The sequence below is a fragment of the Thamnophis sirtalis genome, unplaced genomic scaffold (genome assembly GCF_051295495.1).
Source record: "Thamnophis sirtalis isolate CommonGarterSnake01/CBP01778 unplaced genomic scaffold, rThaSir2_p1.2 scaffold_3, whole genome shotgun sequence".
Classification (NCBI taxonomy): domain Eukaryota; kingdom Metazoa; phylum Chordata; class Lepidosauria; order Squamata; family Natricidae; genus Thamnophis; species Thamnophis sirtalis.
The window spans coordinates 154,812,013-154,917,716 of record NW_028261383.1 but is presented as its reverse complement, the minus strand read 5'-3'; the positions used below and the strand labels follow the sequence as shown (position 1 = coordinate 154,917,716).

Here is a 105,704-nt window from a genome sequence, read left to right as displayed (position 1 = left end):
CTTATTCGCATTAATATCTCATAGTGAGGGAAGATTTGGATGAGAAGAAAAATGACTCAAGCCAAATGCGTGTGAGTGTATTTGTGTGTGTGTGTGTGTGTGTGTGTGTGTATTGCATGAACGCGGGCACACACATGTAGATGCATAGAAAGGAGACTTCTATTAACATGGCGACAGAGAAGAGCATTTGCACTCGTCACAAAAAAAAATGCAACGCATTCTTGGTTGTTTGCAGAAAATTTACAGCTGAGCAATAAAAGTTTACGACTGAATCACAAGTTGGATTGGCCACAGGAAGTCATGTGGACTCCATCCATGAACGTGAACTTTTTATTGTGGTTTCTCTTATGACTCTTTCGCAGTAGTCCTTCCTTTAACAGTCCAAGCAGTGCCAGTGAAACGGGGGTACGATGGTATCTGTATTTTTTTCCCTTTATTATTAAGCTCTCTTTTTTTTCTCGTTGGGGTGGATGGAAAGATTGGGAGGAAATCTCATATTGTCTCTGTTCTCTTCTAGTGTTTTGCTGTGGCTTTTTTCCCTTTATTTCTTTTTCTTTTCCTTAGGGCTGAAATTGTTGATTATTCTGGGCATTTTAGGAATAATAAGTTTACTGCAGCGGCTGGCTGCCTCCTCCTCCTCCTCCTCTTCCTCCTCCTCCTCCCATTCCCCACCCCTAGGGGCAAAACGCAACACATTTCCTCCGGAGGATGCAATAACGAGGGGGAACAAGGAGTTGTAAATACCTTTAAAAAAAAAGAGGGGAGGAGGGGGAGGAGAAAGATGCTAGTCCCCCCTGCCTTGTTCAAAAAGAAAAGGATTATTTTTACGCGTGGGTTTGCTTTCTTGATTTTTTTTTCTTTTTTCTTCGTTTTGGGTGTTGCCTTTTTTCTCCCTTCTTCTTTTTTAAATACCTAATATATACATATTTTCTGCGGAGTTGAATTCAGCCTCAGCGAGACAGGAAAAAAAGAGACAGAAAAGAAAAGAGAGAGAGGGGGAAAGAGAGAGAGAATGAGAGAGAGAGAGAAAGAAAGAAAGAAAGGGAGAATCGGGTAAGTGTTCCCTTATTGGCTAAAATGTGTAACTAATGATCCATGGAGATGGGTGGCAAAGATAACGATGCCTCGTTTTCGCGAAATAGAGGAAAAGAAGGGGTGTTGCCTGGTTATGACAGAATATGATCAGGCAGGGTCGGCGGCGCAAATGTGGTTAATTCGGGGGCGGGGGGAGTGAGGGGTTGCGGGCGATGATGTCACTGCGGTCTGGTTTGCTGGAGACGGAGGAAGCCGGTTGCAGTCGGCCTCCCTTGCGCGCTGGGTTCAGTGTTTACTTGGGGAGGGAGGGGTGGAGGAAAGGGGGGTGGAGGATGGAAGGAAGGAAGGAAGGAAGCGCCTGGGCGGGAGGCGGAGGCGAGGAAAGGTCTGTTGACAGTGCAGCCCATTGGTTAAAGTCAAGGAGAAGCCCTGATAGAGCTTAAGCTCGGGACGGGCACAGAAGCCAATGAATGGTAAAAGAGAGAGAGAGAGAGAGAGAGTGCTGGGATTTTTTTATTTTTTTTTTGGCGTTGTTATTTTTTCCCCAAAAAATGCCAGGGCGAGGGAGGGAGGGCTACCCAGGAGCAACTTTCAGTAAGGGCGACTGAAGGCGGTGGGTGCTTTAAGGCACATGCGCAGTGCGCCTCCTTAGTCCTGGCCACCGTCAACCCCCCCTGGCGTACAACGACGAAGCAAACAGGAATGCCATTTTTAATTAGCAATTACGGGTGGCTTCTATTTGTTTGGCATCGGGAGGTTCTCCTTCGGCTTGCTGTTGATTTCTCCTCCCACCCCCTCAGGTTCACCTTGCCGACATCTGGCTTATGGTGGCTTTGCTCGAAGCGTTGTTTTTTGTTTTTGTTTTTTGGGGGAAAGGAAAACGCGGATTTATTTCTAGAAGTTGGTCCTCCCACATTTTTAGAGTGTGCCTCTCTTACTGGGTCCGCCTCACTTCACCTGCCTACCTTCGGCTCGCACCCCCCCCCTTTCTCTCCCCCGCCCATCGCTCTCTTTGTGTGAAAAATGCTGTTCGGTGTAACAATGTACCTTGTGCTTCCACGGGCTTTGATAATCGCCTGCTGTGATGATTTGCTTACGAAATGTTTATGAAATGTCCCTGTGATATAAGCCTGCTCTGTTTTGATTGTTCCCAATAACGTTCCAGTAGTCATGGCTGGATGGTTTGCAACCGTTTGAAAGCAGCTCACTTCAGGAATCTTGACTTGGTTTCTTGGCTTTCTAATTCTGATTAAGAGGTGGCCCTTTAGCAAAGAATTGTGACAGGCTCTATCAAAAACCGTGCACTGTCTGAATTAAAGCTGTTGAAAATACTATCACCCCTATTTTTCTTTTGCTTGACTGGCTATGTTACCTCAAACCCTTTTAATGTTGCTACTCCTCCTTTGATTATTTTTACAGACAGACAGACAGACAGACACTATTTTAATACATATATTTTTATATGTTATGAGGTTTTTAAATATTTGTAAGACTCCGAAGTATCTTCTGTGCTTTTTAATTGACTGTACCCCATGCTTATGCTGATCTATGACAGTAACAAACATTTGATTTAATTTGACCATGATGTGATATGGTCCAAAATATATATTTCCATATATAACAAAGAGATCCGAATCATAGGATAAGAAAACGGCGAGGACCTAAGATAAAAAAGGTGGGGGAGGGGAAACAATGACTAAGGTCCCCATTCTAGAGTTTTATTACCAAACAGCTCCCCCTTCTCCTTATGAATACAATAGGTGGAAATGCAAGCCTTGGGGAATGGCACCCTCCTGTTCGTCGGGGGGGGGGGGGATCTTTAGAGCCTTCAGTCTAACTCCTTCATGAAATATTTAGCGTGTTCTGCAACCCCAGTTTATAAAGGCCTGCCTGTGCCCCCCATCCCCTCCCCCGGGTGGAAGTTGACTCCGAGCAGCCTGCGCGAGTCTTTGCGCGGGGGGGGGGGGTTCCCCCAGGAGACAAGGGGCTCCGACTGGATCGTGCCGCGCCCGCCACATAAACCGACCAAGGTGGCAAACGCCAAGTGCCTCTTTCTCTCCACCCCCACCCCATGGGTTGGCATTAAGAACTAATCGAATCCCAAGACGTCCGGTGTTTGCCAGCCATCTTATCCGTAGAGACAACAACAATCGAAGCCAGCGGATCGCCACCACGGCCACGACCATCGTCACCACATCCGCTTCTAGATCCAAGGAAGAAAAGCCAGCAACGGTGAGTCGAGGGGCCTCTGGGAGGAGGAGGAGGAGGAGGAGGAGGAGGAGGAGGAGGAGGAGGAGGAGGAGGAGGAGGAGGAGGAGGAGGAGGAGGAGGAGGAGGAGGAGGGATGTCCGTCTGTGAAGGAGAAGTGGTGGCCCTGAGCCCCGGCTCCCCAGAGTCTCGGTTTTCCTGGCTGGGGCGTGGCGTGGCGAGAGGCTGCCAGGGAATCCCCCCTTGGCTCGGCAGTGCGGGCAGCGCGTCTCCTCTAGAGTAAGGGAGCTTGGAGCGGAAGAGGCCCCGCTCTTTCTTGCCAAAGCTTGGGGCCGGGGGTGTGTGCCTTGGTCGTTTGGTGAGCGCGCTTCGTAGGGGGATGTTGGAAAAAAATGAATAAAATAAAACAAAACCAATCCGGAGGTTTTCTTTGCCAGGGCGAACGTCTGCGAGCCGCCCTTCCTCTCCAGGCGTGTGAGAAAATCCGGGGTTGGTGCTCGGGGGATTGTAAGAAAGGGATTGGAATCAAAGCTCTTTTTAAAGGATCGGAGTACAGGGCGTAAAGAACCGTCGAGTTGTCTACCCCCGGCGCTTCCCTTCTCTTCCTGTTTCCCAGGAACACTGTTTTCTCACGTGGAGGTCCACTGGTTGGGATCAATGCCCCCCTTTCATATTTCTTCGTTACGCCCCTGTCGTTTGTTGTGTCTTTTTCTGGGACCAACAGACCTTCCTCTCTGTTACGGGATTGTGCAAGTCCAAAACACATTTTATAATGGATCGATTCGTTCTTTAGATTGACCTATGGCCGTGGTTCATAAATTTAGGAGATTTTTGTAGATATAAAAGGGATGGTTCTATTTTTTTAAATAGCTGATTTATTTCCCCAGCATTTTACAGACGTGAAGGGAAGGAAATAAATGGCTTCTTTTATCCATATCATTGAGATAGACAAGGAATAGAGTTAAAGGAATCTCAACCCTTATTGACATGTAGTGAAGAGGATGAATAGATTTCTGGGAATGCCAGAAATTGGATATTGCCAAACCCAATAGTAGGGAAGTGCCACAAACAGTATCAGGGAAGTGAACATTGAAAACCATGGATTTGTCAGGGTAATTAAGGTTAATCTCCCAATCCACACTGAACTAGAGTGAGGATTATCAAAATCCTCAGTGTGAAGCCTCTGTTCTAAGTGGATTTATTCAGGCTAATAACAATAACAATAACAACAGTCATTAAAATAATGCAAAGGACTTCACGGTCAGACCACCACAACTAAAAACCTCACATGTTTCGTTAACAATTGCAAAAACAAACCCACGGGAGAAAATACTGCTACAGCTATAGCCAATAACCATAACCATAATTTTCAAATGATGCTTGGTAGCTCTTTTGTAGCTCAGAAACAGAGAAAGAGAAGAAAGGGTCTGACTGGGAGTTGGAATGCTGGCTGAGAGAGGGTGGGGGGGGAGATGATAAACTGCAAAGCTTTGTAAAATGACAATTGCAATAATAAGAGTCATAATCCACTGTACGTGTAGGTTTTGTGTGTGTGTATTTTACATGTTTGTTAATAATAAATAATAAATAATAAATAAATGCGGAAAAAAAGAGTCACAATCCACTTTGAAGGGTGTCATATACCGATTTACATTCCATTCCATAGATAGAAAGAGAGAGAGGGAGAAAGCGTGAGAGCCTAGAGCTCTGCACATGAGCAGTCAGGATTTTGGGACTTAGATAATGTCACTAAATCCAGGGCCTCTAAAATAACAACAATCAGAAGGAAGACGTGCAGACTGAAAAGCAGGCTGGGTCATATCCAAAATCATAAGGCCTCATTTTTTTTTCTTTCTAAAGCATATCAAGGGAAGAGCCAGGAGAAAAAGCAGAGAAGACAGCTTTCGCTTTTCTTTGTGTGTGCCACACAACATCGGGGTGTTAGCGTGGGTTCCTTTGGCAATGTGTATCCTTGTCTATGGCTATCGGGGACTTGCATTCTTTTTTTTAAAATGTATGTTGGAATTGGTTCTGTGTATTTGGGGCTTTGGGAATATAAATATTTGGCCTGTTTTTCTTCTGCGATTTACAGCATTATTAACCTCCATTATTTTCAATGCAAGTTCATTTCGGAAAACTATTTTCTATTTTTTAAAACTCAATGAGGGCTGAAATGTTTGCTTAATGTCTCAAGATGAGCTCAGAGGTTTTAGAGAGGAATCAAATTAAGAAAACCAAGGGAAACGTCACCCCAAAGGCGCTTTAAGCAAAATGGTAACAACAGAGGCCAAAACGAAAGCTGGGTAAAAGAAAAGATTAATCAGAGACGGAAATATGGAACTCTACGTACAGCTGTGTGTGTGTATGTATATGCAGAAGGCATCTATGCTTCTAATAATTGTTCAATGGATATGCATGTATGTTCATGCGTCTGTGTGATATATGCTACACATTATATGTCTGGCCATTTTAGAAACACCTCCATCTTTCAGTGTCTTACTTGGAACAGTCTTGCCGAGTTAAATTAAGAGTTTCAATCTGATACGGATTTTACGGTTCTTTCTCCTTCATTATTTGGCTGACTGGGAATGGAGGACTGTTCGTTGCTGATGCTGGGAAACATCTTCTCAACATCTTCTCTGGCGTGCTCAGATGGGATTATTCCTTTCCCTTCTCTGATGTTCTGATTTTGGTTCTGTCCCAGAGAGAGGAAATCTGGTGGTTCAATGGACACAAAGAGATTTAAAATATACCAAATAGAGAAGCCATGGGACAGGTTGCTGACTTCCCCTCTAGTTTGGCTGTATCTTCCTTCCTTCCTTCCTTCCTTCCTTCCTTCCTTCCTTCCTTCCTTCCTTCCTTCCTTCCTTCCTTCCTTCCTTCCTTCCTTCCTTCCTTCCTGCAAATTCACCATCTTTTAAGCTATAGGGGATGTGATTACATTACCTAAGCATATAAGGGAGGAACCCACTGCTCCATAACAATGGGGTGCAATTTACTTCTTAGTAGATCTAGTGGAATACTTCTGTTGATCTCCATGGGATTTCTGCAGTCTCCCTTGTCTCTTGGCTCCATTGCTCAACTTTCCAGGAGCATAATTTTCCGGGTAGGTTATATAGCAATCCATTCCTTTGGTCAATGTTTCTTCTTTTAATATATGCAAATCTAATATGAAAAACCCGAGGCTGCTTCTGCTGCCTTCCTCAACATAGGGAAGCAGGGTTCCCTGGTTTTCAACTGTGTGAATTCAGTTCAAAGGTTGTTTCTCGACTTTCCATTTAAAAATAATTCTGTTTTGGCCACTGGATTCCCTACTGGGTCAGTCTAATCTAGAGCGTACCAGGGTTGCTTGGGCATTATTTAGATATTGTCCTTGATTTAAATAATCACGGAGGTTGTGGGTAAGAGAGAGACAACGTGAGTGTGCAAACGTGAGTGTGCAGTAACCTGCACTCCGATAAATGCATACATTTTTATGCTGTGTTATTTAATCCTGGTAGTAATTTCTGTTCCCCCTTCTTCATTCTTTTATTTAAACCACAATTTTTGTTTACTTGTTTTGTATACTGCCACCAAGTGACTGAAAGCTGACAATCCAACATTGTTCCAACATTGTTCCAATCCAGACTCTCTTCTCTCGCTTTTGATCCGTCTCCCCCACGCTCATTCCCCGCCCCCACAACCCCCGTTCTTCCCGAAGAGAAGATGAGATGGGGGAGGACGAAACCCAAAATAATCTTATTTCATAAATGAAGGGAGTTGAACGGCTTTGAGGGGAGGAAGAAGGATCGGCCGGCCGGCTGTAAAGGTCAGTCAAGCCAGGGCCCAAGACAGCCCCTATTGCTGAATTTTCAGCAGTCTCCTAGTAAGATCTTGGCTGCATAATTGCAACTAAGGAAAAGTTTGAACTGCCAAAGCTATTGGAAGTCGGCTGTTTGAAATGGAGTGTCTTTTGACTGCAAGTTCCTCGGTTGGCTGCTGTCGAAATTTTCGACCGGCCGGCCGCAGCACACACTCCCCTCTCGCTCTGGAACACGGCATTTTAAATCACTACACGATCAGGGTGTTCATAAAAATAGATACGGCGCATCAGCTGCGAGACACCCCTCTTTTCTTTGTCCCAGCCCCCCATCACTTTCCTAGCGGAAAGAAAGAAAGAAAGAAAGAAAGAAAGAAATAAGAAAGAAAGAAAGAAAGAAAGAAAGAAAGAAAGAAAGAAAATGAATGCACGTAAGCAATCCTAAAATACCAGGCTGCGTTCCCTTGAAAGCCAATGTAAACCGACTACTGTAGTTTCTTAAAAATGCAGAAAAAGAATTTTATAAATAGTTTAATTCTATTTAAGTGTTTATCTTTTTAAAACCACACATTGCAGTAACTAATACTGTGGTTTGGATGCTTTCGCCCTTCCTTCCTTCCTTCCTTCCTTCCTTCCTTCCTTCCTTCCTTCCTTCCTTCCTTCCTTCCTTCCTTCCTCTTTCATCTATCTATCTATCTATCTATCTATCTTCTTTCTTCTCTTTCTCTATCTGTTTTCCTACCTCCTTTATTTCTCCCTTCTTCCTCCCTCCCTCCCTTTCTCTTTCTGCCTTCCTTCCTTCATCTTTCCTTCTTTCTTTCTTCTCTCTTTCCCTTCCTTCTTTTCTTCCTTGCCTTTCCCTGCCCCCTTCCTTTTTCGAAGCATCTGGAGATGAATTTTCCCTCACCCCTTCCACCATGTGCAAACAATAAAATAAAATAAGAGCTCATAGATAATGGCAACCATTTCTCATTGCTGAATTATTATTCCTGAACATATTAAACTCCTATTCTTCTTTGTTTAATTTGTTCACAGGCACAAGTAGTTGCTTACAACCATATTTTATGTGACTGTATAATATTATGCTTTATAATTTTAAGACAGTAACTATTGTCCTTGACAGCACAGTGTGACGTCATGGCCCCTGCTCCTTTAAATGTCAAAATGAAAGAGGGGAAGCATTAGAGGGAACATTTCCATGCCATAAAATGTAATCAAAGTTAGCCATAAAGTTTTCTAACCTGAACATCCCTTGGTGAAATGTGAAATGTTATTGGACTGCCGTGGATGTTATGTGGAAGAACCCAACTACATAATTCATTTTTAAAAAAAAGTTCATTTCCCTTTCCTCCCCACTATCAGCAGACATGTTTCATATTATTTCAAAATGATATTAAATTATTATCACAAACATATTGACAGTAACATGCTTTAATTAAACCAAGAGAAATCTTTAGTTTGAGTTGCTTGTAGAGGACATGCCTTTAATTAATTAAGATTTAATTCAAGAGAGCTAAAGGTGGTGGGATGGGGGGAGGAAAATGTTGGAGATAGTGAAGTTGTATTGTTTACTTGATATGGTTCAAGGCGAACTTCCTTTGTGGACGTGAGAGATTTCAAATTTTGCGAAGCAAGAAGATCTGGGGGAAAAAAGAAAAGAAAAACAGATCAGTGGAGAAAACCATGCCGTCAATGGCTTTAAACATTGGTTGAGGATAGGAAATCTGCAGAAATGCTTAAGAAAATCAGAAAAGAACTTGAAATCTGGTAAAGAAAGGGTAATACATTTATTTCCAACTTGTTTAAAAACTATGTATTCTGTCTCTCTCACCCTGCTTCAGGTCCAATTAGTGTTGCTTTTGATCATTGCAGAGTTTTGCTTATCCCCAGATCTCCCATCCTCCATAATGCAAGCAATATTTAGATTTTGCCTCTCCCACACATTGCCTGGCTTCCTCCCTCCCTCCCCTCCCCACCACCTCTGGGAATAGCTTCCTTTTTAAACCTCTTGGTTATCTTCCCAGTATATGACTATGTCTGTTTGTATGTGCATGTATAAATATATACAAACCTCCTGGTTATCTTCCCAGTATATGACTATGTCTGTTTGTATGTGCATGTATAAATATATACGCATACTAGTATTCACCTAATACTGGGTAATTGTGCATGTGTGAACTTGTCCTGTACCATAGTGTGAAGAACTGCAGATCCGATTGTCTAAGAACAGAAGTTACAGTATGTCTTTTCATTAGTTTGGTAGGACCACACAATCATAACCAAGCAGGACGGTTTAAATATAAGGCATTTATATTCTGCTTTTCTAAAAAAAACCTGCATGTTTTGTTGTTTTTCTTCACATGGAAACAATTGAATTGTGAAATGTAGAAATGGGATTTCGGTGATAAACGAAGTGAAAAGGCGGAGAATCTGGGGAGAATGAGCAAGAAAATAAAATAAGGCAGAAAGAGAAAAGAAAGCCCAGATTTGCAATTCTCGCTGGTCTAGATATATTTACCAACAAGAATCCTTTTGATGGCATTTAACTCCATTGTTCTAGATTGGTTTTTCCGGTGACATTGGAATAAATATTTCAGTTTTGTAATGGCAGACAACAGAAGGGGGTCAAACTAAAGGAAAGTAATAAGTATATGTATTTTAAATAATCAAGATGTAAATACTGTTATGCAGTGGACACTTTGAAACAAGGCGAATATCTTCCTCGGACATAATTGGTTGGTGGTATTTATGTGCCATGTATTTTGGGTTAGCTTTCAAACATGATTATGGTTCATGACACAGTCCGCCAGATGTTTAGGCTGGATTTGGCATTTTTATCCACCTAACCCTAGTCCTTCCCAGGGACCTGCAACAGAGAGATGTTGGTTGCTTGCTGGTTTATTTGTCGTATTTTTATTATGGTTAGTTACCCAGTCCACTGGTTTAGTCTGAATTTGGCATTTTTATCCACCGATCATTGTTGTTGTTGTTGTTGTGTTATTTATGGGAAGAGTCAAGATTTGATTAAGAAGTTTATTTGGTAGGGGCAGTGTAATCTCTCTAAATAAATAATTGGGAAGCAAGAAGCCTTGCCTGTAATAAATGTCAAGTCCAAAATGGCCGAGATAACGTATCTAAGGTGAGATCAGCTCGAATGGAAAAAAAAGACGGGTTATGCTGCCCTGAGCATTTCACATAGAGCACCTTAAAACCCATGTTACTTCCATATAAAGGATGATCTCATGCTATATGCTTATGTGGTATTCTGATTATCTATCGATTTCCTGTTTCCAAGAGATGCATACATAATATCTTCCTGTAGGATTTCGGGTTTTTTTCCCCCTACGTGGCTACGTGTGACTTATGAAATGACGTGTAAAACATGCGTGGATGTGGACAGGGTTTTACAGCACTGGTGAAATCACATGGATATGTAGTCCTGGATCTGGTTACTGCACTAATTCGTCTCATCCACCTATAAAAGGAACCCAAAGGGGACATAACTAGCCACACTGATCTCTCTATATAGACAAGAGTGAAGACTCATGGGCTGTATGTATCTGTGCTTCATCAGTGTGCGCGTGGTTTGTGTTTAGGAGAGGAGTGAAGGATTCTAATCTATTTATCAAGGGATAATAATACACTATTTTCCACACAAAAGTTCAACCTAATCCTACATATGAACTGTAAACCAACGCATTTGACTTAAGGCAACTATTAATATATACATATTTAAATCGAACCAGGCAGAAAAAAAACACCTGCATTTAGGAATAATCCATTTTCAACACCCAGGTATCACAGCCTAGGAGAGAATTTGTGGATCCCCCCCTCGCCCTTGCGTGAACAGCTGATCTTCCAGTCATTAACATCCCACAGAATTCATCCCTCCCTCTCCCCTCCATGCTCCACAAACAGTCAAGTAAACAAATGCGTCTGGATTTCCATTCAAGATCACATCACAAAATCAGAGTCTGGCAAGAGGAAAAAGAAGGAAGGAAAAGCTCAAAGGTGTAACACTTGTTTCCTTTCAGAGATTATTCTGGGCTAGGAAACATGTGTGGAGTGTGCATTGTTGAAGCTTTCCTCTAAATCAGTCCATCAATTTGCCAATTATTGCTGGGAGAGAATCATAATGAGACATATTTTTCTCCTTTAGCATCAAGATAGAGGTAAACTCTAGGGGAGGAGGGGCGAAGGGAGAAAAAGGGAAAAATAGCTTATGAGTCAGAGATGTTATTACAGCTTTCTTTGGGCACTTTAGCTCCAGGGGGTGGGGAGGGGAGAGACCCAACTGCTATTCAAGAACTATTCCAGGACTTGTGCATATTTTCACTGCTGTGTAGCAGTTTTAATAAAACATCTGTTCTTGCTTCTGCTGATGAGATGACACAATTGCTTGCAGACTAATTTGTATAGAAAGAGACCAGAGAGGCATTTTGCTACATAGGTTTGCAGGGAAGGTGGGAAGGAAGAGATACCACCTTTGATTTAAATGCATTGTAGCCATCCGCAGACCGAGAGACCAAGACACCCGTGTAAAATTTCAGGCCAGTAAGTTCTCACTTGCACTAAAATACATGGCTGACAAAATGTGAGTTTTTGAAATCTTGAACTTTGTGTGTGCGTGTGCGTGCGCTTGCTTCTGTACTGTGTACATGTGTGCATTTTAGCATTTCCTAAATCCATCCAACCAAATGTTGAGGAAGGGTTTTGTGACACATTTCTTTGTGCCAGCTGTTTTTTCATCATCCTCATAACACAACCAAACTTTGAGGTTTTCTCTTCTGTTTAGAAAAGTAATAAACCCAAATTCCTTTATCCTTTCCCAGGTCTTTCTAAAACAGCTCTTTAGGACCTATATAGCCCACTATACCCTCCCTCCCTTCCTCCAACCATAAACCTGTTTACATCACATAATCTCAGCTCTTTCAACCAAGATTAGGAGTATTACAACACTTTTAAAAAGAAGTCCTTTTTTTAAAAAAAAATAGCGTTTGCTTACCAGGGGGAGAGAAAAAAAATATTAAGGGAGGACGGAGAGTTATGGAGGCTTTGTGACTTTTAATGGATTCCTGATTTATACTAGAGCATTTTCTTTTAAAGGACCACCGTTCTAAATATAAATATAAATTCACTCACTGAAGAGTCTTCACAGGCGAATTCTTATTAAAGAGGAAGTGGAAAGGGAGTTACTTCTGTCAATTCAGGGGATTGGGTGCCTAGAACACTGATTTAGTTTACAGGCCACCTCGGAACTTTTCAAATAATCCTGGATTGAAATTAATTTCACTAAATCCTTTCAGATTATGGGTTTACCCATCCTCCTCCATGTATGCCCCGTATAAAATGCTTTGCAAAGCAAACCTCCTAGGAGGTGGGTGGGTGGATCTAGGTAGGAAACGGATCATCTTGGCCCTTCTTCCTTCCTTCCCTCCCCCTCACCCCACGTTTTAAAAGAATACATCCTAGTCTATAATGTAAAGTTTGGGGGGCACTATTGCAAGCTGGGAAAAGTGGGGGAAAATGTAGTGGGCATCTGTAAGTCTCCTGCCCATTAAACCAATCTCTTCCTATTTTTTTTAAAGCTTTCCACGGCTTTATGCAAGAAGTGTACTATTATTTTTTTAAAAAAATTGCTAGCTCTTCAGAAACGCCTAATGCTGGACACAATGAATACTTCTACTTCTGCCTTCTTTTTTGTCTGTTGCGGTTGGGTTTATGGCTTTACTACTGCCTCTGATTACTTTGCTTTGTTGAACAGAGGAAAAAGACCATAAACGCTTTTGGCATCCTTTGGCATCCGGGTTCCTGTTGGAGCCGAGGGGTAATCACAGAAGGAGGGATTTGCTTCTTTCTCAGCCCACCAAGGAGAGTTACTTCATCCCAACAAGGGATGTTCAAAGTGTTGGCTTGGGGGGGGGGGGGAGGAAGCAAATGTAAAGATATTCAATCGGAGGTGGGTCTGGTTTCTTTTTATGGACCCTTCCATATAGTATTATGATTCTCCCTTTAATGCAGCTAAACAAAAGCCGCGGAAATCAGGCCCAGGTTTCCTAGCCCTAATTGAATTTTTTAAACCAATAGCAGGACGAGGGAGCCTTGCTTCGTTTACACATCAGCAGGTATATTTTACATTTAAGGGGCAATTTATGGCCCTGGATTGAAATTAAAATGAGATTAGCTGTCTTCATTTCAATTAGTGTGTCGGGGCAAATCCACCAAAGGAGTAGAATACAGTCCACTCTCTAATCTAAGCAAATATTTCAAGGGGAAGTTTTCTAATCAGCCACAGATATCTGAAGCCATAAATTCTGCTCCCCACCTTTTATTTTTGCAAATGTAAACACGAGGTGCTCCTTCTAACCCACATCGTTCCCTATAGAAAGGGAAGGTAATGTAAGACGGGGGGGGGGGTGCTACAAACATAAACAGGATCATACAATGACAAATTCTTCCTCTTCCCCCTTTTTTTCCCCCTTGAAGCAAAGTAATACTGGATTAAATTATGTTAAATGTAAAGATTAATAAAGCCAGCTCTGAATTTTGGGGCCAGAAGGAATGAAAGAAGGAGCTTGCAGAAAAAGTTCTTCACATTCCAAAGTCCAGGAATACTCTCCAAGAAGATACGGTCTCTATCCAACTGTCACTTCTTTCCCTGCCTGTCTTTTCAAGATTGTTTTTTTTGGGGGGGGGGGACACTAGCATTTAATTCCACGTTTATTGACTGATAGTAAATTAATGAAGGGAAAGAGAATTTATGGTTTAATATTGTATGCATACTTCAGATTTATGGCTATAATTTCTGCGCTGTTTAGTTGTTAGAGGTATTAAGCAAGAAAAGAATAAATATCCTGATTTCTGTTCTCTATGGTTCTTTTCCTTTCCTTTCTTCTTTCCTTTCCTTTTTCTTTTCTTTTTTCCTTTCCGTTCCTTAATATTTTTAAGGCAACGCTTGTTCTGCACTATAATTTTCTTTCCTTTCCCCCCCTTATTCTTTTTTGCCCCTCCTTCTTCAGTCCTCTCCCACCTTCCCTCCCCCCAATCATACTTACTCTCCCTCCCCTTCTTCTTCTAAACCATCTTTATATTTAGAATTTCGAGACTTACTTTCAATGCATACTTAGTTTCAACTGGGGAATCAACACAAGCAAAAGCCATTTTTCCGTGTCTTGACATCCAGTTTTCTATTGGCTCCCCGCGGGTCAGCTGACTTTGTCATTTTGTCTGTCCTGGAGTGGAGCCGTCCCTATAACAATCTAGTTCAGACTACAAACTGGAGACAGAAATAAATATTAAAGAAATCATACAAGCCAGGTACAGGGGGGAAGATATGAATTCCTATTTCACAAACCCGTCGCTCTCTTGCCACCTCACCAGTGGTCAAGAGGTCCTGCCCAGCGTGCCGCTCAATTCCACTGCCTATGACCCTGTAAGGCATTTTTCAACTTATGGAGCAGCGGTCGCTCAAAACAGGATCTATTCATCTCCTTTTTATTCACCGCAAGATAATGTTGTGTTTAGCTCCAGTCGGGGACCATATGATTACGGATCGAATGCATTTTATCAAGAAAAGGACATGCTCTCTAGCTGCAGGCAAAATTCTATGGGACACAATACACAAACTTCTATTGCACAGGATTTTACAAGTGACCAAAACAGGAGCACGTCCCAGGAACAGAAAGCTAGCATTCAAATATACCCGTGGATGCAGCGCATGAACTCCCACAGTGGTAAGTTTTACAGCTTGCAGAGATAAATTAAATAAACTGAACCATCTTTATGGCCGTCTCCCCAGCAGAACAGGCTCAGCTACTTTTTATGGCCCCATAAAAACAATCATATAGCTTCCTCACAGTTGCCGCTACAGGCCTTTTATTTGTTAAGTTGTTGCAAGCAAATATGGCTTGTTATGCTCTTTCTAATTAAAAGACTTTGGGAGTGTAAAATATCCATAATAAAGTGCAATCAGCTCTGATTCCATCCCCATGCCCTCACCCCCATCCTCCCAAATAGTTGAGATTTGGGGGGATTAGGTGTAGAAAATAAAACCGGGGCATTTTTTTTAAAAAAAATTGAAGTTTCCCTGGTAGGTGAGAAAGGGCATTGGGGGGGGGGGGGATGCAAAAATGTCTTGTCCAATAATGGGTTGAGAGATGGGGTTTTATGAAGTAGCTCGACTTCAGAACGTATGGAAGGAGCGTCTATTCCTAGTAATTAAAGCAGCATTGGAGTAAGATCTAATTAGATTTTATTTTTTTAAAGATTGCCGAAATAATTAAAACAAAACGTTCGGAATCTTTGCAAATAAGGACTGTTTCCTGTTTCCAATTAGAGGCTTTTTCTCTCTTCTTGTTCGCCTCCCCTCCATGTGCGCTGAAAGATTTTAATGAATAGCCAGCCTAAGGAGCAGAATTAAATTGGAATGGGTGGGGATACGAGGAAGACGGGGGGCTTGGAGGGTGGGGTTGTTAGATGACTTCCTTTCAGTTTTGTTTTCTTTAAAAAAAAATACGTTGCTTGTGTTTTATTTATTTTCTATGGACTACATAGACCTGTTGTTGGCCGAAGCCGTAGCTAATCGTTCTTAGTTTGTTTGGTTTCCGAATCCCTAGGAGTCGGCTACGGAGCAGATCGGCGGAGGGGGCGTCAGATCTACTCGCGCTATCAGACGCTGGAACTGGAGAAGGAGTTCCATTTTAACCGCTACTTGACGCGGCGGCGGCGGATTGAGATTGCCAACGCGCTGTGCCTCACCGAACGCCAGATCAAGATCTGGTTCCAAAACCGGAGGATGAAATGGAAAAAAGAGAGTAATCTGACTTCCACTCTACCCGGGGGAGGTGGGGCCGGAGAAGCCGCCGCCGAGAGCCTGGGTGCAAAGGAAGAGAAACGAGAAGAAGAGACACAGGAGGAAAAAGCGAAGGAATGAACGAGACCGGCTCGGCCAAGCCATTTTCTTCCCCTCCCCTCCGGTCTCACCCCACGAGCACATTACAGAGAAAGGTCCCCTTCCTTTCCTCCCACTACCACGGCTCCCTCCTGCCTCCCTTTCCCTTCTCATTACTAGCAGGCACAAACACTACATTGGGTTAAATTAAAAAGGGTGGGTGGGTGGGTGAGGGAGATAGAAATCCCCTTCCTCCATCTTCCGTTTCCAGCGCTCAGGTTCCAGACCCCAGGCTCCCAAATCTCCTTTACTTTCCCATTTAGAGGCTCCTGTCCCCCTTGCTCCTGGCCTCCTTGCCCAGTGACCCGGGTTTTTCCCCCTAAAACACACACACACACACACACACACACACACACACACACACACACACGAGTGAGAGAAACTCCCCCTGCCATTCCTTCTTCACCCTCCCTAGACAGAATCTTGCTTGCCAAAGGAGAGAAGTTCTGTGTTAGGGGGCTGCCTTGGGGTAGTGCTGTGTTCGACCATGCAGGTCCAATAGAACTATGGGCAGTTTCAGGTTCCTAATAAAATAAAATTTAAAAAGAAAGAAAGAAAGAAAGGAACGGCTGCTGGTGGCGATGTGGATTCGTGGAAAAGAAGCTGGGTTGGAAAAAGAAAAGAAAAGAAAAACATAACACAGTTCACCGACTCACCTAGCCCTAGGAAAATAACTTCCCTCCATATATCCATCTCGAAAAAGTCTACGTTCGCCTAAATATAGCGCTTTCTTTCCAGAGTAAACTCATTGTATTGAAAACACTACCTGAAGTCATGATGCATACAACAAACTGTGACAGTTCCTGTGTGAATATTTTTAGCTGTATTTGTGGTCTCTGTATTTATATTTATGTTTAGCACTGTAATGGTCAAAACGGTAAAGTGAATGGCATTCTATAGCGAGTAGGAAAAAAGCAAACCTTTGTGTTAAGCTTCCTAGCATCATGTATAAAAAAAAAGTCATGTCCAAAGGACTATGGTTGAGTATTTAATAAAAACTGGATATTATTTTTAAAAATTACTGGAATATTTTTTTCGACGTTCCATGGGGGACACTTCCGCGCCGAAGAAGCATTTTGCAAATCGACTCGCCGTGTTCCGTAGGGCGATCGAATCCCGTTTAATTTCCGCAGCAAGGCAGCTGATAGGCGGATATAATTTATTTTCTATTAAGTAGGCTGAGGATGACTTTTAACACCTCTTTCTCTCTCTCTCTCTTTTTCCTCTTGCATAACCATAGATATGTTCGGGCACAGACATAGGTAGGCAGAAGAAACTTGATTCCAGATCGGCAAATTCCTAGGCCCACAAGTTCAACTTTTTTTTTTAAATAGGGTGTTTTCTCAAGGCCAGTTTAAGCACAAAAGCACTGATTTCCTTATCAAAGAGAAAGGCCAACAAAAAAGGGGAATCTCTCTGCATCCTTTTCTAAATTTATTTCGAGGTTAAGAACAGGTGGGCAGGAATTATTGAGGAGGGGGGAGGGGAAGAAAAGTTCAGAAAGCGCAATGGACAAAGTCCCTGATACACCACCCAGCCACCGAGCTTACTTTGTGGCGGAGGGGTTCCACAGTGGCTCGGCTTTAGGTCAGAGGCATCCTAGTCCCAAATACAAATGCCTGGATGTGAAGTTCTGGCCTCCGAACGTCTGGATAGCCTTAGCTACGCTTCCAGGTGTTCCATTCAATCAGCCAGTCCCAGTTTAAAAAAAGAACAGAAAAGAAAAGACCACAACTACTCCTGACACCCCACCATTAAGTTGATTTCGCCCACCTCCGTTTGTCCGAACCCAAGGGAGACTGGAGTCATCCCTTTCTCTCGAAATCATAACAAGGAACCTCAAAAACTCCCAGAGCTGAGAATTGCTCGGTTTTTTTTTTGTTTTTTGTTTTAAAAAAGCCAGTCTCGCACATGTCCTGGGGAGGCGAGGAATAGACTCAACAACATTTCCGAAACCTGAGCCAAAACTTTCCAGGGTTTCTTTAACCGATTGTTCCTTAATGGGAACAACAAACAAATAAACAACTAAATAAGCTAACTTGTTCAGGGGTGAAAGATGACCCCATAAGGACGATTAAAAAGAAAAGATAAAATGGGCGCTTTCCCCGTTATGGTGGGAAGAACACAGAAGCCACTTCAGGAGGAGGACAAATTAATTCTTTGTAACTCCACCCTAAACAAACCAAATAAATTTTAAGTAAAGGAGAAAGGATACCCCAACATCTTCCCTGAGTATGGGGGGGGAGGGGACTATTTTTCAAGAAAACTCATCAGAACCATCCGGTCCAGTTAGCAAGCATGTCAGTTCAGTGAGGAGGGAAAGGATGGCACATTCTTTTACCTATCTCTCTCTCTCTCTCTCTCTCTCTCTCTCTCTCTCTCTCTCTCTCTCTCTCTCTCTCTCTCTCTCTCTCTCTCTCTCTCTCTCTCTCTCTCTCTCTCTCTCTCTCTCTCTCTCTCTCTCTCTCTCTCTCTCTCTCTCTCTCTCTCTCTCTCTCTCTCTCTCTCACACACACACACACACACACACACACACACACACACACACACAATTCTCCCACGCTGGTTTCCCTGCAAAGATAGGAAGAAGGGAAAAACAAAGCGAACCATCCATCCGTTCATCCCAAACAGGAGGATTTATCGCAAGGCCACTTTTCTTATCACCTCAAAGGAAGCTTGATGCACAAACTCCTCTCCACTCAGAAAGATACTCTGAGTGAAATCTTCAGATTTACCCCCCCCCCCCAAAAAAGAGAGAGACGAGAATTTAGCGCAATAGATTTACAGTTCCAAGGTTTGCTGCTTGACGCCCCCCTGGGCAGAAGAACAGGTTCTTAAGACTTTGGAGAGAGGCATCCCTGCCCACCAGGACACGGGTAGTTGGATGCCCGGATCTGTATGTGGGATTGGGGGGAAATGCATGAGGAAGATGCTGAGTTTTCTTGCCTGCCACATATCTGGTGTTAGGGATTCTTGGATACACCCAGAATCCTGGAGAACGCGGATACCTTGCTCTGTGTGCTCAGGTGCCAGGCACTGAGGCAAAGAGTCTAGCAGGCAAGCAACCCCAATCCTTCACACCGGGGTATTCTGTTGGCGGGCACACAGAACCGGGCAACACAGCCAGACACCCACCAGAGAGCCTGGTGGCACACCCAAGGAAACAGGCTTACGAATCATCGCAGGGTCGTGTTGTTATAAAGTCCATCCCACTCATCGGTTTGAATCAAAGGCAAACTTTCCCCAGGCTTCGCCGGGGTGGAAAACTCAAACTCGCGCTTGCCTTCGATCCCCTGGAAGACTTTTTAGAGGATTTGTGTTGTTTCACACCCCCAAAGCCTGTCGAATTCGAAGGGGTAGAATTCGAATCAGTCGTCATACCCCGAACTTAGCACCAGGTGACGCTCTAGACTCATTGTCTCGGTGTTTTGAGTGTGGGGCCTGTTTTTTTTTCCTCCCCTTCCCAGGGCTTCGTTATACCAACATATCACATACGTTGCACGGGCTTCCATCAATAACCTCCTGGGGTCATCAAGCCAAATTTATGACTGGCCAACACTGTCACGTGATTCTCTTTAAACATCCCATATTTGGGCAGCGCACATAGAATAAAGAAAAGAAGAATCCCCACCTATAAATTCTGCACTTTGGAGAACAAAAAACCCTGAACTTCAAAAGGGCCACAAATCAAGTCTAATCAAAGGGGTGTAAGAGAGAGAGAGAGAGCAAGGGAGAGAGAGAGAGAGGGAGAGAGAGAGAGAGAGAAGCTGGGTGGGGGGGAAATATAATTTCTGACATGAGTTCCTACGTAGCCAATTCCTTCTATAAGCAAAATCAAAATGTTCCTGCGTATTCCATGCAAAGTTATGGGAATTATGGATCACTGCCTGAGGTTCAGCCCTCCAGGTGCTGCTATACTGGGCTGGATCTGAGCATTACATTCCCTTCATCTGGGGCTTCCAACTCTCTGAACGGTGTGGACGTGTCTTCAACCCCCAGATCTAACCCTGACCGGCCTTCCTGTACTGTCATGGGATCTTCAGGGCACACTTTAGGCAGAGACGACCAGGCTCCTCTAAACCCAGGAATTTACAGTCAGAAGGCTGGTGGCACCAACAACCCCACGCCGTTGGAAGATAGATCTAAAACCAGTGGGGAAATCAAGAGTGAACCGGTGCAAGCAGCCCAGCCCAGCGGCCAGCCTGTTCAGCAGTCGCCGCAGCAGCCACCACAAATCTATCCGTGGATGACCAAACTACACATGAGCCACGGTAAACTTTCGCTTCTCGATTTTGTTTCACAGGGTTTGCCTTGGTTTTATAGGCCATACGGGGCAAATAACAAGGGGGGGGGGAGAACCGGGGTCGTAAATTTTACGACTAAGGCATCAATTGCTCGTAAAACTGTCCACTAAAAGGCTTAGAGGCTATATACGCCCAAATTTATGACGGCATAATTGGATCATAGAAACAAAACGGGTATAAAGGCAATATTCCATGGGGGGGGGGCGAAAAGGAAGTAGGGAGGAAGGAAGATTTTTAAGTGGAAGAAATAACTTGAATTCGAGCGCACACTTTCTGGGGAAGAAAATGAGCTTGTGGTTATTTAGAGTTGTGTCCCCCTCAACCCCCCCTCCCAAGAACCTTTTGCACGTCCCATAAGCCACGACTTTCTCTTCTTTCGAAGGAAAGACCTCACTGAATTTAATTCCGACACTTCAGCTCCACTTTCTCGGGTTTTAAACGGTGAGCCTGGCTTGCTTGAGACGGAATCCAAAGTTTTGGTTAAAGTATGGGCAATCGGGACCCCCGATTTACCAGTAAATATAATCAATGTTATGGGGGAGAGCCAACCAAACCTCCTATCCCACCCACCCACCCACCCCCGTCCCCTTCCTCTTGCTTCCTTTAAGCACATTTGGTTTCTCCCTTCCTTGGCATTGCCTGCCCTGCTTAACGTGACTCTTTCCCACCCCTCGTCCTCATCCGGTATCTTGTTCTTTTCCAGAAGCCGATGGCAAACGTTCTAGGACCAGCTACACTCGCTATCAGACTCTGGAGCTAGAAAAAGAATTCCACTTTAACCGCTATCTCACCCGTCGGAGGCGCATAGAGATCGCCAACAACCTGTGTTTGAATGAGAGGCAGATCAAAATCTGGTTTCAAAATCGGAGGATGAAATGGAAGAAAGATTCCAAACTGAAAAGCAAGGAGTCTGTCTAGGTAGAAGGTCGGGGTGGGGTGGGGCGGGGAAGTCAGCAGCACGTCTGGATGAGAGCCGTTGTTGTACCTTGAGGAAAACTTTTTTTCTTTGGGAGGTGGGAAAAAAGGAAGGGCGGAGGGGAGGGTAGCAGCCTGGGACAGACTACACACCCTTGCAAATCTGGCAGACAAAGGCGTCCTCTGATTAGTATGCAAACAGACCGGGTCTTTAGCTTCCAACAAGAATTCAGGGTGAAGCCTTCTGGAGTTGCCACCGGCCCCTTGCTCTCTAACCTGGGTCCCGCTGATCTGGGAAGGAAAAGCCTTGCTCCCTCTCAAAGTTCGCTCTCCAGTCTACTAGGGGCGATTTTTCCCTAAGTGCTAACCTAAGCAAGGACACCCTTTAGAAAAAAATAAAATAAAATAAAAGGGAAGCTCAAGTTATGCATAAGAGGGGTGAGTGCGACCGTCGCTATTTTCTCTCTCTCTCTTTCCCCCCCAATTTCCCGGCCTCGGCTTCTATCCATTGCAAGTCTTGGAAAGTTCAGGTCTGTTGAAATGCCTACTAATACTTTGCGTCCAAGTCGGATTTTGCGCCCGAAGCGACCACACGCGATATGAGAGCACTTCTTCGCGGTTCCAATCCTACCGCCGCCGGCCGAGGGGCGCCGCCTCCCGAGCAAACTTGCCTCCCTAGGATCGGGCAAGCGCGAGCTAGTGATCTCGAGACAATATTGACGTCTCGCGCGCGCGTGGAATAAAAAATTTGCCCCGTGAAGTCGTTTCCTAAGATGCTCTTAACCGGGAGGGGGGGGGGGACCCTGGGAAATCTGTTTGCTCTAGGATGTGTTTGTTCAGTGCTGGGGATGTTTTTCTGTAATCATCTTATTCCCTCCCCATTTACTTATTTTTGTATTATTGGCCTATGAAAGAAAGTGAAACGGACTAAGAGCAACACTGTTTCCGCATCTCTCCTGGGAGATCCTTGTGCAAAATAGTAAAGAACTGTGGAGGAATGGAATGAGGGGATTGGTGGGAAAGTGTGTGAATTCACTTGGCTTAAATATTCCCGTGTATTTATTTGTTGTGTAATTAATGTAGTATGTACATATATACAATCCTTATCCAAATTACACTTTGTTTACATATAGTCCATTTAAATTTTAGTCTCTTCCCCCTTCCTTCTCTCCCTGTGTTGTAATACCTATAGTATATTTATTGATTGTAATATCATATGTGAAAGCTCGTGGAATGACTGAATGGAATGACTGAATAGATGAATATTCATAGATTCATCAAAATAAACTGTAAATAATACTTCAACAATGAAAGGCCAAGTTTGGGGTGGGTGGAGATAAAGGAAATCATTAAACATTTTTTTCTTGAGCGCTGCCCAACACCAGATCTAATATTTTCTTAGTTTCCTTCATTTTATTTTTTAGAAAATATTTTTTGTTATGGTATTCAGTGCACTCCGTTTTCAGTTAATTGGGTCCCTGAGTTTTAGATTTAAAGGCTTGCTCAGATTCGTGGAACTTGAGACTTCTGTCCTAAGAGCAAAAATGGAAATGTAATAGAAATCAGTTTAAGATCCAATTCAGATCCTAAAATAGGCTCTTATCTACTTCTAGCCATTATTATTATTATTATTATTATTATTATTATTATTATTATTATTATTATTATTGCAGCAGAATAATTTGGGGTATGATAAATTCAATTGCAGATGATCTATTCACTCCCTTTCCTCATTGAAGGGAAAGTGCTTGTTCTTTTCTTGGATAGCTTGAGAATTTTTAACTTTTCCTATTTACGCAGCCTAGTTTGGTGTCTTCAAAACTTGTCTGGATCGTTTCTCAGAGTTTTCTTTCCATTGCATCTTATAGCAACAGTCCAAACAAGATCACATTTCTAAAGAATTTCACCATAATACTCCCCCCTCTCCAACTCAGTTGGAAGGAAGCTGGCTCTTTCCCCCTGCCCCACAGTTAACTTCCCATGGAGTTAGAGTGAAAGCTGTGCAGAAAGAAACTGGGCTATTGGTGACAATATCTGAGCTTCTTGAATGTGTGTGATTATTAAAAGGAGTCAAAATTAGAATGACAGGTTTTTACTTTATTCTCAAGGAACATGGGCTCAAAGGTAAAGAACAAAGGGGACACTTCTGTGTGCTGGGTTTCAGACAAACGGTATCCGGAATATGCAGTATAAAACTTGCATACATATATGTTCACATGCTTCTATATTTTTGGTTTGTTTATTTGGTTTGCCTATTGGGGATATTACTGGACCCAGTTAGGTGGAAATTTGATTTCGACTGGGATAGATGCAGGCCTCTGGAAGTGTGGGAGGCCGAACTCGGTGCATAGATGTTTCATGTGTATCTACATAGATCCATATATGTGTTTTATTGAATTGCATGTATCAATGTGAGTCTGGGGAATGCAATTGTCAAATTCTCTCTCAAACACACACAAGCCCACCCAAACTAACGCTCATGTCTGGCATGTCTTTGGGGCTATTTACAGTAGAAATGCATGCTTGGGAATTCGTGGGAATGATCTCAGTAGCACAGTAAACCTTTGTACTGTTTTCCTCCACACCATCTCAAAGAAGGGAGCAATTTCCTGAACCTTGAAGCAAAAGTTACTCTTCAGGATGGTGGGAGCTTTTGAAGATGCTCCTAAAACCCATCGCTTTCTGTCTCTCACCTAAAAATGTCTGTTCTGTTCCTCTTAAGTTCATTGGTATTTTTAGCATAGTCTTTTCATTATTGACAAGATAAAATAATAATAATAATAAGTTGACTAAGGCAATGGCAATTGTTTTATTTGCAATTTTCTGTCTACCTGAAAGCCCTTTCCCCCCCTTTCTCCTTTCTGGCTTTTACACTATTGGTAGCTTGATTTCATTTGGGTTTTCTGCCACTAATAGTTCAAATTTTGCAAGCATAGATAAAAAAAATTGGTTCCCCCTCCCCATTTCTTTCCTTTGCGATGCTAGATGGCCTTGTAAACGATCTAAAATTTTCAAACAGGAGCAGTTTTTTATATATTAAAAAAATACATGCCTACAAGGGGGGAGGGGAAGGAGAGAGAGAATGTAGATGTTTGGAAAGCATAAACTCTGCTATGTAAATCTAAGGGGTGTTTATTAAGGCATTGGAGACATGTAGACATGTTTGGATAACTGTTCTCTAACCTTAAGCCAAGGTTTGCTGTTTTACATCTGTCTCATTTATTCTGGTTTGTCTTGACTTCCCTCCCCTCAGCTCCACAAACCAAGGCACCTCCTTTTCATTTGGTCGGAAATGTGCCAAGGAATAACTGAACTTGACAAGTTAGGGTTAACAAAATCAGATGTACTTTTGTTTTATCGTAAGGAGAGTGGGGTGGGGGCGGGGGGGGGAGGAGAGGGAGAATTTGCAAGCCCACAGCACTAGCTCCAACTTTTCCATTACGGTAAGGCGAACCAGCCGGGAGATACACTGCCTTATGATTAATTATTCGTTTATTCAGCGAACAACGTGGGTCTATTTTGACCACTTTCCTGTCTTTTTAAAAAGTAATTTTTCAGGCCTGATTAATATTTGGTGGTTTGGGCTTGTCGTTGACTTTTGCTGTGCAAGACCTCCTACCCCCCCACCTCTCTCCCCTCAATTTCTGCCCACTTTTCACAGCGCCTTTTTCCTAAAGAATTCTTGAAAAGCAGAGAAGGAAATGAAACATCGCTTACCTTTCATAGTCATCCATGTCAACACAGTGGGAACTTTTAAAAAGCCTCCAAACAAGAAAGGGAGAGTTGGGGGGGGGGGGAGAAATGACAGACACCAAGTTCCAAATCTGTGCCTGTGTGCGGGTGAGCTTTTGGGAGGGGGTGGGGGGAGTGGGAAGCGGTGAGAATAACAATAATAATCCAGGCTTCTTTTTTTCAGCCAAAGCTTTTACTTTCCCTGAGAACATTAGCAGAAATACCAATGGCTTCTGACTGAATTTAGCAGTTTAAAACTTTTGAAGGTTATTTATGTGGATTGCCCAAAGCGAAAGCCCTGAGTGGCTCACGCGGAGCACGTGATGTCATTAAACTAAGTTTTATGGTTTGGGGGAGCTGACATACCCACAATATATTTACATCATATATAATCTTAACTGTCTCCCATCGCAGCTGCTAGAGCTGTTTAACGCTGGGACAGAGGGACCAAGGCAGTTAGTGCGATTACGACGTCTCGGGCTGCGGTTTGGGAAGGTACATCTTCTCAAATGGATCCCTGGCGAGATCCGTAAGTGCGCTCTTTTCTCTCTCTCTCTCTCTCTCTCCCTTCCTTGCGCCTCTGCTTCCCCTCCAAAGTCTCCCTGCTTCTCTCACATGGGGCGTCGAGCTATGGTGACGGCGGTAGGGTAGGAGCTGTTTTTCCGGGAATGGAAAGATTTCCACCCGCACCCTTTTCTCCCGAGGGCTGGGAAGCTGGAAGCGCTGGTTTTTCTCTAGCTCTCCCCCCTACCCCCTCCCAGGAGAAGGCTTTGACAGGGTTGTCCGACTGAGGGGAACTAGATTTTTGGTCTCTGTCCTACCTCACACACCCCTCCTCCAGCCTCCCGCTCCATTTGCCTCCTTGGGTCTAAGTGGAAATTAAGTTAAGGTCCTAAAGCTTGTTCCAGGGGTTCAGCAGAGGTTATTCCCCTCTCCTTCTTTCTCAGTTGCTTCCTCTGCTACCTGGTTGTTGAGGATGGAGGGAAATGGGAGTCAGAAAGGTTTCTTCCAAAGAGAAACTCAGTTAAGAAGTTTTGAGTCCTGGTTTGGATGATGGAGGAGGGGGATGAAGAGGAAGAAGAGGAAGAAGGAAAAGAAGAAGGAAAAGAAGGAGAAAGGAAGGAAGGAAAGTAAGGAAAGAGAGAGAAAGAAAGAAAGAAGGTATAGTGCATGAGCCTTGCAATTGGGTTCATACAGGGCAGTCCTGCTCTTCCCAGAGAGGTTGTCAGGCAAAAACACCTCAGAAAGGCTGGAGGTAGGCCGAAAATACCACATCTTTGTGGTCAGGAAAGGAGGAGATTAAAAAAAAACCCCACCATACCCCTAGAAGTTGTGTGCCAGTCGCTTTGTTTGTGTTGCTTAAGTCAGTTTTCTTCTGCTTGCTTCTCTCTTGCCTCCAACACACATCATTGCCTCTTGCTTTGCCAGAACCAGTTAAGCTGGGCAGAGCTTTCCCATGGATGTCATGGCTGAAGGCCGCTCCCTGGCCACCCTGGTTCCCAGGAACTTTAATTGATGGTAAATGAGCTAGGAAAGAAGATCTGGCCTTTGCACACTACAAACAAGAGACCTCCTTTGCACCCACTCTGGCAAACAATTTGCAACAAGACTTTCTCCAGGAACCAAGTGTGCTATGCAACATGCTCACTCCCTTTTCCTTTTCCCATTATCTTATGCCCTAATCCAAGTTACCTAGAAAGGAGGCTAATGAACCAGAAATGCTTGTCATAAATCAGGTTTAGGGCAACCCTAGAAAAGCCTAATTTGCTCCTAGGTAAATGTTAAGACAACACCTTTCTTCTCCCTTTAGGATTTCCCTCCATGCTGTCCCAATCCTCCTCCTCCTATTATGGATCAGTGCCTTTCCCAGAATTTCCCATACATTTAGCAAATCAAGCCTGGGGATGCATCTATACATATAATGGCTGTATATGGACCCTATATATATACAGGTCTTAACAGTTGTTGGGATGACAATCATGGATAATTCACCTAAACCAGACAAAGAGAATGGGACTAGACCCAGGGACTCCTATTATCTTAGCTAGAAATTAGATGACAATCAGCTCATGTTGATTTCAACTTGTTTTTCTTATATCTGTGTTTTAAATTCAGAAAAAAAGGAGCCTAGGACCTTCTCATCCAAAAGCCTTCTTTCCTAAGCCCTACCCAGTTAGCTAGCACAGAATTAGCATTTTAAAGGCATGCATGATGGAAGGCCTACATCTAGTGCTTTACCTTTTTTTTTCATACATTGTATTGGCTGAATGTCAATGAATGGAAACAACTATCTCAATAATAGTGCAGAAGGTATCCTTTATTTCCCAAGAGCAAGCAACGGTGAAATTGTCCAGAGAAAGTTGAGACAATGGGTTGCAAAATAGGGCATCTACAAGAGGTAAGAAAAATGCTATCTTAACATGAAGGGAAGTGAATATATTTGATTGGAGCTTGCCAAAAAAAGGAGAAAACCAAATAGCTTCCCACTCTCTGCAAGAGATGGGATGCTCACAATAGTCTGCAGTGGAAAAAATTGAAAGCCATCACCTCCCACTCCTCCTCCGCTGCCTTCCCACAAGCCCTTCAATAGTCAACAGCTCTTCTACACACAGGAACATATGGGAGTTAATCAACAAAGGATATTATTCCTCTTCCCTCTTCCTCTTTTTCTACTTTTGTGTGAAAACAACACAAGCTGCTGTTGTGTCTCTGATGGAGGGGAACATCCCCTAGTGGATATTATCTCCTTCCTCATGACTCTCTCTTGCCATAGGACAATATACAAATCAAATGACACTTAAATAAGTTTCCAACAGGCTGAGACAGAAACTTGTGCTCAGAAGAACATTTAGATCTGCTACAGGCCTATGTGTAGCCTTCTGCAGGAAGATTATGACATGGAATTTTAAGGGAATAGATCCTGTTTCCTAGAGGTGGGCCAAACTGTCCTTTTCTGACTTAAGCCTCTCAGAGTCCTTTCTTAAAGGACCAGGTTCTATGACAGGCGTGTTTCCATTCTTGATGGTTCTTCTAACCAGACTTTATCCTTACCTAGTTCTCCACTGATGCATGGGTGCATATCACCCTTTCGCTGGAGAAATGGGAGTCTGTAGCCTAATACATCTCGAGGCACCAAAAATAGCCCTGTACAATTATTTATCCATTCTGCTCCTCACTTTCAGGGTTGGCTGTTTGCTTCCTGCCTAAATAGCTTCCTTGGAAAGAGTCACAAGAGGGAAATTAATGTAATTGTCCGTAGAAAGACATACATTGCTTAATTCCAATACCCTCCTGCCATTGGCAGTCCTCTTAAACCTGAATGCCATTATATAGTTTGAGGTATACTTAATCCCAGGTCTTCTATTACAAGTATTCTCTTAGAAAGAATGTGGAAAAAGCCCCCTCCATATTAGGGGTCTCTGGCTCACTGTCTGTATTCCAGCAGAAGATTGCAAATTTCAGCAGGCTTCTATAATAAAAGCATGAAGACTTGTGGAAATTAGTAAAATGGAGTTCTGAGAAAATGTATTGGATTGGGTTGCCCAAATGTTCAAAAGCCACTCTTTACATTCAAAAGGTTATGGTCTGGGCTAATAGTAAATTAATAGTAATGTGTTCAAGCGGCGCCATACTCCAGACGAAGTACTGGCAGTGGTAGCAGCAGCATCTCCCTTCTTCCCCACCCACACCAGCTTCTTTCTCTGCCTAGCCTCCTCCTCGTCTTCTTCCTCCTCCTCTCTCTCCCTCCCCTCTCTCACATACACTCACACATATACAAACAATTTGGCCCTGACACCAACCTAATTCTACCTGAAGGCTTTCTCCCTTCTTTACATGCACACAGCTCTCCCCAAAGTTTACTTTGCATTCCTGCTTCTACTGGCTTTGAGTTGCAGTGGTTAGAGCCAGACAAGGAGAGACAGACGCCTTCCCAGAGGACACTTAAGTTTCAGCCCTGAAGAGGCTTACACCTATTTGGGGATAGACACCCGGGTACCAGAATGCACCAGAATGCAAATACGTAGTTGGTTGCACATAAAGATTTTCTAAAGTGGCCAAAGACTTTATGATTATACCATATCTTTGACAAAGCTGAAGACTAAAGACATTCAATGTCTACAGAAGAAAAAAGAGGAAGAAACACTCACCCATAAAGAAAAATATTATGAAAGAATCTCTCAAGAACACAACAAAGGCAAAATAGTCACCCCCCCATTTTATATCCTATGTGTGTCTGCATCTTTATCACGATAGACATGCATATGAATAAACATGCACAACATTTATATTTGGCAAACTGCATTCAGTTGCATTCAGACAGCATTCAATCAGGCTTATAGTGGGGGCACTGGCTTCCACCCCTTTGGTTTATTAAGGGCTGCAACTACTAAAATTTCATAAGCCATTTCCCCAGCACACAAAAAGCTCCCCTACAGAGAACTGTTTTCAGCACCATTGCAGTACCAGTTCAACTAAAGTAATCCGGATTTCTGAACACAACCTGAATTTTCTTTTAAAGGAGCCTCCATAGCTTCAAAGAGGAAAAAAGAAAGACAGGCTAGTCCTCTCTTTCAAGAATCTAGGATGGTACCTCTCGTCCTCTCCAGTACTTTGTGCTTATTGGTCACTCAACATAAGCTACACTCCCCACAATCCCTGTGGGAGCTGCCTAGTGGAGCTGTGCAAGTTTAATCCTTTAGGTAAGGAAAGACGAGGAAGTACTAGTGATGCTTTCTCAAAAGACCACTGGACTTCGTTTTTCCTTGAAGATGTTTCACTCTTCATTCAAAATGAATGGAATGTGCTTCTTGGATGAAGCGTGAAACATCTTCAAGGAAAAACAAAGTCCACTGGTCTTTTGAGAAAGCACCTTTGGGACAACCATGAGCTGGATGACTGAGAATCTCCATAGAGGAGGAAGATCTTCAGATATCCATTGCCTTCCAAGCATGTGTAAAGGAACATTCCCCCTAGCAGCAGAATCACATTAAAAAAAAATCAACATTTTAGTCTGTACATAATTATAACATCTGTCTCATAGGAACTCCTTGAAAATAACAAGAACCAATAAAGAACTGACCCAATCTTTGAAACACATGGAGTGAAAGGCCCACAGTGCTTCTCCTGTCTATTTTGCACTGGAGCAGAAAAGGTCTGGCATTGCCTTGGAGCACTGAAAGAGGTGGCAATTGAACTAACCTCTGAGGGGTTGAATAATTGGGATCTCTTCTCTAAATACAAAATAACCCCAGGATCCTGAACACTAAGATCCATCTCTGTGGAACAATCAACCTACTCTTGGGTGTCATCTCAGTCTCAATATGGATTTTTCTAAAGCAGCACATATTTGGTCAAGTTCACACAGGAGAGAAAAGACATGGACCATTTCCACTTGATAGAAAGATTGGGATGGGTAAAGAGGAGATAGAGTGGATGAGAGAAGGAATCATGGCTCTGACCTAGCATGACTCAGAGGTTTTACCTTTGTTTATCTGCTGGTGGCTTTGGAAATGCATCGGCCTGGGGCACTTCCTTGAGAAGAAACTCTGAATCCAAGAAACCAAAGAGGGTACAAGCAAGATTGGATTCTCATTTGATTCTTGGGTAAGACTGGTGGGTTCCCGAAAGTTTATTTTTAGACTTTTCGTAGCATGAACCTGTGTGACTTGTACCTCAGGTCCTTCTACAGCCCTATATCAATAGACCTTTCAGTACCAGAGGAAGTTCAGCAGGGCCCTGACTTTTAGTCTGCTGATCCTTGCTTGGAAACATGGTGATGGAGCAGAAGGATGGGATTTGATTAAGGCAATATTCAAAGCAGGCATTTTCTGGTTTGTTGACATCCAGCTGTTATTTTCCCCAGTCTTCCTGAAAATTTGGGAATTTCATTCCAAAGCATATCCTAAGCCAGAGTGTGCTGGAAAACTCCAGTTTAGGATATGATAGACAGTAGAGAGGGAGGTAGATAATTCCCTTTGATATGTATAATCAGAAGTTTCCCCTTGGGATTCCAATTCATATCACTTTCTGCTTCAGTACATGCAGGTCTTTGCCAAAGCAGAGGGATAAAAAGAGGGCAAATATTTTATCCTCTAAGCAGTATTTCTCAATCTTAGGAACTTGAAGGCATGTGGACTTCAACTCCCATAATTCCCTAATCAGTATGCTAGTTGAAGAATTCTGGGAGTTGAAATCCACATATTTTAAAGTTGCCAAGGTTGAGAAACACTCTTCTAAAGTGTTATGAGTCTAAGAAGTGCTGAGTCATCTGCTCCCACCCTTTCTTTTCTAGATGCTTTTTTCTTTCTTGAGGGTTCTCCTTTATTTAGCTAGTTGTGTCCTGCCTTTATTTTTATAAATAGCTCAAGGCACTGGGTGTATTGAACCTAATACATCTTCCTCCTCCTATTTTCCCTACAACGACCCTCTGAGGTGAGTTGGACTGAGAGAGAGTTGTTGGCCCAAAGTCACCCAGTCAGCTTTCATGCGTGAAGCACAACTAGAACTCACTGTCCCAGTTTCTAGCTTGGTGCTTTAACCACTAGACAAAACTGGCTCTCTTTCTAATCTTTCTACTTACTGAAAGACACAAAGGGGAGTAGAAGATTTGTGCCTCTTGGTGAATTGCAGAACAACAGAGTTGGAAGGGACCTTGGAGGTCTTCTAGTCCAACCCCCTGCTCAAGAAGGAGATCCTATATCATTCCTGACAATTGGCTGTCCAGTCTCTTCTTAAAACCTCCAGTGATTCCAAGATGATGAGGAGGTTGGCTGCAATAGGATCACAGGATCCATTCTCCTTCCTTCAGGAGAGAAATCTGGAAGGCATCAGGCAAGGATGTTTGTCAAAGCCAGCCAGAGGGAAGCAAATTGAGATCAAAACAAGAGATGTGGAGTTGTCAGAAGCCTACCATTTTACCCTCCCCTCTTTCTCCTTCTTTTTCGTTCAATACCATCACTCCCTCTAATAATTCAGCCAGACTTCATTAATCCCTTACTTAGCTCAATGTGTTATTTTGCTCAAACGTGGTATATCTGGGGGAGCTTTCTCTTAAAAAACAAACAAACCGTAAATATAATTTCTACCACAGGTAGAGAGAATAGATCACAAGGCTTAATCGTCTGAGCTTTTATTTGGAAATATTCATCATTCATGGATATTCACCTTAAGCTGATTATTATTTTTAGTGATTTGAATAAAGATTGGACTCCATAAAAAATGATCTATTTTTAAAACAATCACTTCGCCTTGGTATCACACGCATTATAGAAAGAGCCGTTTCCCATATTGCCAAGCCCCAAATGCATTCTTTAAAAAAAAAAGAGTGAGGGATCAATTTATCTGTCTGCCTATTATAAGCATCAACTGATATCTCTGTCGTTTTTTTTTTCTAAGGAAGAAATCTGGGAGTTGGAATGTGAAACCAAACTTTTGTTTATATTACTATAAGCACACACACTGTATCCTGTTAGCTTCAGCCTTGTAATGTCTTAAGCAGTGGGGTATATTGCAGGCATTTTGCAAACTTACTTGTAGAACTGCACCCTCCCTCAGCAAGTTGCTTGCTAAACTGTAAGGTGATCTCATTGAATAGAATTACTCTGCAGAAAAAAAGCAGGGAAAAGAGCAAACAGAAAGCCAACCGCATGCCCCTTTCAGCCTGCTCTATTTGATGTGCTTTGCCAGGAAGTAAGATGAGAAGGAAATTAGCCAAGCAAGGAAGGTGCTTGGAAATAAATTGTTGGGTGTCCCTTTGGAGAGAGAAGCAAAATTCTCTTACATCCACATAGTCTGCTTTTACTCTGTAGACCCTGAAGGACAGGAAGGCAGAAAGGAGAAGTTATTTCTCAGGGCAGCTGGATTTCCGATAGGCCCTTGTTTCCCAAGCAGGTGGGAGCCAAGGTTCTGATGCTGTATGGGTTTTGGTGTATTGGGTGTTAATTTTAAGACTTGATTCTCTCGTTGCCAGCAGATCTTGTGCAAATATTTTGGGCAGAACAACGTTGTTTGATTATTTTCAATTTGATTGGGCCTGAATTAAATAAATCAAAAAAATCCTCACGTCACCTCAGGTCCCCTTCTTTAGTTCCTTGGGAAATGTATTTTTAGCCATTAAAATTTTTTTCGTGGTCCCTTTTAAATGTTTAGGTTTTTCCAAAGGTATGCTAGGGTTTGTAAGTACCTCTCCCCCAAACTCCTGCCATGCTTTAAAAATTAATCTTAATGCATAGAAATGTTAAGCCCGTGCAGAATTTATTTGCTCCAGTTCTGATTTTCTCAAAATTTGTACATTTCAATCTCTCTCTCTCCCTCCCTCCCTCCCTGTCTGTCTCTCTGTGTCTGTCTGTCTCTCTCTGTGTGTATATGTTTGTTTAATAGAGGAAGGAGATGTTGAAGATATTATATTTTGCCTCTCCTTATTTTAAAAAGAGAGAAAGCAAAAAAAAAAAAAAAACCCATCTACACCAATGTCAGGGATTGACTGATTTGTTGCTTATATTGATTTATAATTTGGTCCAGAAAGAGCTCCGCTATCAAATGGCGTTTCTATTTGGTTAAGAATTGAATTCCTAGTTATCGATTGCCGGGGGGGGGGGGGGGAGATTTGCTGGGCTTGCCATTTTTGCCTTTCCTGCCTGTGATACCCATAAATCCCGCTTCAAGCCGTTCCCTGTCATGGTGGCAAATGTCGTGTTCTGTGGCTGTTATTGTTGGGTTACTTCGATTTCAGGGTGTGAATTCATTTCTTTGCAAATATAATCCATAACCCAATAGCCCCATTCAATAAGTAGAGGACAATAGTCATATTTTAGAAAAAAAAAGGAAAGAAAAGAAGGCAGGCTGACAGAGGGAAGCTCTTAAAACTTATTTGTCCACCCAACCATACGCCTATCTAATATCCGGGCCTGATTTTTTCCGAAGCCTAGAAAATGGAAAAGAGTAATTTCAGGAGGCAAAAACTAACAACCAATATCCAGCTCATTACACTCTTCTTCTGCAGAGTCTGTCATGCTTAGCCATCCCTTTATATCTGCAATCCGTTGCACGACACCATGTGCTGCCTCTCTATCTACTTGTGCATTATTACCAAACATGAAAATATACAAGGCAGTACGTTCCTATCTGCCATGTTTGGAAGAGTTCAGGTTTCTTCTTCCCAGAAAATGGCATGTGGTGGAGAAAGGAAGGGAGGGAGAAAATACATACATACAACACTGTTTCCCTTCCTGTTCCCATTCTGGCGCAAGGCAGGATTATAGCTGGTTTGAATGTATAATATAAACAAGTCGAGGTAACATGAATGGCTGTTTATGCACAATTGTAGGGAGATTCCTGAAGTCTGTTAAGCAGCATGCCTGTGGGGAAAGAGGAAAGGAAAGAAGGGAAGGGAAGGAGAGGAAAGGAAAGGAGGGAAGGAAAATAATCCGTAATGCCTTTTTTTAAAGGCAGAAGACTTTCTCTCAGCATTGTGTGCCCCCCACCACATACATCCTTGCCCCCCCTCCACCAGGTGGCTTATAACAATATATCCACTCTCTGCTCCTTTGGAAACGAATGGGAGGCTACTGTAGGCTTTTATTACGGAGCCTCTCACAGTCAGTGGAAAAGGGGGGAAATGGGGGGGCGAGTGTCGTAAACGCAGGCAGGTGTCCAGTTTGATCTGTCTAATCACAGGAAGCGGTTTGGGGGGTTTGCCTGGCTGACTTCGGGCTGTAAATACCACCGGTCTGTCGGCCCTTTGCTTTCTCTTCCTTCTCAGAGGTGCCTGTGAAAAGATAAAACAAGCACACACAAAAAAAGGGGGAGGCGGAGCGGGGAGGTAGGCTCAAGGTGACTGTGTGTGTGTGCGTGTGTGCGTGTGTGTGTTTGTGTTGTAGGAAGGGAGCAGTAACCCCATGTGGAGGATTGGATCTAGTTGACCCCGGTCCCAAGGAAGGGCCCCATCTCCCCTGTTTGAGAGGAGTTGCTTGCCGCCGTTTCAGGAGCCCCGATCAGCGCTGGCCGTTCCCTCCTAAAAGAAGGATCCTTCAAGGATCCGCTGGAGAGCAAGGAGGCTACGGGCGGGAACTGAGGCTCCTTCCAAGAGAGGAGGCGCCGTTTGCAGGCCTGCCAAGGATGCTCCGGGCGCCTTACCAGACAAGCAGGGCCTCCTCCTTCTCCACCTCCAGTTTCTCTGCCGGGAGTTTGAAGGCCAGCATTCCTGCAAGGACTGCGGGGAACTGAAAGCCAGAGGGATCCTCGGAAGCGGAGCCCACCTTCCTCCTGGAGCCAAACTCTTTTGAAACGTGCAATGAAATAATCTCATTCGGATCGCTGTCCTCCCCAAGAGAGGAATCGCCCCTTTGTGTCAGAAACACAAACACCCGTGCAAACCAGCTTTGGCCTTAAAGAGCTTCGGCGGCGCCTGTAAGCTCCGAGCTATTAACAACTGAAATTACAATGGTCGAAAGGGGGACAGGGAATCTCTATCTATCTATCAAAAGTCAAACAATGGAGGGGTTGAGTGGGGAGCGAACTGCAGCTCGTGTTCAGCGTGGGAGACAAGGCCCATTCTCGATTTATAGATAAAATATATTTATCTATAAATAGATAAATCCCATCTATTCATCTTTCTCTTTCTCTCTCTCTCTCCCCACATCTATCTATCTACCTACCTACCTATCATACCTACGTCTGTCTGTCTGTCCATCCATCCATCCATCCATCACAGTTTCACAGAGGCAAGTTATTCTTCTATATCTTTCTGGAACTGACCATATTTGTACTGCAAGTGAAACTTCTGGTGACAGAAGGAAACTCAATAGGTGTTTCCAGAAAGGAGGGGGAGAAGGGGGGGCAAGGTGCTGTATTGCTGGTTCTTCCTGTCCCCGAGGAGACCTACCATGATCAAGAGGTGGAAATGTATTTTCCGCAGTACCTTGTAGTTGCATTGGTGTGGCTTTGTGACGCGCTGACTGTTGAAATGAATCTGTAATATTGCTGTGGACAAATTGGGACTAGGGAGGGGTCTGTGACTATGCATGGAGTTACATATATAAGCAGAGACATTGGGACTGAATAATCCCGTCTCTGGAACTGGATTTCACACGCCACAGAATTTTTAGAATTATAAGGATTATTAGAATTATAGGGATTCGGATGAAAGCGACAGAGAAAAGGATTGGCCTCATGGAGTAGCCCTTCTAACCCTAACAGTTCCCCATTATTAACTCTAAAGAGGAGTGTTTCGATAGGTTCATTTCCCCAAAGTTTTCCAGCTCAGCCTTTAGGGGATATGATCCCACCAGGCAAATTTCCCTTCTATCCCTCAATAAAGGGTTTATCTTTCTTTCTTCCCTCCTTTCTCTTTAAAATTCTGTCTCCAACTGATGCATCAGAGAACCATTCCTGAAATGTTTCTACTCCAGCATCACAGCTCCTTTGGCTTCTGCAGGCTTGACTAATGGCAGTTGCAATTGGCAAAACCTGCAGAATTATATGTGCTAAACTCAGATGGGAGATACTATAGACCCTCCTACATTTATTTAACAATAAACCCACCCACCCCAACCACCACATCAGCTCAACTTTCTGTTAAGTTCCGCCTGCTGCACTGTACTTACTGTTTACAGCTTTCCCTGAATCACAGGAACTAATAAACGTTTTATTAAAAGGTTTTGATGGATTCACCATTGGGATTAACTAAGATAATAGTTTATTACACTGTGAAAAATTAAACTGAGTACCCTAGTGGGGGAAAAAAAATAAATGTTACAAATAACAAAGCTCTTCCTTAAGCATAGTGCACTGTTGTTCTCAGACTCTAGATATAAGTCACTGGATTTTTTTTAATGGATTCCCATTCCCATGTTAGATTAAGAGGCAATTAGAATAATTTTCCTAGGCAGGTCTGTCTGTCCATCCATCCATCCATCCATCATTATCTATTTGTCATTGTCTGTCTGTCTGTCTGTCTTCCATCCATCCCTATGTATTTATTTCTCTTCCTTTGTGATTTTTTTTAATGGGGGAAGAGAGAGGAAAGCACCCAGCTGACCACAAATTCAAATTAAGTAGGAAGAATGCAAGATGAGCATTCTCTATAGAACAGCGCAAAGGTTAATGGTGCTAAAAGGATCCTAGTGATCTTTTTATAAATGGAAGGACTCTCTTTCTTGCAAAATATCCTTCAAATATTGGTCTGCTAGGTAAGGGATGATTCCCCTACCCAGAAGAGCAGCCTGATTCTTCCCAAGTCTTCACATTTACACATTCCCCCCTCATCCAAATCTGAGGTGGGTTAGGGAAAAGTTTACATATGCCTGCATCACAACCTCTCAGCTTTTTGTTAATGCTATTATTTGCTATTGGTGCAAATAAGGTTTATTCACAAAATCCACTCAAGTATGATTACAGCGGATATATCACCTGTATATTACCTCCTTTAAATCTCTGATTCTTTGCAATGTGTGTATATTTGCAGAGGGAAAAGTAGAAACACAAGTGTGAGTGTGTAATGGTATCCTATATGTATTTTTCATTGGCATATAATATGCTTACGCATGCCATCATAGAAAGCAATACATGTCACATTGCTATGTATTGCTTTGAAAGCAGAAATAGACTTTTCAGATAAAAGGAGTTTTCATTTAAAGAATCCAAATGATCTGTTTGTTTATTTCATTTACGGTATAGTATTCCAAACCCTCAGTAGCAGAAGAGAAGATGGAAGACTGATTATGCATCTATTTAAAAATGTGTTCTTTCCTTGAGGGAAAGGTATAGCATAGCTTATTTCTTGTCTCATCCCTGTGTGGCATAGCTCATCATTGCTAGCTCTCTTACACTACACTGAATATTTTTGGTGGCTGTTTAGTTCCTATCATTTCAGCATATCTTTGATCTGAAGGCATTTAGCCTACAAGTCGCTTTCCTGGAAGTATTCCCTTTTAACTCTGAAGGTCTTATTTCTAAACAGAAATGGAAACAATGGCCTGCAAGCTTACTCTATGTTCCATAGATGTATCTGATGGGATGTGTAGTATAAACCTATATATTAGCCCTATTGAATGTTATACTATATTTTAAATCCAGATATTCAATCTGGTGCCCACTGCTGTTTGGACTAAAACTCCCAGATTCTGCAGCCAACGTAACCAACATTCAAGGTTTATGGGAGCAACTAATCAGGTCATCTAAAAAGCACTAGTTAGTCAATTCTCAATCGAAATAATCAAGGAAGCAAACTATCACCCCTTTGCTTATTCTAGACATTTCTGTTCTTAGAAGATAATGTTTGTATTATGAATCCAATTCTTCTGGGAGAGTCAGAAGTAGAGCAAAGTAATTAAAAGGAGAACAGAGACCATTGCAAAAGTGACTGCATATTCCAGACAGAAAAATCCAATGGTGCCAGAATCTGGGAGCAATAAATGCTCTGAAATTACCATCGATAATCCAGAATCTGGAGATTATCCTTTGGGAGTGTCAGTTCTTGGCTAGAGGATTGCAAGAGTCAGTGACATTGTGAGCAAACTGTTTTGCATTAAATGCCTTGGAAAGGTCTTTCATATTAGTTGCCAATGCTATCACCTAAAGTGGAACAAGTGTATTCCTACAAACAAACATAATTGTGGTTACAAGATGAATCAGAATAGGATGTACATGTAAATGTGCCTCCATATATATGAACCAGGCCCTATGCTGAAGGATCTTTGGTGCTCTCTGAGCTTGGTTGTTTTCTTGCAGATGTTTCATTTCCCAAACTAGGTAACACCACGAGTGCTAGCTAGCTCTCGTGGTGTTACCTAGTTTGAAAGATCGGCAAGAAATCAACCAAGTTCAGAGAGCACCAAGGACTCCTCATTTCAACCCTGAGCTACAAATATTCTCCTTTATTGGGACCTTATATTTTATTTCCCTGCAGTCCCAGCCTCTGGTGGGAACAAGCTATTTCTCTGCTTTGCTCTTATTGTGATCACACCCAACCATTTGCACCATTATTAGTTCATTGACTGCTAGCGCCTGGGTGGTTTCCTTTAAGGAGGCAAACTTTTGGATTTACCAGCAAGAAGAGACAGGGCTAACCTCTGGACTATTAAACCAGGTTCTTCCATCTTCCCCCTTGCCAAATGACAAAAGATGTTCTGAGTCATGATGAACTAATTTATTCAGCAAGCTTTCCACTGTGGTCAAGGCAGAAAAAAAGCAATCTAAAATAGATCTTTGTTTTTAAAGGAAAGCTAGTTTATTTCAGATACTTATTAGACAACCCCAAAGTTCTTCCTCCCTGTGTGTGTGTGTGTGTGTGTGTGTGTGTGTGTGTGTGTGTGTGTATCTTTCCCAAGAGCCTTTTGTTGTTATAGGCCTCTCTGAAAAATCTGCCACAGGGTGATAAGATAGGCATCAGAGGTATTTATGGGGAGAGACCCCTGTGCTTTTCCCCAGCAAGATTTTGGAGTCTTTATCTCAGCACTTAAAAAAAAAGAAGGAAAGGAAAGACAGAATATCACCAAGTTTTCATTCTCCAATTATCACTAGTCCAAACATTAGCAACTACCTATGATGGATCGGCAGAGTTGGAAAAGAAAGCAAATATATTTTCACCTTTCCAAGGGCCAATTATTTCCAAGCCAAGTCACAGAGAATTTTCAGCAAAAGGGGTGTTGGTTTAGTAGTAGCTTAACCTATCTCAACAATGTGTGTGTGTGTGTGTACAAACACACACACATGAAATTAAATCTATTAGGGATCCAGGGATCCATCCTTACCAGGGAACAAATGCCATTGACTCAAATAGGACTTCCTTCCTAGTACTGCTTTGCAAAGTAAGACAAGCTTCCTTTATGTACCTCTTGCCCTTTACTCCCAAAATATTTCCATTAATACAACATTTGGGATGGTTCAACCCCTTTACCTTTAAAATATGAGAGAAAAATTAAAGAAGGAAGGAAGAATAGTAACAGTGCTATCAATTTTGTACAGGTCTACTCAGAAGTAAATCCTGGCATGTTGGCGGAGAGTTTAGCCTTATCCTTAATTACATTAAGTCTATGTTCAGCTATTATGCTTTAAAAAAATTAAGGACAAATTGAAGCAAACCTCATCTCTGCGGCCATAAATGTGCTTTGAAGAGTTCACGAACTGGAGCATCTGAATTAGTTCCCTTTCAAAGCAGAAATAAATATATAAACGAAAGCCTGAAATATAGATTTGAATATGGCTGATCAGCAAAAGAGAAAGCGAGAAGGGGAGGAAGACTGTTGTTGTTGTGATAGTTGTTTTGAAGGAGGGGGTGGGGGGTAGGGGGGTTGGGGATGAGTTGGTTGGAGGGTTAGAAAAGGGAAAAGAAAAACCAACAATTTCTCCAGCATAAAAATGAAACATCATATTAGTTTGCCTTTGGGCTTCATTTTTTCCCTTCTACATTATAACTAGTTATTGAACTCGCTAGAAGATCTAAAGGCCATTTGCGAGGAGACAAATTTCAATGGAGGTTCCCCATCAATAACTCCTTGGCAGTGACCTATTGGATCAAGTCAAACAGGGGAGGTGAAATTCAGGTCACGCTGTCTAAGCAATATTAAAATGCGCCCACTTTTTAAAAAGCCACTTTCAACGAGATTTGAAGAAAATTGAATTCCTGGGAGAGGAAGGGAGAGAGGGAGGGGTGAACGCAGTGGGGATGGGGTACTGGTGGAAGGGAGGATGAGAAAATGAGAAAATGGTTTGCATAAATATGCTTTCCCTCTTTCCTTTTTTCTTTTTTCCTTTCTTTTTTTCTCTTTCTTTTCTTTAAAATTTTAATGTTTTAATAGTAGAGATGATAAATACTTACACAAATGAGACTGAAAGAGGGATTAAAAGATGGGGGCTATGTGAGTTTTATGTCTAGTGACATACTCTGCTTATTCAAATCGTTTCACTCCAACTCATTTTTTTTAGTGACAAGAGATTTAAGGGGGGAAAAATCAATTAAACATTTGCATATTTCTTTGCATAAATTAGATCTACCTCTTGACATTGTGGGGAGCAAGAGAAGGGGGAGGAAGAAGGGCCAATAAGGAAAGATTTTGTGGTTTTTTTCATACCTACTAATTTGTGGGGTTTTTAAAAATGAAAACAGAATTACTTGATATTCAAATAATGTGCCCTAAAGAACTCTGCTCTGTAAAACTGACCTTTCTCCTCCCATTTCCCAAAAACATTTTTCTCACCATATCCATGCATACGTAGTACATGCACACATATCTTCCCATCTAGTCAGTGAACAATCTTTTGATCTCCAAAAATGAGTCCAACTCACTGATCAGAGATATAAAATGTTTTGCTCATGTAGGAAAAAAAGTAATTTCTGGTGCATGGAAAAGTGTGTAAGTTGAATTATATTCTTGGCTCTTTTGGAGGTGTCTGCAAATAACAGCTTTGAGATGCATTTTTAAAAAAAACCTGTGTCTGTGTGACTGTGTATCTGTGTGTGCATGTGTATGACCACTTTGTTTGGCTAGGGAATGGCCTTGGTTATACTTAACATTAAAGAGTATATGGCTCGCAAGATAAAGCTTTGTGTGATGAGGATTATTCATTTAATATTTATTGGGATCGCTAAACAGGGAAATAACAAACCCTCTGTGGCTCGATACTGCATTTGGGGTGGAGGGTATGCTTATATTTATTTATTTATTTATTTGCCCGGGGAGGGTGGATCCAAGATGCACAGATTGTAAATAGCTAGAGGTGTGGGTTACCAAGCGGTCAGTATGGTAATAGCTTGCACAATGAATCCGCAGGGACAATGGGCACTTATTTTTCTTCCGTACTGTCAAAGGGACGCTTTGTATTCAGAAATAGTCCTGGAAATGGGAAGCAAAAAGATACACGTTTTTCCAACCCGATTCCCTGCTTTGGGTAGATATTAAGAATCAGGAATTATTTCCCCGAGAAGTTCTATTTCTTTTCGCAATTGCTGATCAAGAGTAATTATTACAGAAATAATGTTTGTCACCCACATTTTTTTTGCCGGTTAGGAGAAAGTGAGGCTAAGGAGAGAAGGATGCTAAATAGAAACAAAAGAGGTTTGTGCTCCACTATGGTTTTGTTTTGTTTTTCCCTACAGGGTTTAGGAGCCTTGTTTGATGGGGACAATAAGAGGAAAAGTTCTCAAACCCTGAAGGAATCAAGCTAAGCAAACACACTGAAGTTCTTTTGGGGTGGGGAGAAGGGATAATAACTCAGGAGAGACAAATCATTTCTGAAAAAGAATGTACCTAAGCTAAAATATGAAGAGGAAAGGGAATAAATTGACACAAAGAAAGAATCCAAGCCATCATAATTGGATTGCAAAATAAATATACATCTGAAAATAATAATAATAATCAAATGGTTGGCTCAGCTAGGGAGTAAATTCACTCACTCACTAGGGAGTAAATTCAGATTGGCTTTGGACTTCCAAACATTCCTACAAGCATTGGGTGATATCCTGCTACTGAATTTTCTACATAGTTAAAAAGTTCATCTAAGTTCCAAAATTGCTTGCATGATCTTGCAGTGCCTGCCAAACAGGTTCATTCAGGAGTTCTTCCTTATCCCAGAACAGCCCTGAGGTTCTTGAGCTTTAGTACTGAGAGGTGCTTAAAACTCAAACTTCTTCTACCCCTTTCCCTGTCATCAGGTTGGATTCTGCTAACATTTATAAAAAGGAGACAAGGCAAGAAATTTCCTGAATGCAGTGGGGTAAAATGCACTAGGAAGGTAAATGCGATAAGAGCCCTGAGATATGTAAAGTTCAGAAGAAAGAGCTGTAAATGCTGCTTCCTGCAGCTGGTGGTAGTACCAGAGCTAGAAGTAACAATACCATTACTACCAGCAGCAAGAGTACTAAGGTATTCTTTCTCAGAAAAAAAGAGATAGCAAAGACATTAAAAAACCCCTCTGGCATTAATAATAATTGCAAAATCAGATTTTTTTTGTCATTTCCCCTCCAGTTGACATGTATTTAGTTTGTCTTCTATGCCATGATTTTAAGGCAAAACAGCCCACCCCACTTCCCAGTTTCTTCCTTTTTTTTCCTGTCACACATAGCAACAGATACACTAGACCGAATTGTTCCTATCCGAGCATGTATCAGAATTCCTTTCCTATGGACAGTTATCTGAATCAATGGGATTTGGTGCACTGCTGAGTTAATTTCACAATATTTCTCTTTTGCCTTTTACATCATGTTGGACTACATCACTCATACTCTGCTGCCAGCCATCAACTGATTTGGAGGACTCCAGGCTGAGGAAGGCATGTTTATCATAAGGTGATACAAGACTAATACATTTTCAAGAATAAAATAGAATAGCATTTCAATTCAATTCAGTTTATTACAGTCATAGACCAGAATAGAACAGAATGATATATACTGTATACAATAATAACTTTCTTCCTCGGGAATATAAGAGCAGCCTCAGCCTCCTTTTCTTCTACCAAAGTTAATCAGTAAATAACCATTCAAATGAAGGATTAGATACCCATAGATGTGTAGAATACCATCCCAGACTACACTTTCCCCTTTAATACTGCACATGAGAAGCATTCAGTAAAGGAACAGGGCTGGGTGAGCTGTACTAAGTACTTATTGGATGTATTCTTTTTAAATGTCCAAATGCAATAAATATAAGCTCTAGTCCAATTAGAAATCACTTTCTTAGGCCTGATTACCAAAGTGAATAGATTCCATCTTGCTAAAATCTACCAAAACTGTGCATAGCTAGAAACAGTTTAATTTATGAAAAAGCATTTTTTGGAACTCTATACAGCTGCTCTTTGGAAAGAAAGAAAGAAAGAAAGAAAGAAAGAAAGAAAGAAAGAAAGAAAGAAAGAGAAAGAAAGAGAAAGGAACTTTATTGGGAAAGAGGAGGAATATATTTCTCAGGTTTTTCTAGCCCCATAAAGGACAAACTCATCAGTCGTTCATATATACCCTGTAGAATCGAATTTGTGTGAGCACCTCTATTGCAAATTCGTCTCTAGGGGGATATATGGATGATGCAAAAAGCTTGCTAATGTTCTGTTTTCTTTGATTTCCTCTTACTTGCTGATGTAATTAAAAATTTCAAATGTTTGGGGGGTGGGTGATGCATGTGTATTTTGTGTGTGTGTAACTTTGATAGATCTAACAGAATCTCATAACCAGGTGATGACTAAATAGTTAAAATAAAAAGAAAGGTAAATAATTCTACTGATAAGAAAAGCCACAATTATAACTTTTTCTTTGGAAAGAATAAACAGTCAGCATTGCAAACACAGGCTTGCACAAGCCCTTGTTAGAGAGAGAACATGCATGAGAGGGAAAGGAAGAGAGAGAGAGAGAGAGAACGCTAGCTAACTATTTCAAGTGACTGATTTATGGCGTTTTACAACCCCATAAAAACTGCTACAACCAGCCCAGAGCCTCCGACACCGCTGGCACATTTAGTCTAATAAATAAAACATAAACAGTTAACTTTATGTGTCACTTTTATTGTTATCAAGTAAAATATTGCAATGCCCTGCAAGCTATGATTTTCAACTATAATTGTTATCAAGCAATACAAGGGATTAATCCAACTCTCGGTGCCCCCTTCTCCTTCATGTAGGCTATAGATAAAGCCCTTAACTGCAATAAATGAACACTTTAAAATGTTTGCTTCAGATCAGCTTCTTTAGCCTACCCAGGGGTCTGTTTATATTGGCATCTGGGCATATATTCTGTCCACTCCTATTTCCATCAGGAAACCAGATGTTCTGAATTAAGGCCCTATACTTTTCTATTAGTTGGGGGGGTCAGGGTCCTTGTGTCATGCCTACCTCTTGTATGGGGATGGGGCATAATTATCACCCTTCTGTCTTACATTCAGTCCAGATGGGTGTAAGATGTGCACATGTTTTCCCCCAAAATTATAAAACACCACCACCACCACAATCTTTGACTGAAAGAAATCCGGATCCGAAGTGAAGAGAGCCTTCATTTGTGTGTTTCCCCTTACTGTCACCTTCTCATCCCCCCCCCTTCCCACCCTGGGAAGGGTAATGGACCTGCCCATTGGCTGCCTAGAACTTCCTCCGCATTTAGTTTCCAGCTCTTCTTGCAACTCCTCAGATCGCCCTTAAGCAAAGGTTAATGAGCATTCCTAGAACACTCCAAATGACGCAAAGGTGATTTGCATATGCCCCTGCTCCTCTCCCAACCCCCCCCTTCAGCCCTATCAGGTAAGCTGACTTCTTTTGTCTTTTCCTTCCTCTTGCCCACAAATCATTGGCATGCAAATCTTGAACTTCTTCCTACTTTTCAGTCCGAGCGTCTTGAAGGGAGCTTGTGGTCTATGGAGAGAGGCGGAGAGGGCGCTTCTGCAGACAATTATACTAGCTGAGTTCTGGGGAAGAGAGGAGGGAGGCGGAGGCAACACCCTCCCGATTTTCTTTAAGGTGAAACAAGCAAAGCAATTTTGAGCGCGCTTCCTCTCTCTCTCTCTCTGCACTGCAAAGGGGGACCTTGGGTGTTTCTCCTAAGCGATATTCACTCCATTCTTGGTTGTGTACAAGAAAGGGCTTGCTTGGGTACCTGAAAGGCAGTGAGTGGGTTAGGGTGGCGGGGGCGGGGGCGGGGAAAACCTAATGGGAAGAAGCTTTTCCTACATTCCCATCTCTCTGCCAAAAAAAATGATAGACTTTATTTCTACCATCTCCCTGATTTGACGTGGTCCTTTAAGAAAAGAAAGAAAGGCAAAGGAGAGAAGAGCCATTTCTGGTTGCCTGCATTATTTACCCTCCCACCCCCAATTTCCTTCTGCTCGGAATTGGGCGGGTGGGGGGGGGGAGAGAAAGCGAGCGAGCGAGAGAGAGAGAGACCACCGACCAAACAAGATCACACGCACCCGCTCGTGTAGACACACACACACTCGCGCGCGCACACAAATTGGATACACTTTGAATAAGCTTTTGGTTCCTTATCCGGGGACTAGCGCGGCTGGCGTGATTGGCGCAACGAGTCACATGGTGAAAGTAACTTTACGGGGTCGCCAGCTAGTAGGAGGGTTTTATGGAGCAGAAAAACGACAAAGCGAGAAAAATTATTTTCCACTCCAGAAATTAATGATCATGAGCTCGTATTTGATGGACTCTAACTACATCGATCCGAAATTTCCTCCATGCGAAGAATATTCGCAAAATAATTACATCCCAGACCACAGTCCGGAATATTACAGTCGGACTAGGGAGTCCAGTTTCCAGCATCATCACCAGGAATTGTACCCTCCACCTCCACCACCACCACCACCACCTCCTCCTCCTCCTCCACAGCGACCCAGCTACCCCGAGCGCCAGTACAGCTGTGCCAGCCTCCAAGGTCCCGGCAACCCCTCCGCGCATCCACGGGGCCATGGACAGACGCCCGGAGGCCACCATCTCCCCGAGAAAGCGCAGCAGCTCTGTGACCAAACGGCTCTCTCCAGCGCGGCTACCTCTCCTTCCCCGGCCCCTCCAGCTTGCAACCAGCAAAACCCCGAGCATCCCAGCAGCACGGCCTCTAAGCAACCCATAGTCTACCCATGGATGAAAAAAATCCACGTCAGTACTGGTAGGCAACTTTTCCTCCTCTGCTCCTTTTCTCTCAGATGCGTGTGTAGATGTGTGTGTGTGTGTGTGTGTGTGTGTTTGTGCCCCCCCTTCCTACCAAGCTCTCAGGCTCCCTCTCCCTTTCCCTCCCCCTCTCCCCTTTTCCCCCTGTCTCCTCCTTTGCTTTCGACGAGAGTCTTTGGGTTAGCACAATTGAGCTGGATTTACGACTCCGAGCGGGTAATTACACCCACCATAAATTTTATAGCCGAGCTAGTCTGGGCAGCCCCAGCCATGTGGTTCGTTCTGTTATGTATGTGTGAAACTCCAAAGGCTTGGAGAGGGGTGCATAAATAATTCAGGCTCTTCCCAAGCCAAGGAAACCCCTTCTTCTTATGAGCAAAAAGTCTTGGGTTCTTTATAACCCAGTAGGCGGATGGCTCCCCCCCCCTTTCCTTTTTTCTCCTTCTTTCGATCTCGCTCTCCCTCTCCCTCTTTCGGCGCCCTGAGCCACCGGCGATCTCGCCGGCTCTTTTCTCTCCCTCCCCCCCTCCCCAATTCCCCCGCTTCCTTGCATCCATGCGAATCTTTGGTTTGGTTTGGCTTGTTTGTTTGTTTTCTCCAGTGAACCCTAATTACAATGGAGGCGAGCCTAAGCGGTCCCGGACTGCCTACACCCGTCAGCAGGTCTTGGAATTAGAAAAAGAGTTCCACTATAACAGATACCTGACGAGGCGGAGGCGCATCGAGATTGCCCATTCCTTATGTCTCTCGGAGAGACAGATCAAGATCTGGTTTCAGAACCGGCGGATGAAATGGAAAAAAGACCACCGGCTGCCCAATACCAAAGTGAGATCCACGGCTCCGGCCAATTCCTCGGCCGGCTCCCTGCCCGCTTCTTCTTCCAACGCGGTTGCTGGCGAAGATCATTCGCAGAGCTCAGCTCAGGAGCCACGAGCAGAGGATATTACGAGGTTATAAACAAACCAACCAACCAACAACAACAACAACAAACGCCCCATGCAAATTGACTCTGATTATTTATAGAATCTAATATATATCTATATATTTTGGGGTTTTTTTTTCCTCGTAGTTTTCCCGTGCGGTGTATATATATATATTTAGGAGAGAGAGAGAGAGAGAAAGAGAGAGAGAGAGAAACACACATACATACACATACACAAAAGAATGAGGTCTGTTGGGGATCTCAAGCTTTAGGTGCATGTATTATTAGCATGAGAGGCCAGGTGGCATACCTGTTGGGGGGGTTTTTTAATCACCATTTTCAGGGTTTTATTTATTTTTTAAAAAAGGAAAGAGAATGGAAGGAAGGGCTGTGTAAGCGGATGTGTCTGCATGGAGATGTATGTATGTATGTATGTATATAAGCGTGCGTGTTGGGTTGGGGAACTAAATGTTCTGTTTTAGATGAAAAATCGGGGCATATGCTAATAATTATACAGGCAAGGAAAGAATGTAATTATTTTGCTCTCTGAGTTTACACATGGAGAACAAAAAAAAAGAGGACCATTGAAGGTTTCCCTCCCCCTCCTTTTCTTTCTTCTTGTATAAATGTGGAGAAAGATTTTTTTTTTTTTACAAAAAGGGGGGATGGCACACACGAGCTAGTAGAAACTAATAAATGTCTGGTTAGTTCAATGTGAGCAGCAAGAGATAAGGAGAGCAAGCTAGACAGCGAATTGAAGGGGAAAAATCAGTGGGTAGATTATTATTATTATTTTTTTGGCTTTTTGTCGTGGTTCTTGTGTTTTTGGACTAATTTTACATGATCATTGTAAACCTGCAATAAATGAGTTTAAGTGTATATGTGAAAGTCCCCTTGTTCAATAAAACAAAACAAAACCAGTGAGTGTGACACAGACTGATTCTGGAATGTTTGGTGAGTTATTTTGCTTTTTTGCCTGCTATTAAAAATAAAATGCTGGGAGAATAGGCAGGGACAGAATTACCTGAGTAAAAAGACCTTTTCTCAGCTAAGTTTGAAGAACTTTCCCTGGTTAGGTGTGGAGTGTTTTTTTTTAAAGTCATCTAGTGCCATGGAAGCTAAATTGTCAGCCTGCCATTGATTTTAGGAATTGTGACTTGCACCCCTTCTACTCTGTGACATCACAAGATGGGCACTGTCTTTGAACTCACACTTTACCAGGCAATCTTTGCCCTGGAGGTATACACGTGTGTTTGATTAGAAATAGATTCAGCTGATTCTGGATGAGTTTGTGCATTACTTTTTTATCTTTAAAAAAAGTGTCTTTTAAAATTTTATAGGTACGAGTCTCTTTCCCTTTGTTTAATCATGTTATCAAGTTAATTGCTTTCTTTTGCTGTCTGTAAACAACTTTAGCTCCCTTGTTATTGTACTTTAACTACATTTCTAGCATATATTGGAGATACTAGAGAGAAAGAGTAGTACTGTAGAGAATCTGGAGATGTTTACTTTTTGAGGGGAAGCAGAAAGGGTGACTGGGGAAAAATGTAGCACAGATGTGTTTGCACAAGGAATAGTTCTACTGTGATTGTAGATAGATAAGATAGATACTTTAGCAAGTGCCTTTTTAAAATGTGCTGATTGTCCTATTAATCAGCAGGCCCTGAAAAATGGAAAATAAGTAGGTGATCAAATTATGTTTTTCATGTCTTCTTTTAGATGGTAGTGCCAGGATCTTTATTTGCATTGGTAAATCTTTTAATAACCTGAAAGCAGAAATTAGTTAGGTTGCAAGAGCAGAATAATAAATGTATTTGTATATATTATCCTTAAATTATGTGCAAAATTGTGGACTATCTATAGCAATGATAGTGAATCACACAGTGTGTATGTGTGTGTATGTGTATGTATGTATATATATACACACACACACATACTGTGTGTGTATGTATATGTATGTGTATACATATACACACATATACATATACACACACATACACATACATACTGTATATACATACATTTCAGATGACACAAGAGTTTGAAAGATTAGGGAAAATGATTTCTGAAGGGCATGTTACTATAACCTTCTGATGGTAATCAGTTTTGCATCCAAGGCCTATGGAACACTTAGGAAATGACTGACAGAGATATTCAGATTATTCAGCCATTCCATTCAGGTTAATGCAGAACTTCTGTGGTTTTTAAATGGGGCATAATTAAACCTAGTAGTAATCATCCAGATTCATTTACAAACCACTTCACAAAGAAACGTGAGGTCCAGTTGAAGAGGATGACAATTCAAGCCTGTTACTTGTTCAATCCATCTGATGTATGTTGAAGAGATGACTGACAGAGCAGCCAGGCGAAAACCTATAGCATCATTTTTAAGATTCCCAGTAAAGAATACAGACGTATGTGTTGAGTGTATGGGAATTATAAATTAAAATGTTTCCTTATCACACTATCAGGCCTGTTTGTCCACCTTATTTTATAGATCAAGAGGGGAACATAGATAAGCATTCAGACTGCAGTCCTGTGCAGACTAACTTTTGAGGAAATGCCATTGAACACACCGAGGTTTACTGTGCATAAGACCTCAGCTACATATTTAATCCATCAAGTGTGTATGTTTATCAACTTCCCAGTTTTAAAAAAAAATCATTTATTCAAATATACTATTTTTGTTCTTATTACTGTAAGAAGACAAGCACACTCAGTTTTATAAACATAAATACACACTTTTCATACATCGGCCCTCTGCGAAATAAGGGAAAAAAATAAAGGGATTAAAAAAATACCCAAAGTTCTAGTTTTTCATTGTAAAAATGAAAGGTCATTGTTTTGCAACCCCCCCCCCCACAAAAAACCCCATCTGACACTCTCATACAAACCCGCATTGATATTCCATACTTAAATTAATAAGTCTTCTGAATATAATATGGATGTGCCTGTATTGCACTAGATGGTTTGTTTTAACATCCTTCTTTCACACACACACATATACACAACACACTTTTGACACCTTGTGACCAAGATCAGTTTCTGAATGTGGAGAGATTTTGTATTGGGGGCGTTCTCTGTGTCTGCCTAGGAAGCCAGGGAGGGGGTGGGGAACAAGGGGGATCATCGATCACATTTGCAACCCTATAGTCTGCATATCCATTTTTTTAAAAAAAACCTTTCAGTAAACCTCTCATTTAAATACGTGGCTGCATAACATTTATAGTGCTCTATCCCTTCCCCTAGCCTCTCCTGGATTATTTATTTATTTTCCTCCTGAAGTTTGCTTTCACTCTTTCATCTTCTGTAATCTGCCCTTCTGCAATCAGATTCTTTTGGGTTTTAAAAAATATTTATGGTTAATAATTTCATTTAGCCTTGAGACTTGGCCATGACATAATTTCTCCCCGTAGGGAACATAGATTATGATTATAAAGGCAAGCGAGAAGAGGTGTGGAGTTGGGGGGGCGGGAGAAAAAAAGAGAATGTTAAGAGATCCAAACCTCCATCCCACCATCTTTCCCACCTCCCTCTTCCCTCTTTCTCTCTTCTTTCTCAGCTTCCATGTCGAGAGCCTGAAAGGTACTTCATTGAAGTTCGAGGGGGGGAAAGGGGGGAAAAAGTGGGTTCATTCAGAGGACAACTTTTCTAGGCCAGCAGTTTTATTCTTAACGGCTCAGGCTGACCTCTGAGCCCCCCGGTGACCCGAGTGAAGTCTCTTAACGTGTACCTCTCAACGCGCCTTAGACAAACTTAAAGGCATCGCCCCTGTTTCGATTCTTTGTAAAGAAATTTTCCATCGCAATAGAGCCGGGTGGGTAGGGAGGCGCGCAGGGAGGGGAGGGGAGAGTTGGGCTTCGGACAGATTCAATGCGCTTTATCGGGCCGGTGCTGTCACCAAAATAACTCCAGAGAAAAGCAGGCAGGGTGAAGTCTCGGCCAAGCCTTGCCTACTTTGTTTCCCCTCCTTCCCGTAACTTGAAAGGTTTCCTAGAGCGGGCTAGTCCAGGCGAGAACAAAGTTTGCAACGTCAAGTAAGTCGCTTGCCTATTTTTTTTATTTTGGGGGGAGGGGGAGACTTCACCATACAAGCAGCTTCAGCATTCATACGTAGGTTTTACTCAGAAAAGAAAAAGAATAAATATATATAGCTTAACGCCAAGAGGCAAAGCGGGAAAAATCGGCTACGTTGGTTAAGGTGCGCCAAGACGCTTTGGGGTTTCTGCTGCGCGCAAGAGGCAGTTCCTCCTTTGGACGAAGGCAACCAGAGCAGGGAAGCCGGTAATCGAAGCCGGGCAGGAGAGAGACCTTCCTGAACAATCCGGATTGGAAGCTTCTGTCCATTGGCTGCCAATGAGGGAACCCTTGCAGGCCAGCGGTTCGCTTGATGGCTGTACTTTTGGGCCTCCAGCTCCGTTGTGTTGGCGAGGTTTTCTTCCTACTGTGGCAGGGTCTGCACCCGAAGCATCTGTTTTCTTACCTGAGCAGGCGTGACCACAGCACCCAAGACTCTCCTTCCTGTCTCCTGGTAGGTAGCTCAGGTTGTTCAATCCTCCCCCCACACCCTATTTCCTTTATTTCCTCCCCCCAGGGATGGGGCGGAGGTGGAGTTAAAAAAAGCAGGAGCTCTGTAGAAATATTTCTGGAGTGTTTTAGGAACTTCACGAACTCAGTGACTTGTTCCACAGCCTTCAAGTGCCCAGGCAAAACTTTTTCCAAGACATTTTCCTTCATTTCCTTGATAAGGACGGACACAAGAGGCTTGAGGGGGAAAGACAGATGGGACACACCTCCAGCCTGGGAAAGTAGGCCATGGGAGACCCTTCTTTTTTCCTTGGAAGTGATGGAGAGGGTTTAAAGAAACTTCCTGCCCAGAAAGAGCCGGTCAGGGATTCCTTAGGATCTCCACAAATTCCACCCCTTTCTGATGCTGTTTAGGAAAAGAACTCTTCCAAAAGAGAGGCTGAGAAACCGAGGAGAATTTGTCTGTTTGGACAGGACTTGGGTTTTTAAGAGAGAGAAAAAAGTAAGACAATACCTCACCCCACCCCACCCTTTTTTAAAAAAAACCATCCCTAGTATACTAATAGTTTAGCTTCTTAAGTAAAGAATGTCCCAGAAGTTTGATAACTCCCCTCTACAGCCCCTGCTCTAGACTCTTTGCTTTTGCTAAGTTATCTCTCCTTTCCCTCTCCTGTTTCTTTCTCCTCGTACAGTTTTTTTTTTGGGGGGGGGGAAGGAAAAATGTTCAAGTGCACTCTTTAATTGTAATTAAAAGACAAACATTCCGCCAGGGTTAAATGAATGAGTTACGGGTTTCCAACCATAACTGCCAGCAGCTTCAACATGTAACTTATATTTATTGTGGTCTCGTATATCATTATCTAGAGATATAGTTTTATGTACTTCCTAATCTGTCGCCTTGATTTATTTTGATGGGCAAGGTACCAAACCAAACATTTTGGGACTTTACTGAAAGAGTAGTATTTCCTAGCAAACAGCCAATAAATAGCTTTTATGTTGATGGCACTGATTTCTGGCAAAATTGTTGGCCTTTGTTTTTTTGTGTCTTCTGTTCCTGTATGTATGCATGTGTGTATTTTGTTAGTGTGTGTGTGTATGCATATATATTATAGATATTCATGTACAGTAGCATTTCAGTTGACACAAATTACTTTTTTGCATGGAAAACTACCTTCAGCTTCTGTTCTATAAAGAAGGAATCAGGGTAATATTAGCAGGCCAAATGCAGCTGTAACAAAAAGAGAAAGTAATATTTCCTTTATAAGCTCCTGCATCTGCTTTTACATGCATTCATACATAGCTAGATACATACCTATTTCTGTAACATATAGAACTGGGTATGTAAATACACACAGTTTTTATTATTGCCATTATTATTATTTACAATGACAGGATAAGTTTTCAGTTTCCCCTTTCTTATTTATTTGCTACAGGAGATGTATTAATGTACCCAAAGTTAAAAAAAAAAGGAGAAAAGAAACAGTTCCTGTTTGACAGTCAAATCCTTACAGGCACAATAATAACCTCTTTCTTTCTTTTTAAATGAATGGGACTAAGGAGACTTATGATTTAACTCACAGAAAAGTTAGGGAGAGAAGACTACTAGATTGCAATGATGTGTATTATGCACCCAATTCTCAGCCCTCGGTACTTAACTAAACATTGGGGCACACATCCTGCAATGCAAGATTGGATCCCAAATGGATCAGAGGGAACAACAAAACTCTTCCTCTTGAGAGGTTGAGCCAGTGCAATGACATCCTTCCGCAGTCACCTCACCCAAATCTTAACTCAGACAAAGGCACCTTCAATTCTCAAGCCAACTATGTACTCCTGGCTAACAGGAAAATGGTATTTGGGGATGAAATATGGGGGCTTTTTTGCTTCCATTCCTAGCATGCCTCACTCACTCCGGAATAAACAACTTCTGACCATGGAAATGCAATAGGCCAATAGCTCCTGCTAAATATCACCATGAATTTAGCTCCTCCCTTTTGATGCTGCTCTAAACTAGTGGCCCTCTCTGAGTTCGCTAAAATAAATCAAAACCCTCCACATGTGACTCATAATTTTCTGAAACTATCGTGGAACCATTTTATTGGGTGACCTCAAGTCCCAGGATTACCAGAGAAAAGGAATCATTTATTTCTCATTGCACTCTGGACACTTGTTCATAAATGTTATAAGCCTGTAAATTATGAACAGCGTGATATTTTTTTTCTTTTTCTCTTGGTCCTGCCACAGGCAGCAATAAGGCAACCTAGAGGAGGGAAAGGGCAAGAAGCCCCTGAATGTGAATGCATCTTTTTCTAGCTCACATTTCCTACCATCTGTAGAACTGCTGCTTCAGCCTCAACCTTTACAAATATATGTTGCACAACACTTTTTATGACTTCCAGCCCAAAGGTGGGGTTTCTTGAGAATTATAAGTCCTAAAGCCCACCATGGCTGCAGGTCACCAGGAAGGGTATAGATATCCTGAAGCTTTCCCAGATGGGTTGGTTTACTCTTAACACCCAGTCACCTGGATTTCTGCAAGTCTCTCCCACCATCCCATAGAGTCACTAAGCAGGATTTTCTAGAGCTGATGAGCTATATGGAGGATACCCAACAATACCCTGGCAGTAGCAGCAGTAATAATGGTCGTCATTAGAAAGATCATCTAGTCTTGACTTCATGGTCTGATGGGAGAATACTGAGGAGAACTATTATTCTTCCTGGCTCGGTTGAGTTGATAATCCCACTCCTTTTCTGAATGTTGGTCTTGGTCCTTCCTTGATTTTGTAGCTGATCTTCTGCCTCTTCTGAGAATTTTATCTTTTCTTGACCTGCCCGGTGTTTCCCAGGAAGGCTAAAGTGGAGCTATTGTTTGTCCTGGAGTTCCCTGCCATACTCTTAGCCAACATATCTCCCTTTCTAGGAAGGGAAGTCAACACCCTTTGGTCTGGCTTAAAAGGCTTCAGAGGTGCTTAATTGGTGGGGGTGAGTCAGTTCCTGCTTCCCTTTTGATGGCAAATTCTGATTTTAATTGTAGCTGGGGTGGGGGAAGGAGATGGTGCCGGATCTCCATACATTAGGGAGTTTGGCAAGCCAGACACAATGCCTTTTGCCCTGTGGTGGAGAGCTCTGAAAGACACCTTGGTTGGCAGGAGTCCTACCAAAGGCCCCAGGCTTGCTGCAGTTGCTTAAAAGCTGGCAAAATTCTTGACTCCAACCAAGATCAGCCATAAGATGACCATTGATTTTGGAGGTAAGATCAACGTAGATTAAGGAGAGGGATAAAGAGTGATGGATAAAATGCTGGATTCAAGACCTCATGAGCCAAAAATGAAAAATATGGGATTCCCTCTCCACTGATCACTAACAGCCAAATATTACCTCAATGACAGGCAAAGTGCAGTTCACATTTTATTTTATCTTTTCCTTTTCCTTGTCTATTCTTAAGCAGTCTTTCCCCCCTCTGTCTTGTATGCTGGTGCTGATCACCTCCACCACCCACCATCTGAGCAAGGGTTCTCTAACTACAATAGTTCTTCCCCATTGGCTCTCAATGGATTGTCTTTTTGTTGTTGTTAGTTCATAGCGACCATTCCTCCAGGCCTTGTTGTCCTCTACCTTCCTCTGGAGTCCATTTAAGCTCCCGCCTACTGCTTCAGTGACTCCATCCAGCCACCTCATTCTCCGTCATCCCCTTCTTCTTTCGCCCTCAGTCTTTCCCAGCATTAAGCTCTTCTCCCATGAGCCCTTCCTATATAGATGGATACAATGGTATTTTAAAATGGCCATATAGATGAAGCCTGGAGGGGGAGGGGGAGGGAACCTTCTCTGCCTTTTCCCTGCCTCCCTAACATTAAAATAGGGCCCAGCTTCTCAGAAAATCCACAACGTGCTCAGGCAATAAAGAGCAGAACCAGAAAGGTTCTTCCCTTTGCGGAATAGAAAGAGAAATCCTGCACTGAGCACACTGTTGTGAGGGTATGTATTGTATATTGTAAGTGTGTGTGTGTGTGTGTGTGTCAATAAAAAGGGAGAGTTCTCCTGATCCTCGCTTAAAGAAAGGTTCCTCTTACCAAAGCTTCCTTCCGGGCCTTGCAAAATAAACAAAGGATGGAGGAGTCTTGCAGGGCTGTGGCTCCGAGTTTCTCACCAAACCAGGCCTTGACCCATAAAGACATCCCAACAAACCATGGTTCTTTCACCACCTTCTGCTGAACCCATAAAAAAACTTGTCATGCTGCAAGTGCCTCCCTCCAAGTGTAATATATGCCATCAAGGGATCTGGGTCTTTTTTCAGAGCCTTCACTTTTACATAAAACACACACACACACACACACAAACGTCTTGGTTCTGTCTGCAATATTCAAAGGAACCCCATGAAAATCTGTTTACTTAATCCATTCTCAGCTGGGCCACAAGCCCAAATTTGGACTGCAAAACAAAGGAGGAGGAGGAGAGTTGCTTTGAAAAGTTGGTTGTTGACATCTTCTTGGAGCAGCAGGTTAATGTGATTGTTGGGTAAAGGTTCACAAGTCTAGGAGGAGAACTTTGCTACTCAGGGAAAGATGCCAACAATCCTCCTCCTGGTTTGGGATATTAGCTACAATTACTAATGCATTTATACGTAAATGGTTAGGCACAGTGAGGAAGGGTGACATTTTCACAGCCCTTTTTGCAGTCCAGGTACCCGTGAAAACCTCCTCCATCTCAAGGTTACAGTAGGTTAGGTTATCCCTACTGAATCTTTTAGTAGAAAATCAGTTTTCCCGGGACAAACCACTTTTTGGGGCTCCAGGATGCAGATTTCAGACAAGAAAATTTTCCTCCCATGTAAAATTAGGGCCAGGCTTTTGAAAGCACATATTGCTCCAAACAAGTCAGAGCAAATTTGGCTGGCACCAAGGAGAATGATTTAGTAGGAAAATGTAGCCATTTGAGCTTTTTAGGACAGAGAGGCCCCTCCTTTTGCTCTTTATCTGGTTTGGATTTTCTCCTGTAGATGTACAGTATTTGGAAGAGCGTGGTTTACCACCCCTTGTTAGCATTCAAATCTGGGTTGCATCCTTTATTCTCCCTTTATAGCTGTGAATTACATCATACCTAGATGTTAAAAGGATGCCATGAATTTAAAGCTGCAAAATTTGTTCATTCCTACTTGGGTGTAAGAATGATCCACCATTTCTCCTTTCCCTCCAGCTTTCTCTTCCGAGAAATCCGGCCTTGGGACCCACCTATAAGGAGAAATTGGTTATTATTTGATTATTTGAGACTGATATCCTAAATAAGATTAATCTGATTATCCGAGATATCTGGTTTTTAGATAGGGTTATATTTGGCTTTGTTCACATCCTCCGACTTGGGACTCCTGGAAGACAAGGAGGATTTGGCACAGTGTAGCCAGTTAAAACCCTTCTATATAGCACAGAACACAATAAGGGAAATGAGTGACCTTGGAATGAAATGTGTGCATTAATTGAAATAAAATAACGGCATACCTCCTAACAAAAGACTCCTATTGTGATATGTCTAGATCAGCCCCTCCCAACTGAAAACTCCAAGGAAAGACACCACCGATCACTGCACACTAGTGAAAAAGGCAGAACTATCCTGGCATCACCGAAGCATCATACCTAAACCATGAGTGCCGATATAAGGTGCTTTTTGGCTTTTGGTACATTTTCTCAGCCCGGCCAGGGTCATCTTTCAACCTATCCGAAAGCTCCCCTCCAAACTGTCAGATCACCCACTTAGTCCCTTTAATTCTGCAGAGGGCTAGGCATTGTCTAAGTTCCCCCCACCAACCAGCTTTTGCACTTAAGAGGAAACAAGAGTCACCTGGCTTCTTGCTGGGTTGAGGACAGAAGCTGTTCCTGGGCATAAGGAAGAAGCTGAAGGCAGGGGGCATTTTAGGCTCTGAGGTTGAAGAAGGAGGCTCAGCAGATTTCTAGAGTTGGCTGCTAGAGTTGATCTCCAGATGTAGAAGCGGCCAGTGGCATGAGAGAGAGGAGTGGAGAACAAGAGCTGGCCAGGTTCCCTTTCCAGCATAGGGGGAGGTTGCTCTGTAAATCAGGAGCAATAAGAAACCTTCCATTCTACAGTTGTTCTACTATGTTTGGATTAAAGACCAAGGATTTAGTCAGAAATTAAACACCAGGTGGCCTTAAAGGTGACTGCTTGGTATTAAAATTTAGATTTGTGTTGTTTTTAAAGGGTAAAAGAAAAGAATAAAACAAAAGAAAATGTCTACCAAATGTGATCTATTAGACCAACGTGATCTAATAAAGCCTAAATGCTCCACACTCTTTCCACTCCTCCCTCCCTGCCTGATACATATTTGGTCTGGTGACCAGATAATGCAAAGGTTGACGGTGCACCCCTGTATCTAAAAGCAATACCGAGTTCAAGGGCCAAACTTTCAACGAGTTACATGCTTCACTCACTGTTAGGTTTATCTAGTAAAGTTTAAGTTAATCATAGATCGCCTGGGTTGTAATATAGTGGTATGAAACCTCCATACAACCGTTAAGCACGCCGGGTGTTTTGGAATTGGATGAAGTGGTTTCCACTCCGCTTTTGCCCTCCGCTGAGTAAACGTGAGTTTCAATCACTACCCCCCGCCCCCCTGCACAAAGACAGTGTGAGAGAGAAAGATGAATGCGAAGCGGGCGATCAGGCCCAGAAGGACCTTGTAGAAAGTCGCTCTAAATGGGGGGAAAGTCACCTTACGAGCCCCTGGTTTAAAATGGCGCCTGGTTTGGTTTCTTCCCTCCAGCCCCGTCCCCCAAACATGCCCCAAGACCTACTGCAGGGCCCGGGGGAGAGATTGGTTATTCTCCCAGGGCGGAAAGGACAGAAGTGTAAAAACCCTTCCCTTTCCTTTGGGAAACCTTCGAGGTGGGCTCGGGGCTTCGTTCCTAAATTGGGTCGGGGGGGGGGAATGAATAAATGAAAAAAAAACTCAAATATCTCGGTCGGGCAATCGACACCCGGACAGCTCTCGAAAGAACAGGTGGTGTCCAAAGAACAGCTGGGACCCTGGGCACGGGCTGCGCGCGCGGGCCTGTGTATCTCTGCTCCCTGGGAAGAAAAGTTCAGCCTTCCCAACCCACAGCGAGTAAAAAGGCCTTGGTGACTTCGTCCGCCACCAGCTTCCCGACGGGATCTGGGGCCGCCAGTCCCTTTCTTTCCCTGGAACCCCAGCGCTTTCACTCAACGGTCCCCCCTGGCTACCTCCCGGGTGATTCCAAAGGGGGATAGGGGCAGACACCGAGTGGAACTGCCGCGGACTCGGCTTCTCGAGCCTTTGGGGAAAGCCCCGATTTCGTCCTGGCGAATTTCCTGACGTGGAAACTCGATGAAGGTCGGTGGGACTGAGCTGAGCAGCAAGCGCTTCGGCTGGGCCGCTGAACTTGTTCGGCGGATCGGCCCCCGGCTGTCGGAGGCTTCTGTTAGGTTGCGCGGCCGACCCGCCGGTCCAAAGAAACCGAAAGAAAAAGAAAAATGTTCCGCGCCTCCATGGTGGAGGGCCCGTTTTCTATAGCAAGAGCTTGCTGTGATTGGCAACCGCCTTAAAATGCTTTTGGGATATCCTCGTGTGTGTATGTGTGTTTGTTTGTGTGTATTTATTTCCGTCTGCTGCTGATCTTATAGAGGGGTGTGTGTGTGTGTGTTTCCGTCTGCTCCTGATCTTTAGCAAGAAAGTTAGAAATGAAAACGATCTTTCCAATAATTTCCGTGTTTGTGTGTGTTTGCGGATTGTATGTCCTGATCACACTTACTGTTCTTCAATTTCGGTTCAGGAAAGGGCCCGGTTCAGAAATGAACCCCACTAAGTTAGGGAAGGGACTTAATTGCCCCAAAAGTCACCCCCCTTTTTTTGCTATAAGGTATTGGGACACCAGTATTTAAATACTCCTAGGGTATTGTAGTTATCATTATTGTTAATGCTGTAATGGCTGCCTCTGCAAGTTACAGGAGATGGAGTTAGAGGATGATGCTAATATAATTTGTCTGCTTACATCCAGTATTTTTTGTTAAATTAGATAGATCTTTAGTTCCTTAATATTGTATGGTGTTACATTATTATTATTCGGTATATCTGTAGACAATATATCTCTGTGCAGTTGGGTATGCACACAAATGCTCCCCAACTTGTTGGTTCATAGAATTGTGCTGCAATGAAAACCCATTTGCACCCTTATTGGTGAAGTCTCCATAGGATAGAAGTATCCATTTGTAAAAGATTATTTATATACGTGTCTGATTGAGTGTGCAACAGAGCTCAGGTGCAGCTGACTTTTAGTGGGTGATAAAGGCCCTAACCCGTGAGTATTGTGTCAGCAATTTTGGGATATGCTGGCAGAGAGATCTGCCTTAGCTTCATCACTCCAACCCATCTGGGATGTGCCCATTTGTCATACAAGCTGCGCCTGTCAGAAGTGGTGGGCAACCTGTCATTCCTCAGATGTTCTTGGACCACAGCTCCCATTATCTTAACCACTGGATTTGCTGGTTGGTTTGATCAGGAAGTAGATCCAACTTCATCAGTTAATTATTAATGGGGAATACTTGGCCCTCCAGAGTTGTTGCTCCACTACAAAGTCTATAAACCGTGACCATTGGGAATGATATCTATGGAAGACCATCAATGTGCTACTCACCTGTGATCATGATACTATCTAGTGGCAGAGAGCCAATTCAGTATAACGGTTAAGGTGCAGAACTTAAAAACCAAGAGTCTATATAATATACAAATCCAATAAATAAATAAAAATCTACCACATCCCACTTTGCAATATTAACATCCAATATCCTTTCCACTCTGATTCTAAATAAACTTGATCTCATAGGGTTGATTCCTCTGCAGAAGCTTACCATCACTTAGAGCCCTTTGGAAGTGGAAAAGCCGGATTAACTACATTTTAGTTCAGTAATGAATGTATTTATTTTAATGAATGACAGCTGAATGGAGAAGGGAAAAAGTTCCGCCTGAGGTGGTGGAGTTGTGATACCCCTTTCCTAGCATATTGGGGTTGGGGAGGGGACTCTGTTGCATGGTGTGATCTTTTGCAAAGAGACAAGAGACGCATGAGAGGTTCTGCTGCCTTTTTCTTTGACATATGGATCTATTTGTGCCATTGCTCTCTCAACAGCCTTTAAAATGAAAGTCTGATAAGTGTCAAAGAAGGACTTTTCATTAGAATCTAATGGGCTTCCTTCCCGTGGGCTCTGTCTTCCCATAGGTGAGCCTTCAATCCAAGTGACTAAAATGGACAGTCTTCTAAGCTGCTTACTGTCAAAGGAGTCTTGGGAGAATTGGTAGAAAAACTCATCCCTAGCTAGGAGGTTCTATGTAGAAAGTGTCTCCTGGAATCACCCGGTGGTCTGGCTTAGCTTCCTGGCAGATGTGGACAACATTTCTTCCATGAGATTTTTTTAAAAGTCAGTTTCCACAAAAGGAGCCAATTGTTGTAGGAACCTGGTAATGGAGGTTGTGAAAGGCCATCCTCTCTCCCCATCCTGGCCTTTATCAAATACAGTTTAGGGCTGTGATCTTATGGCTAGGGCAACCAGCCTTCTCTCTTTGATGATTGATCACGTTTCTCTCTCTCCTTGTGTGTATAGATTTCAGAGACAGGTTGGTTGTTTTTCTTGGTCTTAGGGTTTTTTAAAATTGTTTTAAATCAGTTAGTCAGTGAGAATTCCTCTTGATCTCTCTTGATTTAAGGTGTGGGGCAGAAGTTGAAAGAGTGGGAGTGCATTTCTTATCCAGGGGGAGAGAGAGAGGGAGAGGGAGGGAGGGAGAGGGGGATACCCCTACTTCACTCCTTTCTTTGCCTTCCTAAACAAATTCCATACTTCTCGCTGGGTTTAGCTGCATTCCTGAAGCTTATTAAAGGACCAGCTTGTCTATGTTCCTAGATGACACAAAAGCCATTCTCAATTCTCCGATTTTGATCTAGCTTCCTCCTAGCATTGCAGCATGCACAGATGGGGAAAACAATGGCTGCTAACTTTGTGATATCTTTGCAACCGAATCAGGTCTGTTTGGAGATACTTAATGTTTTTCCCACTGCCCAATTCTGCTAATTCACACAGGGTTCATTTTGGTGGCTAGTAGATTCATTCTCCTTTTAATACTGTTTCCTCTTTGGTCTCCCTTTGATTTAGAGTTTGCTTTCCTCTTTTAAGCGGGGCAATTTGCTGCTGAAAGCTGGTGTCAGTTCTCCCTAAGGTTCTGCCCAATATATTTACCAATACCAGCTACATTTTGATTTTGCTTGGAAAGGACAGCTTTAGTGAAACTGATGCTCTGCAGATCTTTAGGTGAACTTCTGACTCCTAGCCATTATTTTAGCTAAAAGAGAAAGAACTCTTCCCATTCTTTGCCATACCCATACCTAAAAATTCACAACACTCTTACCAACTTGAAAGGAAGTAACTGTCACTGATGGCAGATTTGCATATTTTAAGACTAAGGCATAAAATTAAGAACTGGCCTTCAGACAAAAAGGGAGCTTGTATTTCTACTAAATTGTCCCACTGCTTAAATGGTTTTTCAGGAATAAACAGCCCAGGTGGAAGTTAATTCTAGAAAGGGAATTAAGTAGCAGAGTAACTCCTGCTGAATTTAACAGGACTGGTCTCCAAACCACTCCTCCTTTCTCATCTTTAGCACCCCACCTTTGCCTCAGAAACAGAGGTGAACTTGCCTCATGGAAGATCTAGATGGGATGAAAGCAGGGGGGGGAGTTGGGGGGGAGTTGGGGGGGGAGAAACAGCCTTCGACTATACATATCATGCACCGTGTAAATAAATCATGTGGGGATGTGGTATTTTAAACTCACAAAGGAAATGCAGACCAAATTTAGCCACACATTATTGAAATCCACTTGAAATTAGGTATAAATTACTTATCTATCTATCTATCATCTATCTATCTATCTATCTATCTATCTATCTATCTATCTATCTATCTATCTATCTATCTTCTCTCTCTCTCTCTCTCTCTGTGCGTATTAAAAAAATTGAATTCAGTGCATCTGCTGCCAAAAATGCCTTCAGGATTCTGTCGGTAAAATAACCATGGCTGCTAATAGTCTCATATGATTTAAAATTTTGATTTTAGTGCTTCAGATAGATTCCCTAACATCGCCCCTCCCCCAGTTGCTTGGATTGTAAACATACAGGGGAATAAATCCAGAAAAGGAACAGGTACATCATTTTTTAAAAACAACCACCTTTTTCATTGGAAGAGATGGATGTGCTAAACTGAAATGGAGGAGATTTAAGGCCTCTTTGGTAAATCCAGAAGGATTGCAGCATCTTAAATCTGGCACAAAGCGGAGCCCCTGTAAATACCTGGACACTTACTTCCAGGTGAACCTGAATGATATTGTGTGGCTCCACAGTCGAGGCTGAGGCATTCAATGCTTAACATCCATTCAGAGAATTGGTCCACTTCCATAACCAATTTTAAACAGCTTGAAAGTGATTTAATGATCAATGTTTCCCAAGAACCTTAGATACTGTTGTGGAGTGGCTGCCATAAATTCTTTGTTAGAGATAATTAGCTGCTACAAAGAGCATCAGTTCCAAGGTCCCTTAAGTTTGAGGTATTGGGCTGGAAAGCAGTTTAAATCTGCAATGTAAATATACTTGACCCCATTCAAATTAATCCTCCCTCCCATTGATCCTAAGAACTCACCCAGTGATATGTTCAGCTTCAGACAACTAATATATCCCCCACCCCCCACACATGCCAGCTGTTTTTATCTCCCTCCTAAATGTTGTTCAAGTGCCATACATGGGGTGCAGTCCTTTGTGTAGCTACTTGAAAGTAAAACTCAGTAGGCTTACTTCTGAGGAGTGACTGTTAAAATGAAATCTGGGTTTAATCTTGGCCAATTTGATCTTTACCCAAAAGGGCGAAATAGCCATTTTGTTTACAATTTGCAAATACGTTGGAGCAGTGGTTAAACCAAAGCTACCCATGCTGAAGAACACAGCATCTCATTGAATCTGGACCAAGAAAACTGACTTAATTCCAGACATCTTAAATTTTCCTTGCTCTCCCCTCTACAAGTTTGAAACCAACAGTTTTAAATAAACAGTTTACATGTAACTTCTCTTAAGACATTTTTTTTGTGTTTCACTCACTCCCGTGAGCATCAGTTAGAGGCCAGTAAATGTATCCAGGATGAAACAGACAAACAAACAAACATATAGAACCAGGCCAGCTGCTTCATAGGGTTGCACTGATCTATTGGACTAAGACTGTCAATCGATTTCTATGAAGGGGTCACATGAAGGGCAAATTACATCTAACAGAGAGTTGGAGATTCATCTCAAGACAAGGAAAGTCACATGGGACAGTCAAAACACAATTGCTTTACTAGTTTTGCACAAGAGCCATTCTAGAGTATGATATCTTTTGCATAATTTCTATCAAAAAAGTCCAAAGTAATGCTAGGTGTAAATTCAGTTTGTGGGGTTTAATCTGGAGCATTTTATCATCTCCCATAACATATTTTTCTTCATTTATGGACCAGAAGCCAAATCAGTCTTTTGCTTATAACAAGATGATTTTCAATATCCCGGAAGGGACTTCACATAGTTCTTCCTCTTTAATCTATCTTTTCATAAATAGATTAATGAAGTGCCGAGGTCCAGCTGCTTGCTTGATCTCCACCCTTATTTACTTATTTGTAGCTCTAAAAAAATAGGGATCTCATAAAAGTTGTGGCTGAGTGGGGAACTGATCCCAAGACCTTTACCTCCTTTTCCTAAAGAATTTCCCAGTGATTGTGGTCAGAGATTGTTATTTGTAATTCCATTGTTTTAAAAACCAAATATTTGGAAAAGGCAGTGGTGCAGCCCAAATTTTGCTGGAATAATAGTGGCAGGAAAAAAAACCAAAGTGAAAAAATGTATATATTGGAATTTATAAGTCATAGTTCTATGTTATGATGATGACTGGAAAGATTTGTTCTGGGAAGCAAGGGTAGGATATACTTTTATTGTCCTGTTCTTTCTTGTTGAATAATAGAAAAAGGGGGGTGGGGAGTTTACATTCCTGAAATCACTGTTCTGTCTCTTTTTTTTGAATTGAATTCATAATTAAACATGGTTTTAGTTGAATTCCTAATTAACCATAAAGTGAACAAAAACTGCCTTCTAGGGTCAATTTTTATTTTCTTACTCCCAGATCACAACCAGATGACAGCATTCCATACTTACTATGGGTTTGTCACACATTATTATTACTATCATATCTGTCGTCTGAGTTATTAATTTTAAATTACCCCATCCCAGCAATGATCATATTCATAAAACTGTCAGACTTTTACTATTTCAAATGTCAACAAGTATGATTTAACAAAGCAGCTTTTCATAAGCGGAAACAACTAAATATAAACTAAAACAATAAGCTAAAAAGCAAAAGCAGCAATGGCTAATGTGAAAGAAATCAAAACTGAAATCTAGCTCAATAGTTTTATTTAATTAGCAGGTTTTCAAAGTGCTGTGTGCATTTTTGAATTTTTCATTCATACTCCACTCCCCCCACCAAAGAAAACCAGCTTAAAAGTGGCAAACGAAAATAAAGGGGACAATCATTCATGAGCAAATTTCAGATGTTTTTCTTATCCCACTGATACCAGGGTGGTGTAGGGGGCTATGGGATTTTTTTTTTGAAAAGGGACAAACAAACTACATTTTAAAGAATAGATATGTCTGCCTTGAGATACATTGGAGACATATGCAAGAGTACTCAAATTATTTGCAGATTGCCTAGTGATGATTATGTACCTTCAAGTAATTATTGACTTAGATACCTTTTTGCCGTGATGATTTGTCCTTAAACTAGTCCTTCGGCTTTTCCAATGGTGCATTCTTAGCTTGATCTACTCATTTTGCTCTTCTTCTTTTTTTGCCACATTTCCCAGCATTAGAGCTTTCTCCAGAAAGACAAGTCTTTGTATAATGTATCCAAAGTAGGATAATTTGAAAATTTGAAAAGTAGGTTGATTTGTTCGATGGGCCATTGATCTGTTCTTGACTGTCCTTGGTATTCATAAGGAGTCCATGCTTAGATGATAGCACTGTCTTATTTGAATGCAATAAATCATTAAATGAGTTATTAACTATAGGGTTAGACTTTTGGGCAGAACAAGATGGAGGCTTCCCAAACACAGCTGGATTGCCGACTATACTTCATGTTAAGATAACTAAGTTATCTTAGTTAGACCATGGATAGTTGGGAGGCCATGTCATGTCCAAACTTGATAAAATTGAAAGACTATAAGGAGCCAGTTCCCATAATCGGGCTAAGTCTTGAAGAGATGAGAGCTCAAAATAAAATAAAAAAGATAATTGTCAAATAATATACAAAGGAGCATGTTTCCTGTTCCTGAATTTCAGATAAATGTGTGATGAGAAAAAACAGCCTCCAAACAAGATCCTGAGCCTGACATTTTCTATTTACGAAAAGGAGTGACAAAATTCTCTTGGGCCCAACCCTTCCACGGATAGTTTTAGCTGGTTGATATTATGGCTCTAACTACTCACCCATGGAAGCAGCTCCTTCTCCAAAAGGCCTTTTAAGACCAGGAGAGAAAAAGGAGCTGACAGACTGGTTTCACCTGAGGGCAAGTTCCAGACTGATGAATTCTCATCTGGATGGGCTGCTTTTTGTTTCTCTAGCACCTTTTGGCCTGCTTGTGCAAGAGGGAGAGGATGGTGAGGACTTCCCCTCCACGCTGCCTCAGTACTTCAGTGGACTTTATGATTTTATTGCATTGAAATTGGTGGCATAAAAAACCTCAGAAAAAAAAAACTACTCTCTCTTTGGAAACCCACTCCTTTTCATAAATGTAAATTTTGAGGTGCTGGCAAGGAGGACGTTCCTAACTGGGAATCTCCTCTTGAACGTATCCAGTTCAACCTCATTTCCTCATGCAAAATTACAAGATTCTTTGTTATTTCTGCTACAACAGTGATACAACCCCTCTCTCCCTCCCCCCCCCATTTGCTTCCTTCTTTCAGGGCCTCATTTCAAACCGGGCAAAAGGTTATATTCTTCAAACATACAAGGCTCTAACAGAAGGGTGGCGGGGAATAAAGCATGGAGTTTGCATGCGTCGGTATTTCACAATCTTGGGTGGTTTGAAATGAATCCCACAGAGAAAGAAGGGGTGTGTATGAGAGCGAGCGAGAGAGCCTTAAATGGCGCCTTTGCTTGCCATTCATTTGCGTCGAACGTTTTGTCAATCGGCATTTGATTACTACGGTCTGCAGCATTGTGGTAGGACAAAGGTTGGGATTGCTGCCTCCCAGCAAGGCCAGCTAGAGAACAAAGTTCCGGTGTTGCTCCTTCACAGGGAGGGCATGTTTGGGAAAAAAAAACCCCACCAAAGCCTATTTCTTCTTTATTTTAACTTTCAGCAAGATTCCGCGCTCTCCTCCCTCCGCCCCGCCCCACCCACGCCACCCCCTCTGCCTTGGCCTTTCTACAGCGAAGGTTCTAGCCAGCTTCCCTGGGAGTTTATTCTGCTCCGAGAGATGCCGCAATCATAGTTCCCTCTCCCCCTCCCATTCCCAAGTCTGTGGCTTTGTCTCTCTGAATTCGTTAAGTGAGGGCACTCAGAGGTCACTGGCTAGTGGAGCAGCTCCTCTCTCCTCCCAGTTTTGCCTACCCTTTGCTTTCGCTGCCCCCTCTCCCCACAGTTCAATTTTCAGCAGTGGGAATGCCCAGACCCTTCATTATGGCTTAAGCCTGCAGCAAGGTTGCTACACATTTCCATAGCCTGGGGCACGTGCGTGCGCCCACACACACACACACACCCTGCAGAGGAAAGATGTACCAGGTCCCATCTATGCTTAGACCTAGAGTGGACAGAAGGAAATCAGCAGCCTGCAAGGTTCTCTTGCCAGGATTCCTCTGAATAATCCAATCCTGTAACAGGTTGCTCAGTGAGCATCTGGGTTCTTGGAGGAACTGCAGAAGGCATGATTTTTATGCCATGGCTGAGTTTATGCAAGTGAAATGGAGAACTCATTGTTTAATGTTCAATATGGCTTCCCCACCTAGGCTCAGAGGAGTCGTAGTTTTGGGAGCCTAAGCCTTTGTTTCAGACTTAGAGGGAGTGGGTCCCTGCGTGTATCTCCCTTCCATGTAGAAGGATCCCGAGTCTGGATGTCTGAAATGGAATTTTGTAATTTGAAAAGTATCCATCTATTCCATCAAATTTATATGACTGCCCATTTCTCATAAAGCAAGTCTGTATGGTGTATAACCATCCAATAAACCAGTAGAAATATGAGACAATCATCTAAAATTACGTAATAATTAAAAAGCATATATAAAAATAAAACTAAGAAACCAATAGACAGAGGAATATTAACAATAAGAGAGGCCACCTCACTAGTTCAGAGCATCAGAGAAAACAGGTGACCAACTGTGATTTATTTCCTCTTGCTCCAGTCTTGAAGAGTTTGGATGTGTTGGACTTTTTCTCCCTAACTCCATGTGTAACCTAGGTAGAAATGTGGGGAGCTGAGATTCAACATATTTGGAGGACATTGGGACAGAGAAACATAGGATTGTCTATCAAAAAAGAGATTCACTAAACTTTGTTCTTTGTTTAAAGTGCCTGTGAAAATTGGACTAATGTAAAGTTTCTATACTTGAACTGCAAAATCCCACTCCCCGCTCTTTTCTTCTTTAATGTCTGATACTTGGAGACTACTTGGACAAATTCCTACAATTTTCTTAGCAAGGTTTTTCAGCAGTGGTTTACCTTTGCCTTCATTCTAGGGACTGAGAAAATTGACTGGCTCAGGTCACCCAACTGACTTTATACTTAAGGCAAGACTAGAATTCAAGGTTTTCCCATTTCTAACCTGATGCCATAACCACTACACCAAACTGGATCTCTGAATGACCACTAGATGGCAGCAAATAATTTGTGTGTTAGTATCTTTTTACTGCCCTCCAGTGGTTATCTGGATTTTTGTAACTCAGATATAAGTACCCTTACTAGCGGATTGCTTTTTCACTTCACATATTTTTTATATTGAAAGCCATATTAAATAAATTATTAATTAGTATTCCTTCTCCAGGATAGTTTAATAAACATTTTAATCCTGTAAATTCAATGTCCAAGAGAAAGAATGGCTAAAATATACAGTAGAAGCAAAAAGTCATATTATATTGAATAGTGATGCTACTTTTCTAGCCCTAGGGGAAACATAAAATAGATCTGTATTTCCTGGTAAATCTCTGATCAATCATAGTAGGTTGACAAGGACAATTGTTTAAAAAATAAGATTTTCCCCTATCCTAAACTGTACTCTGAAATTAAAAAAGTATGCAAAGTTTGCAACCTCTTAATAATAGTTCTACCCTGTGGCATGCACCTGAGAAATAAAAATGGAAGGGGTTTATTATGGAGCAATTGGCTACATTGAAACATTACCCAAGTACCATTCTATTGCTATAGAGATGCATCTGGAGAATTTTTTTCTGGATTACTTTTCTCTGCAGTTTCCAGCCTGATCAAGCTCATATTTCAATTCATTTTTTCCCTGCCCCTCCCCCGACCAAATGTGATCCTATTGTTCACGAATTATCAGAATCCAAAGCTCTTTGTGTTATTTATTTTCCACCATTATGTTGGGTTGGAATCATTTTTAAAAATGGGATAGAGTTAATTTTTGTATGGGACTTCTGTGACCTTTGTTCACTGTCCAGTATTAAAAACATATCCTGGACTCTAAAATAATGATATTTTGCACCAGGCTCTGAATAATATTGGATTCTTTCTAAGAAGCAACATAGAGTTCACAAATTTGGCTTACCCCTCTTTTTCCTGTTGTAATAATCGAATGCTTTCTTAAATATTTATTTATTAGACTTATATACGGCTTCATAGGGCTTTCAGCCCTCTCTAAGCGGTTTACAAATTTTATTTTTTTAGCAAATTGAGTCAGCAACTTGCTCCCACAGTCCGGGTCCTCATTTCACCCACCTCGGAAGAATGGAAGGCTGAGTTGACCTTGAGCTGGTGAGATTTGAACCGCTGAATTGCAGATCGCAGTCAGCTAAAGTGGCCTGCAGTACTGCATCCTAACCACTGTGCCTATCTTATTTATCTTATTCTTATTTATTTTCCTTCTTCATTTGACTCTAGCTTGGTTCACATACGTAGGTTATATTTTAATTAATTCATCAGCAGGCTTTTTCAGTGTCCAGGACTTGAATGTGTAAAAAGTGACATATTGAAAGTGATAATTCAGTTCAGTTTCAGTTTCAGTTTGACTTTATTTGTAGGCCGCCCTTTTCCCTGAGGGGACTCAGGGCGGCTCACAGAAACCAGGGAGAGGGGAATACAATACAATACAATACTAAGACAACAACACATAATAAAATAATACGCAACATGCATACAACATTCGGGCGAGGTAATGGTCCTTATCCCCAGGCCTGACGGGCGAGCCAGTTCTTCAAGGCTGTGCGGAAGGCCTGGACGGTGGTGAGGGTACGGATCTCTACGGGGAGCTCGTTCCAAAGGGTCGGGGCCGCTACTGAGAAGGCCCTCCTCCTTGTGGTTGCCAGCCGGCATTGGCTGGCCGATGGAATGCGGAGGAGGCCTAACCTATGAGATCTTATAGGCCGTAGGGAGGTAATTGGCAGAAGGCGGTCTCTCAAGTATCCAGATCCACTGCCATGTAGGGCTTTATGGGTGGTCAATAGCACCTTGAAGCGCATCCGGAGATCGACAGGTAGCCAGCGCAGCTCGCGGAGGATAGGTGTAATGCGGGTGAATCGGGGTGCACCCGCGATCACTCGCGCGGCCGCGTTCTGTACTAGCTGAAGTCGCCGGATGTTCCTCAAGGGCAGCCCCATGTAGAGCACATTGCAGTATTCCAGCCTAGAGATCACGAGGGCCCGAGTGACTGTTGTGAGAGCTTCCCGGTTCAGGTAGGGTCGCAACTGGCGCACCAGGCGTACCTGGGCGAATGCCCCCCTGGTCACAGCCGCTATATGATGGTCGAATGACAGCTGTGGATCCAGGAGGACTCCCAAGTTGCGAACCCTCTCTGAGGGGTGTAAAATTTGACCCCCCAGCCTGAGTGTTGGATTAATAGCCGAATTTTTGGGAGGAAAACACAACAGCCACTCGGTCTTTTCTGGGTTGAGCACAAGCTTGTTAATCCTCATCCAGTCCATGACGGCTTCGAGTCCCCGGTCCATTACGTCAACCGCTTCATTGATTTGGCACGGGGCGGACAGATACAATTGAGTATCGTCCGCATATTGATGGTATCTAATCCCGTGCCTACGGATGATCTCTCCCAGCGGTTTCATGTAAATGTTAAATAGTAGGGGGGATAAGACCGAACCCTGCGGCACCCCATATTTTAGGGGCCTTGGGGACGATCTCTGCCCTCCCACTAACACCGACTGCGACCTGTCCGAGAGGTAGGAGGAGAACCACCGTAACACGGTGCCTCCCACTCCCACCTCCCGCAGTCTTCGCAGAAGGATACCATGGTCGATGGTATCGAAAGCCGCTGAGAGGTCAAGGAGGACCAGGATGGAGGGATGTCCTTCATCTCTGGCTCTCCAGAGATCATCCATCAATGCGACCAAGGCGGTTTCAGTGCTGTAACCGGGTCTGAAGCCTGACTGGAAAGGGTCTAGATAGTCTGCTTCCTCCAAGGACCGTTGGAGCTGGAAGGCCACCACCTTCTCAACAACCTTCCCCAGAAAGGGGAGGTTGGAGACCGGGCGGTAGTTATTAAGGACAGCTGGATCTAGGGATGACTTCTTCAGGAGGGGTCTCACCACCGCCGCCTTCAGTGCGGCGGGGAAGTTCCCCTCCCGAAGGGAGGCGGTTACAACCGCCTGGATCCAGCCTCGTGTCACCTCACTGCAGTTAGAAACCAGCCATGAGGGACACGGATCCAAAGCACAGGTGGAGGAACTCACAGCTCTCATGGCCTTGTCCACATCCCCGGGGGTAACCTCCTGAAACTCAACCCAGAGCTGTTGAACTTGGTCCCCCTGAGTCTCGGCTGGAACTGCAGATGTGGAGTCCAAGTCCGTCCGAAACCGAGCAATTTTGTCCGCTAAGAATTGGGCATATTCTTCAGCTCTGCCCTGCAAGGGTTCCCCCGCCTCCCTTTTATTCAACAGGGAGCGGGTTATCCTAAACAGGGCGGCTGGACGGGACTCAGCGGACGCAACCAGGGAGGCTATATGTGATCTTTTAGCTGCCCTAAGTGCCCTAGTATATTCCCTGGTGCAGGTGGTTACCATTGCTCGGTTCGATGCGGACTTATCGGACCTCCAACGGTGCTCTAGGCATCTCCTCCGGCGCTTCATCTCCCGGAGCTCCTCGGTGAACCAAGGTGGTCTCCGGGATCCGCTGCCACGGAGGGGCCGCAGTGGCGCAATCCGGTCGAGGGCCTCTGACGCTGCCGAGTGCCACGCAGCAGCCAGAGTCTCTACCGGACTGTGGGTGAAAGTATCAGGAATAACCCCAAGCTCTGTCTGGAACCTTACTGGCTCCATAAGACGCCTGGGGCGGAACCACCTGGTCGGTTCCTCCTCCCTACAGTGGGGGTTTGGCCTCCGGAAGTCGAGCCTCAGTAGGCAATGGTCTGACCACGACAGGGGTACGATGTCACTCCCCCTCAGACCAAGATCACACATCCACTGCTCCGAGAGAAATACAAGGTCAAGCATGTGTCCCGCCGAATGGGTTGGGCCATATATAATGCCATTCAAACATTCACAGGATCATCTTGGATGGTAATTTCCAACTAACAGAGATACACATGAAAACCTTTTCTCTTTAGCAATTTACTTCTTGATGCATTTCTGATAGTTTGTTTATGGGCTTGTATGTTCCCATCTGCTGACACACTTTCTACCTCTACTCTTTTGTTGTCATAGAACATCAAGATTTGTACACATAAATTTGGCCAACTTGCAATTGCACTGAGGATAACGTAGACTTTTTCAAAAGTTGACTTTGGAAGAGGGCTGTCTACAGAAAATGTGCATGTTTGCTTTGTCACTCACTTGGCAAAGAGTAAAATCTTGTGTTTTCCATGCAATCAATGGACTTGTATATCATAGGCATGACAGATGGGGAACACTGTGAGGCAGGGTCAACTTGGGGAGAATCCAAAAAGTCAAGACAATAAACATAAACATGCAAAGTCTTGTGCATTTTGTATGTGGTTTCAGTCATGTGGTGGCATTTTTGGACCCCACCTTTGGATGCTGACAGAGGCTGTCAGATATTTATTTTGGTGACTTCAGGTCAGCTTGACTCCTGGCAACTGCCTAGACTAGTAGTTTTCTTGGCAAGTTTTTCTGAAGTGGTTTGCCCTTACCTGCTTCCTAGGGTTGAGAATTAGTGACTGGCACAAGGTCATCCAGTTGGCTTTCTGCCCAAGCAGTATTTTGCTGGTTTCTAGCTTGGTGCCTTAATTACTACATCAAATTGGTTCCTGCTGTATTCTGAGGTAAATAAATCTATGTTATAAGTGTAACAAAAATAATTTTAACTTCTTAGCTTCTTAAGAATAGCATTTTTAATGTGGCATAAATGCAGAGACAGATCACCACATTACTAAAACACAGTCTTCACCACTATTTTTCCCTCACCTGTAGATACTACTAGGTGGGAGAGAGTGACTGGCCGAAAGTTATGCAGTGAGTTTTAGTAACTGGGTGTAGACTTGAATCTTTCTTTTCCTAGCTGTGATCAAAAATTTCAACACTATACCATATTTGCACTACCACATGACTATGCATTTGGGATGAAAATGAATATAGTATTCAAGGTTGTACATATGATATGATATCATATGATAATATGTAATATAATGTAATGTTAATATAATATAATAATAATAATAATAATAAAATAATAACAATATAATATCATATATCGTATCATATATCATATCATATATCATATCATATATCATATCATATATCATATATCCTATCCTATCCTATCCTATCCTATCCTATCCTATCCTATCCTATCCTATCATATATCATATCATATCATATCATATCATATCATATCATATCATATCATATCATATCATATCATATATCATATCATATCATATCATATCATATCATATCATATCATATATCACATCACATCACATAACATAACATAACATAACATCATAGTCACCAAAATGACTCATTGGAACATCTGTAAACAGTATCATGTTCCTTTAATGAAAAATGGTGGGAAACATAGAGTTGAAAAAGTAGCAAAAAAAACCAAAAAACGAGCAAGTTAAATATAGTGAGATTTCCAAATACAGTGAGATTTCCAAATACAAACTGATGAAAGTCATCACTCCTAACACACCAGGTTTAACTGTGTTTCAAAAGAAGAAAATGTGGACAATTGATGTCACAATAGCAGGAGATAATAGAATAGAAGACCAAGAATTAGAGACGATCACAAATTATCAAGATCTGAAAATCAAAATTGAAATATCATGGCATGTGCCAGTCAGTCATGGTGGCCCCAGTGGTTATTGGCACACTGGGTGCCATTCCAAAAAAAAATAATATTGGCTGGCAATTAAAAAATCTGTGCATTGACAAATTTTCCACCTGTCAGTTACAAAAGACCACACTGCTTGGATCCACCCATATATTACTCTGATACATTATGTCATCTTAGGTTCTTGGGAAGAACTTGATGCATATGAAGGCCAATACCAGTTAAAAAACTGGCAGATGTGACTTCACATTGTTGTAAATAATAATGCATCACCACAAAAAAATCTAGGTACTGGATGTTGCAATACCTGGCAACAGCAGAATAGAAGAGAAAACACTGGAGAAAATCACAAAATATAAACACCTGCAAATAGAATGACTGGAACATCTGTAAAATAAAGCAATAGTACCAATAGCAATAGGTCCTTTGTTGTGGTTTCAAAACATCTGTAACACCACTTGAACATCGTTAAGGCTAACAAAATCACCTAATCAATTGCAAAAGGCAGCTTGGAACAGCTTACATCCTGTGATAATAGCTTGAATGTTATTAAATAACATCAGCTTATTTCAGGTCCTCTGGAAGGATTAGATAGGTAGGCAAACTCTGCAACCAATCATTATGTAGCACTTCAACACCACAGGCATTGACAAAATTACCATCAGTCAATTGCAAAAGGCAGCTTTGCTTGGAACAACTTAGTATGTTGCTACGGTATGTTTTGAATTCCTTTCAAACTCCCAGCACATTTTCGATTGGATCACTCAGAAATAGTTATAGAAGCTGCAGTTTGTACACAATTCAGCCACTTCTCAATTAATTGTGTGAGAATGAATTTTAGCTCACCTACACAGGTTACTTAATAGCATTGAGATCAAATACAGGTAGTCCTTGAGTCACAACCACAATTGAGCCCAAAGTTTATGTGGCTAAGTGAAACATTTCTAAAGCGAGTTTGTCCCATTTTATGATTTTGTCCCATTTTGCCACAGTTGTTAAGGGAATCATTGCATTTGTTAAGTTAGTCACACGGTTGTTAAATGAATCTGGATTCCCCATTGACTTTGCTTGTCAGAAGGTCAAAAAGTTATCACATAACTACAGTCACAAATATAAACCAGTTGCCAAGCATCTGATTTTTGATCACATGACCATGGGGATGCTGCAAAAGTCGTAACTGTGAAAAATGTTGGTATGTCCCTTTTTTTGGAATCGTAACTTTCAATGGTCACTAAATAAACTTTTGTGAGTTGAGGACTACCTGTATTAGTTTAACAGTTTGTGTCTGGTGTATGCAATGGCGGGGGAATTTCGCCATTGGGGGGGTTCAGAGCCAAACATAAAGCAGTGTATAGCTGCCTGGCAAATAAGATGGCTTATTCTATGAAAATTATAAATTGACAATGGCAGTAGTCTACAAGGAAAATATGTATAAAATGTTCTACAAATGACACCTTTCTCCATGTACCCAAATACATCACCAGACTGTTGGAAATGTAGACAAAATCAGGGAACATGCTACCACATCTGGTGGCTGTGCCCGAAAGCTGAAGAATACTGGAACAGAATAAGAAAATGGCTCAAAGAGATAACTAAACAGCAAATAGACATGAAACTGGAATTATTTTTATTGGAAATACCTACAGGGAAGGATGATTAAATTTTTTTACAATATTTAATTTGATATATTACAACAGTAGCAAGAATAATATATGCACAAAACTATAAATTAAAGATAAAGAGGAAACAGATTATTATCTGGTATGGAATGAGTGGTACAAATGGCTAGAGGACAGGTGTAAAGCTTAAGGAAAGATTAAATGAAGAAGACACAGGAGTTAGAAATTAGCAATATATATGTAGAGATGAATAAACATGTATAAATGGAAATGACATACAATGAAAGATTGTAATTTAAGAAATGTATAAGTATGTATAAAACGAAATAAAACAAAACATTAGAATATATGTATAGACAAAGAGAAATTGAAACAAGGGGGGAATGTATATACAGTGGATGTATACTGATGTGGAAATGTTGTATAGAAGGAAATTGTAAAAAATTATTTTTTAAAAAAAACTTTTAATAATTTTTTTTTAAAAGATGGCTTATTCTTTAGGGGCTACTCTTTAATTGCATTTGTATTCTTCAGAGGTGAGGATTCCAAGGAGTAGCTGTAGCATGGAGATGAAATAGTTCACGTATCACATGTGTTTATCATACCAGAAGTTTGTTCGTTTGTTTATTCATCACTTGTTGAAGATTGGTTGCTATGCTGGTAGTTGCATTTGGAAATTGTTATCTACGTGCTTCTAACATTCATTGTGTTTATTTTCACTGCGGATCCTTTTCTTGCAATTTTGAGTGGCTTTGGTAGCAGCAAATGCAATACTGAAGCATTATGTTAACAAGGAAAGGTGTGACAACGATGGCAATACCTGCAATAAGAAATACTTTGTTTAATTTTTGCCTGGAGTGAGTTTGTTTTGAGCCCTAAGAGGGAAACGCTTTCATTACTTATTAGTAAAGAGTGTACATCAGTAAAATACCATTCAAACATTGACTGATTTAGAAAATTGATGTCATTTAGTTCAGATGTCCAAAGCAAATAGTCAGATTGGTTTATCTGAGTCAGGTTTCTAAACTGATTTATGAGGGAAGAAAATTGAGTTTCTGCATGCGTACAATAGTGGGTGAATCGCTGAAATCATTTGGGATGTATCTGATACCGTGTTCAAACAGACATTGTGATTTACTTCAGAAAGTCAATATGATTTGGAGCTTTGGGTGGAGTTCCCTCAAATCTAAACTGCATAGTCTGACCCACCATTGCAATTTTTAAGGTGTTATAGGTTTCCATAAATTGTGCTTATGTTAATTTAAAAGTGTATTTACAAACTTGAAAAAAATGGCGGCTAAGGGACTTATGTGATTGCTCATTCTATTGTCCTTGATGGCCCCTCCCTCCCTTTCCTTATGTTTAAAGTAGACGTGGAAAACCAGCCTGCCAAACTGAAAATGCCTTCAAACAGAGGACTGACAGTCTGTCAAACAGAGGGCTGTTTGCATCCTTTTGTTTACACAAGCATGAAGCCCATGTATTAACTTGTACAAGGAGCCGGTGTCAGTGGAGCAGGATACTTCAAAAGAGCATGACCTTTGTGAAGACAGCAGCAAGAGAGTTAGCATTAAATTAAAGATCCCAAGATAGAGAGAGATACCAGAACAGGGACCCTGTTGCAATCTTCTGCTTGCTAGATTGGAATGATCTCTATTGTCTAGATTCTTTTAAGAGGACAATTAGCCCATCCTCTATGGCAGGCAAACAATGGCTAGAGATGCCAGAAATAACTTATAACTCATAATTCGATGCATTCATCTTTTTTTTAAAAAAAAAATCTGTGACAGACTGGAGAAAGGCTCTAATTTTGGCATAACATTTGCATAGCTGGCTTCTTTGTGCTTCTGTGAGTCTAGGGCAGAGTCGAAGGTGTGGCATGTGGAACACAGTCATCAGTTGTGCTCTAGTGTGGTTCAGGTGAGGGTCAATCAAGCTGTTCCAATTCAGAGGAAAGCCTGTGCAGAACTGACAAGGTGTTTTCTACTCATCTTTTCGGAGAATGTAACACTGATTTGTACTGTTTGCAGGCTTGTTCTATTTGAAAGCATTTACTATCCAAGATATGTGAAGGCTCATCAAATAGTGATCACAACAATCTCGTTTTTAGTTTTTACCTTCTTGCTCTCATTTTTAGTTTTCCTGTGTGAACCACCACCTACCAGCTAGCAGAGGGCTGTGAGTACACACCCAGTTTGCACAAATGGAAGCATTGCCACGTATGATCTGCCTGGAATCCACACTGTATATCGGACATTAATACAATCGAGCGAGTCCAGAGGTATTTCACGAGAACAGTAGTCCACTCCACTGCACACAATAGATCTTATGCCACCAGACTTGAAATTTTGGGCTTGGACAACCTAAAACTATGCCGATTAAGTGTAGTACACAAAATTGTCTGCTACAATGTCCTACCTGTCAATGACTACTTCAGCTTCAACCATAATAATACACAGGCAAAGAATAGATACAAACTCAAGGTAAACCGCTCCAAACTTGATTGCAGAAAATACGGAAAATACAGCAACAGAATGGTCAATGCCTGGAATGCTCTATCCTGTTGTTACATCCTCAAACCCGCATAACTTTAACCTTAAACTGTATAGCGTGGATCTCACCCCTTTCCTGAGAGGTCTGTAAGGGTTAGGGCATTAGCACACAAGCGTTCCTACCCTGTCCTACTGTCCCCATTTATTTGTACTCATTTCTTTGGTCATGTCCATGTTTATACTTACACCTGTTATCTCGTACATGTTTGACCAAATAAATAAATAAATAATCTGATAATGCACCCATACCCACCTTTTCCTCAAACTGGATGGTTTGCAAGAGAAAACAGTAGTCCTGGTGTCCCTCTTTCTTCTCCTTGCTAAATTGTACAGAGAGCAATTCTGAATGAAAACGCGAGGAACCTGGTTGGACAATATCTGGTCTAGGAAAGGCTGATCTCAGAAATGAGAGCATGCAGTTGTTTGAACTTTTCTGTTAAAGTCAGGAGAAACAGATGCGAAAGAGCAGACACTGGGCCTGATTTCCTCAAAGTTCACTGAAACGGTAGTTTTTAAATCAAACGGTAGTTTTTAAATCAAACCTCCAGAGAATGTGGAATTTGCAGAACATTAGGCAGCTGTCCATCCTGTATGCTTAAGGCCATTTTATCCAATTTGGTGTCCTCTAGATACATTAGGAATACAACTTCCAAAATCCCCATAGCCATTTTTCAAGCAGATTAAAAATGAAGGGAATTTTAGTTCTAGTGATCTAAATTGTACTAGATCAGAAAAGCCTCTTTTAGTTATACGGTCGGTGAAAACAAACTCATTGTCACTTACCGGACAAACTGACTTGTCCAAGTTAAGATAAAAGGTAAAGGTTTCACTTGCACATATGTGCAGTCATTCCCGACTCTAGGGGGCGGTGCTCATCTCCTTTTCAAAGCCGAAGAGCTGGTGCTGTCCAAAGATGTCTTTGTGATGGTCATGTGGCTGGCCTGACTAAATGCCGAAGGAGCACTGAACACTCTTACCTTCCCACCAAGGTGGCTCCTATTTTTCTACTTGCATTTTTTATGTGCTTTCAAACTTGGCAGAAGCTGGGACAAGTAGTGGGAGCTCACTCCCTTATGCGACACTAGGGATTTGAACCACCGAACTGCTGACCTTTCTGATTGACAAGTTCAGCGTTTTAGCCACTGAGCTACCCCTTGTCCAAGTTAGAACAGCTTTACCCAGCTTTCTCCCACCCACCCCCACAACCCACTGCATAGTATATGTTGAATACAACCAACTCTGATAATCCATTCTTAACCAAACCGGTGGAGGAAATTTGTTTGGATATGTCTGTATTTGTATATAGTACAGAGACAAGCAATTAGTATCATCCAAATGTTTGGACTAGAAATCTATACTGTATGTTCTAGTCAGCATGGATGATGGCCAGGCACTTTGGGATTTCATAATCCAAAATATTCAAAGCACTTCAGACACCCAGCTCTGAAAGTACTGAAGTGGTGTTACATGTAGTTTTGAGAGTACGGTCTTGTACACTGTACTTCTGAGGCAGGGGCTAGAAACAAAAAAGGTAAATGGCAAAATGTTGAGTACTGTATTTTTCGGAGTATAAAATGCACCTTCCTGCCCCTCCCAAAAATGTGTGGTGCTTCTTATAAACTGAATACGGGCATTTTTGGGCTCCCAAGTCTTTTGTACAGCACATTTTTGCCCTCCCAGGCCCCCAGAAATGCTCTGCAGTGCTCTGCACAGCCCGTTTTTGCCCCAAATGGGCCCATTTTCACCAAACCTGAGCCCGTTTTCACAAAAAATGATCACATTTGGCTCCCAAGCCCTCTGTACATTGCGTTTTTGCCCTCCCAGGCTTCCAGAAGCACTCTGCAGGCCAAATACAGGTGCATTTTTGGCAAAAATGGGAAATGCGGAGCACTGCAGAGTGCTTCTGGGGACCTGTGACACACGGAGGCCAAAAACTATTTTTTTCTTGTTTTCCTCCTGTAAATTTAGGTGCGTCTTATAATCCAGTGCCTCTTAAAGTCTGAAAAATGTGGGTAGTTTCACAAAGTACCCAACTTTATTATAAAAAAAATATTCAGCTGTCTAATTACAGTGGAGAAAATGCCACTCAAATGTATAGGTGCTTAATTATACATTTGAGTGTATAAGTACGACTTAGGACTGTATTAGGATCAGAATTTCTGTTGCTAAGCAAAGCAGTTGTTAAGTGAGTCATGCCCAATGTTCCGACCTTTTTTTTTGCCATAGTTGTTATGTGATTCATTGCAGTCATTATGCAAATCCAGCTTTCCTCATTGACTTTGCTAGTTGGAAGCCAGTTGGGAAGATTGCAAATGTCAATCACATAACCCTGGGACACTGCAACCATCATAAATATATTCCAGTTGCCAAGCTCTCAAACTTTGGTCCTGTGTCTGTGGGGAAGATGGGATGGTCATAAGTGCGAAGACCAGTCACTTTTTTCAGTGCTGTTGTAACTTCAAATGGTCAATAAATGAATGGTTGAGGACTACCTGTGTCTTTCTTTCCCTAACACCATATTGCATAGATTGCAATCAAACACATTCTTTCCCAATAATATTGAATGCAGTGAAACTTACTTTTCTCAAAGTATGCTAGTTATGAATCAAAAAGCCTTGCGGAATACTTTACTTCCCTTGGGGGCTTTCTTGAAAACCCTTTATTGCTCTGATTTAAACGCCCTAATTTTTATCCAGTGGTACCTCAGGGTAGGACTCTGAGGCAGAAGTTCAGACTTAACTCATTGGAAAGAGAAAGTTTTTCATATATATTAGAACTGGTTTGCTACATGTTGAAAAAACAACAATAGTAATTGTATTGCACTCCAACATTGCACTTGTTAAAATAAGCGCAGGAGAGTAATAACGGAATATCAATTTAATGTGAAAATAAATGTATTACAAAACTAGGCAGCCAGGTTCTAAAGAAATAGAGCAGAATGCCTAGCAGGAATTTACAATTTAAAAAGTACATCCAGTTTTGGTCACCACACTGTAAAAGAGATGTCGAGACTCAAAGTGCAGAGAAGTGCAAGCAAGATGATTAGGGGACTGGAGGCTAAAATGTACGTTGAATGGTTGCAAGTACTCGGCATGGCTAATCTAGTGAAGAGAAGGACCAAGGGAGACAGTATAGCAGTGTTCCAATATTTGAGGGGCTGCCACAGAGTGGAGGGGGTCAAGTTGTTTTCCAAGGCACCTGAAGGCCAGACAAGGAATAATGGATGGAAACTGATCAAGGAGAGATTCTACCTAGAAATAAAGATAGTTTTTATAAGACCAATCAACTAATGGAACAGCTTGCTTTCAGAAGTTGTGGGAGCTTCATCATTGGAAGGTTTCAAGAAGGGACTGGACTGCCATCTGTAAGAAATTGTGTAGAATCTCCTGCTTGGGCAGGAGGTTGGACTAGATGACTTATAAGGTCCCTTCCAACTCTGTTAATCTATTAAAGCTTCTGTTAAATAAAAAAGACTATATAAAACCTGCTAACCGTATACAGCATATAAATAAGTAAAATTGAACAATATCTAACCTAAGACCAGGAAAGACTTGTTACTAAGACCGGTTCCACCACAAAAGCGCGTAGGACAAAATCGCGCTCGACAAAAGCGCGCTGTGACGTCATCACAGCGCGACGAAAAAGTTCAAAAAATGTAAAAATAAAGCGAAAACCTTACCCTAAGCCCCCCAAACCTAACCCTAAACCTAACCCTAAACCTAACTCTTAACCTAACCCTAAACCTAACCCTAAACCTAACCGTTAAAGTAACGAAAAACCTAACGCTAACCCTTAACCTAACCCTAACGCTAACGCTCTAAAGCTAACCCTAACCCTTAACCTAACCCTAACCCTAAACCTAACCCTTACCTTTATGTGAATCGGCTTGCTTTAATTTAATTTTTATTAATTTTTATTTGAATTTTTCGATCTTTTTCGGCGCGCTGTGATGACGTCAAAGGCGCGATTTTGTCGATCGCGCTTTTGCCGTCCGCGCTTTTGACGGGTCACGACTAAGACCAGTCCAGAATCCACCAGTCTCAATTTCTCCCCTATTTTTCAGAATCAAACAAAAATAGATTTACATATATATTTACAGAAACAAAACAAATTGTGTATCATCTGAAGAGTAAGGACAGCTGACTCCAAAGCAATGGACCCAAGTCTCAAAAGTTTGAATTTGCTGTTGAAGTGGCAACAAAATGCCAAGGAGGGTGGGCAAACAATAATGAGGATGACTAAGGAGCAGCTCCGGGCCACAGTACACATTGTCCGGAATTAAGATTTTATAGTGCTATGAGATGGAAGCCAATAGTGGGATATAGAAATGTAAGTGAAAAGGGGAACTGGACTGCAGAATTTTAAACTCAGATCAGCAAAACAAGCAAGAACAGAAGAGAGGACCTGCCAGTAGAGTGTGGCAATTATCTGAGTTGTGATACAAGTGTTGCATGAATGGGGACATGGTCTTTAAAAGATTAACAGAGTTGGAAGGGACCTTGTAGGTCCTCCTGCCCAAGCAGGAGACTCTACACCATTTCTTACAGATGGCAGTCCAGTCTCTTCTTGAAAGCTTCCAGTGCTGAAGCTCCCACAACTTCTGAAGGCAAGCTGTTCCATTGGTTGATTGTTCTCACTCTCAGAAAAATTCTTATTTCTAGGTTGAATCACTCCTTGATCAGTTTCCATCCATTATTCCTTGTGTAGCGTTCGGGTGCTTTGGAAAACAACTTGACCCCTCCTCTCTGTGGCAGCCGCTCAAATATTGGAATGCTGGTATCATGTCTCCCCTGGTCCTTCATCAGTTGTCAGGAAGTGTCAAGTACACAAAAGTTATGCAGATGAAAATGTGTGGCTTTTCCTATAGCAGCAGTGAATGACTTCAGGGACAATCTCTTAACCAACCACAGTCCCGAATTCCTAGCAACAGGGAAGAGGGTTCTTTATGTTCAGTATTACATTTCCCAAACTGCAGTCCTGAGTACAGCCTAAAAAGATGAGCAAGTAGCTTTATACAACTTTGTTATTTGGATTACTGGGAATACGTTTGTGAAGAGCTTTCACACTTACAAGTCTGAAACACTAGATAAATATGAAATATGCCTTATTATATTAACACTGCTTATTTTGGATGAGAGAGTTGGGGTAATATCCATTTTCTCTTCTGCAAATGATTACCATAACCCAAACAACGATAACTTATATTAATGGAGTACTAAAACTAAGCCCCCTAATCATTTTAACAAGTCTTTGTAATTCTTTTGTCCTTTTTTTGGCTGAAGCACACAATCTGCTTCTGGATATTGTCTTCTGACAGAGCTACAAATGTTTGAGTCTGTTTTCTGTAGCCGCAGTTTGGGATCTAGTTCTCTGAAAACAGCATCAGAGTTTAATGTGCTGTACGAATTGTTCACATAAGCAGAATGGACCACTGAATTCCCATAACAGAATGGACCTCATCAATTCACCTGATTTTTAAGCTAGGATAAACTTTTTCAGTAGCTTATAGTTATTATTCACATGTCAAGAAATGGTATAGTACTATGGTGCAATGGTTGAACATTTAGTGTAGAAAGTTTAACTTAAATTTCCATAGTTAACAAGGCAAGGACATTTAAAACATTGTAAGCATTCTCCCAGTCAGAACTGATTATATTAAAATAAGATGATGACATCTCTGGATAAAGGGTGGCTTCCCATATTACTACACTGGATCACCACTCTTATCAAAAACCACTTGTCTTGCTTTTGTCTTGGATGATATGAAAGAGCCTAAGTCTGCAGACCAAACAACTGAATTTTTTTTATTGGGTTGTGCTGGTGGTATCTGTTATATTTTCATGTTTGAAAGATTAAACATCTTTGATCTTAGGGGATTCATACAATTTGGTATAAGTTAACTGGGAATGTCATTTGGAACTCTTCAGGAAACACTTATGATGATGTGATGATGATGTTATTTGGATACAATCCAATCTGGTGTCATATTTGGTTTGAGGATAAAAAACAGGTTTGGTTGCATTGGTGGGTAAAATGTTGAGCAAGGGAAATAGAACTCTTATCAGTTCTTTTAGATTTTCAGAAGACCTTTTGATGTCATCACTCTTTTTCTGAATCAACTGTCCAGCTTGGATGTTATTACAATTTCATTCCTTTCTAGAGAACTGATCTCACAAGTGGTACTTAGGGATTAGTACTCAGGCTAATAGATTAATGGATGTCACAAAGTTATCTCCTACGGTTTTTAATACCTACATGGAACCACTAGATAAATCATCTGTAGATTTATTTTCACATACTGATGATTTCCAGGCCTAACTTCTACCTCTGTGGGCTTATCAAGGGAGGCCGTGCAACTTTTGAACTGGTGATCTGAAGCAGGATGGGGTTGGGTAAGGGAAAGCATCAGTGGCGGGATTCCGAATCTTTTTCTACCGGTTCTATGAAAGCATGCTCTGTGCATGCGCGCAGCACTCAAAGACCACCCTCGGTATCAGCACTGATAAGCTGTGCTGTTTTTTAGCTCAGCTGAGATGCGGCAATCGGCTCTGCTGTGCGAATCAGCTGAGCTAAAAACAAAAAAAACATAGGACAGGGAACGGCAGGTGTGGGAGGGTGGGGCCATTCAGAGGTGGTGTTTGCCAGTTCTCCGAACTATTCAAACTTTCCACAACTGGTTCGCCCGAACCGTTTCGAACTGGCTGAATACTACCTCTGGAAAGCATGCTGAAATCTAATCTATACAAAAATAGGATGAACCAGTTGCACTCCATTTAAAATGCCATGTTCTCGACATATAGAGACCAAACCTTTACTGTTACTAATTGAGATGCTAGGTGAGTTTCCCCCCATTTTATGACCTTTCTTGCCACAGTTGTTAAGTGAATCACTGCAGTTGTTAAGTTAGTAACACGGTTGTAAAACGAATCTGGTTTCCCCATCGTCAGAAGATCGCAAAAGGTGATCACATGAGCCCGGGATACTGCAACTGTCATAAATATGAGCCCATTGTAAAGCATCCAAATTTTGATCAGATGTTCATGGGGAATGCTACAATAGTTGTTAAGTGTGACAAACACTCATAAGTCACTTTTTCCCCCGATGTCATTGTAACGCTCAACAATCACTAAATGAATGATTGTAAACCAAGGACTACTTCTATGCAGTCAGGGAGTTCTCCTCAACTCGGTCCAAAATGGGATATTCAAGTAGCATTAATGACCACGTGTGCTTCCTTAGTTGCTTGCGCTGTAACCCCCAACTGCAGTCTTGTTATACATTAGTTCTTTCGTGGCTTAGCATTTGTGTGGAGCTAACCCATCTAGTTCATGTATGGTTCATTGTATTGCGTGAACCTCAAATTTTAATAATCAGATCAAACTATTAATATTGAACCTCAACTTTTTTACTTTTCCATAATAATATAAACTAGCCCTTTCTATAACAACACATCAATCTAATCAATAAAACCCGAAATCAAAGTTTCATTTCCCACCCCCCACATTATTCTATTGCAACAGAGGAAGTCGGAAGTCAGTGCTTCCCCCCCCCTTTTCCTCCCCACTGCGTCTTCCTATATTTGCTTTTGTATTTTGGTATCCATGTTTCCCTGAAAATAAGACCAGGTCTTATTTTCTTTTGGGCCTCAAAATAAGCTCATAAAGTTTATTTGTGGGGGGGAGTGTCTTACTTTCCCCCCCCCATGTATGGGAGGCCCACTTCTTCTGCTTGCTCGCAATGATGCTGCTGCGAGTTGGAGGGGGGGGTGGAGCTGCCCCACACATACCACACAGGCTTACCTCAGGGCCCCTGTACCCAGGCCATTCATGCCCTGACACCTGCCTCGCCTCCCGGCTGCGGCACACCACTCGGCTTCCTGCTCTGTTGTGGCCGCGAGCAAAAAGAAGAAGTGGGACGGAGGTCACATGGGCTCCTGCTGCACATGATTACTGGTACTGCTGCCGTGAGACAGGTTTTGGGGCGTGGATGGCCCTGAGGTAAGCCACTGTGGGGCATGTGGGGCAGCTCCTCCCTGTCTCGCCTCGTGGCTGTGACACCGCAAACAAACAAACAGAATGTACGGTCAGCCGGCTGCACAGGCTCTTAAGGAGGGCTTATTTGGGGGAGGGCGTAGGGCTTATATTAGGTGTACATGTAAAACACGTGTGGCCTTACTTTCAGGATAGGTCTTATTTTGGGGGAAATAGGGTACTTTATTCTATAATCTAATAAAAAGTTTAGAAAAAAAAATTCAGATCAAACTATTACATATATGAAGCCATGGAGAGTGTTAGTTCATACTAACTGTGTTGGTTACTAATACATTTCCAGATCAAAATGAAAGTAATGGGATTGGATTTTAAAAGCTTTAAATATTTGGAATCTAGATTGCTTGAAGGATTGGCTTCACTCATTCTAACTTTCCAACAATCTGGAGTCAGTATGTCTAGGTAGTATGTATGTATGTACCTAGCTCTAGGAGTAATTACATGAGCCAGAAGAAAAGCTAGGAGGATACCTATAGCAACTATTGCTTGTAGACTCTGACCTGATTCCTATTAACTCCATTGCTAGACATTTTGAAGAGAGACCCACAGACATATTTATTTACCTTAGTTTATCTTGGAAGAGGAGAATGGCAAGTCACCTCTTTGCTGTTGCTAATAAAATGTATCACCCCTAATAACTTTATAATAGAGTTGGCAGTAACTGTCTGCTTTTGGCTAATCTTGATTAAGCTAAGCTAGGTTGGATCTGGATAATATTTCTGTAGGATACCACCAGGAAAGGCTAGGGTTATAAATTAGACTGGGAAGCTGAAAAAAACACCCCAGAAGAAGGCATGGTAAATCATGTAAGGGTTTGCCTTCAAACACGCCATATAAATCTTTTCAATAAATAATTTAATAGAAAAACATGAGCTATTGGGCTGGAGCCAGATGGAGTATTGTATGAATGAAAAACTGCCTCCTGTTCACAGATGTCACCAAGAACCAGCAAGTGCATCTAACTAAAAAGGACCAGGAATCTTCACTGATTGTCTTTCTAGCCCATTGTATCATTTCTGGAAGGAGCTTTGGTGGCTCCTTGGCAGAGTTCGAAACAACAAAGCAGGAAGATATAAGAATCCTCACCCTACCCCTTCCAAGCCAAGCAGAAATCTCCCAATGTTGACCTAACTTATTAGGTCAACATATACTAGTTACCATAGTATAGATACTATGAGATTAAAATATTGATTTCCTATGTTTATATGGCTGCCAATCAACAATGGGACTCTGAACAGCTTACAAAAGAAAAGAAAAACAACATCTAACAAAAATGTGAAACCACAATACTTTAGATCAGCTAACAATCATTATTCAACAACAGATTCAACAACAACAGATTAACACAGTTGGAAGGGATCTTGTAGGTCATCTAGTCCAACCCTCCCCCCGCCCCCACTAAAGCAGGAGACCCTACACCATTTCTGACAAATGACAGTTCAATCTCTTCTTGAAAGTCTCAAGTGCTGAAGCTCCCACAACTCCCGAAGGCAAGCTGTTCCATTGGTTGATTGTTCTCACTGTCAGAAAATTTCTCCTTGTTTCTAGGTTGAATCTCTCCTTGGTCAGTTTAGATTTTTTTTTTTTAGATTTTATTTATTATTTATAGGCCGCCCTTTTCCCTGAGGGGACTCAGGGCGGCTTACAATTCATAGGAGGGGGAGTGCAAGACAAAACATAAGACAATACGTGAGTAAAAATAGAAATAAAATAATAAAACACAACATTCATTCAACATTCGGGTGGGGTTTCCATCCATTATTCTTTTTCTGGCCTTCAAGTGCTTTGGAATGAATGAAGAAATCCACAGTTTATATGTTAACCTCACTTTGGTATGTTTAGGTCTAGATAAAGCACACTACCTCAACTCCCTGTATCTAAAATATGGAGGTAGTTAATATGAGTCTAAGGCAGTGGCTCCCAAACTTGGCAACTTTAAGACTTGTGGACTTCAACTCCCAGAATTCTCCAGCCAGCAGAACTGGGAGTTGAAGTCCACAAGTCTTAAAGTTGCCAAGTTTGGGAACCACTGGTCTAAGGGAACAATCCCTGAGATAGTAGATTTTAAAACTGATTTATATGCCAGTTCTACACCTTGTAATTGCTACAATAAGTTGGAGATGGTAGAAATAAAGGTCATATCATATTGAACCATTTATACAGTGATCCTAAACATGCTTACTCAAACTTCAGTGTACTTGGGTGATCTGATGCTAAATTGAAAAAAAACTAGTACAGTATTTCTTTGTATTACAATATTTCTAAATTTCTAATATTATAGTATTTCTAAAAATTGTAAATCTATGTCCAGGAATTATAATTTCTAGAAATATAGTACCAAGGTTTTTTTTAGCCCAGTCCAGCTGTCCTGAAATTGGGACTACGTGAAATAATTAGTTGGCAAAAAATAGGAATTCAATTCAATGATGTGGAGTAAGAACATTAGAAGTTACAAACCACCTCTTTGTGATGATAGAAACCACATTCAATTTTAAAGTGAATCATATTTGTCACAAAGAAGTTCCACTTATGTTAGTAGGTCTGTTAAAAAAAATTAGCAGGAAAAACCTATCTCTGTGATTGATCTCTCTGTGGGCATGTGTGGATATTTATTGTATTACCTGATCACTGCATAATTAACTGAAGATGTGCATATAACAGCTTATATATTTGCTATGAATAATGAAGGAATCTTCCTATTGGGAGGAGATCTGGTACTTGGATAAATGAAATCATAAGTGAAATTTGAAGACATGGGCGAAAACTTGAGAGCCAATTTGTTGAAGAGGTTAAGCCACCAGGCTAGAAACTGGGACACTGTGAGTGCTAGTTCCACTTTAGGCACAAAGCCAGCTGGCCAGTCATCCTCTTGCAACCCTAGGAACCTGTAATGGCAAACTACTTCTGAAAAACCTTGCCGAGAAAACTGCAGGCAGTTTCCAGGAGTCAACACTGATTCAAAAGCACACAAAAAAAACCCCAACCCCCCTGGAACAACAGAGAAAGCAAACTTCCTCTGTCATGGATGTCACAGCCTTTCAAATATTTGATGATGCACACAATTTATCTTCTGTTGCTTCAGGATGGGATTCAAACAAGTAGTCAGAAATTACAAGCAAAAAAAGATTTACCTAAATCTTAAGGTAAACAATGAAATGTGCCAGACCAATGCAGACATAGTGTAGAGTTATGCAAAGTATAGAGTCTTCCAATATTTATTTTAAAGATTTATAGGGCTACCCATCTTAAGCAACTTTGGGCGGCTGGCAACAATGCAAAGTAGAAAATACAAATAGCTTGGATATTGTGCAGACATCCTTGCCATGGAGTTGGTAATGACTGCAGCTGTCTGCTAGGTATGTGCTCAGTGGCAGGCCCACATATGCTGCCACATAATATACTAAATGATCCACAGGGATGGTGGAATGCAATCTTGCATTAAGGTTAGTTTTTCCTGGAAGTTGGTGTGCTCTAATAGGCAGGCAGAATTTTCCTAGACGAAGTCAGAATATGAAGTTTAGTCAGGCAAAAAAGATGGGAGGGAAGGAGAGACTCCAGAGAAGTGAAAGGAAGATGACTCTCTTCTGAAATGAGTACAAAGCAATTCTCTCAAATCCACGATCAAGTAGCTCCATTGCCTTCAGCTCAGGGAAAAAAGTACTTTTAACAGGAATAAGAAATCCTATCGAAAGCCATCAAAACATTAGGAGCACCTGCTTAAGTCCCACTGGCTCTCAGTGACATTTAATCACTGGATCAAAGTTAAGCACGTGATTAAGAATGCTTTTGGGGGGAGGGAGGTGAATTTAAGCAGGTGCTTAAAGACCTCTCTCTTGGTGATGAACTAGAATGGAATATAATTGGGGAAGAGGAGGAGGAGAGAACTGGGAGAGAAGAAAGTGATGGAGAAGCCACTTTCTGGCATGAGAGTTTTATATCTCTCCCAGAAGACTTACATTTCTGTTTTTAATTCCAAAGGTGCTGTTCAAAATGCAATTGAACTTTCAAAAAAATGGCTGAGAAGCAAAATGTTTTCAAGGGGGAGGGCAGAGAACAAGAAAATCCAGTTGCCTTTTGAACAGTAGCTTTTGGACAACCATGACCTGAATAGATACTTTCTGTTTTTAGAATACAGTGTAGTGGAATCTGGAAGAATCCAGGTAATAGAATAGATGGAATGCTTGTCCCCATTAATCCATTACTCCTTGATGTGAAGCAAGTAGAAAACATGTCCCAACCCATATTAGTCTCCAGTTGTTTTAGTCAAGGGTACATGATCACTGCTAGTGCCATCAGGTTCTGAAGTGTACTGCATCTAGAGGGCTTTTCCTAATTTTAGTTTGGATAGACAAGATAATCAGATGATGGATTGCACTAATACAGGTAATCCTTGACTTGTGAACACAATGGAGTTCAAATTTTCCATTGTTAAACAAGGCAGTTGTTAAGTGACTAAAAATACATAGATTTATCTTCATATATTGACCGTGGCAGCTCCATGAAATGTTGAGACTTTCCTTAGAGATCGTTAGTTCCCACTTTTCTGATAGTTTCTAGATTCCAGGAAGAGAAAGGATAGAGTGATTGTGACATTAGCTGCAACATCTGCCTCCCACCAAGTGCTCCCCCAGCAACTGAGCTAGGGCCTTATGCCAAAGAATTCTAGGATTCTAGAAAGCTGAATATTCTTACCGAAAATAGTATAAACTTCCACCTGAGAAGTTTATACTATCTTTAGTAAGAATATTCAGCGTTCTTCTATTACTAGAAGAAAATAAGTGAAAATGTGACTATAATATTGGTACTCTCAGAAACTTATTATTGGAAAGGTGAATACACAGAATAAAAAGTGAACACTGTCTTAAATGGCAATTCTAGGTAAGGATTCATCCAGTTGTGTATGTTTGGCGTTTCTCATTATATTCTTGCTACCATAGCCAGTGATAATGGCATTTTGTTTCAAAACATCTGGAAGGCACTTGATTGGAAGAGCAATTATGAATGACAGGGCTATGGTTTCATGGGCACAATATAAACTTCCACTGAGTTAACATGGTCATGTAGCAATTTGGTGTCATGGTCAGAAAGTTAGCATAAGATTAGAAAACTCTAGATTAAAATCTGCACCAATTTTGAAGTGGTTACTGTGTGACCTTGGATAATCTCCCCCTCCCCTCCACTTTAACCTCCTCTCTAGGTTAATTGTAGAGACTACTGTATATGTAGCTGTAGAAGAAATATATGAAGGGTCTCCACAGATATTCACCAGAAAAATGTACTGCTATAGATGCAGAATGGATTAGTTGAAGAGTCCTGCCAAGTACTCTGCCTTCCTATATATTATTATGGGTTGATAACATTAAAACAGCATTTCTGATTCCGCAACTTACAGCCATCTGTGTACATCATGAATCTTCTAATGCTTACATCCTACACAATGGATTTTACAAGTTCTAAACCCAGAACAAGTTGTTACTAAGAGCACATAGGATTGTAGGGTTAAGGTTGGTTGATGCAGAATAGCCCCATAATAAAGCTGATTTCGTTGGGTCCTGCAGAACATAATATGATCAACATGGAATTGAAAATGTTTCTGATGTCAATAGTACTTCAGAAACAAGTTTTAAGTTTCACATAATGCTGTGCCAAGGCCTGCTTAATGATTTCCTCCCCATCTAAAGCATTTTCTGCTTTTCCACTTTATTTGTAGGGTGCTTGAAAATTAATTTTGTAGTTCTTAGGTAGCATTTTTGAATTTATTGTAAATGTGCTAGGAGAAATTCAACCGATATGCTTTCTATTACAGGTAGTCTTTGACCTATGACCACAATGGAGCCCAGAATTCATGTTGCTAAGTGAGAAATTTGTTAAATCAGTTTTGCCCTATTTTACCACTTTTCTTGCCACATTTGTTAAGTGAATCATTGCAGTTGTTAAATCAGTAATCATGGCTGTTAGGTGAATCTGGCTTCCCCATTGACTTTGCTTGTCAGAAGGTTGCAAAAGGGAATCACATGATCCTAGGACACTGCAACTGTCATAAATGTGAATTGCCAAGCATCCAAAGGTAAATCAGGTGACCTGGGGAATGCTGCAAGAGTCATAGGGTGTGAAAAATAGTCATGTCACTTTTTTCCATTGAAAAAGCCCCATTGAAACTTCGAATGGTCACTGAATGAACTGCTCTAAGTCAAGGACTACCTGTAGTCTTCTCTCCATTATTTGGAAACCTCCCTGACTACTATTGCTTTCTGATTTAAAGAAACTGCCCAGGAAGGATCTTCCTTCTGTTGCAAATGAATTGAAAAATAGGAAGGCTAAAACTCCTGGTAGAAATGATGGAACAATGAAAAATTGGGCACTACCACCAATCCTGAATAGCAGTGATCATCTTATTATTAAATAAATGTAAGAACCTCATGCTTTTCCCTGAGAACTTAAGATAAGTTATTCTCCTGTGAAATAACATTGAAAAATATTTTCCCCTATCACCAACTTAAATGGGAAGTAGCAGGCAAAATTTTACTTGCTTGTTTATAAAATTATAAGCCACCCATCTTACTGCAAGGTAACCCCGGGTGACTTAGAATCATAAATGCATATATTTTTTCCTTATATAGCACTATTTTATATTTCTAATTCAGACAAGGTCAGCATTCAAGTAGGACTTTACCCTTCATCACTACTGGGCATCAGCTGTTTCTGATATCAACAAATACTAGCATGCTAATCAATTGCAAAGTTTAGTACTACAGATCATGCACTTTAGCTGAGCATCTGTTGTACACACATGAGGTCTAATTGACCTGTGAGTATCATGCCGAGCCCATGTGTCAGCCAAACACAGGCACACAGCTGAAGCATAAACAGCCTTCAGGTTGATCCTAGGCAGAGTAAGATATAATCAAAGCCTGTGGAGATATGGAGTAAAATGTAAATCTCCCTTTCTCAGAAGTTAGCATTCCTGTTGATTTGATATAATCAGAATCATACCAGTTGTTTGAAATCTTATCGCCTAAGGAGGGAAATTGAACTTTATCAATGCAGCTGGGCTGTGGGTTTCTTTTGTGTACCATCCCAAATCCAGTAGCTACTATCTTAAAATGCAAAGGATGAGAAGGGCAGAGAGAGAGACACACACACACACACACACAACAGCTCAGGATGAATGGCTGATTCACTTTCATGCCAATTTCCTTTCACTTTTCTTTAACAGAGTAGGCCTTTAAAAGCTCCACACCTTGGCTAGCTTTTTAAAGAGGTAAGCTCTTTCACCACCAGCCCTTAATGAATTTGTTTTGCCATCAATAAATCAGAATTACTATGAGCAATTTCCTATTGCTTCCCCTCCCCAATCACTCCCAGGACTTTCCCTTGCTCCCTCCAGTGCTGGAGGGACTGATGTATGGTTCTACTAAATTGGCCAATAAACATACTGCTCTTAAGCAAGTCCTGCCCTTTGTAAAGTTGCCAGCTGTAGCTTCTTTGCAAAGGGGTAGTAGATTATAGATGATGCTGGATGTGTTAAATGCCCTTGGTTGGCTTTATCCACCCTAGAAAATATTTACTCTCCTTGCAATTCTTTAAAAGCTACTACCATAGGAGGATAGTATTTTACCCTGGGGTGTGATACAAGAAAACCTCGGTGCCCTTTGATTAAAAGTAACTTCAGTTGAACAGAATATGTTGATCCTTAGAAATTGGTTCATGACATTTTCTAGCCTCAGTGGGATGTGATCAATACAGTTATGTATTACCAGTTCTGCTGTTTTTCACATTGGCGTCCACAGTACATTTTCTAAATGCCTAGGATGTCAAAGATGCAGCATCTGGGTGAGCTTGTCTGGATTATCTGCATGTGGAAATTACTGTCAAGGTTGCTTTTACCTATAGACAGCAGGCACAATACAGTGACGGTTTGACTTTGAGGCCCATCCCAGATTGCTTAGTGAACTAGATATCTCCCAGCATAGTTAAATTTCGCTTTTTTTTCTGTTTAAGCATTAAGAAATGCTCTTTAGTGTGTTATTATTTGATTAGCCGATTTAGTGTGAAGGTCCTTCACTCAAATCTCTGAATCGAGTCAGCTTTCTGAATCAAATCATTGAGCAGAATTGGATGGCTTCAAATTGATTAGATGGGCTTTTGCTTTTGATTGAGTTAAATCAACAATTCATATGGGATTTAATTTTCCAAATCAGTGATTAGAACCCGATCAGGTCCTTTTTGCCCAAGCCTATCATTCCCCCCTCCCTCCTCTGCTTTTTCAGTGCCAACCACTAGATAAGAGTTCAAATTTCTTAAGGAATTATGGGAATCCAGCATGGAACTGTCCATCATCCATAAGTCTAAGACAAAACCCTTTGGAAACATTAAATCAATGTTGTATTATGTCCCACTGGCAATTGTGTTGGTGAAACTGAATACTTTCTCTGTTTATACATTCACAGAAATATGCCCAGGGTAGGAGAGCACCTTCTGAAAAGGCATTCCATGGCTTACCTTCCCTGGATCCTTGGCCTAAATAAAAGAGGATTGGGATTATAAAGAGTTCTTGTCACTTTGAAGACTGCCCAGGGGACTGAACTTCAGGACTGACCTCCAGTATAGGAGAAATGGGGATGAAGATGTTGACTATCTTTCATATGATACGTTCTAATTATTATACTAGGAAACGAAGCAGAAGTTTCCAGATCCAATATCAGTCCACCCATTTGAAATTCATATTTCTATGCAGTGGTTAATGTGCTCACTTCCGTACATTTGGCTGCCAAAACCAGAGGATTTTGTGAAAGCTGATGTCATCTTCTGCCCAATGGACAGAATCTCAGTTGCATTTGAGCAATAAAGTGTTCCATTTCTTTCCCTCTCTCTCTCCTGCCTCTTCCTCTCTCCCCCACTTGTTATTCCATTGTTCCTTGGGTTATGTTGTTGTTATGGCAACAGCTAAGATAATAAACTTGTAATAAACTTGGCATCAAATTTATCACCTTGTTGGATTTGAAAAACTGTAGGCTAAACAGCAAGATCTCGGCACCAGTCTGCACGAGCTCTTCCACGGGTGGTAGGGTTTGGGTGATGGCGGCTACGCATTTTGGAAAAACGGAGCAACTGTCTCCTGCATGTGGTATCTTAACTATGCCGTCTTCCCATTAACATCGCTGATGTCCATCTGTGGGAGGTTGTGATCATTTTTGAATTCTCTTTCTCTCTCCTTCACAAGCACATACACACGAGCCCACCCTGGGCATGTGGGAGGGATATTCCTTTGGCTCTTTGCTTTAGTTGTGGAAATAACTAAGGTCGGTGCTATGTGCAGAGTATGCAGAACTCCACCAGCATTCATTCATTCATATTGACTTGCCTCAACCTCATCAAGCCCACCACAGGAAAAGAATACACTCTGGGCTGAATGGTTTGGGGGCTGGCTAGTGAAATTCATTCTCTTGAATGAGAATGATTGCTCTGCAGTGCTTAGGTGACAGAACAAGTCTTCAATCTACTGTAGGTGTGAAAACCCCTCTGCATTTTAAAATATGGTTGTCTAGTTCTCTATGAATTCTCTTGCATGGGCTCAAACCTCTTGATCTTTAGTGGCATCCAAATGAAATCCACATTTGCATTATTTTTAAAGACTCTGGAGCGTTTTTTTCTAGGACTGGTCCTCCTTTCCACAGCAGCAGATGGTATTGCTGCTACTTTCATGAGTGATCCATTAGTTGATACCTTTGCTGCATACACATGGCTATATATACCCTGCCAGAAAGCGTTTCACCTTTAAAAAAAAGCAGCAACAAGATCTTTGCCTTTCTTGGGTTCACTTTTTTATTCCTATTTTGACCACCACCACCACCAACAACAACAACAACAGGATTTCATGACAGAATGCCTGAAATTATGCAGCCAGTTTCGGCCACAGTATATGGGACACTGATCTTTGCACAGGAGGTCATCTTCTCATGATTAATATTTTTTACTCCATACATCGCAGAATAGGACAGTAGCAAATTTACATCAGTGTGGGAAATGATCAAGTCCTCTGAAAGATATTCATCACCTGCTCTGACCCAAGGGTTTCAAACTGGAAGTTTAACTCCCCTATTTATGCATTGGATTTTCATTTGCATCACAAACTAAATTAGCAAAGCAATTCAGTGTCGTAAAAAACTGCCTTTGCAGATGCTAAAACCTTATACATGTTTTAAGATAAAGCACTTGTTTTTAATCTCCGGATCATAAAATTAGTAAGAAGTTTTCTGTTGTCTTGCATACTGCAATGGCTCCAAATTTTCCTGTGTTTTTCCCTCACCCCAATTTGGGAAAACAATGCTAAGCAAATTATGGGAACAGCAAACCCCTTGCCATATTCTAAGCTCCTGATTTCCTTATGTTTTTTTCCCCATTTGGTTATAGGGAATGGTACAAGGATAAAATAATGGAGGGTTTCCATACTGATAGTGTATTGAATGAATCTTGTTTTTGCTTTTGCAATTGGGTAACCTACACAATTATATAAATAGGGAAGGCCTAAAGTGATCTCTTCCCTTCCTATTTATTACAATCTCTATGCTGAAATATCTATTCAAAATGAAACCTCATGGCTGTATCTAGTAAAATCAAACCATGTCTTCATTCAAAACATGTACAAGAAACACATTAGCCTGATTTCCAGTCAGTGTGTATGTATACGGCAATTGAAATCTAAAGTTCTCAAGCAGGATGGCTATGTTTTACTTTAAAAGCTGCCAGTAATATAGTGGGAAGCAATTCATTAAAGAGACATAGTACCTAGGAGGTTAAAGAAATTCATGCCCACTCTTTGTTGCAATTTCCATTGAGATATGACAGTGTTTGCCAAGAAACCATTCAGTCTGCAAATCTTAGAGAGCAATTTTAGAGTTTCAGCTATAAATAAGCACACCTTAAGAAATGTCTCAGTACCAAGAGATTTATTTCCTGCTAAAAATGCATATTATTTAAATTTGGCACATAATTGTCTGCAACAAAACATTTATTTATTTAGGTAATACTTCTGTATCTTGACATTAAGGCTCAATACTCTTTATAGCAGTTCAAACACCTTTCCCCAACTTATCCTTGCTAAGTCACTAGCACTTAGCTTCACCTCACCCACCCACAAAGCTCCATGGATGAGCAGGATCTTGTCCTTGGGTCTCCCTGAGTTCCAAATCAATACTTCAATTCTTAACATCACTGATCTCCCTTATGGTTCTAAAACAGCAATTAAAAGTTTTCTGAAGAGAGACTTTACAAGGATCTTTAATCACAGTAGAGGTAAAGCATTGTTGTTGTTTTTGTTAGAGAGAGAGACATAAAATGACTGGCTCAGTCAAGAAATCCTGAAAAATTGTCCCTCCAACCACTGTTGCAAACAGCGCTGGAGAAGGTCTCCCCTGAATTATCTCCCCCTCACCAAGACTAAGTTAAAACTGTATTGAGCAGATCTTGAAAGCATTGTGTGTACATGGGAGGGAGGAAGAGTAAATAAAATAAGAAAGGAAGAGAAAAAGAAAGAAACTAAAGGCACTCCAGACAATTGCTCATTTTGTAATGAGTTATTACTTCAAAGGTCATTAGAAAGGATACGGGCGGCCATAAAACCAGCCTGCCTAGTATACTTTCCCAATTGAGATGATCATTATTGGCTTATTAATCTGCAATAATGTTGAATTATACACAGTAATAAATAGGAAAAAGGTTGACTTGGAGTGTTAAGTATGTTATGGATCTCCAAGTGAACATTGCAAAGCAGCAAGACTCCCTTGGAATGTGTGGCACATCTTCCCCAAAGCATTTGATATCCTTTCCATTCTGTTTCACCTTGTACCCTATTCCCAAACTCCCCCAGGAATGTTCAATTCTGCCATTCTTGTTACACTTTTCCATTTTCCTAGGAAGATGATATTCTTGGGCTGGATTGCCCTGATCAACTGCTTAAAAAAAAGTAAACAAAACTAGTTACCGGAATATCCTAAGGTTGTAAAAGCCTCTTTGTTTTCCTCTGCCCAATGAAGCATTTTAGATTTATACAGGAAGAGGAGAATTAAACAGGTCTGGAGAATTAAAATGCTAAAGCATATCTAATCTGCCCTGAGAGATCCAAAGTATACACATACTTGCTAAGTCAGCTTAAAACACCTTCTCTCTCTCTCTCTCTCTCTCTGTGTGTGTGTGTGTGTGTGTGTGTGTGTGTGTATGTGTGTACTTAGGATCACACATCTTTGTTAAGGAAATGCAAGGAGGCCCTGAGAAATTAGCAAGTAGGACTTTCAGAAATGGGGTCCTGTTGTTGTAAATCTTACTCTCAGTTTCATTTCCCCCCCCAGTCAAGGTAGAGTCTGTTTAGCAAACTCCTTTAGAACAAAGTGCACCCCAAATGTATTTTAGTTTATCTTTTTTGAGATGCTGCATTTGAAAGAAAGTTGTGTTTTATTTTGAAAATAATACCAAATGAGATGTAGAAGCAAAAAAATACCAGCAACAATAGAGTAAGCGCTATTGGAGGACTTCCTTTCAAGTAAAGATAGGTGGGCTGTGGAGGTATTATATACTGAGGTACTTCCTCCCCCACTAATTATGCTTCCTTTTAAAACTGCAATTTTGCTCATCCGAAATGGCAAAACTTCAGTGTCTTAAACTTAAATCTTGTAAACTAATCTTGAGGCCGAGAAACTCCTCCGAAAATGAAGCCCTGCTCTCCTTTGATTCCTTTCAAAAAGGATAGATATAGATATAAATATAGAAGATAGATATAGAAGTTATGCGGTAGATAGATATAGACGTGGGTATAGATATAGAATTATAGATATATAGATATAGAAATAATAAATATAGATATAGTAGAGATAGGTAGATAGATAGATTTTCAAAGTAAAACGATTGTAACGATAAAGACCCCACAACCGGATGAGCCCAACGAAGTTTGCGTTGCTCAGACTGTTGACTGAAAAGATATATTAGGTGGCTCCCGACTTCAAATGCATGAGCAGAGGGAAGGAAGGGAGAGTCAAACTCACCCCCCAACCCCAAAAGGAAAGTACAACTAAATCTGGGATTAACGTCCTTCCCTTTTGCTACAGAAAACTCGCGTTTTGTTGCCAGGGCTCGGGCAGTCGAACTGGATCATCGCCGCGCAAGCTCAGCATCCGAATGACCACGCGGAAGTCCACCCCTGACCGCGGAGAAGGATGCTGCAACCCCAGCCTTCCTTTTTTTTTGGGGGGGGGGTGTCCACTTATCTCCTCTTCCTCTTCCTCCCCTTCCCCTGGCCTTGCCTCCTCCAGACAACTCTGCCTAGAAAAAGAAAGGAGAAATACGAACGCCACATCTCCACGCGCAACACACACACACATACACACACACACGTGTTCTTCCTCGGGCTGTAGGGCTCTCTTCGTCTCCGTTCACCAACCCCAACACAGCCGTTTTCTCCGAAAACTCCAGATGGCTTTGGATCTGTCAAAAGAACTCCGGAGAAATCAAATCTATAAGGAAAAGACGGGGCATGGGAGGAGATGGTTAAAGAGAAATCGTACCAAGTTAAACGCTTAACTCTCTCGTTCTCGCTCTCTCTTCTCCCCTGCCCCAAATGTAAAATTGTTTCTTTTGTGCCAGGAGCTGGCACACTCGGGTTGTTGTAGTCGGAGCGCGTGTTTTTTCCCCACGAGGAGGCAGAGGGCAAATTTCTAGTCGTCTCTTTTTCATTCCCCACCATCATCGCCCAGGTTCCCCAGTCCCCAACATTTTTTCCCCCAAAGGAGGCGAAACGCTTCGGCCCCGACTTCTAGTATTCTCTGTCCGTTAGGCCTTTCGATATAAGCCGCGCCTGTGGGAAGCGTGGGCAAAGGAAGACCCTCCCCGAAATCCACAGAGCGGTGGATTTAAGGGAGAGTTGGGACTTCATCCTACATCTTGGACACTTTCTTCCCCGCCCGCGCTCTCTCCAAGGGGTTGGGGCGAGGGGCGCGGAATTAACCTGGCGAAAGGGCTCCTTAAGCGGTAGAAAGTGCAGCAAAAGCTGGGGTCGCTTTCCCTCTGTTTTCCTCTCCTTGTTTACAGCTACCGAAGGCAAAAGAGAGCCATAAATCTTAAGGCAGCCCACAGAGACAAGTGCATTTGTATGCATCGTTAGAACTAGCTAATACCTAAACCCATTAGCGAGCCATGTAGAATTCCAGTTTCCGGTGTCCATTAACTGACAGTTAAATTCTAGAGGAAAGGCCAGGACGATTAACATAAGCTATATCCATCATATTGTTTGTCATAATAGATTAGTCAACGATGGATGTGCGTGCGTGAAACTTTCTCTTTTTCCTTTCCTTTTCTTCCCATTCTTTGGTGCCGGCCGGGCTAATTTTCCAACCAGGACCCGCGAGATTTTCGGGCCCGCCTTCTCCCACGCACCTAAGGCTCGGGTGCTTCAGATAGCGAGGGAAGGGCGAGCATCAATTGCGTGCCTGCGGCAGGTCGCTTCCAACAGCGAGCTTAGGGAAGAGGGATGGAAGCAGCAGCTCCTCGCATGAAACCCAGAGCGAGGATTGGGGGGGGGGGGGAGCCAAAGGAACCCAAGGAGAACCGCCTGCCAATGAGAGACGTCTCTCTCTCTCTCTCTCTCTCTCTCTCTCTCTCTCTCTCTCTCTCTCTCTCTCTCTCTCTCTCTCTCTCTCTCTCTCTCTCTCTCTCTCTCTCTCTCTCTCTCTCTCTCTCTCTCTCTCTCTCTCTCTCTCTCTCTCTCTCTCTCTCTCTCTCTCTCTGTGTGTGTGTGTTAGGAAAGTCAGAGTGAGAATCCGGCTGCCCAGGGGCGGCCGGGTGCCCGCTTGGCCCATCTACACACACCCTGGGAGGTCAACGGTCTTACTCCTAGGCGAGAGCGCAAAAGGGCTGCTTGGGCGTCCTTTTTCAAATGCGTCGCCCTTCTAGTTGCCAGGCGGTTCCGTATTTGATTTGATTTTACTTAAAGGGGCAGGGATAGGAAGGGTAGCAAGGGATTTCCCCCCCACCCAACGCTCCAAGATTAACGTCTGCTGTCTGGTTTCTTTTTCCCTTAATGGGTCCTCTTCTCCCATTCTCGTCCCCCCCCCCCCCCCGTGCCTTGGCCGGCTCTTTCTTGTCCCTGGTCTTTGTTGAATGACGTTGGCTTACGTGTCCCGCGTCTCCCTCCCCGGCACCAGTCCTCCCTCCCTCCCTCCCAGCCCTAGCCCACAACTCCTAAGCACCACCACTCCAGGAAACCGAGCCCGCTCGCTGGTAGGAAGGCGCTGGCACTCCACCCTTCCCCCCCTGAGCTGCATCCCTCCCCCCTCCCCCTCCTCCTTGTTTGGGCTTGGCAAAGATAAGTGAACTTTTGTAGCTCTGCTTTTCCGTCTTCGCCCGCGAAAGCGTTAAAGGTAAGGGTCTGGAACTCGTAGGCAGCAGCCGGCTTTTGTAGCGGTGATTTATGGCTTCAATCTTGGTTCACCCAGAGTTCACATGGATTTGCTGCTTCTGAGAGCTAAAAGATGGTCTCACTTGACAAGTGTGACTATTCGAAATGCCTCCCTCCCTCTCTCTCTTCTCTCTCTTCTCCCCCTCCTATGTCCCCTCCCCACTTCGTTTAAAATTGAACCTTAAAGCCTCGGATTTATTTTTAAAAGGGGCAGCCATCCAGTCTTAGGGATCCAACCGATTACATAAAGACATTTTATAGCAGATCCCTTTTAGGGGGCGGGGGGGTGGATGGGTGGGTGCATGTAAGGTTGTGCACAAATATACAATAGACATGAGTGATAATGCGTGGTAGGTGCCTTAGAATGTATACAATACAATATCATAATACAATACAGAGGGTGACACGGGAATCTTTAGAGCAAACGAAGTGAGGGTCTTCGAGGGGACTGGGTCGGATCCCAGTGAACCTTTCCTCTCTCCCCCCTCACCCCCGTTCTTTTTTCCTCCCCATTTCTTTGTTGCCACTCTGACTTAGGGAGGGGGAAGGAGAATTGCGAGGCTGGGAGGGAGGGAGCCATTTGAAGCTGGCCTCCTGTTAAAGCTCAGAGAAATGGGGACGCTTCTCGCTTGGAGGGAGGGAGAGAAGGGAGAGAGAGAGAGGAAGAGATGAGAGCACGATCCTGCATTATTCGTTGCCTTTGTTTCCCCCCCTCTGGTGTTTCCACCTTTAAGTGTTATTAAAACAAGCTTTCCCCCCAAGACGTTTGTTAAATATATAAACGACTGGGGATTTTTTTTTTACATTTTTTTTTTAAAAAAGAGGATGCTGCAACATCAGGAAGCCCAGGTTTGCATAACGTGACCTGCCTGCCAAAAGTTAGCCCTAGGGCGTTTGCTGGAATTGAACAACTCGAAATATTGGAAAAAGGAAAAAGAAAAGAAAAAGAAATGGGTGACAAATTTCGTTAGGTTGATTTAAAATACCCGTATTACTGTAGATAGATCTGAGACTTGGGACGGAGAGCATCGTGCAAAGATCTCAGAGGTCAAAGGGGATTTCTCCGGCGTCTAGTTTATATTTCAGAAAACCTGGAAAACTGGGTGGACTGTCCATCTAGCGATGGCACCGAAGGACAAGGAGAGATTCAACTTCGCTAACCAGCCGCCTCTTCCTTTGGCCGACCCAATTCGTTTTTAGCCCTTCATACTTATCTCACCCTAATCCATACAACCCGTCGGGGCCCCCCGCAAGATCCTTTAACGGGCTGACCATTGCTAGGATGTTCGGACAGGTTGAGTGACCCTCATTCGATTGGGTCTGGATTTTAGGCCAGTCGTAAATCGCCTTGTTTATTCGGGACCGGCCAGTCGCTCGGGAAGCCCTCGTGCCTGCCTTGTCCATCTTGCTAGCCCAGCTAAATTAAGCCGGAGTGGGGCGAGGCTTTGTCCTGCTCCAAAAGCACTTTAGTTTGCAAGGGGACCCCCAGATCCCAAGGAAACTTTGTGGACGGAGATATTGCAACCGCGATTTCCCGGCCATGTGCCTCCCCCAAAGAGACGCTCCATAAGTTTGAGCCTGCTTCCCGGATCATTTCGTGGATCCGGATCAGCGCCATCCTCAACTGGGCTCCCTACAAGTTGCGTCGGCCAGCCGTAGTTTCGGTCCCCTCGCCCGCAAAACGAACTCTTGGGATAAGCAACCCCCTCCCCCCACTCCTTTGTCCAGTTCAGAAGCTCCGAGCCTTCCAGAGATAGTGGATTTGGTTCAGCGCGCTTCGGATCGGGTCGTACCGCCTGAGTTTCCTCGGCTTTGGAAAGAAGGCCAGGCTGGATTGCTTGGCCTTAAACAAGGAGAAATAGAGGCGCCCCATCTCCCCCACTTCCCCGTGACCAAAGCCCTTGTTTACGGAAGGTATTTTGCCCCAAGGATTGGTCGCTTCTTCTCCGCAAGTTTCAGCCGTCCCGTGTGCGGACATGCAGACGGTTTCTTAGAAAGCCTATTGCGGCTGGGGATGCATAAATCCATATAAAATAACAGGGAACCGCGGAGAGGTTCTGTTAATGCAATTCAAAGCTATCCATCGTCCTCCCAAATGCTTGTCAGGTCGCTGGGTAAAATTCTAGAACGAAATGTTTAAAAAAAGAAAAGAAGAAGAAGAAAAAGAAGCCGTGGGAGGTGGAGGGAGAAAACAAATCTTCCGTTGAAAGCAAACGATGGGTTCTTTGGCCCGTTACAATTAGCTCAGGTGGGGGGTTAGTGCAGGAAGAAACCGAGCAAGCGAGGTGAGATGAATTCCAGGTCGAATAAGTTCAAGGGGGCGGGGGAGTGAGGAAGTTTACAAAATAAAAATAAAAAAATAAGGCCGAAAACCGGTTTGGGAGTTGATTGTCTGATGGGGCAGCAAGACCTGGGAGCCTCCTCTTGAAAATATTTTTTTGTCTTAAATTGGCTTATCCCTGGGAGCATCCTCTTGACATCCTCTTGAAAATATTTTTGTTTTCACTTGTTATGTCCCTGGCTGGTGTGGAGTGGCCTACAAAAACTCAGCCAAACTGTAGTCTCTCTGCTGAAATGGTTTCCTTGGGAGAACTTAAAGGAGCAATCATTTTAAATCAGCGGCCTACCTCCATTAATCTGCTATAAATCACCATCCATAAGCAAATCTGTAAATATGTCATCAAAGTTTCTCTCTTCGTTTGTCTGTTCTTCTCTCTCCCTCTCCCTCCTGCCCCCTTCTCTCTAAGTTTTCTGTTCTGATTCCAAGGGATTTCCGAATCATTTCATAGGAAAATTTCATTCGGGCAAGCAAGGGTGAGTCAAAAGGCTGGAGGTAAATGAACCCAAATCCACAGAATTAAGCAAGATATTCTCTAACAATCTGGTATAGAATAATCCAGGGTGGGGGACTTTAGAAAGCTAGGAAAATTCATGGAAGATAGGCTTTGCCTACAGTAGAGCTAATGGCTTGAAACATTGAATAGCACATCCATCTACAGGGGCACTTTATGACGCTAGCCAAGGCTCATCCCAGAAAAATCAAAGTCTTCCCCACAGTCTCTCCTGCTTGGAAACCTCTGGAAACCTCTGGCAACCTGTGCAAGTGTGGAAATAAGATGCAGGGTCCAGCAAGCTGCTCTCATCTCTCTCTCCCCCCCCTCTGCTTTTTTTAAAAGGCTGCATTAGGCAAATTATCAGTACTCTAAAGTAAGTCCCTTTGCTATCAGTGGCATTTACTCCTGGAAAAGTGGACTCAAGATTGGAATTGTAAAATTACTTGTAATAATTTACATTGAATGATGGTACAACTAAAATCTTATATTTAATGTGTGAAGCCTACAGACATCTATTGTTGTCACCCCCCCATCATCATCATCATCATCATCATCATCATCATCATCATCATCATCCTACAGTTCATGGATTTTCCTTAACTGATCTTTTCTGAAATGCCATTGCTCAATTTACAGACTTAAGAACTACCTGTGAACATAATGTGACTATTTACTTGAACAC

The 105,704-nt window shown here is 42.1% G+C and overlaps 3 protein-coding genes and 1 long non-coding RNA gene across 5 annotated transcripts; all 4 read left to right on the top strand.

The window, feature by feature from the left end:
* The first annotated feature begins 1,364 nt into the window (after positions 1–1,364).
* Positions 1,365–95,729, top strand: LOC106538099 (uncharacterized). Its single transcript, XR_001312701.2, has 2 exons — positions 1,365–3,267; positions 95,194–95,729. It is a non-coding gene; the product is annotated as an uncharacterized LOC106538099 (long non-coding RNA).
* HOXC6 (homeobox C6) lies at positions 13,947–17,010 on the top strand. Of its 2 annotated transcripts, none has more exons than XM_014052491.2 (2): positions 13,947–14,775; positions 15,658–17,010. In XM_014052491.2, exons 1-2 carry the CDS (start codon positions 14,376–14,378, stop codon positions 15,972–15,974), a joined length of 717 nt encoding a protein of 238 aa, XP_013907966.1. In that variant the 5' UTR covers positions 13,947–14,375; the 3' UTR covers positions 15,975–17,010. The 2 variants fall into 2 exon arrangements, with proteins under 2 accessions (XP_013907966.1, XP_013907965.1); XM_014052490.2 differs by having other exon boundaries at positions 15,634–17,010.
* On the top strand, positions 19,730–21,219 carry HOXC5 (homeobox C5). Its single transcript, XM_014052494.2, has 2 exons — positions 19,730–20,263; positions 21,000–21,219. The coding sequence occupies exons 1-2, from the start codon at positions 19,789–19,791 to the stop codon at positions 21,212–21,214; spliced, it is 690 nt and encodes a 229-aa protein (XP_013907969.1). The 5' UTR covers positions 19,730–19,788; the 3' UTR covers positions 21,215–21,219.
* Positions 45,826–48,367, top strand: HOXC4 (homeobox C4). The gene is made up of 2 exons (XM_014052488.2): positions 45,826–46,523; positions 47,127–48,367. The coding sequence occupies exons 1-2, from the start codon at positions 45,941–45,943 to the stop codon at positions 47,480–47,482; spliced, it is 939 nt and encodes a 312-aa protein (XP_013907963.1). The 5' UTR covers positions 45,826–45,940; the 3' UTR covers positions 47,483–48,367.
* Positions 95,730–105,704: the final 9,975 nt, after the last annotated feature.

Excerpts from the sequence above, each read along its gene's own strand:
- HOXC5 (XM_014052494.2), top strand. The coding sequence starts at position 19,789 with ATGAGTTCCTACGTAGCCAATTCCTTCTATAAGCAAAATCAAAATGTT. Across the intron at positions 20,264-20,999 it reads CAAACTACACATGAGCCACG|AAGCCGATGGCAAACGTTCT; the intron begins GTAAACTTTCGC and ends GTTCTTTTCCAG.
- HOXC4 (XM_014052488.2), top strand. The coding sequence starts at position 45,941 with ATGGTGAAAGTAACTTTACGGGGTCGCCAGCTAGTAGGAGGGTTTTAT. Across the intron at positions 46,524-47,126 it reads AAAAATCCACGTCAGTACTG|TGAACCCTAATTACAATGGA; the intron begins GTAGGCAACTTT and ends TGTTTTCTCCAG.
- HOXC6 (XM_014052490.2), top strand. The coding sequence starts at position 14,376 with ATGAATTCCTATTTCACAAACCCGTCGCTCTCTTGCCACCTCACCAGT. Across the intron at positions 14,776-15,633 it reads GCGCATGAACTCCCACAGTG|TTTGTTTGGTTTCCGAATCC; the intron begins GTAAGTTTTACA and ends AATCGTTCTTAG.